Below are 118,085 nucleotides of genomic sequence, written 5' to 3' on the forward strand. Positions count from 1 at the left end.
TTTCATATATGACCTTTATTATGCTGAGGCAAATTCCTTCTATACCTAATTTGTTGAGAGATTTTTATCATGAAGTATACTTAATTTTTGACTGTTGAATGTTTTTTTTCTGCATCTATGGAAATCATCACGTGATTGTTATCCTTCATTCTATTAACGTGGTGAATTTATTACATTTATTGATTTGCATATGTTGAACTATCCTTGTATTCCAGGAATAAATCCCACTTGGTTGTGGTGTTTGTTTTATCTATCTATCTATCTATCTATCTATCTATTTATTTAGAGAGAGGAGGGAGGGGAAGAGAGCTAAGGAGAGAAGGAGAATCCCAAGCATTAGCCCAACATGAGTCTCGAACCAACAAACCAGGAGATCATGACCTAAGTCAAAATCAAGAGTCAGGCACCCCAATGTATAATCCTTTTAACACGCTATTGAATTTGGTTTACTAGTATTTTGTGGAGGATTCTTTGCACCTATCTTCATCAAGGATACTAGTCCGTAATTTTCCTTCTTGTGGGTCTTCCTCTGGCTTTGATATCAAGGTAATGCTGGCCTCATTTGGAAGTGCTTCCTCTTCTTCAATTATTTGGCATTCATTCTTTACATGTTTGGTAGAATTCAATAAAACTATCTGGCCCTGGGATTTTTGTCTGTTGGGAAGTTTCTGATTACTGATTTAATCTCCTCACTAGTTAGATCTAATCAGTCTTTATTTCCTCATGATTCATTCTTGATTAGTTGTATGTTTCTAGTAATTTACTCATTTCTTATGAGTTATCAAGTTTGGTGGTATATTATTGTTCATAGAAGTCTCATGATCCTTTTTATTTCTGTGACATCAATTGCAATGTCTTCTCTTTCATTAATTTGATTTTGTCTTTTTTTTTTTTTTGACTAGCTAAGAGCCTGCCAATTTTTATCTTTTTTAAAAACCAACTCTTAGTTTCACTGTTTTTCTACTATTTCTTTTCTTTTTTTTTTTTTTTTTTGGAGAGAGAGAGAGAGAGAGAGAGAGAAAGAAAGAAAGAACACATGCATACATAAGGGAAGGGCAGAGAGGAGAGAGAATCCCAAGCAAGCCCCACACTCAGCATGGAGCCCAACACAGGGTTTGATCTCACAACCCTGAGATCATGACCTGAGCCAAAATCAAGAGTTAGACACTCAACCGACTAAGCCACCCAGGCACCCCTATTTCACTCAATTTCAAAGTCATTTTTGTACATGATGAAAAGTAGGAGTCAGGTTTTTTTCTTCCCCCATGTGAATATTCAATTGCTCCAGCACTATTTATTAAAAAGATCTTCCTTTTCCATACTGAATTTCATTTACACCTTTATCAAAAACCATGTGATCAATTGTCTGAGTCTATTTTTAGATTCTCTTCTGTTCCTTTGGTCTACTTTTTTACCCTTATTATTTTAATGATGTTATTATAATAGCTTTATAGAAAATCTAGTAGTGTAATTCCTTTGTTCTTCAAGATCATCTTAGCTATTTTAAGTCCTTTGCATGTCTTTGTAAATTTTAAAATATGCTTGCCAATTTCTATAAAAAGTTTGCTGGTGTTTTTTAAATTAAGATTCTATTGAATCTATAGATCAATTGGGGAAAAATTTACACCTTTTCAATACTGAATCTTCAAATCCATAAACATCATTTGCCTTTCCACTTATTCATGTCATCTTTATCTCAGGGTTGTTTTAAAATTCTTTTACATTTAAAAAAAATCATTCATAGGTATTTGTTGTGGTTTATGCTATTATAAACAGTATTTATTTTTAAACTCTATTTTCCAAATTTCTAGAATTACCACAAAGAAATAAAACTATAGATTGATCTTGTATCCTATAATCTTGCTAAATTCACTTATTAGTACAAATAGCTCATTTTTAGATACTTTTTTTATACCTTTGCATTTCCTACATTAAAAAATCATTCCATTTGTTGGGGCGCCTGGGTGGCGCAGTCGGTTAAGCGTCCGACTTCAGCCAGGTCACAATCTCACGGTCCGTGAGTTCGAGCCCCGCGTCGGGCTCTGGGCTGATGGCTCAGAGCCTGGAGCCTGTTTCCGATCTTGTCTCCCTCTCTCTCTGCCCCTCCCCTGTTCATGCTCTGTCTCTCTCTGTCCCAAAAATAAATAAACGTTGAAAAAAAAATTAAAAAAAAAAATCATTCCATTTGCAAATAAAGACACTTTTGAATTCTTTGTTTTTGTTTTCTTGTGTTAATTCATTGCCTAGGACCGTCATTATAATGTTGAATAAAAGTGATGAATATGGGGGTGCCTGGGTGGCTCAGTTGGTTAAACATTCAACTTCGGCTCAGGTCATGATTTCATGGTTCATGGGTTCAAGCCCTGCGACAGACTCTGTGCTAACAGCCTGGAGCCTGGAGCCTGCTTCGGATTCTGTGTCTCCCTCTCTCTGCCCCTCCCCAGCTCACCTGCTCTCTCTCAAAAATAAACATTAAAAAAATTTTTTTAAGTGATGAATATAAATATCCTTATCTTCTTCCAGATTTTAGGGGCAAAGATTTCAAAATTTATTGTTATTATGTTAGCTGAAGATTTTTTTTTTATTTAAAAAAAAATTTTTTTTTAATGTTTAATTATTTTTGAGACAGAGAGAGACAGAGCATGGACGGGGGGAGGGGCAGAGAGAGAGGGAGACACAGAATCGGAAGCAGGCTCCAGGCTCTGAGCCATCAGCCCAGAGCCCGACGCGGGGCTCGAACTCACGGACCGCGAGATCGTGACCTGAGCTGAAGTCAGACGCTTAACCGACTGAGCCACCCAGGCGCCCCTAGCTGAAGATTTTTTAAGATACTTTTTACCAGATTGAAAAAGTCCTTTTTATTCCAAGTTTCTTGATCTTTTTAAAAATTATGAATGGGTGCTGAGTTTTATCACTTTTCCTGTATCCATTGAGATGCTTATATTTTTCTCCTTTATTCTGATAACATGGTGAATAACATATTAAACCAAACTTCTATTCCTGAGATAAACCTTACTTGGTCATGATCTACTAACTTTTTAATATATGGCTGGATCTAAGTTTTTTCTTTTGGTACTTTTATACCTAAGTTCATAGGGACATTAGTCTGTAATTTTATTTTCTTATAATGTACTTTTAAGATTGTGAAATCAGAATTATGCGAGGCTCTTAAAACAAGTTGGTAAATGTCCACTCATGGCTTATTCTCAGAAAAACCTTATGTAAAATTACTATTACTTCTATAATAGAATTTACCAGTGGAGCTATCTAGACTTGGAGTTTGCTCTCTGGAAAGGTTTTCATTACACATCCAATTTCTTTAACAGAAATAGCACTTTTCATATGTCCGATTTCTTCTTTGTCAGTTTTGGCAAATTGTGTTTCACAAAAAGTCTCCAAAATTAAAAAAAAAATTTTTTTAAGTTGTCAGATTTATTGCCTTAAAAATTTTAAATACTGTCCTATTATATTTTTAGTGCCTGTAGGATCTGTAATGATGTTCTCTTTCTCATTTCTCATAATGACAATCTGAGTTTTCTTCTCATTCTTGATTATCTTGTTAGAGGTAAACCAATTTCACTTCTCTCTTCATAGAACCAGCTTTGGTTTTCTTCATTTGCCTACTGTTCGTTTTCTATTTTGTTGCCTTTATATTCATTATTTACTTTTCTACTTTCTTAGGGTTTAATTTGCCCTTCTTTTGCTCACTTCTTGAGATGAAAATTTATATCATTGATTTTTAACTCTTTCTTTTTTCTAATGATTACAAGTTATATAAAATATATAACACAACATATTCAAGCTATAGATTTTCCTCCAAGTATTACTCTAGCTATATTCATAAATATCAGTAAATTGTATTTTTGTTATTATTGGTACACAATACCAAAATATACCATAATTGGTACACGATTCAGAATTTTGTTTCTTAATTTCCAAATATTTAGTGATTTTGCTAGATACTCTTTTGTTATTGATTTTTAAATTCCATTATTGTCAGAGAACACATTCTATTTTAACCCTTTAAAAGTTTTCGCCCTTGCTTTATGGCTAAGCATATGGTCCATTTTGGTAATGACTCAGGTGCACTTGAAGAGAAAATTCATTCTGCATTTCTTGGACGTAGCATTTTACAAGTATCAATTATGTCAAGTTGGAAAGCAGTGTTATTCAAATATTCTTTGCTTTACTCATTTTTTTTCCTGCTTATTCTATCAATTACTGAGATAGATAGTATTAAGATCTCCAACTATGATGATGTATTTTTCTATTTATTCTTTTAGCTCTGCCAATTTCTGCTTCGTGTATTATGAGGTTTTGTTTTGAGATGCACACACATTAAAGATTATGATTTTCCAGGGGCACCTGGGTGGCTCAGATAGTTGAGCCTCCGACTTAGGTTCAGGTCATGATCTCCCATTAGTGAGTTTGAGCCCCATATCGTGCTCTGTGCTGATAGCTCAGAGCTTAGAGCCTGCTTCAGATTCTGTGTTTCCCTCTCTCTCTGCTCCTCCCCTGCTCATGCTCTGTCTCTGTCTCTCAAAAAATAAAAAAATAATAAAATAAAATTTTAAAAAGATTATTATTTTCATAATGAAAGTATTATTTAATTATGAAAGAAACTTCTTTATTTCTAGTAATACTTTTTTTCATTTCTCCAATTTTACAAAATTAATATAGTAAGGCTATATTTTTCATCATTAGTGATTGTACAAGTATTTTTCCATCCTTTTACTTTAAATCTATCTGATCTTATTTTTAAAGTGTATTCTTACCATCAGCATATAGTTGAGTCTTGCTTTTTTTGATCCAGAATGACATGATCTTTATTTGATAGTCTATTAACATTTTTTAATAAAAATTCTATTTTGGAATAACTTTAGATTTATAGAAAAGTTGCAAAAATACTATAGACAGCTCCTGAATACCTCTCACCAAGTTTCCACTAATTTTCCTACCTTACATAAACTTTTTTTTCTTTTTTTTCTTACATAAACTATTACATAGACTTAATACCAAGAGAAATTAAAGAACTGAAGTTCTTAGAGCAATAAACATCACCTGCGCAAGAAATCGCAGAGGAAATCACAGATGTGGTATACCCAATAAGGGGTTGTGTGGCTGAAAAATCTCTAAACTACCAATATTAACAAATATCCACTATGCTAAGTAAAAGGCTGAGTTAGCTTTCTATTCTTTTTAATAAAAACATTATATAAATACTGTATTATGACAAGGTAATCAGAGAATATGCAGTCAAAAATGTAGGAGAAAGCATTATGGAGGGATATCAGAGAGTTAACATTGAATTTCACGATGCTTGTGACATTTGTAATGGCTTGCCTTTCTTTTCTCATTCCAAATATTCACTTCATATCTTATTTTGTATTTACAATTTTGTTATTCTTCTTAAAGACAACCCCTCCCAAATTGTATAAACTTCAGGCTAGACCCATCCCTCCTATGATGTGTGTCTGCTTTTGTTTCTACAATCATAATCTTTAATTTACTAGATATACATATGCCCTCTTTCTCCATCTAAACACACACACACACACACACGCACACACACGAGAGAGAGAGAGAGAGAGAGAGAGAGAGAGAAGAGATTTTGCAGTTTTCCTGTCTTCTAACTCTTGTTATATGAACTTATTTTTTTCTTATTATCTACAGTGATCTTGGGGGTATACATATTATTTTAGATTCTATTTTTGTTTATCACTTATGTTTTTAAAATCTATAGGCTTTAATCTATACTTTTTGTGCTTACCTAAGACGCCACTAAAGAGTTTATTTTGGTTCCCCTTATGTATGATTAAGAATTCAGCACATTTCCTCCCCTTATATTAGACATCCCTTGGCCTTGCCTCACATCCCTTGGACCCACTTTTTATTCTAGCCACTGTTGACAGCCAGCTCCACACAGCCAGATTCACCTCAGTTGCATCATACACCTGGTTTTTTTTGTCCCAAGGCTTCTCTAATATTGTGCTATTGCAAAATCCCATGGGAACTCTCTATGTGCTTCTGCATGTACAACAATGATCTCCCATAAGTCAGCTTTTGATGAATAGGGATTCAAAGTCAATGCATAAATGCTTTCCTCCCCTTTCTTTGGGCAGGCGCTTTTGAGGCACATTATATACAGCTTCTCAAAATATTCCAGTGCCATTGAGCTCCATTCACTCATAGCAGTGACCAGTACTATAAGGTACCTTTGTAAAGGCTTTTCCTCCTGTTTCATTCCACTGCTTCCTTGGATCACTTTTCAAATAAATTAAGTCTTTAATTTACTGGGGGGGAGGGGGGAGGGTGGTAATCCAAACTAAAACACTCTTCTTCCATTTTGCTCCAAAACTTCCCAAGCTTTGTTGACATAAATTGAGGTCTTAATGTCACTATTACCATAGAAAAGGAATCCTATTTATCAGATCATTTACTGGTCATGTAATGATAGGCTCATATTCATGTCTACAGTCATTCAAGTCATGCCTTACCCAAGAGGAGGCATTCCTGCTACTTTCCTGTGCATTGAGAAAAAGATCTATCACTGCTCAGAAGCAAAATCCAATTAGACTTCACCTGGCTCACAGGAGGTAATACAGGTAGACACCTGCTAGACCATAATCTCCAGTGCACTGGATCATTTACAAGTCAATCTACCCCATTCAGAACATCACAATGGGGTAGCCCCATCTCCACTTTGTGGGATTCAGAAATGAAAAGGAAATTAAACCTACCTCAGCTCCTGCATTAATTGGGACTCTTTGATGCCAAACAAAAGAAATCCAACTCCAAAGAGCATTAAGTTATTATAAAAGGGAATGGTTTGTTTTAGAAGATGCCCTGAAGTAGTCACCTCACATGAAAAAGCCTAGTGCTCCAACTTCTCTGCAGTTAACTCTTCCCAACACTCTCCCATTGCTCTCTCCCCCTGCATCTCTCCTCCCCACCTAATTAATATATTTCTCCTCCTCTTTTCATTGTCTATAGCCCATCTTTCAACACTGTTTCTGTGTGTTGGGCTCATTTTCTCTTTCTGTAGATGGGCTTAATCCAAGTGATGGGGAAGATGGCAACGTTAGGTCAAAATTAATCACAGCCCCTGAGACAACAGAGAATTGTACTGGGCAGCCAGTTTGGCCAATGGATATTTTCTTACTGACTGCTCGGCATCCAAAGACCCTTTCCAACTGAAGGAAAATCCCAAACGGGGCTCATTACAGAAGCTGAAAGCAAGAAGGGATGGTTATCACTTTTCCTGTACTCTGGAAGCTACAGCATGAACACAAGTCCTAAGGATAGCCAATCAGATACTCCCAGCCATGATCTCATACCTAGAGGAAGAGGTGCAAAATTTTAGGGCTGGAGATGATGCAAGGATAGCTGCAGCAGCATGGTGTGGTGATGAGTGTTCAGTGATGTGATGACAAATGTCCACAGAGATCAGAAACCAGGAGCAGAGACAAGCCATTGGAGATGATGTTATCAGGGGCACCTTAAGACTGATGCTATGTCTTGCTTCCCATGAAGCCTGCCCAAGCTTTATCTCTAGCCTTTGTTGTATAAGCTTCCGAATACCCTCCAAATAGCTTGCTTTACAAAACACTAACCAGAGAAGATTTCTATTGTTTATAAAAAAAGAACTCTAGGGGCGCCTGGGTGGCGCAGTCGGTTAAGCGTCCGACTTCAGCCAGGTCACGATCTCACGGTCCGTGAGTTCGAGCCCCGCGTCAGGCTCTGGGCTGATGGCTCAGAGCCTGAAGCCTGTTTCGGATTCTGTGTCTCCCTCTCTCTCTGCCCCTCCCCCGTTCATGCTCTGTCTCTCTCTGTCCCAAAAAATAAATAAACGTTGAAAAAAAAATTTTTTTAAAAAGAACTCTAATAGCAGTCATATTTTCCAGACACAGAAGCAAAATCTCAAAAACTTACTGATAGCTAGGCCCAGTCATATGCCCACCACTGTTTTGTCTGTTACAAGAATGGGATGAAGTGGGGTGGGAATGCCAAGTGAGGAGTGGGAAATGTGCCGAATAACCCCTGCAATAGCTCTTAGGACTGAGCAATCTTGACCTCCATTTATAAACATGAATACATAATGAAAAATCTCCAGTAACATGGAGAGCAGAAGCTCTCCAGAGTGGAAGCAAGGTGGCCAATAAAAGCAAATGACTCTCCTCAGAAACAGTTTATGCAAAAAATAGAGAACGTTTAAAACAAACTTTTGTGTGTTCAGTGAGATTCCAGAGAGCTATAGCATACCACAGAGGAGAATGAAACCCCAATGAAGGACAAGGTCCTGAACAATCTGGCTCTGTCCATTTGTCCAACCTCATTGTCTGCTGCTTTCTATCTTGCTCACGAAGCCTTCTTTCAGTTCTCAAATATGCTGATGTCCTTCCTAACACAAGCCATTGTACATGCTATTCCTTCTACCTGGGATGTTCTTTATTACCTTCCCCTGCCAAATCCCACCCTCACAAATACACAACGAATCCCTTTCCATCCTGTAAGTTTTAGCTTAAATATCACTCCCTCAGAGAAGTCTTTCCTTGACAACTCTATTTACATACTGCCCTAGCAGTCTCCCTGAGTCTCTCACTCTGATTTCAAGTGACCTTAGGGCTAGGTTACTTCAGCACTGTTCAAGTTCTACACCTGCAAACTGGGAATAATAAAGAGTAAACTTTTTTTATTTTTTTTAATGTTTATTTATTTTTGAGAGAGAAAGACAGACAGAGCATGAACAGGGTAGGAGCAGAGAGACAGGGAGACAGAATCAGAAGCAGACTTCAGTCTCCAAGCTGCCAGCAAAGAGCCTGACACATGGCTCGAACTCACAAGCTGCGAGATCATGACCTGAGCCGAAGTAGGATGCTTTACCAACTGAGCCACCCAGGCACCCCAAGAGTCAATTTTATAAGTTTGCTGGGATGATTAAGGAGCTCATACATGTAAAGCACTTAGAATTCAAGAACACAACAGCACTCAATAGATGTTATTATTTCCTGCACGGCATTTATCACACAATGAAATTCTGTTATATAAAAACTCCATGAGGGCAAGAACTCGTCTGCTCACAGTGCCAGGTTCATATATATTTGTTGAGAATAAACAAATGAAAATATTTTCCAAAAGTGAATGAATAAAATGTTATTATATGAATACCCTAGGATACTGTAGCAGCCCTGAAAATGCTCCACCCAGATATTTTTGCTTGTAGGGAGCAAAAATGACTGACAGCCCTAGCTGTTAACCTCTGGCTCCACTACATTGGCACGGAGGCCAGGCTTTCCGAGGGCTATTTCTAGTCAATGACTGAGCATGGCAGAGGTCCTAGTTCAGGCTCATTCTGGCAAACTGCAAGAGTCTTCTGACAAGAAGTTTCACCTGAGGACTCCTCATTGGCAGAGTCATACCTTTCCTGGAGCTGTGTTTCACTCAGAAACTTCCTACCTAGCCCTCCTTCCTTTCTCCTCTCCTCCCACAGCTATCAGTCCTGTGTTGTGGTCCATCAGCTTTCTGCCTGCTCCTGCTCCCTCCATAACAAATTCTTGTTGGTGTCTGCTTATTGGTAGACCCGAACTAACACAATCAGAACCTTCAGAAACAAACCCTGAGGTGAGAATTTGTGAGCAAATGATTTAGGTGCTGTCAGGAGAAGCCAGTAAGGGAGAGGGAGAATCAGGATAGAGAACAGGAATAAACCAAGCAATGGTACAGTTTCAGGTAAAAATCTCTGCTTAACCCTGGAGGGAAGTTAGGCTTACTAGGGCAAGAAGTCATCCATTTCTGTGACTTCTATTCTCACCTTGAATTACACTCAATCTGTGTGGTTCAACCAAGCTCATGATTTTACAATGTACATTAGACAATGACATTTACAGTACTTAAAATGTAATAAAACATAATACTGCATACATAAGCCAATAATATTGTATTTGTGCCTGGTAGATAGTAGGCACTCAGTAAATATGTACTGAAAGAACATTACAATAATAACAATATAAAATGCTTGAAAATTGCCACCACCCTATAAAAAATATAGTACCCACAGTTTTCATATAATTCCTCTTTTTCCACAAAAATTAAGTCCCAAAATATACACAAAGTGCCATCTCTCTTCCATTCTTATTCTTTGCAGTTCCACTTCTCTCCAAATGTAGGAGTCTCATTCTTTTTTCTCAGCTTTGCTTCTCAAACATCAACTCCCTATCAATATAATGATTTCAATCCACTCAAGTGACAGAGAGAAAGGGAAAGATGGCTAAGGGCCCAGAACCTGAACCAGCAAAAGCTGCAATCCAACATCCTAACGTAGCTGGTGATCACAGAACAAAAAGTTTCCTTTGGCCTGGACCAGAGGACAAACACCAGAACAAAAGCAGACTAAGCTTCCTCCTTGGTCCTTTTCTGTTATTACTCCAATGGTAACTTGAATCCAAGTGAGAGTACTCCAAAGAAAAAGAATAATGCTGTGAATGCTTAGAACTGATCTAAACCACTCAGCCTAGAATTCCCCATGGAGGGTATTTCCTAAGAGAGGCAGTCCCTGGTCCACCTTACCTTGCTAGGAAAAACAGGTGCTCAGTAACTGTAAGTGAAGATGTTATGTGCATTGGATGCCTGCCCTTTGAGTGTTATTACCTACTTTTGAAAATTCATATGTTATTGATGACAGTGGGATCCTCACCCATATCTAACTGTAAGGAAATAATTATGGGATATTAATTAGGCCTATAGCTTGGTAATGATTCAAGAGTTAAGACTTTAGAAAAATACAGGCTTTGGGATTAAAGGTAGGCTCAATTCCCAAACTAGCTTTCTCTAGCCATGTGAGCTAGGACAGCTGAAACTTTTCCTCACTGTTATAGAACTATGCACAATGTTGTTGTAAGGTATAGAAATACTACAAGAAAGTGTCATAAGGTGGTGGTCATTAAAACTTGACCATTACCCATGACAATATAACATACTATCATGACAGTAATGAGCACAAAGTTTGGAATCAAAACTCCTGGGTTGTCTTATTTTGCTGATTCCCGATATCAAGAACCCTATTTATTTGAGTTTGCTTCCTCATGGATGAAATAATTGTAAGATAATTGTATTACCCACCTCGAAATATCACATAGAGGATCAAATGAGGTACTACCTGTCAAGTGCACTCAGAATTATAAAACATTTATTAACATGCTTAAATATTTAAATGCTTAAATATTTTACTGTAGTGATTTTTGATGGACACCTTTTAAAAACGCATTCTCTACTTCTTGGCCTTATTGAATGAATATAATCTTACCTTGAGTTCTCAAGATCATACCAATGTCTTTGATGTTTGTCTTTAAGGTATCTAGCATCAGATTGCTGCCTTTTTAAAAATAGGTTTTCTTTTTAAATTTTTATTGTGGTAAAACATACATAAAACTTAGTATTTTAATCATTTTAAGTGTACAATTCAGTGACATAAGTACATTCATATTATTGCACAATCATTACGACTATCCATTTCAGAAATTTGTCATCTTCCCAAGCTAAAATCTGTGCTCATTAAACAATAACTCCCCATTGTCACCTGATTACGTTTTTTCCTACACTTTCATCTGGTGTTGCCTCACTCATTAGCAGCAAAATGGCTCATTTCTCTCCTTCACTCCAAAATAAACTGCCAGTAATAACCTGCTGTAAAAGCCATTTTTAAACCCATAACATTCTTTGGCCGCAAACATCAATACAATCTGGTTCCAGCTGGACGCTTCAGCCCTATTTCTGTGCAGAAGCCAATGTTAAAGTAAAAATAAACAGCTATCTTTCACTGTGCCTTCTCCCTTCCACACTTCTGCTCATACCATTCTATTTGGAAGATCTCTCCTATTCAGTGTGTACTGAAAGAGAAAGATCGAAGAGGAATGCATGAAGGTTCCTTGACCACATGTGGTATTGATTCTCTTTTCATCACTTATAGCAACTATTACCTAAATTACTGATAGAAATTGTATAGTTTTCCTTTATGTCAAATAGAGTTCCTCAAAATAGAATTAAGCTATATTATTTTGTTCAATCATTTGTTCAAACAGTTATTATTTATTCAACAGATACTGTCCACTGTATACAAGTGCCTAACAGATGTTTGTCAAATAAACAAATAGAATACTAAGTCATGGGGCTTTGGTGAACAATACACTCTAGTTCTTATGTTTGAATTCTTGTAAAAAAAAATTTTTTTTTAATTTACCTCTCATGTCTTAGTTGTACTCCAGATAGTTAATAATGATCTGTAATATAATAATAATCCTATTACATCAGCTAATACCAGTTTATTTAGTCAACTTGTAAATTTAAGTCATACACTCAAACATGAGTAATTCTGTTGATTCTAAGTTTTCTTTAACGCCTATTTATTACTGAGAGACAGAGACAGAGCATGAGTGAGGGAGGGGCAGAGTGGGGGAGAATCCGAATCCGAATCAGCCTCCAGGCTCTGAGCTGTCAGCATAGAGCCGGATGCCGAGACCGGGAGATCATGACCTGAGCCCAAGTCAGACGCTTAACCGACTGAGCCACCCAGGCGCCTGGATTCTGTTGATGCTAAAAAAAGACTGCAATGCTCCAGGTAGCCACCATTGTTCACAATTCCCACTTAGGGGCAAGATTATGCAAAATTATCCTTTGGTTAGCTTCCTGTATTCTTGTTAGAAGCCAAAGAAGGAAACAAGGTACACATGGAACGGCCTAAGATCGTTAGGGAAGTTCCTCCCGTTTGGGTCAGTGCTGCTTTCCCCACAGCATTTAAGTCCAACAGAGAAAGTGCCCCTTGGCCTTTCATTGGCCACGCCTCCCCTGTGAGGACTAAGGGTTTTGCAACTGGGGTCTCTACCCTGGATGCAGTGCCATCCATTTTCCAACGAGCCTCGAGTCTTGCATTCCTCTTCGGTCTCTTTCAGTAGACACCTCTATGTGCAGCAAAGTTAACTGATACCAAGGTATTGATAATGATGCTCATATTCCCATTACAAGCCACATTTGCTTTGTTTCATTTGAGCTTTTCGACAGACTTGTGATACAGGCTTTTTTTTTTTTTAACATTTTATTTATTTTTGAGAGAGACAGAGTGCGAGCGGGGAGGGGTAGAGAGAGAGGGAGACACAGAATCCGAAGCAGGCTCCAGGTTCCAAGCTGTCAGCACAGAGCCCGACGCGGGGCTCGAACCCACGTACCGTGAGATCATGACCTGAGCCGAAGTCGGACGCTTAACTGACAGAGCCACCCGGGCACCGCCCTCCCCCCCCCCCTTTTTTTTCTATTTCACATAAAAGGGAACTGCTCCTAAGCTACAGAGCCCATGAACTATAAAGGCCCACGAACTACTCAGCAAGGCCGTAGCTGAGACCACTCCCTCCGGAGAACGACTGCGGTCCGGAGATCACAGGCACTGCCAACAACTTCCCCAGCCTGGGGCACTCCCAGATAACCCACCTGCTCTGGATTCCCGGGCAGCGGTTACCTTCCAGCGCGACCCAGTGAGCCTTACTACCCGCCATTCACCGGGTTTCCCCAAAGCAGGAAAACCACCACAATTGCGCGGGTCCCGGCCTATTCCCCGACCAGCAGCGCCGAGCTTACAGGGCGAGGCCCCTCATATACCGTCACCCCAACAGTTCCCTACGAAACCGGACTAGACATGGTGTGGCTGACTCAGCCTTCCAACGCCCCGCTGAATTCAAGTCACCGCGGAAGCGGCCAGCAGCCAGCCGACCCACCCCTAGGCTCACAGGCCGCTCTAGCCGAACACGGAGGCAGCAATCTCGTTACTCCCGCTTGACGTCATCCGCTAGCGCCGCAGCGCGGTGGCGGGCACGCGCAGCCGAGAAGATGTCTCCGACGCCGCCACTCTTCAGTTTGCCCGAAGCGCGGACGCGGTTTACGGTGAGCGGACCGTGGGAGAATGTGGCCCTAACCCGGCTCTATCTTTTTCCTCCTCTTCCTGAAAACACTCGAATTTTGCTCTGGGGTAAAGCGGGGACGGAGGTGTGTAAGGCGCGGTGTCGGCTCCCGGCCCCGTCGGGGGTTGGGAGGTGGGAAAGACGCATTACTTGCCTCTTCCGTGCGTCCTGAGCTGTCCGCCTCCGTCCTTCTGCAGGCAGGTCTCTGAACTCCGCGTTCTGGGCGCCTTTGTGCCCTGCGTGGAGGGTTTATCCGCAGACTCCCTCCAGTGCGGTCGAGCTCCCGTGCAGTGCTCGCTTAGCTGGGCAGGTGTCTCCAAAATTGCTTAAGGGTGAAGGCGGGAGTGGTTTTAGCCCAGAGAACGGGCTCCCGCCCCGCCCCCTAAGCTGCGGGTGGTGGTGGTTCTGGCCGCTTTTTCACCACCCTTTAACCTACCATATCTCTCTCCTAAGAGATTAACGAGGAGATCCAAAGCAGGAAAACAGAGATCAGCTTGGGAATTGTTGCCAGATGTCTTTTTATTCTTACAAAATGAGGAGGAGTACTTTGAGCGTTTGGGGAGCGCCTTACAGAGCGTTTTTGTTAGCTTATTTAACTCTTAGCACTGTGAAGTAGGCAAAGTTCTGTTAAGCCTGGTAGATTGGAGACCACCCCCCTGCTAGAGTTAGGTGATGTACTTCCCTGGTGTTTCTGACTTCAGACCCAGGATTCTTTTTATGTTGCCCATCACAGCATGAAGAACCCTGTCCTAAGTTGTTTGCCTATATTTGTCTTTAGCATTTGAGCCAGTATTTCAAATCATGATTCAACTACTGACATATTTAACTGTGCTTACCTAGTTATAGTGACGGCAGAATAAAAATTCTGTGAAAGAAAATTGATTCTTTGTAGTCAGTTTTCTTGTGTGCAGGTTATTTTTTTCCCATACAATGAGGGTTTATTTGTTAATCAGGTTATATCTTAGTTATGTCTTCAGAATCGTTTTCTTTCTGTGTATTTTGCTGTAATCCCAGGTGCTCTGAAATTCTGCTAAGAGTAACTGTTAGCAGTATCCAATATCGTATTAGTCGCAGAGGGGACCATTTAATTGGAGATCATCTGGTCCACTACTTCTAAAGGTTCAGTGTGCAGTGGGATCACTTGGAGATCTTGTTAAATGTAGACTGGTTCAGTAGGTCTGGAATGGAGCCTGAAAGTGTGCGTTTCTAACAAGTTCCCACGTGGTGCCTCTGCTGCTATTAGTAATAAGCATCTACAACAACCCCCTTATTTAACTGGTGAAGAAATTGAAGCACAAAGAAACAAGGAGATATGTCCAAGATAACACAGTCTCCTTTTGGCAGAGTCAGGAATGGACATTTCCAGTGTAAATCTAACTCCTGGGGGTAAAGAGATGACTTTCCAAGTGTATGTGGATTTTCACAGAGTGAATGACTTTGCAGTATTTTTGTCTTTGATACTTCTTTTTTGTTTTTTAAGTTTTATTTTTAAGTAATCTCTACACCCAGTGCAGGGGTTAAACTTACAACTTGAGACTTACAGTTGCATGCTCTACCAACTGAGCCAAATCCCACCCCCTGCTTTTTTGTCTTTCAAATTATGGCTAGTTTAAGACAAATAGCAGGTATTCAGTGTTGACTATGTGTCAGGGACTGTGCTGAGCAAACTAGAGAAGGTAGGACTTGAGATGGGTCTTGAAGAATGGATAGAATTTGCATGAGCTGGTGGGAAGAACAACATAAATGAAAACACTAGAATGAGCTTGACAGAAAATAATGAAAAAATGGCTAGACCTTAGTGGAGAGTATATGTTAAGTTGCAGTGGGAAATAAGGTTGGATGGGTTGAGGGAGATAATATCAAGGACTTGAGAGGGGGCTGTGAAATTTTAAAATGAAAGCCTATAAATAAGGAGGCATTTGGAGATTAAAAAAAAAAACAAAACAGTATACTCTCATGTATGTGATATTTTAAGAAATGGTAGGTGGGAACACGTAGAATGAGAAAGTCTACTTGGGAAGCTCTTGTTAAGTTCACAGTGATTAGAGTGTGTATCATTGGCACCTGGGTGGCTCAGCCACTCGGGCATCCAACTCTTGAGTTCGGCTCAGATCATGATCTCATGTACACTGACAGTATGCAGCCTGCTTGGGAGTTTCTCTCTCCCTCTCTCTCTGCCCCTCCTCTGCTTGGGCTCGCACTTGCTCGCTTGCTCTCGCTCTCTCTCTCTCTCAAAAAAAATAAATAAATAAACTTAAAAAAATAAATAATTACTGATGGAATGACTGATAGGTAATTTTTCCCACGCATAAGCATTTCCAGCTAGACAGACCACTGATGAGTAATGTTTTTCAGTAAATAATAAGCAAAAATATTTCCACTTACATCTATTTTTACTTTTCTAGAAGTCTACTAGAGAGGCCCTGAACAACAAAAATATAAAGCCGTTGTTGAATACCTTCAGCCAATTACCTGGCAGGTAAGGCATTGATATCCATGAAATATCACTTGCCAAGATCGCTATACTTACCTTGAGCTGTTTAAAAAAATTCAGGTGTCTTTTGTTTTTAATAGTGAAAATGAAAAAAAATGTACCCTTGACCAAGCTTTCAGAGGTGTTCTAGAAGAAGAAATTGTAAGTATGTTTTTCTTTATTGTTAAAATTTTGCTGATAAATTAATAAATGTTATTTTTGAAATTGCTTTTATCTCAATAGATATTTACGATTATTTTTTTCTGTAGTGAACTTGCTACTTTGTGAAAGCTGACTTGATCACAATATAGGGATTATGTAATTGTGCAGGATTTTGACAGCACAAGTGAAATTTAAGGATTTGGTTTAACAAATGAGCTCTCCAAGTGAATAGAAGAAAAGTTGATATGAGGTGTTCCTGAGCAAGAACTAGAATTTTAGATCGGCCCTTTCACTTTGCTCTAGAAACAGTGACATCCTTCAGTAACATGAAAGGTCTAGTCCAAGGATGTTCAGCATGAGTACTGGGATTCCATGACCTCATTTTCCTATGATGACTTCATCAGTAAGCATACAAAAATAACTAGAGCCTATCCAACTTCAGTAGAGAAATTTAACCTAAACATGAAAATTGAATTTATTTACCATTAGTGGGGCACCCAAAGGAAAGGAAAACTTTCAGTAGTTTATTCTTGGTTAAGTAAAGGTTGTGTCTCAAGAAGCTGGATCCTTTTCTAATGACCATAATACAGTGTCCCTTTCTTTTGAACAATTCTATATCAAAACTCATTTTTTTTTTCTCTTCTTCAGACCTAGTCACATACGCCTTGTGAGGCATTGGACAAGTTACTTTGCTTTACTGAGGCTCAATTTCATTTGTAAGAGGGGAAATAATATTCTTTCAAGGCTGCTGTATAAAACACTTAACGAGCACTCAAAAAATGCTAGTTTCTATGATGTTATTGAACCTGAGCATTACCTCCCTTCTATTAAAACCCTCAGGCATATTGATACACCAGTACAACTAATTACCCTGGCCCTGTCTTTGCCCTGTGCCATTGATTGAGTTATGGCCTCTGCTTCTGTACTTGATTAGCTTGTTGCCATAGTCATGGTAATATAACCATTTTCCTGAGACCATTGTATTTTAAGTGAATCACCTTGATTGTTATTTACTTGATCTACTTTGACAATTAATGATTCTATTACTATTTTTCATTTTTTGTATTTTTATGTTAGTAATTTTATTATATGTAAGAAATGTGTTTATCTTGTATTTCTGATAATTTGATGTCAGAAAATATGTTTTTATTCTTATCAAACTAGCCTGGACTCTGGCCCCTAAATTAAATTGTTTTCTCCTCTGTTGGTAGATAAATCACTCATCATGTGAAAACGTTTTAGCTATTATTTCTCTTGCTATTGGGGGAGTAACTGAAGGTAAGTACGGTTTTGTTTTTTTTAAGTAATCATGGACGTGACATGCTTTATTTAAAACTTATTCTCCTCATACCTCTCATCTATTTGATTTTGTTCGTTTTTCAAATTCTCCCTACTACCTTTGCCAAGATGTTATCCCAATGAAATTAGCTGACACTTCTCGTCTCTAGTATGCAGCACACATTTTGGCACTTTCTTTGTTCTCCAGTTGTTTCGTTCATTCAGTAAATATTTATTGAGCATCTACTATGTGCCTGGTACTGAGCCAGGACTAGAAGATTCAATGGTACAGAAAACCTATCCCTGCCCATAAGGAGCCTTGTGGCTAATGGGGGAAACAAATGTGTAAACTTCTTACTATGGTCTAATTACTGTGAAGTAGGAATGAAGTGTGGTTGGAGTGATTCTCTAAACTCTAAGGGAATAAGGAAGGTCTTAGAAGGGGAGCTGTAACAGGAGCTGGGATGTGAGGGATGATGGATTTGTCAGGCTGAAAGGGAAAGGAATACACAGCTACGTAAAGGCCAAGTTCAGCCTGGCTAAAGAATTGTGTTGAGCAGAGGGGTGAGAGGATGATGACAATGGTGAGGAAAGAAGCAGCAGAGGTAGCTTAGGGTTCTTTGTTAAGGGTTTTGTATACTAAGCTAACAAGGAGCTATGGTGGAAGAGTTGGATTGGGAGAGACTGTTGGCAGGAAAAGTAGGGGACTGTTAAAATGGGGCAGTGATGTTGGGGAATGGTTTCAAGACTAAAAAAGGCATTTAGGAAGTACACAATGTCGAGGTGCCTGCGTGGCTCAGTCAGTTAAGCATCCGCCTCTTGGTTTCGGATCAGGTCATGATCTCACATTTCATGAGTTCGAGCCCCACATCAGGCCGGGTACTGACAGTGCAGAGCCTACTTGGGATACTCTGTCTCCCTCTCTCTCTCTGCCCCTCCCTGACTTTCTCTCTCTGTCTCTCTCAAAATGAATAAACTTAAAAAAAAATTTTTTAATTAGAAAAAGGAAGTACACAGTGTCTAACACATAAGTGGGAGCTCATTAAATGTTTGCAGAAAGAAGCAGTGAAAAACTAGTTCATCAGTAGTCTTTTAACAAATTTAATTGAAATACTCATTAATTCAGATAATTTATGTGAAAAGTGCCTTTTAATCTGTAAAGCATTATTCACATTATTTTGATACCTATTCGTACAAAAACTAGACTATTCAAGGTAAAAGTGATCTTCTAGTGCAGCAGCAAGCTATTCTGTGAACTTAAGCATAGTTCATAAATTCTGACTTCACACATTAAACTTTTATTTATATTTCTTTAATTATTTTGAGAGAGAGAGAAAATCCCAAGCAGAAAATCCCCATGCTGTCAGCCCAGAGCCTAAAGTGGGACTCAATCCCACGAACTGTGGGTTCATGACTTGAGCCGAAATTAAGACTCGGTCACTTAACAGACTGAGCCACCCAGGCACCTTGACACACATTAAACTTTTATACAGGATATTCATTCATTCATTCATTCATTCATTCAGCATGCCTAAATGAGTTCTGCAGTGGAGTGTTCCTTCCCCAGTTTCTGTCAAACAGCTGTGTCTCCTTAATTCATTGATTACCTTGATGTGTTAACTCTGGTAGACTAGTAATATGTTTAACAGTTGAAGTTATACAAAGTCTATATTTAGAACTTTATTTGAGAAAGATAAGAACTTATGAACTTAGTTACACCGAAAATAAAGTCTTAGATGCTTTTTTAATTTAATTGGATGGGGAAAAGTCCTTCTTGACAGAGATTATTATTCTTTACGTGGCGTGTTTTCAAATTGTCCATAAATATGTTTTGTTACATTCAACTCAGCAGATACTTTTGAGCTTCTCTTTATCATCAGACACTTTACTGATTAAAATGTACAAAAATGCCTACCCTTAAAAAGCTCATAGTCTGCTTAAAAATAATGTATGGTAAATACTATAATTTATCTATACTGTGCTTTAGAAGTATAGATGAGGTGGCCTGTTCAAAGGTATCAGGAGTTTTTTAGGTTCATGGATATTTGTCATGTGCTTTGAAAGATGGAGCAGAAATTTGCCACATGAGAAAGGAGGAAAACTAGGCAGAGAAAAGCATTGAAAACAAAACCATGGAAGTATCAATATAGCAAAGTGTCTGGGAATTGAGAAGAGGGAATCTGTGGCCAAGGTTAAGGTGAAGCAAAGAATGCGGTGTAGAAAGGCTAAGACACAGGTTGTGAAAGTTCTGGGGGATCATGCTATAGTCCAGTTCGTCAGAATCACCACTGAATCTCTGTTTTTAAATGAGATTGCAAGGCCTCACTTAGTTTTACTGAATCAGAACCTTCAGGAGTGGAATTAGGTAATTTTCTTAAGTTCTGTAATTAAACGTGAGTTAACTCATGTCAAACTACACTGCAACTGTGGGCAGGGAATATGCCTCTCAGATCTCTTGGGTGTACAGAGCATATTGTTTCTCAGGATCTAAAGTGGTAAGGTACTGTGGCAGTTTTCTAGTTATCTAGTCCATCTCTGGCCTCTCCGCCCCCACCCCCCCCACCCCCCATAACATCCCTGGCAGGTGGTCATCCAGCCTATACGCCCATTGATAGAGCTTACTAATTTGATTTCTCTTAGTTTTGTCAGGTTTCCCTTGTATTGAGTTGAAATCTGCTGCCTTATGCCACCCACTGGTTCTTGGCCAGTATCCCTCACATCACATTGCAGATGGCATCATACCAGTGCAGAGTAGAGCTGGAAATAATACTTTCTTTTGAATTGAACATACTGTATCAGTTGCAGCGTTTTGGGCTTACAGTGCTCCCTAGATATGTTGTTTGCATACTGTGCTTAAATGGCTACTTTTTTAAAACACTTAACAAGTGCTAGTAAGTGTTTCCTTAAGAGAGAAGGAAGAATGAGCAGCAAGATTAAAGTATTTTTAGCTAGTGCAAGTGACCTTTTCTTTAAAAAGTTTTTAAATTTATTGCTGTAGTTAAATAACATTGAATTTTGAAATAAACAGCTTTTTACTATACCATCTTTTCCCTTCAAACAATGCTTTTATTTTAAATGTTTAATAATAGTTGACATCAGTATCAAACTTTTTTTTATTATCTTTTTTGAAGGTAATCTTTTCAAATCAGAATGATATTTAACAACACTATGGAACATTTGGAAATGAGGAAATGGGAAAATACTATTCATAATTCCTCTACTTTAAAAAACTACCATTCATTTTGGTATATGTTTTTAGTTTCTCTAGTCTTTTTTAAAACTTTTATTATTGTAACCATATAATACGTACAGTTTTGAATCCTGCCTTTTTCACTTAACATTATAAGCATTTTCCAAGTTATAGTCGTCATAACCATCGTTTTTAATTGGCTGCATTATATTCTTTTGAATAGCTTAGTGGTGAAGAAAACAGACTGTGGAGCCAGACTGCCTGGGTTCGTATCCCAGCTCTACCACTTACTGGCTCTATGGCCTTGGGCAAGTTATTTAACTTCTCTGTGTCTCAGTTTTCCCATTCTGGAGGTAATATTATCTACCTCATAGGGTTATAAGGATTAAATGTGTTAGTATACATAAAGTATTTACTTAGCGTGCCTGACATATAGTAAATGCTCTAGAAGTATTATCAAGAATTATTATCATCATCATTATTGAGTGCACATACCAAAAATTACTTAAGTATGTCCCATATTGGGGACTTTTAGGTTGCTTCCATTTCTTGTCTTAAAAAATTTGTTAGGGGTGAGAGAGTATACTGTTAAGATATTCTTCAGAATTATTTTGCATGGGCTATTTTACTGTACAGTTTTTTAAATTTTTAAATTGGCTTGTGCTCCACTTGAAGGTATTTGTACCGCATCTACACCTTTTGTATTATTGGGAGATGTTTTGGATTGTCTTCCTTTGGATCAGTGTGACACGATATTCACTTTTGTGGAAAAAAATGTTGCTACTTGGAAATCAGTAAGTGCCTTAGTTTCTTTTTATGCTTACATTATGTTTCTACAGATTCAGAGTTCAGAGGATAGTTTTTTTTGTTTTGGGGGTTTTGTTTTGTTGGGTTTTTTTTTTGCTTATTTTTAATATTGGTGACTGCTGAAAAGTTTGTCCTTATGAGGGAATTACACTGTCTTACTTGGGGAGCCAAGTTAAGAGGCAAGTGGGAAGAAAAAGTTTAACAAAATTTGACTGAGTAGTAACAATTAACTGGAAAATGCACACTTTTCATATTTAAAACAGTTACTCAGTAACATGTTTTGTTATATATGTGAAAATATCTATTTCGCTTAAAATGTTTGAGGGGGAAAAAGTAAAAGTGGCATTGTAAACTCAGTGCATGTTAGTGTTCTTTTTTTTTTAATTTTGTTTTTTAAATTTACATACAGATGAATTAGCATATAGTGCAACAATGATTTCAGGAGTAGATTCCTGAGTGCTCCTTACCCATTTAGCCCATCCCCACTCCCACAACCCCTCCAGTAACCCTCTGTTTGTTCTCCATATTTATGAGTCTCTTATGTTTTGTCCCCCTCCCTGTTTTTGTATTATTTTTGCTTCCCTTCCCTATGTTCATCTGTTTTGTCTCTTAAGGTCCTCATATGAGTGAAGTCATATGATATTTGTCTTTCTCTGACTAATTTCACTTAGCATAATACCTTCCAGTTCCATCCACGTAGTTGCAAATGGCAAGATTTCATTCTTTTTGATTGCCGAGTAATATTCCATTGTTTATATATACCACTTCTTTATCCATTTATCCATCGATGGACATTTGGGCTCTTTCCATACTTTGGCTATTGTCGATAATGCTGCTATAAACATAGGGGTGCATGTGTCCCTTCGAAACAGCACACCTGTATCCCTTGGATAAATACCTAGTAGTGCAATTGCTGAGTCGTAGGGTAGTTCTATTTTTAGTTTTTTTGAGGAACCTCCATACTGTTTTCCAGAGTGGCTGCACCAGCTTACATTCCCATGTTAGTATTCTTTAATACCTTCTTTCCTGTAACTTATCATCAAAGAGTGTGCAACAACTTCTGAACAGTAGTAATAATTTCTGTCTTAATTTCAGAATACATTCTATTCTGCTGGGAAAAATTATCTACTACGTATGTGCAATGGTAAGTAATTAATTAGTAAATGATCGTGTTAAAACATAAATGTGGTTAGAGAAACAGGTGGTTGAATTAAACGCAAGTGATAAAATTTTTTAAAATAGATTAGTACCATCATTTTTATAACAGACTGATTTGTTAAAACTGATCATTCACTTTAAATTAAACTGTTCTTGTTTGGGGTATAAACTTAAAACCAAAAAAAAAAAAAAATTAGTAAAATTTATCTTGTCCATGCTAAACTCATTTCATTCCTAATTTTTTAGTGCTTTTTTTATGACAATAGTTTGTACCCCAGTTTTTTTTTTTTTTTTTTTTTTTCAACGTTTATTTATTTTTTGGGACAGAGAGAGACAGAGCATGAACGGGGAGGGGCAGAGAGAGAGGGAGACACAGAATCGGAAACAAGCTCCAGGCTCTGAGCCATCAGCCCAGGGCCTGATGTGGGGCTCGAACTCAAGGACCGCGAGATCGTGACCTGGCTGAAGTCGGACACTTAACCGACTGCGCCACCCAGGCGCCCCATGTACCCCAGTTTTGAGAACTATTGCTTTAGGGAAATGCTCTTGACAGGCTGGTTAACAAATTTGGGTATAGTTGTAATAAACATAGAATGATCTCCTATAACCTTCATTTCCATATATTGTTAGATCTCCTAAGAAGATTATCAAAATCCCAGAATACAGTCTTCTGTGGACGAATTCAACTCTTTTTGGCCAGGCTTTTCCCTTTATCTGAGAAATCAGGTAAGCTTTTATGCATTAAATAAATGTTTTGAAGGGGAATCTTTCTCAGTTTTTAATTCAGAAGCTGTTGTGATGATAATAAGAAAAATAGTTCTCACAAGTTTAATAGGAAATTGTCACTTTATTTTCTTTTACTGGTAATTATACTGTTCCTAATGCATCATATAGGTAATGCTTGAAGTCACTGATTTTTTTTTGTATAGTTGACATAGTATCATATTAGTTTCAGATGTACAACATGGTAATTTGTAATTACTATGATGATCAAGAATTACATAGTAATTCTTTTTAAGTTCCAAGCTTATTAACCATAAAAATGTGCAGTTGAATCACATGTATGTAGATATGAATTACCATGTCTGTATTTCATTTATAATGCATGCTGATTTTTCCACTTCCATTTTCTCCCTCAGTCATTACCATTTAGACACAATTATGTCCTCTCATTTCTTTTACCATTTTTCATTGTGAAATACAGCACTCATATAGAAAAGTGCATAAAATAAATGTATACTATAATTATTCTGAATCAATTACTTGTGTAACTACTGGCAGAATCCAGAAATGAAATATAACCAGTTCTCGAGAGCCTTTCACAATCTGTTCAAATATGCCAGATTTTAATACCTCTTTCCCTCAGTCTTCCTTTCCTTAATATCAGGCTATTATACCACCTACTTCATATGTTGTTGTGAGGATTAAATGAATTAAAATATGTGAAGCACTTACAACAGTGCCTGCACATAAAGAGACCCATAGTATATGTTGGCAATGGTTTCAGTGTGTTTTCTTTCTTGTCATGCTAGATCTGTGTTGTTTTTTCTTTCCTACTTAATGTGATCAAGATTAATTTAGATTACCATTGTATTTACTGCTTGTATTTCTGTCCTTCTATCTGTGGAAAATTTCCCTGTTAAACTTTTCTTTAGTGAAGGTCTGTATTTTGTCTGAAAATCATTATTCTTGAAGAATGATTTCAGTAGGTAAAAGATTCTAAGTTGGCACTAGACACAGGATTTTATCTTGTGGGAGATAATCATTACTTTGTCTTCTATCTTCCATGTTCTCTAGACAACACAAATGTCAGTCTAACTTCTTTGAAGATAATCTAAATGTTTTTCTGTTTTTGCTCTTAAGATTTTTTATCTTTGTTTTCAGGCTTTTTCGGTTTTACTGTCATGTGTCTTATTGTGGATTTCTTTTTATTTATCATGCTTGGGATTCTGTAGAAATCTTAAATCTGTGGATTAATGTCTTTTGTCCAGTTTGTAAAAATTTCAGCCATTATCTCATCAAATATTGTGTATGTCTCTTTCTTTTCTTTCTGAACTCCAGGGAACATTGTTATACCTTGTCACTATATCCTCTGTCTCTTATTCTTTCTATATTTTTATCTACTTGTCTTTTTGTATCACATTCTGAATAATTTCTTCAGAATGGTTTTCTGGTTCACTATTTCTTTCTTCAGCTATGAAAGATCAGCTCCTAAATTAATTTTTAATTTGTTATTGTTTTCATTCTATTGTATTTTATTTTTCATTTGTTGAAGGTCTTTTTTAAGACTGCTATATCACTTTCTAGTCTCTTATTCCCTGCTCATAGTTTCAAACTTTTTCTTTAGTTTTTTAACCAGGATAAGCATTTCTATTTTATAGTCTGTGATCATTCTAGTATCTGAAGTCTTTGTGGGTTTGTTTCTACTGTTTCTCAGGATTTCTTATCTGTGTATCTGGTTAGTATTGGGTATTATATTTGAGAAAATATTGAGGGATTTTGAGGCCTAGGATAGATAGTTTTCTCCAGATAGAGTTTTCATTGCTTTTGCCAGGAGCCTTTAGAAGGAAGCTATCACCAGTCCAGGGTTACCTTAATCCAGCCCGCTTTAAGGCCTATAATTCCTTAGATCATTGAGAAGACTTGGTGCTGGGCTGTAGTTTGGTTTATTTTAACCTGAGGGTATAGTGCCACAGGTTTCCAGCCTTGAAGATAGTTGGGTGGGCCCATCATTTTTGGGCCCTGATTTACTTTTAACATTCTAGCTTTGGGAAGCTATGAAAAGAGTAGCTCAATTTTACAACTGATTGTCTTGTTTGGCAAATGTCCTCAAGACAAAAGTGGCTTTAAATATTGATGATGCATTGCTTACCTTACTTTTCTTCTGGATGTTTGCCACATATCCCTTACTTTCTTATCAGCTCTTTACTGGTTTTAAGAGAACCATTTTTGTACTTCATTATCTGGAACACTGCTGTGAACATGGTTTATGCTCTGTAAATTTTTATGGAATTAATTGACCTGTTACTGGAAACTCACCTTTTCTATTACTTTTTTAATAGCTTTTTTATTTTATTTAATAGCTTTCAACATGTGAATTCACTTATACAATTCACCATTTAAAGTATACAATTCACTGGGGTTTTTTTAAGCATATTTACAAGGTTGTGCAACCATCACTGCAGTCTAATTTTTGAGTATTTTTTCTACCCTGTACCCAGTAACTTGCACCCCTGCCTCACTCATCATCATTCTTACCCTCTCTTCCAAGCCCTAAACAACCAATAATCTCCTTGTTCTCTGTACATTTTCCTATTCTGGACATTAAAAAAATAGAATAATGAAATATGTGGTCTTTTATTGATGAGCTTTTTTTAACTTAGCTTACATAACATTTTCAAGATTTATATATTTTATAGCATGTATCAGTATTTCATTTTTTTATAGCCAAATAATATTATCAGTATAGATATACCACATTTTGTTTACCCATTCGTCAGTTGATGAACATTTGGGTTGTTTCTGCTTTTTGTTTATTATGAGCAGTGCTGCTATGAACTTTTGTTTACAAGTTTTTGCTTGGGTGTATATTTTCACTTCTCTTTGGCATATACCTAGAATGGAATTACTAAGTCATATGGTAATTAAATTTAAATTCTTGAGGAGGGGTGCCTGGGTGGCTCAGTTGGTTGAGTATCCAACCCTTGATTTCGGCTCAGGTCATGATCCTAGAATCATGGGATTGAGCCCCACATTGGGCTCCGTGCTGAGCTCCCCTCTCTCCCTCCCTCCCCCCTGTCCTCCTGCCCCTCTCCCTCATTCATGTACTCTCTGTCTCTCTCAAATAATCAGTGCTTAAAAAAAAAAAAAAATTCTTGAACTACCAAACTCTTTTGTGAAAAAGCTGCACCATTTTACAGTCCTGTCATCCATGCACATGGATTCCAATTTCTCTACATCCTGGCTAGTACTTACTAATTCTGCCTTTTTTTTAATAGTCACCTGAGTAGGTATACAGTGGTATTTCATTGTGGTTTTGATTGGTATTTTCCTAATGACTAGATATGTTAAACATCTTTTCTTTTTTTTTTTTTAACGTTTATTTATTTTTGAGACAGGGAGAGACAGAGCATGAACGGGGGAGGGTCAGAGAGAGGGAGACACAGAATCTGAAACAGACTCTAGGCTGTGAGCTGTCAGCTCAGAGCCCGACGCGGGGCTCAAACTCACGGACCACGAAATCATGACCTGAGCCGAAGTCGGCCGCTTAACCGACTGAGCCACCCAGGCACCGCACATCTTTTCATTTGCTTAGTGGTCATTTGTACGTCTTCCTTAAAGAAATGGCTATTTATTTTATTTGCCCAATTTTTGAGTTGTCTTTTTATTAAGTAGTTATATGAGTTCTCATTATATTCTATATGCTAGACTCTTATCAGATATGTAATTTGCAAATGTTTTCTTCCATTCTGCAGATTTCCTTTTACTTTCTTGATAGTATTGTTTATAACACAAAAGTTTTATATTTTGGTGAAATTTGATATAGCAATTTTTTCCTTTGTTGCTTGTGCTCTTGATGTCATATGTAAGAAATCATCGTCTAATCCCAGGTTACAAAGATTTATTCTTGTGTTCTCTTATAAGAGATTTAGCTCTGTGGTCCATTTTGAGTTAATTTTTGTATATCGTATGAGGTGGGAGTTCAGTTTCATTTTTGTGTATATTAATAACCAGTTGTCCCAGCACCATTTATTGAAAAAACTATTCTTTGCCCATTGAATTGGCATTTTGCCTTCTTTCTGCCTTCAAAACACCAGGGTCAGTTGAACCTTGGGGCCTTGGCACTGTCTTCCCTCTATGACCCTCCTGTTCATTATTGTCACACTACCGACTTTAGCTGTTAGTCTCAATTTTACTTCCTCAGGGAGCCTCTCTTTCAGCATCTATTCTAAACCTGCCAGCACAGTCCCTCATTATCACCACCTAATTTCAAATCTCTTCTTAGTATTTAGCACTATCTGTCATTTTCAGTGTGTTTGTTGTTTACTTCTGTGTTCTCTGTGCCTAGAACGGTGCCAGACACCTAGTTGCCATTTAAATCTGTGATAAATGAAGTCTCTTTTTTGTGAAATGAATTATGCCCCTTCATAAGAACTAATTTGTAGTTTCTTTGCTGGAAGTTATAGAAGACATAAGAACAAGGTTTCAATTCTCAGCCATAATTTTGTCCTTCTTGGTTATTTCCAGCCTCCACTCTCATCAGTTTTTTTTACATTATATAATTCAAATTTAGTTGTAATAGGGCCTCCTCTTAAAATATAGCTGGATTTTGAATGTTATTTTTTTAGAGATAATGTGAATTTAGTTCAGGAAGGAGAGTGGCCTGTAAATTTCCTTCCCTATAATGATATTAGATTTTCGTACCAGATTCATAAAATGAATTGTCAATTTTCCTGTTTTTCTTCTTTTCGGGAAAAGTTGGAGTAATTTTGTATTCTTTCTTTCTTGAATGTTTGGTAAGCTTTACAAAGGAAGCAGTTAGCAACAATAGAATTTTGTGGGAATGTTTTAAACTGGATTTATGTAATGGATTTGGGACTATTCAGACTTTTCATTTTTTTCTTGAGACAGTTTTGGTAACTTCCTTTTTCCTGGGAATTTGTGAGTATTATCTAAAATTTCAAATGTATTGGAGCACCTGGGCGACTCATACGATTGAGCATCCAACTGTTGATTTCAGCTCAGGTCATGATCCCAGGATTGTGGGATCAAGCCCCACATCAGGTTCCGTGCTCGGTGTGGAACCTGCTTAAGATTTTCTCCCCCTGTCTCCCCTACTCTTCTCCACTCTTCCCCACTCTTCTCTGCCCCTCTCTCCCATTGTCTCTCTAAAATAAAATTTTAAAAATAATTAAAATTTCAAATGCATTTATAAGATGCTATTTGTTGCATTTCTTTTTTTCTATTTTTTCTTTTTTATAGTTGAAGTATAATTAACATACAGTGTTATGTTTGTTTCAAGTGTACAACATAATGATTCAGTGATTCTGTATGTTTCTCAGTGCTCATCAAGATAAGCATACGTGCTTTTTTGTATTAATTTTTTAAAATGTTTATTTATTTTGAGAGAGAGAGGGCATGCTAGTGGGAGAGACAGAGGGAGAGAGAATCCCAAGCAGGCTCACAAACGTGTGATCATGACCTGTGCCAATGTCAGGAGACGCTTGACTGACTAAGCCACCCAGGCGCCCCAAGATAAGTGTACTCTTAATCCCCTTTATTTGTAGATCTCATCATATTTTAAAGAACATTTTAGACCTCTCTTCCAGTGTACAGCATTACTAAATTAACAAGACATAGAAAAACCATTCTTTTCTTTCCCTTATTGACTGGTTGAAAGACTAATAATATATTGCTAATATATAGCTTTAAACATTATGCATCTTTTAATAAGTAATGTTTTTAAATTTAATTTTTAAATTATAAAAATAACTTTTTTCAGAAAATTTGAAAAATGAAGGAAAAAGCTGTGTATAATTAATCTTACCACTAACATAAGGGAGGTTGGCATTTGGGGATATTTTCTCATAGTATCTATGTTAAACATTTGTAGATGCTTGACATTCACTGGAGTATATCCCAAGACCTTCAAAAAGCCAGTTTAACATGTAGTTTAGCATGTAGTGAAGTCTGACTGAAATTATTGATTTAATGAGAATTATGGCATGTACTATATTAAATAATAAATAGAGAATAGACAAATGTATTTTAAGTAGTCAGTGCTAAATGGGCAACCAGATTCATTCACTAGCTTAATGACTTGATCTAGCATAGTTTTTTCCACTTTCACTTTTGTACTGAAATAACTTTAGACGTAAAGAAGAGTTGCGAAGAAAATATAGAGAGTACCTGAATTAACAAACTTCACCTAATGTTAGCCTCTTACATGATCACAATATAGTTGCCAAAACTAAAAAATCAACATTGGTACAGCATTATTAACTATGCTAAGACTTTTTGGATTTTACCAATTTTATCACTATTTTTCTTTTTTCTGTCCAGGGATCCAACCCAGCATCCCATGTTCCATTTAGTTGCTATGTTGCTTTACTCTCCCCAGTCAGTGACAGTTCTTATTTCTTTGCTTATTTTTTTCATGACTTTGATACTTTTGAAGAGTACTGATCAGGTATTTTGCAGAATGTCCTTCAATTTAACTTTGTCTGATTTTTTTTCGTAATAAGATTGAGGATACGGATTTAGGGGAAGACCACAGAGGTGATGTGGCCTTCTCACTGCATCATTTCAACATGATGTTGATATATACTATTACTGGTGGTGGTATCCCTTGGTCATCATATTTTTTTGTTGCTAAGTTACTGTCTTTGCCTTTGTAGTTAATATTTGAAGGGAAATACTTTGAGGCTGTGCACATACTCTTTTTCTCCTTAGATCTTTACCCACTAATTTTAGTTTTCATCAGTGAATTTGCATACAGCAATGATTTTTAGGTTGTCCTGTTGTTGGTTTTCTATTTCTTTTATTCCTTCTACATCTATTACTTGGGATTCTTCCATGCAGAAGAGTTGTCTGCTCTCCCTTATTTACTTATTAATTCAGTCATCTGTTTCAGTGTGAATTTGTGGATATTTTATTGTCTGGGTTATAATCCCATAGTGTAATTAATTTCTTAGATTGTTCTGGTTTTGCCCATTGGAGGAAGCTCTTTCATGTTTTTCTGGTATGAGAAAATAGAGCTCATCTGTGTTTTCCCTACCCCAACCCTAGAATCACCCACTTCTCCAAAGAGCCTGATTCCTTTTATTTAAGAATGGTATTTAGAAGCCAAGATCTGGGCCCTAGATATCTAAGAGTATCACTGCTCTGGGTTCACTTGGTGGACAGACCTAGGAAAGATCTATATGCACACATACCTATATTAATATGTGTCTATGTATGTATTTTTAAATGACCAACAACAAAAACCATGAGATCATACTGATACTTCTGAGTTCAATCCAGTACCAATATTCCTTCTTATTTATAAGTTCTTTCTTTGACAGTGAGAAACCTGGCTCTCATTAACTGCAGCGTATTTATTATATATGTTGTTATACATGCTCACTTTTTGTTTAATACAATTTTTATTTGTGCTTTAGCAAAACTATAAATTACTGCATATTGCACTCTGTAAAATTGCTCTAGATTTTTCAGTAATAACAGGGACAACTGTATTTGTTATATATGTAGAATTCTGGATACTCTAAAGGCACCTTAAAGAAATGAATTTTAGAAAGGATTTGAAAACCAGGTGTGGGTCTGACTTGATCTTTTGTTTAATTATGGATTTATCATTTTCTTTGTTTTGGTTATGTGACAACAAAGTTATATTCTTAAACACATTTAGGTGTTTGGTGGATTTGCTTTGAAAATCTTTTTTTTTTTTTTTCTTTTTAATAGGTCTTAACTTGCAGAGTCAATTTAATCTGGAAAATGTCACTGTTTTCAATACCAATGAGCAGGAAAGCACCCTGGGTCAGAAGGTGAGGCTGATACAAAATTTAACAAACATAAGTTTGTTACTAAGATAAATCCTGTGACTGGATCTTCTAAGTCACCAAAAATTTTAAAACCTTTATTTCTAATTTATAGACATAATGTATGTTCTATGCAAAAAATGCAAATCAGATAGAAATATTTAACATAGAAAGTATGGCTACCCCATAATCCAAGGCCCAAAGATAACCACTCTTAGCATTCTCTGTCTGTCCTTACAGGACTTATTGTGTGTGTAGTTTTATTCCAAAAATGAGATCATATAACACATATTGTTCTGCAATCCATTTTCTTCTTTGGACAGTATAAAATGGATGCATTTCTGCATCAGTACATTTGGATCTGTGTCTTTTTAATGGTTCATGATGAGTCTTTCAAGTGGATATATATTACAATGCTGTCAGTAGGCATTTAGATAATTTCTAACGGTGGATAATTGTTAACAGCATTACAGTGAATAGTATTGTGTATATCATTGCTAAATTATCCAGGTGTCTCTTTAGGGATAAATTCCAATAAGTGAAATTGCTGTGTCAGAATATATGCATATATCACATTTTGATAGCTGCACTCAATTACTTCTCAGAAAGGTTATACCCAAATTTATACTGTCACCATTGATACATAGAGAATGTGTACCCACAGCCACACACCACCCCTGGGAATTAATCAATTTTTAAAAAACTTTGCTTAATTGATAATATACTTAAAAAGTAAATCTTCTTTGTTTTAACTTACATTGCTTGGTCATTAATGAAGTTGAGGGATTTGCTGTATGTTTATTGGAATTTATTTTTCTTCCATGACAATTAGAAGCAGTGAGGAAAAGAATTACCTATTCTTGCCATTTGCCCATTTTACTGTTGAAATGTCTTTTTCTTACTGCTGTGTAGTTCTACTCAGACAGAATATTACTAATTCATTGCCTATCATTTTGTTGATTTTTTTTTTCCTGTTTATTGTTTTTCTTATAACTTTACTTACGGTGCCTTTGCTGTGTAGAACTTTTAATTTTTGGTTTTTTTTACATTTTATTTATTTTTGATAGAGACAGACAGAGGACAAGTGGGGGAGGGGCAGAGAGAGAAGGAGACACAGAATCCAAAGCAGGCTCCAGGCTCCGAGCGGTCAGCACAGAGCCTGATGCGGGACTCGAACTCACAAACCGCAAGATCATGACCTGAGCTGAAGTCGGATGCTTAACCGACTGAGCCACCCAGGCACCCCTGTGTAGAACTTTTAAATCTGGATATAATATTAATGTTTTTGGTCTTTTTGTTTTATTGTTTCTGGCCTTGTGTCAATGCTAAAGGCTTCTACTCTGCAGATTATAGAAGTCCCTTTGTTTTCTTTGATGCTTTTATGATTTAATTTTTCTTGTAAATCTTTAATCCAGCATGAATGTTGGAGTATGGAATAAACTGAGTTATAATTTTATTTTTTCCAAGTATAATTAGAACCATTTGTTAAATAATCCATCATTTGCCCACTGATTTTTTAAAGGACATCAGGTATAATCAACTTTATTTTTAAAGGTTTTGTTTTTTTTAGCTTTTTTTTTTTTAATGTTTATTTTTGAGAGAGAGAGATAGAGTGTGAGTGGAGTAGGGGCAGAGAGAGGGGGAAGGAGAGAATTTCAAGCAGCCTCCACGCTGTCAATGCAGCCCAATGTGGGGCTCAAGCTCACGAACCATGAGATCATGACCTGACCTGAAACCAAGAGTCAGCTGCTTAATCGACTGAGCCACCCAGGCACCCCTTTTAAGATTATTTATGATATATCCAGAAGATAGTCCAGATTTCTGGCAAATTTCTGTACATTCAGCACCGATTCTTAATTTAGGAACAAGTTATAAATCTTTAAAAAATATCAATTAGATATAACTAACATCTTACTGTAAATTAGACTACCTTATATAATTTGTTAAATGTAATTATTATCAATTTGGAAGTGATGTTGACTTAAGATTTTTTAAAATCTTGTCTCTCGCCTTCATATATCTTTCAGTACTTCTTGAACTATTCTCTGTAAACTTGTTATTTTGAATTTCTCAATATAGAGCTAGGCACTCAGCATACCCTAAAGTATTCCCCAATAATAAGAGTTCTCTGTGCAGTTGGGGGAGGATTTATTTGGTCAAACTAAAGCTGGGGACAAAAACACAGTTGTTTACTATGATTCTTAGAGTCCTTAATATACTAATGGTCTTCTCAGTTCTCTAAAAGGTCATTGTATATATTTCTAAAATTTATTTAGCCGTAGGCCCTTTCTTTGCAAAGAGAATCTAGAAACCATGTGTGGAAAAATACTGTCTTAAAACTTTACTGTATCTTCATAGCTATCTTATATCATTGTCATACTGCTTCTGAGTTCTCAGATCCCTGTCACATAGAATTCCTGTTGCCTTAAAGATTAACTGTAGGTCTAGGCAGAAGTGCAGCTAAACTTCTAACAGTGTTTGTCTAGCAGTGTATGAATGATGTTATTCTAGTATTTGCATTCTGCCTGACAACTGCTTCATGACAGGCTATGCATGTTTTTAAATTTAGCATACTGAGGATAGAGAAGAAGGAATGGATGTAGAAGAAGGTGAAATGGGAGATGATGAAGCTCCAACAACTTGGTGAGTTTTTGAAGTTCAAGTTTCTTGATCTACAAAGCTAACACCTTAATGACTAAGTAAGTCAAGTTACATTGTCTTTAGAATGTAGTAATGCCACCTACCTGCTCATTGAGAGTATTATAGGAGATGCTGCTTGGATATGGTCTATTAAGATACACAGTAGTTATCCTATTGTCACCATACTCATTGATGTTATGTATAGTGATATATGGAAAGTGCTTAGAACAGTGTTTATTCAGTAGCTACCATCAAGATGTAGACAAGGAAGGAAATCCTGCTTATAGATTTATTTGTAATTTTTATGTATATTAAAGTTACAAATTTTAAATCACTAATAGGCTCTTTTAGTTGGTTTCTGAATTGCATGTGGACAGTTCATTATTTACATGGCCTACTTTATGCATATGCCTAAAATTTGGAAAGCCAACAATGGGCAACTTAGGCACTCCTCTCTTTTTCCTTCCATTTAACTTTGTGGACCTGTGGATAGGGCCTATGGATAATGGGCTGACTTTTTGATGAAGTAGGAGAAATAAGAAGCCTTCCCTTCTTCTCCCCTTCCTGCTCCATCTCTTGTTTCTTATCTCATATGCTAACTCTTTACTTTCTTTCCAAATTATTTCTTCCTAATGATGGTTAGAAGCAATGAAGAAGAGAAAAGGGAGGTGGGAAGGAAAACTTTCACATCCAGGTATCTGCAGTGACAAAAGATATCATTAATTGCAATTAAATTTCCAAAAGGTCAGGAAGAGTTTCCAGTATCCACACAGGGAGACATATTCCTGGCATCCCAGATTTCAGATTCAAACATGTATCTCCAAAGAAGCATTGAAAGTAGTGTGGCTCCAGGCTTAATTCCCATCCTAGTCATAGAACCTTAAGCAAGTTACTTAACTTCCCTGCAACTCAGTTTCAGTATCTTTAAAATGTAGTAATGCCACCTACCTGCTCACTGAGAGTATTAAAGAAGATGCTGCTTGGACATGTTCTATTAAGATACACAGTGGCTATCCTTGTTGTCATACTTGCTGATGTTATCTATAGTGATATATGGAAAACTTAGAACAGTGTTTATTCAGTATTTATTATTAGCTATAGTTGTGTTTTGGGGGTTTTTTTAGACATCTATTTGTTCGTGGACATTATGGATAGTATACTTTTGGGGTCTTGCCTGAACATCGAATTTAAAAGGCCAAGGTAGTAGTCTCCAACATAATAGGAGCCTGAAATGTAAAAAGAGCCCCCAAAGACAAACTGTCCAGTGTAGTTTTGTCTAGTTAAATTCAGCCTGTATAGACAAGTCATCCCCTTTGGTTATGTTGAAGTAGCCACAGGTACAAGGATTCAATACTCCGCTGACTCTCAGTCTGTCACAATCATACTCTTCTAACCCTTTTTCTTTTTTATTGAAATGTAGTTGACATGCATTATTACATTAGTTTCAGGTGGATACATAGTGATTCAACATTTATATACATTATGAAGTGATCACCAGTATAAATCTAACTATCCTCTGTCAACCATACAAAGTTGTTACAATATTGTTGACTGTATTCCCTGTGCCATACTTTATATCCCAGTGACTTACTTATTTTAAAACTGCAAGTTTATACCTTTTAATCCCCTTCACTATTTTTTGAATGGAGGAAGAGATCGTTTGGGGAATTACTTTGTGACCGACTGTATCACCAGATTGTCTTAGGCACTGCAATTTACAAAGAACACATTACCCATATATCTACAATATGAAGTCCATTTCAGATTTGGCTAAATACACCAATAAAGAATTTTGTATTAAAAAAATATAAGTGTAACATTCTATAAAATCATCAGCTCAACATTTAAAAAATATGTCAAGTGGGGCGCCTGGGTGGCGCAGTCGGTTAAGCGTCTGACTTCAGCCAGGTCACGATCTCGCGGTCCGTGAGTTCGAGCCCCGCGTCGGGCTCTGGGCTGATGGCTCGGAGCCTGGAGCCTGTTTCCGATTCTGTGTCTCCCTCTCTCTCTGCCCCTCCCCCGTTCATGCTCTGTCTCTCTCTGTCCCAAAAATAAATAAACGTTGAAAAAAAAAAATTAAAAAAAAAAAATATGTCAAGTTACAAAACATCTTGGTTAAAATAGTTACAGAACATTCTATTTTAGATAGTAACTCTCACCTCTAATTTGTTATGGTTTGCATACATAATAAGTAGTTACATTTGCTTTGTTTGGATATAGAATCCAAAAGTATCTGTGGAATGGTGAAGTTAGAAGGCAAATTGCAGTGGGTCAAAACATGAAAGGAAGGTAAGGAAATGGCGACATTGAGTGTAGACCACTCTTTCTATGTTTAGCCCTGAAGGAAAAGAGAGGGACAGCATGGAATGCAACTTTGAGAGGAGAGGAATTTTTTTACTTTTAGTGCCTCAACTGTAAAAATGTTTTAGTAGTCATATATTAATACTACTTTAAAATTTCTTCTATGAGGCACCTCAGTAAATACCAGGCCAACTAAAAATAAAAGATCAGAAGCTTTTACAGGTAGGAGATGATAATTAGCAACTTGGAATAAGATTGTTGTTGCTATCAAGCATTAATTAAGAGGTGAGGTTTCTGGCAACTGAAACAATAAAGGAACATACGATGGTTACATAATTCTCATTCTCTGATTAAATGTAGTCTCCCATTTCTTTTTTTTTTTTTTTTAATTTAATTTTTTAAATTTACATCCAAGTTAGTTAGCCTACAGTGCAACAATGATTTCAGGAGTAGATTCCTTAATGCTCCTTACCCATTTAACCCACTCCCCTCCCACAAACCCTCTAGTAATCCTCTGTTCTCCATATTTAAGAGTCTTTTATGTTTTGTCCCCCTCCCTGTTTTTATATTATTTTTGCTTCCGTTCCCTTGTGTTAATCTGTTCTGTGTCTTAAAGTCCTCATATGAGTGAAATCATATGCTATTTATCTTTCTCTGACTAATTTCGCTTAGCATAGTACCCTCTAGTTCCATCCACGTAGTTGCAGATGGCAAGATTTCATTCTTTTTGATTGCTGGGTAATACTCCACACACACACCACCTCTTCTTTATCCATTCATCCATCAAGGGACATTTGGGCTCTTTCCATACTTTGGCTATTATTGATAGTGCTGCTATAAACATGGGGGTGCATGTGTCCCTTCAAAACAGCATACCTGTATCTCTTGGATAAATACCTAGTAGTGCAATTGTTGGGTCGTAGGGTAGTTCTATTTTTAATTTGTTGAGGAACTCCCATACTGTTTTCCAGAGTGGCTGCACCAGTTTGCGTTCCCACCAGCAGTGCAAAAGAGATCCTCTTTCTCCACAGCCTCACCAACATCTGTTGTTGCCTGAGTTGTTAATGTTAGCCATTCTGACAGGTCTCTGGTATCTCATTGTGGTTTTGATTTGTATTTCCCTGATGATGAGTGATGGTGAGCCTTTTTTTCATGTCTTGGTTGGCCATCTGGATGTCTTCTTTGGAGAAGTGTCTATTCACGTCTTTTGCCCATTTCTTCACTGGATTGTTTTTTTTTGAGGGAGGGGGGTGTTGAGTTTGATAAGTTCTTTATAGATTTTGGATACTAACCCTTTATCTGATATGTTGTTTGCAAATATCTTCTCCCATTCTGTCAGTTGCCTTTTAAATTTTTTTTTAACGTTTATTTATTTTTGAGAGAGACAGACAGAGTGTGAGCTGGGAAAGAAGCAGAGAGAGGGAGACACAGAATCCAAAGCAGGCTCCAGGCTCTGAGCTGCCAGCACAGAGCCTGACATGGGGCTCGAACCCACAAGCCACGAGATGATGACCTGAGTCGATGTCAGACGCTTAACTGACTGAGCCACCCAGGCGCGCCACCCCCCCCATCCGCCCTGTCAGTTGCCTTTTAGTTTTGCTAATTCTTAACTTCACTGTGCAGAAGCTTTTTATTTTGATGAGGTCCCAATAGTTCATTTTTCCTTTTGTTTCCCTTGCCTCTGGAGACATGTTGAGTAAGAAGTTGCTGTGGCCAAGATCAGAGAGGTTTTTGCCTGCTTTCTCCTCGAGGATTTTGATGGCTTCCTGTCTTACATTTAGGTCTTTCACCCATCTTGAGTTTATTTTTGTGTATGGTATAAGAAAGTGGTCCAGGTTCATTTTTCTGCATGTTGCTGTCCAGTTTTCCCAACACCACTTGCTGAAAACACTGTATTCCACTGAATATTCTTTCTTGCTTTGTCAAAGATTAGTTAGCCATACGTTTGTGGGTCCATTTCTGGGTTCTGTATTCCGTGTCATTGATCTGAGTGTCTGTTCTCATGCCATTACCATACTGTCTTGATGATAACAGCTTTGAAGTCTGGCGTTGCCTCCTGCTTTGGTTTCCTTTTTCAAGATTGCTTTGGCTATTTGGGGTATTTTCTGGTTCCATACAAATTTTAGGATTGTTTGTTCTAGCTCTGTGCTAGTGTTATTTTGATAGGGATTGCATTGAATATGTAGATTGCTTTGGGTAGTATTGACATTTTAACCATATTTGTTCTTCCTATCCAGGAGCATGGGATATTTTTCCATTTGTGTGTGTGTGTGTGTCTTCTTCAGTTTCTTTTATAAACTTTCTATAGTTTTCAGTGTACAGATTTTTAACCTCTTCGGTTAGATTTATTCCTAGGTATTTTATGGTTTTTGGTGTAATTGTAAATGGGATCAATTCCTTGATTTCTCTTTCTGTTGCTTCATTGTTGGTATATAGAAATGCAACTGATTTCTGTGCATTGATTTTATATCCTGCAACTTTGCTGAATTCATGAATCAGTTCTAGCAGTGTTTTGGTGGAATCTTTTGGGTTTTCCATGTAGAGTATCATGTCATCTGCGAAGAGTGAAAGTTTGACCTCCTCCTGGCCAATTTGGATGTCTTTTATTTCTTTGTCTTGTCTGATTGCTGAGGCTAAGACTTCCTAGTACTATGTTGAATAATAGTGGTGAGAGTGGACATCCCTGTCTTGTTCCTGACCTTAAGGGGAAAGCTCTGTTTTTCCCCATTGAAGATGATATTAGCGTTGGGTCTTTCGTGTATGGCTTTTATGATCTCGAGGTATGATCCTTCTATCCCTACTTTCTTGAGAGCTTTTTATCAAGAAAGGATACTGCATTTTGTCAAATGCTTTCTCTGCATCTGTTGAGAGGATCATATGGTTCTTGTCCTTTCTTTTATTGACATGATGGATCACATTGATTGTTTTGCAGATATTGAACCAGCCCTGCATCCCAGGTATAAATCCCACGTGGTCGTGGTGAATAATTTTTTTAATGTATTGTTGTTGGATCCAGTTGGCTAATATCTTGTTGAGGATTTTTGCATCTGTGTTCATCAGGGAAATTGGTCTATAGTTCTCCTTTTTAGTGGGGTCTTTGTCTGGTTTCAGAGTCAAGGCAATGCTGGCTTCACAGAAAGAGTTTGGAATTTTTCCTTCCATTTCTATTTTTGGAACAGCTTCAAGAGAATAGGTGTTAACTCTTCCTTAAATGTTTGGTAGAATTCTCCTGGAAAGCCATCTGGACCTGGACTCTTGTTTTTTGGGGGAGATTTTTGATTACTAATTCGGTTTCTTTACTGGTTATGGGTCTGTTCAAATTTTCTGTTTCTTCCTGTTTCAGTTTTTGTAGATATGTTTTTAGGAATTTGTCCATATCTTCCAGATTACCCATTTTATTAGTGTATAATTGCTCATAATATTCCTCTTATTGTTTTTATTTCTGCTGTGTTGGTTGTGATCTCTGCTCTTTCATTCTTGATTTTATTTATTTGGGTCCTTTCCTTTTATTTTTGATCAGACTGGCTAGTGGTTTATCAATTTTGTTAATTCTTTCAAAGAATCAGCTTCTGGTTTCATTGATCTGTTTTACTGTTTTTTTGGTTTTGATAGCATTAATTTCTGCTCTAATCTTTATTATTTTCTGTCTTCTGCTGTTTTGGGTTTTATTTGCTCTTCTTTTTCAAGCTCTTTAAGGTGTAAGGTTAGGTTGTGTATCTGGTAGTCTCCCATTTCTTAAGGGCAAACTTTCCTTGTACTGCATTTCAAGAGGCATTTATTATATTCTTATATGTGGTAACTGAGTAACATTGTGTGTGTGTGCATATAACTATATATAAAACTATATAAAATCTTCAAAAGCCATTTTGTTTCAAAAAACTTATTTATTAAGTGTATGGAACTACACAAATACTGGTTATAGTATTATTTGAGGAATATAAATAATTTATTTTATACATGGCTTTTCTTTTTTCCAATTGCACATTTTGGAAAATGTTCCTTTTGTGGCCTTTTTTTTTTTTTTTAACTTGTTATGTAGAAAACCCAGACTTACAATCTTGTAAATCAATGAAATTGCTTCAGTTATAGAAAACAGTTGATGTCAGTTGATGTTCAGATCATTGTTTTCCTGTTTTCAAAGTTACTAGGAAAGAATGTAGAAAGAGTAAAAGTTAACATGCCCGTTAGATTCTTTTGAACACTGCCAGTTCTTGATAAAACTTTTGGCAGGAGCTGGCTATTGGTCAATTAAAAGTTGCCAGTATTCTTCATTATTGATTTGAAGCAAGGTCCACATATTTCAAATACTAGTAGTCGTTCTACCAAGTTAGCATTCTTTTATCAAAATTAGCTAGCTTGCTAAATTATTAACCTTTATACATAATTCAAAGCCGTTGTAATCTGGGTAAGCATAATTCAAGCATAATTTCAGCCTCTTTTGTAAAATGAAATGCATGCACTCTGTGACTGCTGTTTCCTTGCAGACCAAGGACTTTTTTCAATTATTTCCAAGTTCACACCTTTGTTCCATACAGTTAGAGTTGTCAGAAGTGTGACTATAAGATAAGTAATCTGTTACTGTATGTGGTTGTTTTAATTGATGTGCCAATTGATTATAAATTTAATGAAATTCTTTAGACAAGTATTTTATGATACTGACTTGTAGTTTGTAATCTTAATCATATGAATTAAAGTACTATGGTAGAATCTTCATCAAATGTGCTTCCCCATGTTTTGCTAAAATACTTTTCCCTTTGTCATTCTTAGAAAACTAATGCCTTTTCAGACATTTCTGCAGAAAACTGATTTTTACACTAGCAAATTATTTTTTACTTTTCTACTCTATCCTTGTATAAAAAGGAAGTAAGACACTTTTCAGTCTTTTAAATATTACCCTACCGCTCCCAAAAAACTTCTTAAAGTACATAATGAAAATTATACTCATTTTATTTTACTATAATCCTTTAAAATGCTTTATAATATTGTCCCTGTCACTCCCTTGTCATCAAAAAAGTAATTTTTAATATATCCATGTCAAAAATGAAGAGTGGAAGATTAACGTTCTATTGCCCAGAATAGAGAATGCAAGACTCTTAAGATCATAAGACTTTGTGGATCACTAAGCCCCCCTTCCTGTTCTGCACATAAAATTACAATCTTCCTTGGAATATTTGTATGGCCATGAAGCTTAGAGAAAATACTAACTATAATCCATAGGTTCAATTTATTAAGGTTTATTTAGAAAGAATGGAGTAAGGTAGTACACACAAAATTAATTTTACAGAGGTGAGGTTGAAAATTTGTGTGGATATTTGAGGATATGAAATAGTTCATACCTCAAGCATTTTTTTTACATTATATAATGGCTATTTTGAATGATATAGAGGATTTTGTTAAAACAAAAATCTCTTAGATAAAAAAGTCTGAAATGTTTAACCTTTTTTTTTTTCAATTTTTTAATGTTTATTTATTTTTGAGAGAGAGAGAGCATCAGCAGGGGAGGAACAGAGAGAGAGGGAGACACAGAATCTGAAACAGGTTCCAGGCTCTGAGCTGTCAGCACAGAGCCTGACGCAGGGCTCGAACTCACAGTGAGATTGTGACCTGAGCCAAAGCTGGACGCTCAACCGACTGAGCTACCCAGGCACCCCTGAAATGTTTAACTTCTAAAATTAAAACATAGTTTAATTTTTGTAAATTTAAAAATTAATAGAATGTGTATTGACACTGCAGATTTGTAACAAATTACAGGTTGAATTAGTAATGCCATAATAAAAACACTAAAGAAAATGCCTACTTTTGTAATACTAAGTTGATATGTACTTGTCTGATGCCATGTCTTTTAGCATAGATTCAAAGTGACATTAGTTTAAACAACACGGAAGTTGGTTTCTTTCTTATGTAAAAGTCTGGAGACAGGCAGTTCAGAGCTGGTAGAATATCATTTCTCAGGAAGATTGTCTAGGGACCTATGTTCCTCCTAACTTCTTATCCCACCATATCTTGGTGTTTCCTTTTTTTCCCTATAGTCCATGTGGCTCATCATCATATCTGCATTATGGCCAGCAGAAAGAGAAATAGGAAAATGGTAAAACATGGCCCCAAAATTGCACATATGACTTCTCCCAAATAGCCAGAAATTAACCACATGGCCACACATAGCTGCAAGAGAGGTTAGGAAACATAGTCTTTAATTCTGAATAATCATGTATTGGGCCAAAATTCAGGCATTCTGCTACTGTAAAGTGGATCTGTTAGAGTCTATGAATCCCCTGAAATTGTTTATAAAAGTTTAAGTATGAACGTGCACTTTTCTGGGTAAAGGGGCTTAGCTGTCATCAGCTTCTTAAAGGGATTTATGACCTAAGAAAAGTTAGGAGCACTTAGATATTTCTAAAAAAATTTAAATGATTTATTTAATATAACATTTATTTTATTAGCTCCATTCCAATTGATTACAACCTGTATCGAAAATTCTGGTCACTTCAAGATTACTTCAGGAACCCTGTGCAATGCTATGAGAAGATTTCATGGAAAACTTTTCTTAAGGTAAGTTGCCAGTTACATACTACCCAAAAGTCAATGTTTTACAGCTATGGCAGAGGCAAAACTTGACTCTTGTCCAGCATACTTTTTATTGTATAATTTTACCTCTTAGGTTTTTATGCCTATTTTACAATATAATGCAGAAGCTAAATTGTAAATTAGTATTTAAACTGCCAATTTTGTGGAGTTGTTTATAAATGAGTTAGGAATTTCAAAGTTAGCAATTACAGCCTTGGGGTTTGATTTTTTTTTTACATAGTATTATCAACACAAATTGATGAATATTTGCCAAATATGTTGTCTTTACTTTGCACAAAATTATTTCAAGTATCCTGTTAGAACAAGGGTTGCAAACTATGGCCATGGGCCAGATCCAGTCTTTTCTTTGTTTTCGTAGTTATATTGGTACACAGCCACACTCATTCATTTATGTATTACTTATAGGTGTTTGTGTGCCGTAATGGCAGACTTGAGTAGTGTGACTGAGACCACATGAGCCACATAGCCTGTGAAAATTAATAAAAGGAAACCTCATTTAGAATGGAAGAATCAGGAAACCAACAGGGGGAACTCTTACACTCAGCACTAGTTGTTAATTTCAGACCCAGCTGGAAGAGATAGACCTTTTCAGTCTATACTATTTTACTGTCCCAGCAGCATGAAGATTTCTTCCTCTCCCAGCAACAGCCCAGCCAGTGAGAGATAGCGACAGTTTAGCCAATGAGAAACCACTATACTTTGAACTCCCAGTTTATTCCAGTGGACTTTTAGTTTATAACAGCCCCTCAGAACTCCTCCTTTATTCTGTAAAAGAGCATTCTTCTACTTTGTTCTCCCAAAATTTGTGTCTGGCTTTGTGGGTAGTTTGCTAGTCCCAGATTGCAATTCTCAGCTATTCCCAAATAAACCCTTTTTCTTTTTTTTTTTTTTTTTTTTTTTGCTGGTAAAATAACTGGCAGTTTTATTTTTAAGGTAAACAAGGTTAGGGGTGCCTTGCCGGTTGAGTAGAGCATGCAACTCTTGACCTCATGGGTTTAAGTTCCAGTCCCACTTTGAGTGTAAAGACTACTTAAAAATAAAATCTTAACAAAAAAAAATTTTTTTTTAAGTTGGAGCACCTGGGTGACTCATTCTGTGAAGCATCAGATTCTTGATTTAGATTCAGATCATGATGTCACGGTTCATAAGTTAAAGCCCTGTGTCAGTCACTGCACTGGCAGCACAGAGCCTGCTTGGGATTCTCTCTCCACCTCTCTCTCTCTGCCCCTCCCCTGCTCCCACAGGTGCTCTCTCTCTCTCTCTCTCCCTCTCAAAATAAACTTAAAAAAAATTTTTTTTTAAAGGTTTACAAACTATCAGAAAAAAACAGCTAGCCTTTGTTTTATAAGAATTCTCTGGGGGCGCCTGGGTGGCTCAGTCAGTTGAGCGGCCGACTTCGGCTCAGGTCATGATCTCACAGTCCGTGAGTTCGAGCCCCACATCGGGCTCTGTGCTGACAGCTCAGAGCCTGGAGCCTGCTTCAGATTCTGTGTCTCCCTCTCTCTCTGACCCTCCATCGTTCATGCCCTGTCTCTCTCTGTCTCAAAAATAAATAAACATTAAAAAAAATAAATAAAAAAAAAAAAAGAATTCTCTATATTTCTTTTTGTTGGCTACTTAAAGATCAGTTGTCCTTTTCAGTTGTAGTCAAAATCCAAGGTGAATGCGTAGCTCTTAAAAGTGGCATGGTGTGTGTTCAGATTAAGTGGTGAGTGAGAAATCATCTGGAATTGTTACTAGATAGGATTCAACATCATTGTCTTATTTGGTCACAGCATTTTAGCACAAGAAATGCTTGAATGTTTTCCACAGCTGGTTAAACAGCTAATTTCAATGGTAAATTTCTGTATAATCTCAAAGCATTACTTTCTCTATTTGCCCCTTACACAAACTATATAAGAAATGATATTTCTTCAGGAGTAGAGGGTTTATCCCAACTTTTACAATACCATGAAATCTCATAACAAGTAGTTTTACTCCCATTTTCCCGTCATGGTTTTTCTTGTTTAATATGCTTTACAATATGCATTCATGGTTAACTGTGAGTAAATTCTAGGTGTTTTGATATAGAAAAGCACTTAAAAAATTATTGGGCCACAATGTCAAATAAAACTAATTGGTATTTTTACTTTGCAGTATTCTGAAGAAGTTCTAGCTGTTTTTAAGAGTTATAAATTAGATGATACTCAGGCCTCCAGGAAAAAGATGGAAGAATTAAAAGCAGGAGGAGAACATGTGTATTTTGCAAAATTTTTAACAAGTGAAAAGGTACAAATTTTTCTTTTTCACTAAGCATAATAAGTACTCGTCTTTTTTTCTATTTAGCTGATCTTGTTTTTTAAGTTTAATAGAAATGTTTCTTTATTTTTGGTTAAAGCTGGTAAGTATTAGTTTGAGAATCTTGTGTCTTCCTTCCACAAGTAAGACTAATTTGATTTCAGAAGTGAAAGAAGTTCTGCATTTTCTGTTTTGTAGGCTTATTTTGCAGTTTAATTACTTTCAAGTGCATATATTTTGAACCTCAAGTTAGGATTTAATTTGCATTATTGAAGATAATATTTTGTAATTAGTTTGTCCCTTAGGTACAAATAAGGTGTTTAAACATTCTCTGTAATCTTATTTGTACAGCTTAATAAGTAAATTTTATTCAAATGCAGTGCTAAGGGGGGTATAGCTCAGGGGTAGAGCATTTGACTACAAATACAGTGATAATTGTATTAGGAGTTTTGCTACAAGGAGTTTGGCTACAAGTGGTAGACACCAGATATGTTTCATGTGGGACCAGGGGCCAGAGCCAGATTCACTGCTTGAAGCCAGGGACTGAGGTTGAAATTTACCTTCTTTTAAAAAGAAGCTAAGACAAAATATTAATAGTATTCTGCCAAGGGCAGTGGATTCATAGGAGACTCTGGGTCTAGGGATAACAAAGACACAGATTTGTGTCAAGCTTTATGTCTGCTAGCTTTGTGACTAAATATGTGATATCTTCAATATACTAATAAAATAATTGCTCCAAGAATTCATCTTAAGACTTTTTCCAGACTTGGCTCCAGGGACCCTCATGGAATCAAATGGAAAACTCCTAGACAAGAAAGGATGTACAGAGAAAGAAGGGAAAGTAAACAAACATTCCAAAACAAAAGCTTCTCATGCAAATCTCTGATAAATTACAATTAAATTACAATATGATTCACAAAATTTATAAAGAAATTCAATACTAGGAAATACCACCAACCAAATCAACTGTTGGGATACACGTGTATTTATTCCAGATACACAGCCTGATCGTGACTTTAAAAATACATGTTTTGGGGGTGCCTGGGTGGCGCAGTCGGTAAAGCGTCCGACTTCAGCCAGGTCACGATCTCGCAGTCCGTGAGTTCGAGCCCCGCGTCAGGCTCTGGGCTGATGGCTCGGAGCCTGGAGCCTGTTTTCGATTCTGTGTCTCCCTCTCTCTCTGCCCCTCCCCCGTTCATGCTCTGTCTCTCTCTGTCCCAAAAATAAATTAAAAACGTTGAAAAAAAAAAAATACATGTTTTGGATAATCAAAGAGATAATTGATTATATAGCATCCATTGAGACTAAATAAAAAATTGTGAAACTGAAACAGGCAGAAATGAAACAGAAAGGTTCAATATGACAACTAAGTGAGAGACTTAGAAATGAAAAATGGGATCATCAAAACCAAAGCAGAACACACAGAATTAAACTATAGATTGAACATAGATGAAAAGAGAACTAATGAATGTTAGGTATGTTAAGTTTACCCGGAAGACACAGAGACAGGTTTTTTTAGCTTGTTAATGTGAAAGAGCAGTTGAGAGCAATGTGTGGTTGACTGAGAAATTTCAGCAACTATTAAAGAACAAAATAGAGGGAAAAGTATATTGAAAAGAATTAAAGGTAATACCAAGTTCGAAGATTAAATGTGTGCTACAAATAATACTTCAGTACATCATGCTATAACTGCAGAGACAAAGAGACAACCTTAAAAGCCACTAAAGGGGGGGGAAAAAAAAGACAAATATACTAGAAAGGAACAGCTGTTTGTTAGCCAATTTCTAACAGTTAACAGATACCAGAAGATAGTGGTGAAATGCTATAGTTCTAAAGAAGAAAACCTATCAATCTAGAATTTTATATCCAGCTAAATGCACTCAAGACTATGGACAAAATAGACATTCTCATTGAAAGACCAGGAAAACATACTTCTCTAAGACCTTCATTTTGAAAAACTTCTAAAGGGTATTCTCTAGGAAGAAGGAAAAGTTGATATTAAAGTTCTTCTGAAAAACCAAGAGTACTAAGAAAAATTGGAAGAAATTGGAAACAATTGCCCTATCAGATATTAAGACCTGTAATGCTCTAGTAATTGAAACAGTAAAGCAATTATTAGTACAGGTATAAAGAAGGAAAAAAAAAACTAGAAAAATAGAAAGCACAAACTGAAGTTTGAGATACAAAAGTTACATTACAGATTAGTGAGGAAAAGATGGATTATTCCTTTTTTTAATGTTTATTTTTTTTTTTGAGAGAGAGAGGGCTGGGGGGAGGGACAGAGAGGGAGACAGAATCCCAAGCAGGCTCCATGCTGCTAGCACAGAGCCCCACATGGAGCTCGAACTCACAAACTGTGAGATCATGGCCTGACCTGAAACCAAGAATTGGATGCTTAACCAACTGAGCCACCCAGGCACCCCAAGATGGATTATTCTTAATAAATGTTGCTTGGACAGCTCACTCATATGGAAAAAAATACAATTCAATTCATACCTTATTACATGCACAAAGCTGAATTCCAGCTTAATTAAAAGTCTAAAGGAGAGGGGCACCTGGGTGACTCAGTTAAGCGTCCAACTTCGGCTCAGGTCATGATCTCACGATTCGTGAGTTCAGGCTCCATGTCAGACTCTGTCAGACAGTTCAGAGCCCGGAGCCTGCTTCAGATTCTGTGTCTTCCTCTCTTTGCCACTCCCCCACCCCTCCCCTCCCTCTCTCTCTTCCTCCCTCCCTCTCTCTCTCTCTCAAAAATAAACATTAAAAAAATTCTTAAGTCTAAATGAGAAAAGCAGAACTGAAACATTTAAATATATATATAAAATGTGTACATTCAGAGCAGGGAAAGATTTCTCAAGTCACAGCACCAGTCATGAGGGAAAATACCAATATAGTTAATATGAAAACATAAAAGTTTGAATAGTAAAAGATACCATAGAGGGGCGCCTGGGTGGCTCAGTCGGTTGAGTGTCCGACTTCAGCTCAGTTCATGATCTCGCGGTCTGTGAGTTCGAGCCTTGCGTTGGGCTCTGTGCTGATGGCTCAGAGCCTGGGGCCTGCTTCGGATTCTGTGTCTCCCTTTCTCTCTGCCCCTCCCCTGTTCATGCTCTTTCTCTCTCTGTCAAAAATAAATAAACATTAAAAAATTTTTTTAAAAAGATACCATAGAAAAAACCATACCAAAGTGAAAAAACAGCCACAAACTGGAAGATACTCATCACCTGTATAACTGAAGAAGATTAACATTCTGAACATTCTGTCAATAAAAAGACAAGCCAGTGGAAAACTGGAAAGGTGGTATGTGCAGGTAGATTGCACATACAGAAACCTAAATCACTGATAAGCTTATAAAAAAAATGCTAACCATCTCTAATAGCCAAAGGAATTAAAATGATGAGGCAGTCGTTTCACACCAAATTGACAAAAGCAGAAAAGCCTAACAACAAATGGTATTTGCAAAGGTGTGGGAAAGGACGCTTTCATACACGCTGGTTGAAGTATAAATTGATTCAACCACTTTGCAGAGCAATTTTATAACTAGCAAAATTAAAACTTCTGTTCCTAGATGTGGCCCCTAGACAATCACACACATGCACAAGGAAATAATTAAGAAGACTCATTGTTTGTAAATTATGTGTTTGTAGGTGGAAGTTTGGAAACAATCTAAATGTTCATAAGCAGGAGGCTGGTAAATTACGGTAAATTTATGCAGTAGAGTTCCACAAAGCACTGAAAGTGGGTTAACTGGAGCAGAGATTGGCAAATCTAGCTTGCCACCTGTTTTTATAAATCAGTTTTATTGCCTCACACCCATGCTATAACATCCACCTGTTGTCTATGGCTGATTTGTACTGCCACAGCAGAAAGTCGTAGTTGTGATGAAGACTGTATCATCCACAAAGCCTAAAATAATTTACTAATTGGCCCTTAACTGAAATTTGCCAACCCCCGAATTATGTTACATGTATTAAGTTGTATAAATTTCAGTTATAATGTCTTGTGAAAATAGTTTATTGCAGAATAATATGTATAGAATTTGAAAACATGCAAAATACCTCAATATGTTATTTATAGATGACTACTTATGTAGCAATAATGTGAAATCTGCATTAGAATCATAAACACCAAATACATGGTAGTGCTTACAATAGAAGAGGAAGGGAGAGGGGAGCAGAAGAGGGAGGTTACAGAGGAGGGCTTAACAGTTTCGATAATATCTATTTCTTTAACAAATGTGGAACAGGTAAAAATGTTAGGATTTGACATGTCACTGGATAGAGAGACATGAATGTTATATTACTTAACTGTACCTTTTTGACATTTAAAATTTTTCATAATTTAAAAATTAGATAATTTGATATCAGCTAATGTGTTAATGATGACAAATTAAGATTTTAATGAGAATGCTCTTAATTTTTTTTCTAGCACAGATTTTTAAAGTACTTTGTATAAATGATAGAAATGGGATATTTCATACTTCAGTTTAATTTTACCAGGAATATTATTTACATGTACAGTTTATTGACAGAAAGGCACATAAAGATAAATAAGAATAGCATGATCCTTTTTAGGTTTAGAATAATAATCAGGAAGGCTGAAAGGCCTGAGCTGAGATGTGCAGTAAAAGCTAAGGTTGATAAAAAGACCCTTTGTTCAAGAAACAAAACAAAGAAATATTTGACCCATTGCATGATGTAAATGGTGTAATTTTCTAAATAACCAAAGAAAAGTAGAACTAGAAAATATACATTAAGGAAGAAATAATGCACTTGAGCGTGTCAGTTTTAGTCTCAGTTCTGTCACTAGCTGTGTGATCTTTCAGAGCTTATAGTTTCCATAAGCATAGTGTGAAGCAGTTAGCTTGACTGATCATACTGGTCCCTTCCCACTTCCGATTCAATGTCTTGTTGACTCCTGTTTTCAGTCCACTATTTCCATCAAAAACTATATTCTAGCATAAAAAATAAATGTGGGAGGGGTGCCTGGATGGCTTAGTAGGTTAAGTGTCCGACTTCGGTTCAGGTCATGACCTCACAGTTTCGTGAATTCAAGCCCTGTGTCAGGCTCTGTGCTGACAGCTCAGAGCCTGGAGCCTGCTTCACATTCTTGTCTCCCTCTCTGTCTCTGCCCCTCCCCTGCTCACGCTGTCTTTGTCTCTCTCTAAATTAAATTAAAATAAAATAAAATAAAATAAAATAAAATAAAATAAAATAAAATAAAATAAAATAAAATAAAATAAATAAAAAATAAAATTTAAAAAAGAAACGTGGGAGACCAAAAGCCCAAGATAGATGAAGAGTTTGTACACAACGCTAGCCATTTCAGTTCATCTCTCCAAGCCAGCAGGCTTGTTTGTATTCCCGACTGGCTGAACTACTTAAGGTCTTCAAACAGATGAGTCTTTTACTGGACTTAGAGTCTTGGTACCTCCTGTTTTCTTTCTTGTCACATACTCTCCAACTCAAGATTTGCTCCTATAGTTTATAGTTGTGCTTTTTCCAGGCAGTCTTCCTCAAGTTGCTTAGGCAAATAGTTGGAGGGTGGAACCTCTCACTGGAGAAAAGCGGGTTTCATGGGCAAAATAAGTGTGTTTTACTTTGGACATGAAATCTGATCAAGTGTCAGTTGAACATTCAAGTAGATATGTAGTAGCTTTGTAAGTATACAGATTTGGAGTTTAGCAACAGGGTCTAGGATGAGAGTATAGATTTGGTATATGGTATAGTTACCAGCTGTATGTAGTAATTAAAGGAAAATACAGACTAGAGAGAGAAGAAAACATTATGCAGCATCATGCAGAACCCTGAAGAAAATCAACATTTAAGGGGCGGGGAAGTCCGGGAGAGGAAGAAGCTTGAAGAGTAGCCAGTGAAATTGGAGAAAAACTAGAGAAGTGTGACCTTGTGGAAGCCAGGCATATCAAGTAGGATGAGGACTCTGAAAAAAATGTTCATTGTGGGTGGGTGGGGGGACACAGTTCATTGGATTTAACAACAAGTAAGTCATTGGTGATCTTGGCAAAAACAGTAAATTGGTAAACAGAAAGCCACAGATAGTGCAGGTTGAGGGGTGAATTGGAAACAGTTCTTTCAAGAAGTTTGGCTGTTAGGGAATATGAGGGGAGGCTGAGGATCTCTTTGAGAGAAGTTACTTAATGCTAATAGAAAGGAGCTTGGAAAGAAGAAAGGGTTGAAGAAAGGGGGGTTAACTGATGGGACTCAGTTAACTTAGGGAGATTGGAACTTCCAAATGGAAGGATTACCTTCAGCAATGAAGATGTTGAGACAGAAGAAAAAAGGTGAAAACAAGGATGTGGGTGAAGCTTCCAATTTATTGAAATATTTTCATTGAAGGTGGAGGTAGTTGATGTACTGAGAGTGGAAGGGTAGTTAAGTAATGCTTGTAATATGTTGAAAGGGTTTGCAGTAATTGCTGTGGAGAAGAGGAAAGAATTACAGCCTTGGAGAATAAAGAAAGATCACTGATTAGAGACCAGAATTTTAAGTTAGAGGCAGTAGCATAGGGGGATACCATCTGCAGAGCTATGTGGTTTGTATTTTCTTTCAAGTAGCTCCATCTGCAACCTCCATGGGAAGCCTTCGTGTTGATAGAGGGAAGGTGAGTAACTTGGTTCGATCTGGTGTTGCTGTTTTGCCCAGTAGATGTGACAGAAGTATGGCACAAAGGTGTTGAGGAAGTTGGCAAGAAAATGGTTGAAGAGAGAAACCAGAAAGTCAGGACCAGGACTCAGCCAGCTATAGCCGCAGGCTAAATCTGACCCACTGCTTGTTTTATTTTGTATTTTAATATGTTTACATAAGTACCTACATAATATAATATTCCTCTTGGCTCACATAGCCTAAAATATTTACCATCTAAAGAAGGTTTGCTGACCCCTTATCTTAATCAAAATAGGATTACTATAAAAACGGAATGGGACTAACAGGCAGAAAATAGATGATTCAAAGGACTTAAGGTCTCAGTCAGGTCCTGGGACAACTGAGTGAGAGACTGGAAGAATCAGAGGCTATGGTGAGAGGATTGTGAATTGAGGGTTTCAGAGCTGGGGTAGCTGTGAGTAATAACCGGCTCCAGCTTTTGTCCATAGCAGTGGGGCCACAGCAGAGCTATGCCTGTCCGTGGAGCTGAGGTCAAGGAACTTGAGAGCCTGGGTAGGGATGGTGAGGTCATCTAGGAGAGGAAAGGAAGTCAAGAGACTGTGCCATTCAATTTGGGTTGAGATATTTAATATGATAAATAATAGAATAAAAGGTTCAATACCTAAAGGTGAGGATTGGAAGGCCAGTCATGTTTAGAAAGGAGGAAGTGGCTAGTGAATGTTAGGTAAATGGAAGCATAGCCAAAGGAACCTGGGACCTTCAACTGGATTCCATTTCTCGGGCTTTCAGGTGTCTTCTTGGTTGGTTATCCATTTAAAATAAGGCAGCTCCCAGGGCGCCTGGGGGACTCAGTCCGTTCAGTGTCTGACTTCAGCTCAGGTCATGATCTCACGGTTCATGGGTTTGAGCCCCGCATCAGGCTCTGGGCTGACAGCTAGGAGTCTGGAGCCTGCTTCGGATTCTGTGTCTCTCTCTCTCTGCCCCTCCCCAGCTTGTGTTCTCTCTCAAAAATAAATAAACAGGGGCGCCTGGGTGGCGCAGTCGGTTAAGCGTCCGACTTCAGCCAGGTCACGATCTCACGGTCCGTGAGTTCGAGCCCCGCGTCAGGCTCTGGGCTGATGGCTCAGAGCCTGGAGCCTGTTTCCGATTCTGTGTCTCCCTCTCTCTCTGCCCCTCCCCCGTTCATGCTCTGTCTCTCTCTGTCCCAAAAATAAATAAACGTTGAAAAAAAAATTTTTTTTTAATAAAATAAACATTTAAAAAAATTTTTAATAATAAATTAATTAATGTAATTAAATAAGGCAGCTCCCCATTGTTGCTTTAGCTCTAGAAGGCTGAAGCAGCACAAGTTTGTGGATACAGGTTTCCATATTCCTTGGATATGAGGGTGATCTGGCTGCAACATCTGTCACCCCATTGATTGCCAGGATTGATTCGGCTGATGTAGCTGGCGAGGTGGGTGTCCCCTTCCTCTCTCACCGCTCCATGTGTGTCCCTCCCGAAGCTGTGTGCTCAGTCGAAGAGGACGGCCTTACCCAATAGAGGAGGACCGTTCTTCGGTCAAGGGTATACAAGTAGCTGCACTTCTCTGCTAGAATCTCCAAACAAGCTCTCAGCATTCCTTCAATACTCTAGGGACATAATCAGAATGACTGCCTTCATCATTGGAGGTCATTCTTATAGACCACCCTCAGGACAGGGTTATTGAAGAACATCCTTGTGAGTGACCTTCATGTCCTTTCTAATGCAGATTGTGTGATAATACAAGTATGATACAGTTTTCTCTAAAATATAATAGTCCACTTAATTCCCAGATGATTCTTCACTCTTACTTCCTTATTACTGAGCACCGGCTCTGTCATAGGCATTTTGTAGGGCTACAGAAATGAGCACCATCCCTTGTTATTATCTGCATATGGATCACTCTTTAGCCATTATTTCTTTATATGTGAGAAAGTGGTAGTCTTATTTTTACCTTTTTATATTTCTGGTTTGCTGTATCTTGACTTCAGAACCACAGATGTAACAGTGCTATCTACCGAAATAAATCTCTCATGGCATAAAATAGTTTAAAAATCTGAAGCCTTTGCTTCTCTGTCCTAGGGCTTGTGCAGTAATGTCTCATATTCAGTGAGCCCTCAGTAAATATTTTTTTAATTAAAATCTTTCATTTCTGTAGTAGAATAACCTGTACCTTTAGGCAAAACTTGAATTTAATGTGTTTTGTGTTGTGTGTTTTGTTTTTCAACTAGTTGATGGATTTACAACTGAGTGACAGTAACTTTCGCCGACACATCCTGTTGCAATACCTCATTTTATTCCAGTATCTCAAGGGGCAAGTCAAATTCAAAAGGTAAGTTAATGTGAATAGTAAATGATTTCCAAATAGTCCTTTCTAAAAGAGGACTCACTGATGTATTTTTCCTATGTGTCAGACTCATTTAATTTATAAGGGTTACATCCCTGAAACCTTCCTTTTGCGGCAACACTAGATAATCAGACGCTTTTGTTAGAGATACAAGATGTTAGGATATTTGTTTTAGAGAAAGGTATTGACTGGATCTACTATCAGTGTAAGTCTCTCCTGATGAGTGCCAGGGCTTCCTAGGGGTCCCCCAGTTGTGTGGGTGCAGGTCTCTCTGTTCCAGACATCCACTGTTCCCCTTTCACCTCACTCAGACCTTCTCCAAGCCTGATTTGCAGAGTAAATCCATAATACTTCTCTCACAAGATGTGGAGCTGTCTTAAGCCTTTAGAACTCAAAAGAATAAAGTAAATCTTTGAAGCACAGAGGAGTTCCAGTTTCTTTGGAGTTTCAGAAAACCTGATCAGTTCCTCTACTTCCTGAGTACCTCCACCTGCAGCACAGACCACTTCCTCTTGTCCTATCCATAACTCAAGTAGAGTTCATCATTACTCAATGGCACTTCTAAGCTGCAAAGCAGTGTTGTATTTATTAGTTGTGTGAAGACTGTGTCTTCACTACCTGCTGGCTTTGAATCCCGCTTTCATCAATCACTATGTGCAGTTCAGCCCTTTCAGGCTTTTGATTTTAATATAACAAATAGCAAGTACTCAAAAATGTTATTTTTTTTATCCTGCTATTGTTGAGTTTTAATATAGTTTGGTGGAAAGATCAAGGACTTTGGAGCCAGACCTAGGTTTGAATTCAAGCTTTGTTGTCTTGGGCAAATCACTGAGCCTTTATGGCCTCTGTTGAATACACACACATCCTCATTCTAGAATTAAATGAATAATGTGTGTAAAGTGCTCAGATCCTGGCACAGTAGTCTTACCACTATTTACTGGCTGGCAGTAAAGCACCTACTGCATAGTGAGAGCCTAATTAATGGCACCCATTAACACTTTGGGTCTGCCTTCACCCTTCTCTAGGGGTGGATTTTTTTTTTATTCATTGTGTTTTGATTGCCTTTTAAAGAAATGTAGCATGCTTTATCTGGATGTGCACCATGTAGAAGAATATGTTAATATTGTCTCAGAGGTTTTCATTCCACATTAAATTTATTTTAGGAAACCTTCATTGCTCTGTTCATAGTTAATCAGATTGAGTGTTCTCCTTTATACACCTTCATGTCTTCAATTCTGATCATCTTAAGTGAAGTGCAAGAATTTTCTCTTATAATCCTATTCATATCTTGGTAACTTCTGACACTGTTTACAGTTTGGTTAACTTATCTGTTATAGGCCTTGGGTTTTTACAAGATAGTATATAAGCCTTAAAATTGAATACACATTGCTGTAACTTAAGTGTGCTTTTATTGCTTTGTTTCCTAGTTCAAACTATGTTTTAACTGATGAGCAATCACTGTGGATTGAAGATACTACAAAATCAGTTTATCAAGTAAGTTCAACATGCAACAAACCCATGATTGAACAAAATGGAAATTTAGAATTTTCTTTGTTTCAGCCCCAAATAGGAAAATAAGGATAAAGTTAAGCTCAGGTACAAGATCACAAACACTTCTTGGTTCCCTGCCTACAAACCACACCTATGATGCAGAAAGTTGTTGAAAGCTTAGTATATTCTTTCTAATCACAGCTACTATCTGAAAACCCCCCCGATGGAGAAAGATTTTCAAAGATGGTAGAGGTATGTGTTTTATATTTACATAGTCTTCGTAGCACCAAATAGAATTTCAAAGGTCTTCATTATATAAATATAATTTCTTTGTTTTTCCCAGCATATATTAAACACTGAAGAAAACTGGAACTCGTGGAAAAATGAAGGCTGCCCAAGTTTTGTGAAAGAAAGGTAAATATATATGCATCTCAAGCAATATGAGAAAGGTATTTCAAAATATCATTTGACATTATTTCACATTATGGATATATGTATATGTGTATTACATATTAAAAAGTGTAAGTAGAACTGTATAAGAATACAACCATTTTGGGGCATCTGAGTAGTTCAGTCACTTAAGGGTCCGACTTTGGTTCAGGTCATAATCTCACGGCTCATGAATTTGGGCCCCACATCAGGCTCTGTGCTAACAGCTCAGACCCTGGAGCCTGCTTTGGATTCTGTGTCTCCCTCTCGCTCTTTCCCTCCCCTGCTCATGGTCTGTCTCTCTCTCTCTCTCTCTCTCTCTCTCTCTCTCTCTCAAATACATATTTATTGAAATAAATAAATGAATTTACAAGAATATAATCATTTTGATTTATTTCTTTTTTTTTTTTTTTTAATTTTTTTTTTTTCAACGTTTATTTATTTTTGGGACAGAGAGAGACAGAGCATGAACGGGGGAGGGGCAGAGAGAGAGGGAGACACAGAATCGGAAACAGGCTGCAGGCTCTGAGCCATCAGCCCAGAGCCCGATGCGGGGCTCGAACTCACGGACCGCGAGATCGTGACCTGGCTGAAGTCGGACGCTTAACCGACTGCGCCACCCAGGCGCCCCAATTTATTTCTTTTTTTAATTTATTTTTATTTTGAGGGAGAGAGAGCGTGAGCAGGCAGGGGAGGGGCAGGGAGGGAGAGAGAGAATCCCAGCTGTGTCAGCACAGAGCTCAACATGAACCCAGAAACCATGAGATCATGACCCGAGCTGAAATCTAGAGTCAGATGCTTAACCAACTGAGCCTTGCAGTTACCCCTGATTTACTTCTAGTTGAATTTTTCACCTTAGATTTCTTGTCATTAAGTTCCCAGAACAAATTATTATTATTTTTAAAATGCTATATATATCCACTCCTTGCAATTTGTTCCCTGGTGTGGGATTTTTGTCTTCTAATGATTGTTTTATAATAATATGAAGCTTTGATGTTTTTATGGGAAGAAAACAAGAACTGAATTTTCTTTTACATTAAACACTTTTATGTGTGCTATCCATTTGTAAGTCCAGTGTGTTTTGTTCACCACAGAACATCAGACACCAAGCCAACAAGAGTAGCTCGCAAGAGAACGGCACCAGAGGACTTCCTAGGGAAAGGACCCAACAAAAAGATTCTAATGGGAAAGTAGGTTAACCTTAATACCATCTCCTATGTGGGATGGTATGTTTTTTTTATATTTTGAAGATGTTACTGTAAGCACTCTCCAGTTTTTGTGTTTTTCAAGTTTTTTGTGTTTGGTGCATACATAGATGACTAAAGCAGACCACACACTGTCCATCTCGATGGCCCATTACATGGACTCATGCAGATAGATAAGCTTCCATTTTGTTTCTTGCTCCCAAAATCCATGGCTCTAGGCTATGCCATTTTTTTCCATGTCATAGACAATACAGTCGCTGTTAGAATGATCCAGCTCATTTCCAGCTGCTGTAAGGTACCACAATCCTTCAGTTTCTGTTACTTTCCAGTTAATTATTCATTGCTTTATACTCTACTTGAATATTTTTAGAAAAAACAAACGATTGTAATCATTAAATATATGCTTATATAGAAAATTTGCTAAATAGCAAAATTTAACGAAGAAATTAAAACTCATTCTGTCACCACCTAAAAATTCACTGTTTAAGTTTTTTTTACAATTTTAAGGCATATGAGGATGATGTCCATAAAAAAATGTATTTATGTGTCTGTTTTGTAGTGAGGAGTTAACAAGGCTTTGGAATCTCTGTCCTGATAACATGGAAGCTTGCAAATCAGAGACAAGGCAAGTTTAAAATGTTTCACATGAAGTATTGCTTTTCTCACATGTCAAGTGAATGAAATGAATTTATTGTGTTGACTTTGGCACAGCAGAGTATGGTTTCCCATCATGAAACACCTAGAAGCACTGGCAGAATAATTTTAGAAATCACAAGGCAATACAAATGCATAAAAGAAGAGGGAACTGAAAACTGAAGTATGAGCTAATATGGTTACTTCTAGCTGAGAAATTTGCAAATGATTTCCACTTTGGGGAGCCAGGGAACTTGGGTTATAAGAGCTACAGAACGACAGAAGGTAAGGCCTTAGGCCGGCACACATTTGCAACTGAGTTTCCCTTGAATAAATTTCAGGCCTTTGAAGCACTGCACTGAACATAAAAGAACAGATTAAGGAAGAAGGATTTGCTCACTGGCACAGGAACAAGCTTGTCCATTTCTACCTGGGGTGTGGGTGAAAAGGAAAAAGTACTCCCCGAGAAATTATAACAAGTCTACTGTCATGCAGTCCTACAATTTAAATTTATCCTACCTGCAGTTCAAAGGAACCCCCAAGTTAAGGGTGAATTAAAATGTCTCAGTCTGATGATAAAAATCTTTCTGGAGGTTACACCTTCAACCTAAGCCATACAAGGATCCTCCAGATAAAGTCTGATAAGATAACCATCCACACTTAAAACATTCGAGAAAACAACCTACCATGAGAAAGAATCAGCAGATAGAACAACAGAACTTAGACAACCACTTCAGGTAATAAAACCATCAGGTAAATACAGCTTAAAATAAGTATATTTAAGATAGCTAAAGACATAAAAGAAGGAATTAATTTTAAAAAGGAACATGACACTCTGAAAAAGGACCAAGCAAATTTGAAAAAACAAATAATCTAGCAATAGACACAGGTGGAAATAAGAATTAATGATTAAGAAATCACCCAGAACAGTAAAAGGGATCAAGAGTTAGAAAATACGAAAGAATAAAAATCAACCACAGAATGAGGAAATAGAGAATGAGAAAGAGACCATAATCAAGATAATGACTGAGGATTTTTCAGAACTGAGAATAGGCATAAATTCTTAGGTTCAAGTACAAGTCTTAAGTAGGATAAACAAAATAAATCCATATTTCTACATATTGTTGTAAAATCACCCAAGAGAAAAACCAGACTACCTGCAAAAAAAACAAAATTAGACTGACAGCTGACTTTAAGAACAAAACAAACCAGAATGAGTGTTAAGAGAAGGTATCAACCCAGAATTCTGTAACAAGTTACAGTAGATCAATCAGGAAGGAGTGATTGAGAAGTAAAGTTACTTTCAGATTAAAACAATATATTATCAACAGTCCTTACTAAAAAAGCTGTCAAGGAAATGGAACCCAGAAACACTGAGTAAATTACAAGAAGGATTGCTATTCAAAGACATTGGTAAACATGAATAAATCTCATCAAGAATTCACTGTATAAAACAGTAGTAATTACTATTTGGGGATTATTTTAAAAAGTAGAACTAACATTTGATAAAAGTAACAGGGAGTGATCAGAAGAATTAAAGAATGTTACAGATGAAGGTAGAGATAGTAACTAGACTTCCAGTAAAACACGCTTGTTAAGTATGTAAAACAAATAGAATGTGTAACTTTGAAATGACGATACAAGGAAATATAGAAGATTCAAGCAATCAAATAAAAATAGGCAAGGAGGAAAAGCCACATAAGAAACACGTAATGGAAAGCATAAAATTATACAGTTAAAAGAAATTCACATATAACAATAAATGGAAATGGACTTCCTAGTTCAAAGATATTAGTCAGTATATATTTTTTATTATTTTGAGAGAGAGAGAAACAGCAAGTTGGGGGGGGGGGGGGCGGTTGGTAGGGCAGAGAAAGAGGGAGAGAGAGAATCCCAAGCAGGTGGAGCCAGAACTGCGAGATCATGACCTAAGCCAAAGTTAGATGCTTAACCAAAAGAGCCATCCAGGCACCCCTAGAAGTTAGTATTCTATTTTAAAAGTCCATCTATATGTTGTTTATAAGAAACACCTTAAACATAAGGATATGGAAGGGTTGAAACTAAAAAAATATATGTATGATGTATGACAAATGACAATTAGTTATATGGATATCAGATAGAGTTTTAAAGGCAGAAAGCATTATTAAAAATAACGACAATCACTGCATAAAGGTAAAAAATGCATCAGAAATACATAGATCTTCTAAACCTTGTTTCTAAAGAAATAAGTCTAAATAAGGATTAACCAGCTCACAACCTTGACACTTCATTTTGACACTTCTACAAAATGTTTTACTAGAATTTTGATAGTAAATACTTTCAGTATTTAATAAGAAGGGTAAGAAAAACTTTGGATTTAACAAGACAGCAAGCTTAGTCTTACAGAAAACACAAATGCATTTAAATTATATGTGAGTAACAAAATGTATTTTAAAAGCTTTCACATACTTTTTAATAACTCCAGAATCAAAGAAGAAATCATAACGTAAATTAGAAAACACAGAATTAAATGGTAAAAAGTATTATAGATTTAAACTTTGGAGAAATAGAAAATAGAAATTTACGACCTTAAATGTTTATAGTTTTTTAAAAATCTGAAATTTAACTCAGTTAACTGAAAATTAAGAATCCAGCAATGGGGGTGCCTGGGTGGCTCAGTCAGTTAAGTGTCCGACTTTGGCTCAGGTCATGATCTCAATTTGCTCTGTCTCTGTCTCAGAAATAAACAAACATTAAAAAAAAAAATTTTTTTTTAAGATGTGTTCTAATCAGACCCTTGAATCTTATTTGCTTGACTATCAAAATCTTACTTCTAAAAACAAATTCAGTGGGGCACCTGGGTGGCTCATTCAGTTGAGCATCTGATTTCGGCTCAAGTCATGATCTCACAAGTTTGTGAGTTCAAGACCCACATTGGGCTCTGTGCTGACACCTCAGAGCCTGGAGCCTGCTTCAGGTTCTGTGTGTGTGTGTCTCTCTCTCTCTCAAAAATAAACATTAGAACAAAATTTTTAAATCAAAAAAACAAATTCAAGAAAGATGCCATTAAAAACCAACCATGCTATCATGGTTACTATCTAAAATAAGCTCAAAGTTAAACTCTTCAAATTTTAGTATGGTATGGTTATTAGTGTGGTTTTTATTAATTCTGGTTTAAGGAAAAAACATCCTTGGATATGGACATTTGGATGTGAAATTTTCCTCCTTGCTGGGGAAATTCAAATGTTATTAAACCCCAGGCTCCCCCTGTGACTAGTAACATTACAGTGTAGAGTCCAGTGACTGTGTTAGATGGAATACAGTATATGGTAACATTGCAATACCACACTGCCCCTCTTTATTATCCTCTTTGAGAAGTTTAGTTTTGAGTCATTTACCTTTTTTTTAAGTTTATCTTGAGAGTGTACACATGTGCATGAGCAGGGGAGGAGCAGAGAGAATCGCAAGCAGGCTCTGTGCTCACAGAGCTCATTCCCATGAACTGCGGGGCTCATTCCCATGAACTGCGAGATCACGACTTGAGCTGAACCCGAGAGGCAGACACTTAAACGACCGAGCCACTCAGGTGCCCAGAGTCCTTCACCTCCTTAAAAATATGAGTTCCTGGGGTACCTATGTGGCCCAGTTGGTTAAGTGTCCAACTTCGGCTCAGGTCACGATCTCACGGTTTGTGTGTTTGCACCCAGCGTTGGGCTCTGTGCTGACAGCTCGGAGCCTGAGCCTGCTTCAGGTTCCATGTCTCCCTCTCTCCCTACCCCTCCCTCTCTCATGCTCTCTCTCCTTCAAAAATAAATATTAAAAAAAAAATTTTTTTAATCTGAGTTCCTAAGTAATATAACTAACACAAGTGTGGGTAATATGAGAATCTTTCATTGCCATCATTTTATGATTATTTATTATTAAGAACACACATGATCCTCACTAGGTATTTTTATAACACCTAGGGAATACATGCCAACTTTGGAGGAATTCTTTGAAGAAGCCATTGAACAGGCAGACCCTGAAAACATGGTTGAAAATGAATACAAGTAAGTAATGTTCCTCATGAGCTAACATTCCACAGTATTTTTTTAGGAATTGTAAGTACACCAGAACACTAATTAAGAGACATGGCTGTTAGGGCAGTACTTTTCCTCATAGGGGAGTTTACGTGCCAAGTTCACATTAGCACACGTCCTGATTTCAATGACCATGCCCACTAACAAGCAAGACACAGAATCATACCTGTTTCAGAAAATAAGCACAATCCCTTTGGACCCCCCCACCTCCCTTCAACCATCCTCTTTTCTTTGTTCCCCTTCAAATCAGAGTCTCCCAAAAGGCATAGATAACCGTTGCTTCATTTCCTCACCTCCCATTCCCTTGTCAGCTCACTGCTGCTGGGCTGTCTCCCTGTCCCTCCACTGAAATCACTCGTCGAGGTCACGGTGTCTTGTTTTGACCTCCCAGCAGCATTCACCACTGGTCTCTCCCTCCCTAGATAGTGTGTTCTTCTCTGGACATCCAGCAAACTCCACTCCTGCCTGTTTTCCTTCCTGCCTCGCTGCATCTCACCTGGCTCCCCATCCTCTACCTAACTCAACAAATTTTGGAGTAACTTCAGGACTCAGTCATGGCTCCATCATGTAAATCTAGGCAATACCACACAGCACTGTGGTTTTAAATCGGCACTTTGGTGTCATGATTTAAGGGCAAGGACCCTCGTGTCAGACTGTCTGCGTTCCAATCCCAAGACAGTGTCTCCTACTGGCTAGGCTGCTACAGCTACTATAGCACCCCTCTGCCTGTGTCCTCATTGTTAAATAGTAATAATACCCACTCTACAGGGTTATTCTGACGATTAAATAAAATGGTTCACTTTGAACCACACAGGTCATGTATTTAGCACACAGTAAAGAGTGCTGTGGCTGACGTGACCTTGTGACTAGTTAACGAGTTAGTTACTGTAATCTCTTAACTAGTGATGCTCCGGTCAGTTCTCCAGAAGAATTGTGATCTTTAAACTCCTGCTTAAAATTTTCCCATGACTGCATATTAAAATTAGGATGAAATCCAAATTCCTTACCTGGATCTAAAAGACTTCAGTCTGACTCCTCCCCCTCCAGCCACATCTCCTCCTCCTCCTCATTTTCTCTCTGTTCTAACCATACCAACTAGGGTTCGGTTCTTCACCTCAAAGGTTTTTCTATCCCAGGGCCTTTGCACTTGCTATTATGTTTGCTTGAAACTTCTCCCCCAGGTATTCCCATGGCTTGTGGTCTTATTTCATATCTCTTCTCAGATTACTGCCTCAGGGCAGTTTTCCCTGGCCCATCACCCCCCCCCATCAGAAATTCTCACTTTTCTTGGTTTTCTCATCCTTACCACTGTCTGAGCTTCCTACACCTTGTGTTTATCAATAATAATGATGCATTCACATTTACTGTGTGTCAGGTACTCCCTAGGCACTTAACATATATACCTCTAAAGTAGAAACTGCTCTTCTCTCCGTTTTACAGTTAAAGAAAGTGAGGCGAAGCGTGTATTGAATACATTGAATAATGTATTGAAGTTCTTATCTAGTAAATGACAGAGCCAGGAAAATCACTCTGGCCTCAGGGCCCTGCCGTTAACTGCAGCACTAGTGTCTTGAGGGCTCCGTGACCCTGAGTGCCGAGTTCAAGTATTTGTTGAATGAATGAATGTGATAGTTCTCCAAGAACCTTAAGAACCTGAATGGTATGTATGGATTTCTGGAGAATAAAGTTTGTATTTATGACTGGCAGGATTTTGAAAATGTGTAAAAGATTCAAATTTTTTAAATGGGAATGTGTCCGAGAAGTAGACTGGTTCCCTGTTCAGGCAGAGCCCTGTAGCATGGCATTAACTTAGCAAGACCATGGTATCGGAGTAGCTTTGCAAGTACCAGCACACGTTAAAAGTAGAGGCTCATTTGTAAGAGAGGACTAAAGAAATCAGCTTGCTACTCTTAAGAACTTGGGGGGGAACTGCCAAATGACTTGCAAAAACTCACAACCAGAATACATTTGTGTTCTAGATTCTTCTGCAGCTTGGCTATTTCTGGAACATTATCTTTAGAATTTGAGGTTTCCATTTCTCACCTTACTGTGTACCACCCACTGCTGTGCTTCGTAACAGTTCATGGATTCTCTTCTTGCATCATTGCTTATTGTGTTGGCTGTTCAAGGTTTCCCTTTTAGTTTTGGAGCCATTTTTCTTCACTGGGTTTGGTATTAAGCAAACTAAAACTCAGATGTTATATAAATGGAAAATAACATTGGATTAAGTTTATGTGGTCAAAACTCAGCCGTTGAATTTATAAAATATTCTGAAATTCACACCTGTAGGTGGCATTGACAGTATGGACATCAATTTACTGAACATAGTAAACCTTATTGTGAATTTTTTTTCCTAAATATATAGATGATTACTGTCCGGCACATAGAACATCTAGTTATTACTATACAAATTGACTTAATCTTAAGTAAAATGTGTATAAACTTTTCAAATGTGTTTGCTGCATATGAACCTGTCTCATCGGATTCTGCTGGTTTCTAGTATTATAAGTGAACTGCATACTGAGAAGGTCCTTAGGAATAAGATCAAAATGAAAAGAATGGTGCCTTCAGCTATTTAGAGTATAGAATTTCACATGGTAAGTTATATTAGAAGGCATATAGAAATAAAAAAACATAAATTATAAGATGGACATCTCTTTTCATAGGGCTGTGAACAATTCAAATTATGGTTGGAGAGCCCTGAGACTACTAGCACGGAGAAGCCCTCACTTCTTCCAGCCAACCAACCAGCAGTTTAAAAGTTTGCCAGAATATCTTGAAAACATGGTAATAAAGCTAGCAAAGGAATTACCAGTAAGTAATACAGATGAATTTTTTCATATTCTTTAGGTGATGTTATCTAAAATGATTATCACGATTTGAGCAAAGAAGCTGAATATACAGCTTATCATGTGGAAAAAAATAATGATCTACAAACCCCCATTTTTAGAATAAGGAAAAATATGAGTATATATTTATAGGAAGAACATAAATTGATAAAGTATCCTAAATTACATGCTGTATAAAAAATGTATTAAAGTCCACAATACTTTGGTTAAACTATCATTCCACCTGTAAACTCAGACATGAAATTTTTCCTGTTTGCCAATGCACTTTTATCAAACAGGATCTGAGGGTAGCAGTAGGCATCTTGGCCTATCTTTCTACTCTGTTCTCTTTTCTAATACAAGTTTCTCGTATTACTACAACTCAAAAATTTTTAAGAACACGGTTGCTCCCCTGGTTTTCCCCAGCCCACTGTTACTGTACTAAGATATTTGCAAATCATTATACTTTTTATTGGCTTCCTTCTTCCCAGGTTGGGGGCAGGGGGAGTCTTTCTCATTCTCAGATCTTACCGTCCACTCCAAGTTAACACCATCCCATTTGTGATCCTCACCTGCCATTCCCATTTAATATGCTCAAGGATAAAGTTCTGGGTCCTCTATTTGGAAACTCAACCATTCCTGTCTAACCTGAAAGTATCCCCAGGTATTTTACAAGTCAGTATTCTTTGAAACATTCTTCTTCCTCATTTTAGCCTCCTTCTGAAGAAATAAAAACAGGTGAGGATGAAGATGAGGAAGATAATGATGCTTTACTGAAGGAAAATGAAAGTAAGAATTGAATTTTCTTGGCTATTTTACAAAATTGGAAAAGATTGGGGTTCTTTGTTGAGAGGTACGTTATTTGATCTACTTCTCAACTTCTACCACTTATCTCAGCTGTTTCTTATAGTGAGGAATTTTAAACATTGTTTGACAACTTGTAATTCAAATATTACATTTTATGCAATAAAAATGTGGAAGTGACGGGAAGGAAGGTACTTACATTTGAAGGCGACCCATACTTGTTAATTTTGACAGGGATTGGGGTGGTTAGAAGGGAGCACCTGGTTTCAGGGGAGGCCTTCATAATGACACTAGAGGCAACAGCTTTAGCTTTAAAAGAAGTATTGAGGGGCGCCTGGGTGGCTCAGTGGCTTCAGCATCTGACTCTTGAATTAGGCTCAGGTCATGACCCTAGGGTCATGCGATCGAGCCCTGTGTCAGGCTCCACGTTGAGCATGGAGCCTGCTTGAGATGCTCTCTGCCCCTCTCCCCTGCTTGTGCTTTTTCTGTCCTTCACGCTCTAAAATTTAAAAAAATAAAAGAAATACTGATTTCCTAGTGATCATGACTGTAAGAACAATATTCAACCCACAGAAAATATAGAAAGGAATTGTTTTACTTTTAAAGCTTATGAAAGGTGATTAATATTTCAGTGGCCCCGTAACTTCCCAGTTCTGTTGTACTTTGAATTGTACATGTCCTCATACTTTGTACATAATTTACATTTTGTGTGTTTTCAAGGCCCTGATGTCCGGCGAGACAAACCTGTGACAGGGGAACAAATAGAAGTATTTGCCAACAAGCTGGGCGAACAATGGAAGATCCTGGCTCCCTACTTGGAAATGAAAGACTCGGAAATTAGACAGATTGAGTGTGACAGCGAAGATATGAAGATGAGAGCTAAGCAGCTACTAGTCGCCTGGCAAGATCAAGAGGGAGTACATGCAACGCCTGAGAATCTGATGAATGCACTGAACAAGTCTGGATTAAGTGACCTTGCAGAAAGTCTAACTAATGACAATGAGACAAATAGTTAGCTTCTTTTTCCTTCATTTTTTTTTTTTTATTAAAACTGTGATAAGATTTTGTTACCAAGCAGCATTTGATAAGAGGTCCAATGGTTTTGGTAAACAATAAACATTTTTATAACAGTTGTTGTACAGTTGGCTGGTGCTCCAAAAACAAAAGAACACATTGGCTCTTGATGACTGACCTCAGGGTTTCAGAAGGGAGTAGGATGGGAAATGGCCAAAATAAAGTGACCTCAAGGTCAAGTATCTTTGTTAAATATTTATAATGAAGTCAGTAAGCAATATTTAGGGAGCATGGTGTTTCCTAAGATATATGCCAGATTAGATTCCTGCATGCCATTAGTAGTTACAAAATTTAATGTGCTGTTCTGAAAATCCCAGAATGACTTTGTGAAACCATATGACTGCTCTATTCTCATTCATTTGTGCTTTAAAGCAGAGGATCAGCAAACAGTGGTCCATTTTCCATCTGTTTTTACAAGTAAAATTTCATCAGCACAGATGCCGATTCCTTTAAGTATGACCTATGGCTCCTTTCATGCTACAACACAGTTAAGTAGCCACAACAAAGATTATGGCCTGCAAAACCTAAAATAATTTACCATCCACCCTACGCATTACAGAAAATGTTTACCTTATTTCTTTTAAAGTTGGAGGTTGGCAGTCTAAAACCTAGTCTTTTTAGCTTTACAAAAATTATTTAACCTCTTTAAGTACTTAAAATAGAGATTTATACTTCAGGGACTATTGTGAAGTTTGAGATGTATTATGTGAATGCAATCTATAAACAGCAAAGCACTATGTAGTAATGGCTGGAGTTACTACTATCTATTAGTTACTAGCAACCAGAAAGATAGTTACTACCATCTATTTCCCACGTAAGTATTAGGTCATCACTGTTCATTTGTTTTGAATCCTGAAAGGCTACTAAGTGCTTATTACACCATAAATGTTCTTGCTTGGGCTTAACGTCCCTAGCTAGTCCCGACAGTGCTACAGCACAGCTGTACTATCAAAAGGGCCTCAGTGCTCATGGCACAGCATACAAGGCACACTCAAGAATCAAGACATTTTCTGGTCTACTCTCCCTTCTCAAAAACCTTATATGCAAGGCTGAACTCTAAAATAGCCTTATTTAAAACACTGATATAAGTCCCAATTTCTTATACTTAAAAAAATCTTTGGAATAATGCTTATTTGGATCAAGTAAGATGAAATCAATTTTATAACAATTAAGGAATTACAATTTTAAAATTCTAACTCCATACAAGACCTACTTTGTTCTAAACCTACCTCACCTGATCCAGTAGCTACAGCATCCTGCAAATCAGAAATGTGAATTCTAATTGCTAAATTTATGTCCTCAAAATGGTTCAGACCAAGACAGAATAAAAACTGCAGTCACAAGCCTCATGGCAATATCTAGGAATCCTTACCATTCTTATGGTATATGGTCTCCTCCTCCCCATTCTAGTCTGTACCCTCTTCCAAGGCAAAGGGAATAAGGACTGCCAATAATTACCATTTAGCTGAAGAAGCTATTTACAAGTAAGTTTCCCTGAAACGCTTATTTTATCCCGTCTCTGATTTTATCATATTGTTCAAAGTTTAGAGGAAAACGGCCATTATTCTCTAGGAAACTAGTAGTTATCGGTGCTGTGCTCTGCAGAGCATTAAAACAGCCTAAAATCAGGCATTTCATGATAATCCCCCAAACTTCATTTTACATACCTAACTCAAAACCAGAGACTAATTAGCTAATTTTCTATCTTTGTCTAGCAATCAATCAAGGCTCTTAAAGATGAGGAACTAATTAGAATGTGTTAAAACGTAAGAAACCTACCATACTGAAACACCACATATTCTTGGTATTTTTACCATCACTTTAAGTCACTATTAAATTCTGAGATAGACATGGAGATTTTGGGAACAGATGAAAGTAAAAACAATTGAGCCAAGGAAAAGAGCAATAAACGTCATTGCAGTCAGCATCCAAAGAACTCCATTACTTTTACAACTTTATATTTCTTTTAAACAATATGTGAGGAGACAAAAAAAAGATAACATTTTTTAAATGGATGCTTAACAGCAGAATAAGACTAACCATCTGCAGAAACTGTATAGATTTACATATTACCTAAACTCAACCCAAGCTCCAACACTCAGTAGACAAAAGACTTGAGGTCAGAAGCTGTTAGTCCCTCCTTTTTTTTTTTTTTTATTAAATATCCTCATTTTCTAAAAATAAGCAACCAGAGCTTGTCAACTTTTTTTTTAAAGGTTGATGACTACAAAACCATTGCAAAGTTAAATATACAAACCATAGTACAGAGAGACACAGTAATAAATGTATAATCAAATGTACTATTACTGATCACAATTTATTTTAAAGTCATGAAAAGCCAGCAACAGTCAGGCTGGACAAATACTTGATTGTACCCATGTTTCCATGGGATGTGGGCAGCAGCACTGAGTAACACAATGAGAAAAACACTTACTTCCTTTCTACCTTCCTGGTAAAATTTTTGTTAGATAAGGCAAAGGATGGGCAGCTATGAATCACCGGTGGTTTGAACCATGCAAGAACAACAACAAAGAGTAATAGGTGTGCAATAAACATCTGATTGCTGAATCCTGGGCTGAAAAAGGGAGAAAAAACTTATCACAGAAGGTAATGGTTGAAAGGCATTTTCAGATGAGAATTTTTAAAAATTAATGCAAGAAATAAGCTTTTAAAAAATATCTTCCTGCAACCTTTATACAGGGGAGCACAGTCCAAAGGCAATTTTCTTTATTCTGTAATTTTTTTTAGGTTGATCCACAGAGTGGTCTGCTTCCACCCTCTTTTGTTCCACACGAGGGGATACACATAAAACCACCTAAATAGCTTCTGCTAAAGCTCTGGATTATAGAAATGATCAACAAATAACATTTATTTCACACCTAAACATAAATAGCTAAAATTACTGTTCACTTTCCTCTTCCATTATTTCAACTCTGCGAGGCCCATACAGTAATACATATGCTATATGCCAGTCTCCACCACCAGAAAGCCGCAAGATATCCTCTGGTGTCACGATGCTGACCTTATCATCATCAAACTTAATCCACTCATCTGAAGAACAAGAGAAGAAAATGAAATTAATATCCTAGAGGATTTTCTCAGTTTCATTTCAAAAAAAAGTACGGAGTAATTTTAGGCTAAGTAGTATTCTATCTATCATACTAACAGTTTTCCAAGTGTAGTCCAGGGACTACTCTGGTTCATTTTCAGCGATACCATAAAAGTCACAATTATTGTCGTAACACTATTAAAGCATTAGTTGCTGTTTTGCCCTCATTCTCTCAAGTGTGCTTTGGAATTTTCCAGAAGTCACAGAAGATGTGTGATAAAGCAACAGACAAAATGCAGAAACAGTTAAGAGGATCCAGCTGTCTCCTATCAAGCCAGACAAAACAGACCTACAAAATCAAATCAGTACTATTTCTCTTGCTATTTTTTGTTTTGGAAAATAGTTATTTTTAGGTTATTTGTGTGATGTTTTTTTATTTTATTACTGTCAGTTTTCACTGAATTAATTTCTCAGTAAATATTAGGAGAATCCTTAAAAGCAAAAGCTCTTTGTGGACCTCAAAAATTAAGAATGTAAAAGGGTTCTAAAACCAAAAAGTTTAAAAACCACTGGGTTACAAAATTTGTACTAAATAAACTGTTAACATAATTAACAACTGGGAAAACAAAAAAACAACAACAATCCTTACCTTGTTTCCTTTTTACCCATGATACATAATGGCCTGAAGAGCTAGACCTTCCCTGATGTGTTAACACTGCTTGCAAATCATAGTATCCACAATTATTGGAGCCAATATCTAAAAAAACGTAAATCCAACATTAGACAATGAATAGGTGCTTTCTCAAGCTAGGTAAGCAAGCAAGAAGTCTGATGGTTAGTCTAGAGAAGTACTACTCTATTATTAGAATTCAGTAAGACACTACTGTTCAAAATTAAGGATTTATGAAAGATATTTTATGAAGTATGGTAGTATTCACAGAACTAATGCCAAAAGACTGATTTTTACTGTGTCTAAGGCACATTATATTTTAAGAAATCTGACTTTTTTTAAAGCATGCTATCTGAAAAAATTCCTAAGTGCCAATACAATAATTTTACCTTCAACACACACACACACACACACACACACACAACACAGTAGTAACTCAACTGAAGTTATTTTTTCCACTTACCATCAGCAAAAGAAAAAGGTTCATATTTAACTTCTTTCTGGGGACTACTCTTTTTGTCACTCTGAGGAGAAAAAAATTTAACTTTAAATCATGATATTGGAAATAAAATTTATATTCTCCAATAAGTATTCATTTCCACAAATATTTACTGACTACAATACAAAACAAAGACAAAATGTAGTCTACCTTACAATTTACTAAAACGATATAACTATAGTTAACAAAACTGTAAACCCAAAGAATCTACACTCCAGCAATACAATCTTGTATGTATAGTAACAGACCCTCTGACCAACTATAAGCCACTAAACCTAGAGCACAGCAGTGAATAGAGCAGTACAGATAAACTGTTCTAGAACACAGAAGGAAAACCCAAGTCTATATTTTAATCAAAATACTATCAAACCACATAGGATAAGAAAAAAAAAAACGGTTATATCAATAAAACCGGAAAGTCAAATTGCTGCAACATTAAAGCTACTAAGACATGATCACCTGCTCAAATGAACTGAATCTTAGTTTAAATGAACTAAGCTCTTTAATTCAGCAAATATTTACCTAATATCAAAACACAGGATTTACTACTTTAGACAAAGGTTTGTAGTGGGAACTCTCCCTGCCTCAGCCCATTTCAGTGTGTAATACAAAAATTAAATTTATCTAGGCATATGGACACACATTTCTTGAGAACTGTAATGCTAATGAACACAATGCAAGCAGTTTAAAGATAGGTGGAACAACAAGAAGTCAAAGGATCCTACAACAAAAAAGTGGCAATTAGGTCAACCATTCCTTTTAATGGAATTAAAATTTAATATTGAGAGTAACCATAGGAAAAGCTACAGAAAGAAAATCATTTTTTAAGTTATAGCTAAATTAGAAATCTATCATATGTTCAAGTAACCACAAGGCAATAAAGGGAAATGGAAAACAGAACAAAGAGAAAGCAAAATATAACAGATTTAAGAAATCAATAATTATATTAAATGTAAATGGTCTAGAGGCGGCTAGGTGGCTCAGTCGGTTAAGCGTCAGACTTTGGCTCAGGTCATGAACTCACAGTTAGTGAGTTCGAGTCCTGCATTAGGCTCTGCATGACAACAGAGCCTGCTCAGATCCTCTGTCTCCCTCTCTCTCTCTGCCCCTCCCCTGTGCTTGTGCTCTCTCTCAAAAATAAACTTTAAAAAAATGTTTTAATGTAAATGGTCTAAATATACCAATAAGAAGAGATTAACAGAGTGTCTTAAAAAAACATGACCCAACTAACTCTATGGTGTCTACAAGAAACTCCTCAAATATAACTATATAGGCAAATTTAAAGTAAAAGAAAAGATATCATGAACACATTAACAAAAACAAAGCAACGGTGGCAATAGTACTGTCAGATAAAGTAGACTTCAGAGCAAAGAAAATTACCAGGGGCAGAAAGTGACAGTGCATAATATAAAGGGGTCACTCCACCAAGAATACTTAGCAATCCTAAAGGTGCAGGCACCAAATAACAGAGCTACAAAACCTGCACATCAAAAGCTGACAGAACTGAATGGAGAAACACATAAAACCACAATTTTAGCTTCCTCACTCTCAACAATTGATAGAGCAACATCACCATCAACCAACTGAATCTAATGAACATCCAAAGAACACATTCCATTCAACAACAACAGAATGCAAATTGTTTTTCAGGTACCCATGGAATATATATCATAGCTAAAGGGAGGGAGAAAATTTTGGAAGCCATGTATCTGACAAACAATTCATATCTATAATATAAAGAACTCCCAGAGCGTCTGGGTGGTTCAGTCAGCTAAGCGTCTGACTCTTGATTTTGTCTCAGGTCATGATCTCATGGTTCATGAGATCGAGCCCCAAATCAGGCTCTGGACTGACAGTGCAGAGCCTGCTTGGGATTCTCACTCCCCCCTCTCTCCGTCTGCCTCTCCTCTGCTTGTGCTCCCTCTCTCAAAATAAATAAGTAAACATTAAAAACCATATATACAGGGCACCTGGGTGGCTGAGTTGAGCATCTGACTTCAGTTCAGGTCATGATCTTGTGATTTCTGAGCCCTGCGTTGGGCTCTGTGCTGACAGCTCGAGCCTGGAGCCTGCTTTGGATTTTGTGTCCCACTCTCTCTGCCCCTCCCCCACTTACTGTCTCTCCCTCTCTCAAAAATAAATGTTAAAAAAAATTTTTTTTATACACACACACACACACACACACACACACCACACCTACACATAAAGAACTCTCAAAATTCAAGAGTAAAAAATAGCACAATTAGAAAATGAGAAGACATGAAAAGACATTTCACCAAAGAGGAAATACAGATAGCAAATAAATACATGAAGACACAGTCAATATCAGCCCTTAGGAAAATGCAAATTAAAAGCCACAATGAGATATTGCTGCAAACCTATACAAATGACTAAAATGAAGAATAGTGACACCACCAAATTCTGGCCAAGACTGAAGAAAGTGGATCAGTCATATGCTATTGATAGGCATCTAAAATGGTACAGCCTCTAGGGAAAACATTTGAGTTTCTTAAAAAACGAAATGTACAACTACCATGCAATCCAGCAACTGTGCTCCTGGGTAATTATTCCTAGAGAAATGAAAATTTATCTTCACACTGAAACTGGTAGAGGAATGCTTATGGTAGCTTTATTCACAATAAACAACCCAGCTATCAATAGTTAAACTGTGGTATACGCATACCATGGAATACTCTTCAGCAACTCTACAAAATGACCTGGACTAATTTCCAAAGAATTATGCTGAGAAAAGACAATCTCAAAGGTTACATACTACATGATTCCATTTATATAATGATCTTGAAATGACAAAATTACAGGAACGGAGAAAAGTCAACAGTTGCCAGGAATTGAGGAGGTAGAGGCCAAGGGAAAGTGGGTTTGGCCACAAGGGGGCAAGTATGCAGAAACTTTGGTTGATGAAAATGTACTGCATCTAGACTGTATTAATGTCAATTTCCAGGTTATGATACTGTATTATCGTTTTGAAAGATGTTACCACAGGGGAAACTTGGTAAAAGGTATTTGAATCTCTTCGTATTAGTTCTTTTTAACTGCATGTGATTCTACAATTATCTCAAAATAAAGCTTAATGTTTAAAAATAAAAGCATTTAATACACATACAGTAGTAATTTGTAGAAGAATTTAATTTTAAACTTGATATACAATATCACACTAGAAATCTCTCGTTACCAGGAAAGATGTTTTTCGTAATGAAAAAAAAAAAAAAAAAGAATCCAACACACAGTTCAGCTGTACCTTATCTGAACCTAAAATAATACAACTTATTAAATACAAAGTCTAAGATTGTGATTTTAGCAGTTAAAGGCAGGCACACCAGCAGCACCTAAAAGATACAACTTAGTTGTCACAGTAGGCATAAATGAGCCAATACTCTACAACATGAATTCCATCTTAAAATAGAGATAATTCCATGACTTACAAGGAAAACAATAAAATACACTAAAAACACTAGGCAAGATTTTATGTAAAGTACTTTGAGGTGATAAAAGAACTTTAAGCTTAAGCTACATAGTACAGGGAAAAAATATTAGGGCTTATTCTACCATAAAGGGCCCATACACCATAACTAGAGTTCTTTTTCTTACACTAAAATATACCCAAAACTTTTGTGAATAGAGAAAACAGAGGTTCATCCATTTCTACTAAGAGATTAACGGTAACAAAGTAATTGTTGAACAAAGATTAAAATATCAAAATGAGAAAATCAGCAGTGAGAACCTACTGTCTTTGGCTGCTGATTCACTTTTTTATCTTCTAGATCCTTGAATTTTGATCGAAAAGAGACCATTTTCTCCTGAAGTTCTGGTGTACATAGTTCGTACACGTCCAACATAAGAGGAAATTTAACATCCTATATACAAACCAAGAAAAAAAATGTGTAAACACTTATAAAGGTAGTTATTAAAAATATCTATAACACTTTTATAGTAGTACTTTCATAATCAAAAGAAGTTGAAAATAAAATTTATAAAAATCACTTGCAAACCTATGCAGCTGAAAACATCACAGTGCTTATTTTCAATCTGGTCCTAATTTTCCTTTTTAAATAGGCTCCATGCCTAACTTGGGGCTTGAATGCAGGATGCTAAAATCAAGAGTCACATGCTCTACCAACTAAGCCAGCCAGGCACCTGGGTCCTAACTTTTTAAGGTAAAAAAAAAAAAAATTAACCACAGAGGAGTTACCAAAATTTACATGACAAAAGAAGCATTTCAAAAACATTAGATCAGGGGCACCTGGACGGCTCAGTCAGTTAAGCGTCCAACTTCAGCTCAGGTTATAATCTCACGATTTGTGGATTTGAGCCCTACATCGGGTTCTACGCTCTCAGCTCAGAGCCTGGAGCCCGCTTTGATTGTGTTTCTCCCTCTCTCTCTCTCTGCCCCTCCCCTGCTTGTGCGTGCTCTTGCTCTCTCAAAATAAACTTTCAAAAAAAAAAAAAAAATTAGATCAGTTGCTGTGAAAATAATTGACACTTATAATGGACAATGGAAATCAATTTACAAATGGGGTCACTTAATGACTCTTTGTAACTTGAAATATTCCTTTACACAGAAATAAGTGGTACAGTTTAATAACTAAATATTAATACATATTTATAGTTAACACTAGTAAATACTTCCAACTACATTTGACCCTATCATGTAACACTAAGTATATCTAAAATTGTATTAAGAATTTCAGCTGTCTCCCAAGGATCAAGGACTGTGGATATGTAGCAGAGCTATAGTTCCATAAAACAGTTCTTAAGGCTGGCTCTCACTGAAGAGATTTTAATTACTGCACCAGAGAGTGTAGTGTGTTATAATACTGCTGGGTCAGTATCTATGGAGTTGAGGATCTGCTCTAGAGCAGTGTTTCTGGGAGAGTGAAGGGCAACCATCAGAATTAACTGGGAATCTTTCAAAAAATTGTAAGACCTCAGGGCCTACTTCAATCAAATGCTGTGGGTGCTGGTGGTAAAAATCAGGCATGTGTATGACTGATTTAAAAGAAAAAGGATAGGGGCACCTGGGTGGCGCAGTCGGTTAAGCGTCCGACTTCAGCCAGGTCACGATCTCGCGGTCCGTGAGTTCGAGCCCCGCATCGGGCTCTGGACTGATGGCTCAGAGCCTGGAGCCTGTTTCCGATTCTGTGTCTCCCTCTCTCTGCCCCTCCCCCGTTCATGCTCTGTCTCTCTCTGTCCCAAAAATAAATAAACGTTGAAAAAAAAAATTAAAAGAAAAAGGATAGGGGCGCTTGGGTGGCTCAGTCGGCTGAGTGTCCAACTTCGGCTCAGGTCATGATCTCGAGGTTCACGGGTTCAAGCCCCGTGTCGGGCTCTGTGCTGACAACTCAGCCTGGAGCCTGCTTCAATTCTGTGTCTCCCTCTCTTTCTGCCCCTCCCACACTCACGCTCTGTCTGTCTCTCTCTCCCTCAAAAATATAAATAAACACACAAAAAAAATTTCTTTAAGAAAAAGGACAATAGATAATTCCAATACACAGTCTTGGTTAATTAAGAACCACTTATCTAATGTTAATAACTTCCCTTACAGTATTCTGAAGTTTATCCCTAAAGGAATAAAGAAACCTTTAAGTCAGGGATTTCTATCAAAAAATTACAATATTTTATTATACTGAAGCTCATTACTAACCTTAAGAACTTTAGCATTCACAGATTCCTTCTCTTTATAAAAAAATCGAACCATCTGAATAGTCAAGTAAGCAGGTAGTCGGCTGATCTTAGACTGAGGAGAAAAAATAAAGAAATCCTATCACATGCAAATAACACACAAGTTTTTAATTCCTTGGTTTGGTACAAAGACTGGGTAACAATTAATTGGAAACCTTTCATCAAAATGGATTCAATTTCAAAAGGAATGCACAACTTACAGATTTGATGTATAAAGCATTTCTTTGCAATGTCGGAGACTGTTTGGTGATTTCTTCCTGAAGTCGCTATAAAAAAAAAAAAAAAAAAAAAAAAGGAACATAACAGAAGACCAAACATTTTTAGTTTTAAAATTTTTTTTCTGCCATATAGAATCACACTTTTTTTTTTAAATAAGTTCTATGCCCAAAGTGGGAATTGAACTCGTGACCTTGGGGATCCAGAATCACATGCCAGGGGTGACTGGGTGGTTCAGTCGGTTAAGCGTAAGACTTCGGCTCAGGTCATGATCTCACAGTTTGTGAGTTCAAGCCCCACGTCGGGCTCTGTGCTGATAGCTCAGGGCCTGGAGGCTGCTTCAGATTCTGTGTCTCCCTCTCTCTCTGCCCCTCCCCTGCTCACACTCTGTCTCTGTCTCTCAATAATAAACAAACATTAAAAAAAATTTTTTTTTTAATTTTTTTTTTAAACATTTATTTTTCTTTTATTTTTGAGACAGAGAGAGACAGAGCATGAACGGGAGAGTGCCAAAGAGAGAGGGAGACACAGAATCCAAAGCAGGCTCCAGGCTCTGAGCTGTCAGGACAGAGCCCAAAGCGGGGCTAGAACTCACAGAGCGGGAGATCATGACCTGAGCCGAAGTCAGACGCCCAACCGACTGAGCCACCCAGGTGCCCCTAAAAAAAAAAAAAAAAAAAAAAAAAAAAAAAAAAAAAGAATCACATGCCAGCCAGGCACCCCTGAAATCTACTTTTAATTCTGTTAGACAACATATGAACATGGATTTATACCACCGAAAAATTATCTAAATGAAAGCAATGTACAAAGGCCTTTAGATTTGGTTCAGTTCTGAAAAGGCATCAAATAATTTATACTAGTGTGAACTCCTCAGAATGTAAATAACGTTTGAAGTTTTTAAATTGTGACCCAAATGTTGCTCATATTCTGAGTTTACACTGTATTTTATATAATATAAAAAAGCCTTTTATGGCTTCTGTCTACATACAATCAGAATACTCCTATTAAAGGACAATTAAGAAAATGTAGAGAATCCTTGTTCTTTATGCTTTATGTATAAAAACCTTCCAGAACCAATTACTATTAAATATGAGAAAAGTCATCACAGAGAAAACCTGTTAATCTAACATATGTGGAAAGCCACTTTACATATCTTAACTATCATACCTGCTTTTCCATTTCTTACAGCCTATGTGATGCTCAGCAAGGCAGCTACCCCTCTGCACATCATATGGAAATGATAACAACAACCACATATATATCATAGTGCTGTTAGAATTACATGAGTCAGAAGGTGTAGAAAACATGCACAACCATTTGGCATATATTCTATGTTCAATAAACATTAGTTACTATTATTGTTCAGATCAAAAAAACACTAATGTGCTCTGCTTCATAAGAACATTTAATATACAAGACATTTAAGTTAAAACAATTTACTGTTAATGTTTACTATAAAATTACTTATGTAAAATATTTTCTTAATTTTTAAACATTACTAATCATATTACAAAAGGAATCACCATGTAGCTTTTTAACACTTAAGTTTGTTCATCAGCAAAAATGGTAAAGAAATATGGAGCCAAATTACTCTGGAATAATCAGAACAAACGATAATAAAGCATCTAAAAAACAGGCAACATGGGGCGCCTGAGTGGCTCAGTTGGTTAAGCGTCTGACTCTTAATTTCAGCTCAGATCATGATCTCATGGTTCGTGGGTTTGAGCCCTATGTCAGGCTCTGTGCTGGTAGTGCGAAGCCTGCTTGGAATTCTGTCTCCCTCTCTCTGCCTCTCTCTCTCAATAAATAAATACACATTTTTTAGAAATTATTATAAAAATGGGCAAGACAATACAGTATCTGAAAAATACAGGCTTTTCAAGAAAGCATATCTGGCATGATGTTATTCATCAGGTAAGCTATATGAATTATCAATCCACTATCATCTAGAAGAGCCAAGCACATTTAGCTTTTCCAGAATTTTATAAAATTATGAAGAAAATATCATCCTGGAGAGTTCCTGCCAAAACATTCCATTCCCTTCTACACTCTCCAATTACATTTATACTGCATTTGATGCCTTGAAACTTGCACATCATGATTTATTATAGGACTCTTAGGAGTTAGCTATTATTTGTAAGCTTTTAAAATAAACTTCTCTTAAAAGCCATTAGGCCTCATTACAACTCCCCTTCAGTATCACAGAGCAGAGAATATTAGTATTTGCCTCTTATGTCCACATTTACCAACCCCTTCCCTAGCCAATCTTATCCCAAACTATAGATGGGAACTCCCTGATGACAAATGATCTTGTTTATCAATGCAATCCCTGCCTCAATTCATTGCCTATCTTCAAGACATGTACATACTTCCCAAACCAAATCAAAGCACTAAATTAGCAAGCAAAACTGTTAAATTTTATCAATCTTCTCATTAAAGCATACATTCTATAATATGGAAATGGTGAAAGAGTACTAACTGGATAATGACAGTATCAAGTTCTAGACCCGGTTCTGCCACAAACCAATTAAGTCACTTACATTCTGGGGCCTCAACTGTAATACTGGTGCAGTGGCAGAGGACCCACATGGCCTGATTTGAACAGTAAAATCCCAGTTTATACTCATCATTACTAATACACCCTCATCATAATACCCTCAGAGGCCTCCTACAAGCCTCTGGTCACAACATTTTTGTCAACCTATCACGCACATAATACACAACCTTGTGGTTATGTGTGTTTCCATTAAATGATATGTTGACACATTATCGTCTTCACAGCCAACTACACTCTAATTCATCCCTAAACAATGCTTATCTAACAAACATTATTTTCTCCTTAAGACTTATCTAACAAACATTCACACACAGTCTTCTTGGCCTCAGAACACTAGACAGCACTTCAGCACTTTGGCTCAAGGCCACTCTAAACAGCACATCACCAACAAAAAGCGCAAAATGAAAAAAAAAAAAAATTGTGGTACTAAAATTACTGCAAAAGGACACTTGCTTATTTCATGAGTTGAAACTAGAAGACAGAGCATCACCTTTTTGGACCTCAGGTGAGACTGTGTCCATTAACTCAAAATTTTTGCCACTATGGAACATGTCTACAAATGACTATGAAAGCACCACAAGTATTGATATTAGAGGTATAAATAAATTTTAGTTAAGTAGGTGTATCTGCAAATAGAGAATCCATTTACAATTAAGATCAACTGTAACTGAACTTACCAATTTAAGTCCTGTAAAAAGATACTTGACTTCTTGATTGATAAAACAGCTAAGCTGAAGCTGATTTTCCTTCCCTTTAGTGACTTCTTCTTCTTCAGATTCTGTACATTTCATGCTTGAGAAATAAGATAAGGAATATACCAACAGGCATTCACTTTGTTACATAATCCTGAATATAATAAATTATCCTAATGCTATTAAAATTAATAGCATCACTATTTGCAAATGACAAATCCAATAAAGGGTTAGTATCCAAAACATATGAAGAACTTATACAACACCAAAAAATAATAATTCAATTAAAAATGGGCAGAAGACATAGACATTTCTCCAAAGCAGATATACAGACAGCCAACACATGAAAAGATGTTCAGCATCACTAATCATCAGGAGAATGCAAATCAAACCCACAATATCACCTCACATCTGTCAGAATGGCTAAAATGACAAGTGCTGGCAAGAATGTGAAGAAAAAGGAACTCTCATGAACTGCTGGTGGAAATGCAAACAGGTGCAGCCACTGTGGAACACAGTACAGAACAACCATATGATCCAGGAATTCCACTACTAGGTATTTATCCACAGAATATGGAAACGCTAATTTGAAAAGACATATAGGCACCCCCATGTTTATTGCATTATTTACAATAGCCAAATTATGGAAACAGCCCAAGTGTCCGTTGATGGATGAATGGATAAAGATGTGTTATATATACACAATGGAATATTATTATTCAGCCACAAAAAAAAAAAGACTGATATCTTGCAATCCGCAACAACATGAATGGAGCTAGAGGGTAGTACGTTAAGTGAAATAAGTCAGTCAGAAAAAGACACATACTGTATGATTTCACTCGTGGAATTTAAGAAACAAAATCAAATGAACAAAGAGACTAAACCAAGAAACAGACTCTTCTTAGCTATAGAGAACAAACTGATGGTTACTAGAGGGGAGGTGGGTGAAACAGGAAAATGAGCACTGAGTAATGTGTAGAACTGCTAAATCACTTTATTATACACTTAAAACTAATATAACATTGTATGTTATAACTATACTGGAATTTAAAAAAAAAATAGCATCATACACTGGTATTTAAAACATTTTGGTTTCCAAGTAGATTCATTTCAACATACTTAAAAGTGCTCCATTCACTTACCAACAATATGAGTAATGAGTGTATAAAAGGATAAACTCTCAACAAATATACATTGGTACTCATAGTATTGAATGGTTTTAACACTAAGGTACATAAACAGAAATCATTAAGTTTCTACCCATGACCTAGAAAATAGGCCTTCCCTAAATTCATGAATTCATGTTTTATTGGCTCAATCTCATGTATACAATTTGGCTGATACACTGTTTCATACAATTAAAAAATTCATTCCCTATGAAGTAAAAAAAAAAAAAAAAAAATTCTCTATGAAGTGAATTAATGAGGTTGACTCCGCTAAAGATATACTTAGGAAAAAATAATGAATATCCTTATTAAAGTATATACTTACCTAAACATTAGGATTACTCTAATGGGGATATTTTTCCAAATTCCTAAGTTTCACCATATTTTTCAGGCATAAAGCCTCTGAAGAATTTTTCTTCATACCCCACCCACCACTCCAATCAGTCAACAATGCTACTGATACCCATCTACTTCTAGTAAGTTATAAGTACAGCCTCTACAAATCTTGGCTCATAAGGATACGTAGTTTCAAACTCAACTCCAAAGAACTGATCAATTAAGCTTTTCTTTTTAGAAGGTGTCACTGCTGATGCAGATGAAGAATCTGTCTGCAAAAATTAAAACAAAAATTCCATTTACTTTATATAGATACTAGTGTGTATTTCTTCCCACATAACCCAATTTAGTAAATACATATTTAAGCTTTTTAAAATGTAAGCCCCTTCTGTAAAATCCTTCAAAAACATCACCAAAAAACTACAGATGCTCAATAATATCTTCTATGTTTAATAAATAATACACTGAATTCAAGTGTCAAATGCAAGCTTTCAAATTCCAACTACAGACTAAGCATGTTAAAGTATTCAAGTACATGTGTATCTATTAAGATGAATTTATTTCAAGCCTTTGGGATTGGTGAGTAGGGGGAAATCAAGGTATAACGGAAGTCTATAAGCACAAACAGATTTCAGTCACCTCTTTAACAGAATCATCTTCTATAGCTTCCAATTTCTGTTGCAATACTCGCATCATTTGTATCCAACATTCATTAGCATCCTGTAATTTAAAAATGACACAGTAAATAATCCTGGCTGTGACAGTGTTTTACCTATAAGAGTCTTCCAAAAGAAGTACTGTTTCCTTAGGGAAGGGGAATAAAGCTATTTTTTTTATTTAAAAACATTAAGTCAAATGAGATATTATATGATCTTCAAAGCAAAGAACTCCAGAACAGTCATTCATTCAAGAGAGGTTCACTGATCTCTTCCTTATGCTAAACACTGTTTTAGACACTAAGAATAAACACAGCCATGACCAAAACAGAAGAAGTTCTCTTTAGGTGAATTTATGTTATATTTTATTTATATCCCCCTTGAGAAGTTATGAAGAAGAAAAAAAAATATGTGAGCAGAAAGTGATGAGGTGAAAGGAAGTGTGCTATTTCAATAGGATAGTCAAGAAAGCTTCTCTGATGCCTTGACATTTGAGCCGGAAGACCCAAACGATATGAGGAAGCAAGCCATGCACTTATCTGTAAGCTAAAGAAAGAAGAGCAAAGACCCTGCAGAAAGAGGGTATGTGGAGGGTTTAAAAAAATAGCAAGGAAGCCAGTGAGTGTACAGGAGAGCCAAAGTAAGCAAGGGTGAGAGTGGTACATGATGAGCTCAGGGAGGTAGCCAGGAATAAGATTATTCAGGACTGGGATAGAAAATCACTAAGAGGCAATCAACAAGGGACCAAGGATTATTCCTTAGTAACAGTTTAAGGACTCTAAAAGGTTGTGTGGAGAAACCCGCAAAAAGACGGACAAAAGCAGAAGTGAGATGATCAATTACCAGACCACTCCAGGCAAAAGATAATGATAGTATGAACCACAGAGGACTGATAACTGGAGTGTATTTGGAAATGCAAATACATATGGTAAGTGTATAACACCTAAGTTTTACATTTACACAATGAAAACCCCAGAACCTTGCCCTGTTTACCTGTTGAAGATACTGTCCTTGTTCACCCTTCTCCGCAAACTGTGGGAAAGCCATGTGTAAAAACTGCAGTAGGATAATAGGTGGAATACTAGAAGACGTTTTATCCATGGAATCAAACAAATCTCTAAGGGCTTAAAAAGCAAAGCAAACACTGCTTTAGTAAAACAGTGACACATTTAATACATGTTACTATAAATTAATTCTAGATTAATACAAACACAAAACTGCTGAGTACTTTTAAGTATATCTACTCTTTTTGTAGTTTTCAGATTCCCAATAAGAAAAAGATTTGTTTTTAAATCTTAAAGAATTGACCCGAAGACTTTATAATGCACTAACTATAAACAACTTCTGAGCCCTGCCCCTCTGTCTCTCTCTCCTTGCCAGCCTTTGTCTTCCAAAACAAAGCACGGTATATTCATTCAACACAGAGAACACATAACCTTTGTCTAGGGATCAAACAGGCTGATGTTACTGTTTTGGTACTATGCCACTATCAGGCCACCACTCCCAACCGACCTCCCCTTAAGCCCGTACTTAGTTCCGAACTACTCAACTCCTAAATATTAAATAAAATATGTTTAACATACATCCTAACTCTACTGAATAGTTAAGAACCAAAACTAATTTGCCTTCTTCAAAATCTTCCCTCTGCTATCCTCTTTCACTTTCATAAAATCTCATGGTCATGGCAGACTGAGCCCTGCTCTGGGAGTTCAGAATACTCCTGCTCTGCCGACTCCCTGGCTATCATACCTTGCCCTTCTTACTTCATGTACAGCAAAATGCTAGTCTAGCCTATCTTGACTCGTTTCGTTAACTAACATGTGAAATGTTATCTACCATTAGTATATACAAACCGAAGCCCAGAAAATACTAAGCACAAAGCCAGTGTGCAATAAAATGTTCCCAAATAAAACAACGTGGTGTTTAAAAATGTTTTTCCAAGAGATAGCAAAAATTAATTACTACCAAGCTAATGATTTTCAAAAGAAAAAATCTAAATTATAGCACACTTTAATAAAGTACACATTACTCAAAATAAACAATGGTTTAAGATTTAATATATACCATAAACAGAGCATCTCAAAGTATTTCACTAGTTTGAAAGAAAAAGATCAAAAATGCACTATACATTAAAAGAGACTAGTAAAACATGAAAATTGAATACAATGTATGATCCCAAACTGGCTCCCAAAGCAAAGAACTTTATAATGGCAATACTGGATCAACTGCCGAAATTTAAGTAATCTGTATTTTAGAGTACTTCATCCATGTTAAACCCCTAGATTTTGAAAAATGGTAATTGTCTTGTGATTATGAATGTCCTTATTCTTGGGAAATACATACTGAAGTATTCAGGAATAAACTGTGATGTCCATACCTTACTCTTGAAGGTTCAAAAAAAAAAAAAAAAAAACACACACAACAACAACAAAAAAACATGGTTACAGAGAATGATGAGCCAGGTATCAAAAGTTAGTAATTGGTGAATTCTTATAACTGTTCTGTAAATTTAAATTTAGCACAAAACAGGGGTGCCTGGGTGGCTCAGTCAGTTAAGCACCTGACTCTTGGTTTCAGCTCAGGTCATGATCTCACATTTCATGGGTTCGAGCCCCATATCGGGCTCTGTGCTGACAGTGAGGAGCCTGCTTGGGCTTCTCACTCCCTCCTCTCTCTCTGGCCCTCCCCCGCTCACACACTCTCTTTCTCAAAATAAATAAATAAACATTTAAAAAAATTAGCACAGGGGCACCTGGTGGCTCAGGTGGTTAAGCACCTGATATTGGCTCAGGTCATGATCTCGTGGCTCTGAGTCTGAGCCCTGTGTCAGGCTCTGCGCTAACATGTTATAGCCTGGAGCCTGCTTCAGAATCTTTGTCTCCCTCTCTCTCTGCCCCTCCCCTGCACACACTCGGTCTCTTTTAAAAATAAACATTTAAAAAAATTAGCACAAAATAAAATTTAAAAATGAAAAACAGTATCTTTCATCTCCTCAATACTACAAGCCTCTTAGAGGATACTGGAGAAGTTGCTGAAATTCCAAGTTACTCTTAGATACAAAAGCAAACAAGTAAACTAGATATAAATGATCATATTTTTCTCATTAAAAACTTCCAATAAATCAGGAAAAAAATGGTCAAAAGGAAAAACCTCTAACTACAAATGACACAAAGAAACATACTGTTTTTATAGTATTACAAATTAACAGCTGACCACAATGAGATACCACTTCACACCCCTAGGCTAGCTATAATCAAAAACAGACAATACCAAGTATTATCAACAATACAGAGAAATGGGAACCCTTATTCATGCTGGGAGAAATATAAAATGATGCAGCTGCTTTGGAAAACAGTCTGGCATTCCTCAAAAAGTTAAAGTATAGTTACCATACGACCCAGCAATTCCACTCACAGATCTATACCCAAGAGAAATAAAAACATGTCCACAGAAATCCTTGAACAAGTTTTTAGCAATACTTACAATAGCAATACTACAATAGTCAAAAGTGGAAACCACCCAAATGTCTATCATTGATAAAAGGACAAAGGAAATACAATATATGCCTACAACAGCATCTTTTTCAGCAATAAGGAATCAAGCACTCATACATACTACAACCTGGATGAACCTTGAAAATAGTGAAAGAAGCCACTCTAAAAAGACCACATATTGTAAATTCCATTTTTGTCAAAAGTCCAGATGATAGGCAAATTTATGGAGACTGACAGTAGGTGAGTGGCTGTACAGGGCTGGGGGTGGAGACCAGAAAACAGGGTGACTGCGAAAGGTTACAGAGTTTCTTTTTCAAAGCGATGAAATGTTCTAAAATGGACCTGTGGTGATGGCTGCACAACCCTGAGTATACTAAAAGACAACGAATTGTGCACTTTAAGTGCATAAATTGTATGGAATGGGAATTGTATCTAGTTAAAGCTGTTACAAACAAAAAGGCACAGCCGTAAGAATACCTTATCAATCTAACCCAATGACTTAAGAAAGTATTCACTTGTAAAACTGTCATGGTCTCATGTAATGAAGAAATGTTATTCCCATGCTTTAAGAATTTGTTTCTCCTCATATTTCATATACCATTTCCTTACACTAACACTAGACTCTCTTGTAATGACTGCATCAACTATAATAAAACCTACCTCTTGCTATCCTCAGAGATAGGTCTTACTAATAGAACCTAAAGCCAAAATTAAATTTAATCCAAAAAACCGAAAGACTCTTAGTGAGAAAAGATAGACATCAAAGGTTTATAATTTGGATAATAAAATAAAATGTAAGTATAAGTACTCCGATTTTAATGAGACAAGGTTTTACAAAACAATTTTTTAAATTGAAAGCTACTAAACAAACTGAGTGAAAAATAACTTATTGAATACTACACTGCCCTCTCAAAAAAGGAGTTTTAAGATACTGACCTGCAGTAATGTACTGTGCTGAAGCCATTTCCCCTGAAGCTCTCAAGGCACCTGCATACCTAGGAACATTAGGCAGAATTAAATAGGATTCCATTCATTCTGAAACTCAAATGAGAAGAAACTAGTTAAAAGAGCTTATGACACCTTCAACTGCAAGTTTATCAGAGTTGTTCCCACCTTTATATTTCCTCCTCTTTTGGTCTTGTTACATTAACAATTATATGTACAAAAAGGAACACTAAGAAAAAAGGGAATTTAGGGGTGCCTGGGTGGCTCAGTCAGTTGAGCCTCTGACTCTTGGTTTTGGCTCAGGTCATGATCTCACGGTTCATGATATCGAGCCCTCCACCAGGCTCTGCGCTGACAGCATAGAGCCTGCTTGGGATTCTCTCTCTCCCCCCTCCCTGCCCCTCCCCTATGCACTGCTCCCAAAATAAACATTTCAAAAAGGGAAAAAAAGGGGTGCCCGTGTGGCTCATTGAGTTAAGCATCTGACTTCAGCTCCAGTCATGCTCTCATAGTTTGTGGGTTCAAGACCCACGTCAGGCTCTGTGGTGACCTCTCAGAGCCTGGAGCCTGCTTCAGATTCTGTCTCCTTTCTCTGCCCCTCCCCTCAGCTCATGCTCTTATCTCTCTCTCAAAAATAAAAAAAAATTAAAAAAATAAAAAAAACCTTTTTTTAATGTTTGTTTTAAAGAAAAAAAGAATTAGATGAATGAAGACTACTTTTAAGTTCTTTCTCTTAACACTTTATTTATTTTTTTATTTATTTTAATGTTTATTTCTGAGACAGAGAGAGACAAAGCATGAGCAGGGGAGGGGCAGACAGAGAGGGAGACCCAGAATCCAAAGCAGGCTCCAGGTTCTCAGCTGCCAGCACAGAGCCCAATGCGGGGTTTGAACTCACAAACCATGAGATCATGAACTGAGCAGAAGTCCAATGCTTAACCAACGGAGCCACCCAGGCGCCCCTCCCTGCCAACAATTACTTTAAAAAAAAACATTTCCCGGGGCACCTAGTGGCTCAGTCCGTTAAGCAACCAACTCTTAGTTTTGGCTCAGCTCATGATCTCACATTTTGTGAGTTTTGAGCCCCACGTTGAGCTCAACGTTGACAGTGCAGAGCCTGCTTGGAATTCTCTCCTCTATCTCAAAATAAATAAACTTAAAAAATTTAAAAAAAAAAACATTTCCTGAAAACACTGCAAAACAAAAAAGTACACGTGTAATATCCATTACAAAGAAAATAAAACACAATTTCAGAAATAACAAAGAAAAAAAAGCATTACATCAAAAACATTAAATCAAAGTCAGTATACCTACATTCAGCATTAACTTTCTATGTAACAATAAATAAGTCCCTTTAATTTTCAAGTCTGCTTACGTATAAAATGAGGTGTTTCTATTAAATAATTTCTAAATTCACTTTCAATTTATAATTCTCAGTTAATTTATAACAGCACAAAGGACTGGCCATTCAAAGGAAATAAACTAGTATTTATTCATACATCTTATGACACAGAATCAGAAATGATCATTCATATATCAAACACCGAGGGGCAAGAGAATGACTGCCTATTCACTATGATTAAAACTATGTTCATGTACCACACACCCACCGAAGGGACTAAAATGAAAAAGAATGATATCAACCAAGATTGGCAAGAATGTAGAGCCATAAGAACTATCAATACCATCAGTAACATGGATGAATTTCAAAAACTATGCTAACTAAACTAAGCCAAACCAAAAATACATTCTGTACATTTAAGTTCCTGAATGCACAAAACTAATATGAGATCAGTAGCTGCTTGCAGAGTTGGGTAGTGGGTGGGAATGAGGACTAGGAAAAGGTAGAAATATAAAAACTTCCTGGGATGAGGGAAATGTTCTTAATTTGTAAAATGGGTTACAGATATTTGCATTTATCAAAACTGATCACACCAAACACAAGATATTTACTCAATGTAAATTACATTTCTATTTAAAAATAAAAAAAAAAACTTTGGGGCACCTGGGTCTCTCATTCAGTTGACCCATCTGACTTGATTTTGGCTGATCCCAGGGTTATGGGATCGAGTCCTGTGTCAGGCTCCATGCTGAACATGGAGACTGATTAAGATTTTCCCTTTCTTTCTTTCTTTTTCTTTCTTTCTCTCTCTATCTCCACCCCCTCTGCCCCCTCCCATGCTCGTGTGCGTACTTTCTCTAAAATAAAAAAATAAAGTAAAAAAATTTCTGTGCTTATGTAAACGATCAAAGAGGTCACAGAAAATGTCAAATTATATCCAACTGAAAAGTTGTTAATTTAGATATTTTGGAAATTGCTATGACTCAAGTTTTTAAGTTTTTCAGTACACAATTCATAACAATGTCTAAATTATATGTATTCGTTTTAAAAAGTGAAAATCATAATAGCTTCCCTCTTAGTTTGTAACTTCTTAAAAGGCACTTCTGAAGTTAAAATAATGTACTAATAAAGCAAGTGTATCCCAAAACATCAGTCAAGTTTATAACAACATGTTGTTAGTGAATTTTACTTCTAGTTACAGGACAACATTGCTAACTATCCCTAGATTCATGGCAAAGGCTATACTAATGAATTATCTTTTAAGTCACTAAGAATAGGAAAAGCATAATTTAATACTATCTCCCCACACAAACCTCTCATTATACCAAAAAATAAAAATAAAAAAAATTTTTTTGATGTTTATTTATTTTTGAGAGAGAGACAAAGCATGAGCATGACCAGAGGAGGGACAGAGAGAGGGAGACACAAAATCTGAGGCAGGCTCCAGCCTCTGAGCTGTCAGCACAGAGCCCGATGTGGGGCTAGAACTCATGAACCATGAGATCATGACCTAAGCTGAAGTCAGACACTTAAAGGACTGAGCCACCCAGGTGCCCCTACCAAGAAAACGTTTAATTCCTAATTAAGGTAAAACTATCCAATAAGCCAAATAACATTAACAGTTGAACTTTACAAAGAAAAACTGTTAGAAAATAAAAGGAAAAACTGACAAGAGTACAGACAGATGTAACAGAAAACACTAAGAGGTTTTACAGAAGATAAAAAATAAAAGAGTACTTTTTCTAAGAAAGTCTTTACCAAGTCAATAAATTAAAAAAAAACAACAAATGAGGGGTGCCTGGGTGGCTCAGCCAGTTAAGTGTCCGACTTTGGCTCAGGTCATGATCTCGCGGTTTGTGGGTTCCAGCCCTGCCTCAGGCTCTGTGCTGACAGTTTAGAGCCTGAAGCCTGCTTCAGATTCTGTGTCTCCCTCTCTCTCTGCCCCTCCCCTGCTCACGCTCTGTCTTTCTCTGTCTTTCAATAATAAATAAACGTTAAAAAAAATTAAAAAAAACACTACATGATATAGAAAATCCAAATGTAATTAGTAAGCTTTAGTCTATTATACTTTATACTTTATCACCTACAAAAAAAAAAAAAAGGACGTTTTGACTTTTCTATCATCTGTGATATACAAGAATCAATCATACATCAGCTAACCCCAAACATTCATCAACAGAAAAATAGATATTGTGTAGTAGATCCATACAGTGGCATAGTACACAGCATGAACATCATAAACTACAACTACACACACAAGGTTAAGCCAAAACTAATGAGCCAGACCCAAATGAACACAATCCATGTTTCTGCTTATAAAGAGTTCCAAATAGGCAAAGTTAATCCATGAGGTTAGAAGTCACATTATCATTAACTATTCTGAACACAAAGTAGAGGCAGCCATCAGGAAGGGAGAGTCACGAGGGAATATTTAGAGGCTGATGGGATTCTGTTTGTCTGTGTTGGTTACACAGATGTGTTCATGGAGATAATTCATTCATATACTTTTCTGTATGTTAAAATTTAATAGTTATAAATGAATTCAGAGTCAAAAGGAAGATTTTATAGTTTTTTCAAAAACATGTGAACAGCCTCATCTAATGGAGAACAGCAACCAAAACTCAGAACTAAATACAAATACCATACTGTCATTACTACACAAGAATAAATGATCTAAGCGTACAACTTAAGAAATCAGAAAATAAAACAAGCCAAAGGAAAATAGAAATAAGTTAATACAAAGAAAAGTAGGATGAATCAATCAAAAAAAGTGACTGAATAAATCTAACAGCTGATTCTTTGAAAAATAAAATCTACAAACCTCTAGCAAGATAATCAAGGGGAAAAATACATAACAAATAAAAATGAAAATGAGGGGAAATACAGGTCCAAAAATAGATAATTCTTATGCTAAAATATCTGAAAGACATAAGGACAAATTCATAGGAAAACATAAATTACCAAAACTTACCCAAAAGACACAGAAAATGTACATTTAAAATGCCCCCCCCCCCAAAAAAAAAGGTTTGGTCCAGCCAATTTTATAGTTAAGTTCTATTAAGAATAGATCATTCCTGGGGCCCCTGGGTGGCTCAGTCCGTTGAGCATCCGACTTCGGCTCAGGTTATGATCTCATGATTCAGGAGTTCGAGCCCCACGTTGGGCTCTGTGCTGACGGCTCGGGACCTGGAGCCTGCTTCAGATTCTCTGTCTCCCTCTCTCTCTGCTCCTCCCCTGCTCACACTCTGTCTCTTTCTCAAAAATAAAGATTTCAAAAATTTAAAAAAAAGAATAGACCATTCCTATACAACTTTGAAAATGTAAGTAAAATATAAGTAAAATAACAACCTAGTAACTGCTAATGAAAAAAAAACTATGTGGTACTTACCAAGACATGTCTTGCCAATCTCCAGTAAGATAAAAATATGGCCATGAGATACAGTCTTTTGTAAGTAACTCATAGAATTTAAGGGTAATTTTTTATATTATACTTTTCACTTTAAGTTCTAAATTTAGAATTCCTACTTATCATGAGGTTCCACTAATGAGCAGCATCAAGCAAACTAGGTTCTACCTGTAGCTCTGGTTCTTGGCCCTCATTGCCTCTTCAACTAACCCAGTCTATTTCCCTTCTAGCCTTTAGCAATATATACTTCTCACTCCCCAGAATCTGCCAAATAAAAATTCTTAAGAATTTAAGGATGAGCTTCAGACTGCCAGTTTTAAAACACCTCCCATGGAAGTTTCTCTCTCTTCTTTCATTCCTATTTTATCACTGAGTGCCATTTTTCAAAAGACATACAACCCCATCCATGTCCTCTTGTAGTAAGTTAGTTAAGTACAAAGGCTTCTGACCTGTAAAAACTTAGTATTCAATAAGTATTTCATCTGGTCAAGAAAACTGAAATCAACAGAATGAAATCTCCCCTGCTTATATAAAACTCAGAGAAATAACCCCAAAACATGAAGGACTTCTCCTTGGAATAGAGCCTGGAAGATATCCGAGATGAACAAAATACAAAGAAGTCTTGGAAGTAAGACAAGTCTGCTCCCAGTAGCCAGTTTTTAGGGCAGAGAGCTGCCCAATAAGCTGCTCATTCAGCTCATTTGCAAATGAAACATAAGCAAGAGAACATGGGTGCATAAGATAACTACACAATCTCAACACAAACGAGAGATCAATCCTTACATCTAAGGAAAACAGAGTTTAAATTAAAAAGGTCCAAACAAGGCGGGGAAAAAGACCTTGAAATAAGAATACTTCAGAGCCTCGAAGAAAGAAAAGCAGAATTCGTATCCAAAATTAAGAACATGAGATTAAAGAAAAGAAAGTTGTGATAAGCAACTGTGAAACAAAGCTAATGCATAAATCAGTGAAATGTAAAATAGAACTGAGGCACTCTCCCAGAAGACAGCACATAAAATAAAAAATCAGAAGTGCAGACAAAAAAAGAGACATGAAAAACAGATCCAGAAACTATTATTCTGAATATAAGGGAAGCCAGATAAAACAAAGGAGAAACTATCTGAAGAAATAACAGCCAAGAATGTCCAAAGTTTAGGACAAGAGTCCTTACACTAAAAGTGCTCACTCAGCACTAAATAAGGTAAATAAAACCAACACCTACCCAATTAGAAAACTCTGAAAAACAAAAAGAAAAAGAAAACCTTAAAAATTATTAACAGAAAAGAATAAGAAATGAGACTGATATTAGATCTCTCATATCTGTGGGCACACAAAAATAGTGGAAAAGTAACTACAAACCTCTGGGGAAAAAGCACTCTGACTTTAACATTTCCCATCAAAGCAGTTCTGAAACAGTACCAAACATGGCAGCCTTTCTCAATCAAGACTCTAAGTGCCTGGAAGATAGGTACTATGTCTTGTTCACTAATGACTACACCAGCTATAAGCTAGACAACTTCATAAATACCTGACAAGTATTCACTTCAGAGAAATTTAGAAAACCTTCTGTTACTCTCAGGTTTCTGTATAATCCTCTCTCCTCTCTATTGCCCAGTTCTATCAAAGCATTTCACAAGCCACTAAGGAAAAAAGAAGAAGAAGAAGAAGAAAAAAAAAAAAATCAACATTCATAAAGCTGGCTAAGAATTCAAATTGCAATTTAGAATTCTATCCTACATTAACAAGCGGCAATGTATATACCAAGACAGTTGTAATAAATTTAGTGAGAATTAAGTGACATTTTTTAAGTTATACATTTATATTCACTGAGGAGAAAGGATCTTCATTTACAGACTATTTCACAGGCTGTCAAAACACAGGTAACTGTTTACTCTTTTTTCTTTTGTACAGTGGTATAAAAATTATTCACCAGCATAAGGACAAATCAATACAAATAAAGGTATTTATTTCTAGACTAGAACTGAGAGTTCTGAAATAAATCTTATTACATACATCATGGTCAACTGATTTTCAATAAAGGTGCTAGGGCAATTCATCAAGGAAAGAGTCTTCAGCAAATGGAACTCAAAAAAACAGGATATCCATTTGCACAAGAATGAGATATCAACTTCCCACCATACGTAAAAATTTACTAAAAATAGATTAGAGACCTAAATTTAAGAGTTAAAATTATGAAGCTCTTAAAATATAGGATTAAATATTTGTGACCTAGGATGAGGCAACTGTTTCATATGTAAGATACACACACACACACACACACACACACACACAAAATTAAACTACATCAAAATTAAAACCTCTTGTGTTACAAAACAGTAACATCAAGAAAGTGAAGACAACTCACAAAATGAAAGAAAATATCTGCAAATTATCTGAAAAAGGACTTACATCCAGAACATGTAACTTAAACACTTGTAACTGAACAATCAAAAGACAAACCATTTAAAACACAGGCAAAGGGGGCACCTGGGTTGAGTGTCCAACTCAGCTCAGGTCATGATCTCGCTATTTGTGAGCCTCATGTGGGGCTCACTGCTGTCAGCACAGAGCCAGCTTCAGATCTTCTGTCTTCCTCTCTCTCTGCCCCTCCCCTACCCACACGCACACATGCACTCTCGCTCTCTCTCAAAAATAAACATTTAAAAAAAAGATTAAAGTTAAAAAAAATAAAACACAGGCAAAGAATTTGAACAGACATTTCTCCAAAGAAGATATACAAGCCAATAAATACATGAAAAGATGATCATCACTAGTCATTAGGTAATTACAAACAACAACTACAATGAGATACCATTTTACATTTAGGATGACTATAATCAAAGACATTGGAATAAAAAGACTGGCATGGAGGTGGAGAAATTGGAACTCTCTTACATTGCTGGTCAGAAGAGAAAATGGTGCCAAGCAGTTTGGCAGTTCCACAAAACGCTGTTTAACAAAGAGTTACTACATGACCAAGTAATCCACTCATAATCAAAAGAAATGAAAACTGGTCTGCACAACAATTTCTCCCTGAATGTTCATGGTAGGTAACATTATTATAACAGCCTCAAAATGGAAACTAATCAAATGTTTATCAACAGATGAACAGATTAACATAATATGGTATGTCCATAGAGCTGAATATTCAGCCATAAAAAGGAATGAAGTAGTGACATATACTACAACATGAATAAACCCAGAAAATATATTATGCTAAGTAAAAGAAACCAGTCACAAAAAATTACTTACTGTATGATTCCATTTATATCAAATGTCCAGAATAGGCAAATGGATAATACAGAAAGTAGATAAATGGTTGCCTAGAGCTGGAGGTGGGAAAGGTAAAAGGAGTGACTGCTCAGGAATAGGTTTCTTTCAGGAAGGAAGAAAATAATCTAAAATTAGACTGTGATAATGGCTGTACAATCTTGTGAATATAATAAAGACCATTTAATCAAATACTTTAAACAGATGAATTGTACAATAAATAAGCATCTCAAATAAAGCTGCTAAAAAAACTATACACACAATGATACACTAAACACTACTCACCCAAATGTGAACCTCCCTTACCTACCAACAGGATTACAGCATTTCTCTTCTGTCTTACCTTTTAAGGGCATCTTTGAGTTCAGGCACGGAACGAATACACTGAACTGTGGCATTCATGTAACAAGTGTTACCAAGGTTTGTCAATCCACATGGCAATTCCATCTGATAAAGAAAAGGATTAATTCATTTTTATAAAATGACATAGCATGTATAAAATCCCTAAAATTTACACTTTGAAGTACAATTTACCAACTCATACCAATTTATATTCCACCTTCACCCGGAAGTAACAATGTCTTATATCCCACAATAGAAATGTGTACTTGCAACATGCTGACTAATAAATATTGTGTTTTTAACTCCCTTCTTGAAAATAATAAGAGAACAATCCTATCCGTCTTGCCCACCTTTGCAGGCTTATCATTAGAATGGGGTAACAAAGTACACATAGAAACACTTCAAAAAAAGAAAAAAATAACACTATAAAAATGCTCAATGATAAAAAAATAACATTTGACAAATTTGTGTTAACCAGTTTTTTTAAAACAATATTGCAATTTAGGATACACTGTATGTATTTTCAACAAGGAAAATTCTAAGAATTTAAACAATCCAGCATTTAAACTACTTATCGTCTTTAAGCCTGTTTTCCCATAAAATAATAGCAGTTAGCATAACACTTATTAAAGATACTATTGACTTTGCATTGAATTATCCAATTATACAAGGACTCCTCAAGCCAGTTTCAAAAATAAAACCTTTTACTACTAAAAACATACATCTTAATATTAACAATTAAATCTTTAAAACATTTAGATGCTACTTTCTGAAAGGCATCCTAGTAACTGTAGCCATCAAATATATAAAACGTGGTATGTCTTACCGCAGATGCTAACTGTTCTTCAGTCATGTCTTCTACAAAGACAGTCTTAGCTGAGGGCTCCTCAGGAAGAGCATCTGCTGACCCCATCATTAGTAGAGTCATTCCCTATTTTTAAAACAAAAAAATTTAATTTCATAAAGATGCTCAAATGATGTGTATATCCAATAAAAGAAAACAGGTACAAAAAAAAAAAAACCCACATACTGCATGCTTGTATTTGCCAGAAAAGGTAAATCTACAGAGACACCAAGTAGACTAGTGGTTGCTAGGGCTAAAAGGTAGAAAGAGGGAGTGACTTTTAACACACAACCATTTTTTCCAAGGGTGATGGAATGTTCTAAAATTAGACTGTAGTGAAAGTTATACAACTCTCATCAATATACTAAAAATTACTGAGTTATTAAAAAAAAAAAAAATTCTGAGCTGGCTGCTTCAGACCAGAGGTCACCTGCTTATCTGCAAAGGGGAGTGAAGAAACCAGAATGGTGGAACATCTGTATCTTAATTGTGGTGGTGGTTACAGGGCTCTATAAAATTAACCAAATTCAAACTGTACACTAAAATTTTACAGGTGAATTTTAATCCATATCAATCAATTATGCCTCAATGAAGCTAGGGGAAAAATAAACACTGTCATAAAGACAGGTGAGAATGGGGGCACCTGGGTGGCTCAGTTGGTTAAACGCCCAACTTCGGCTCAGGTCATGATCTCACTGTCCATAAGTTCAAACCCTGTATTCAGCTCTGTGCTGAAAGCTCAGAGCCTGGAGCCTGCTTCAGAGGCTGTGTCTCCCTCTCTCTCTGGCCCTCCCCCACTCACAATGTCTCTCTCTCTCTCTCTCTCTCAAAAATAAACATTAAGACAGGTGAGAATGTTTACAATACTGGAGTGGAGGGAATTCTTGAAATGCTCATTTAGTGGAATCATTTCTCCCCATAAACTAAGCACAGTTAAGATTCTTTCTGTAAATGTCTATTTCTAACTGTAACAATTATTTACATTTGAATAGAATTATTTTGAGAGCATCAAACCCTCCATTATTAAAAATCATCAAACACATAAGTTAGTTCAAAATATCCAATTTTATAATTCTACATTGTCAGCCTAAGGGAACATTTATATTCAATAATATGTAACATTCCATACAATAAGAACAATATCCCCTCAAATCTCGTAATCCTGAAATGTGAACAATGTCTTACTACAGAAGACATGAGTGCATAAGAAGAGTAGGGAGATTTTAAGGAAAAAAAAAAAAAAAAAAGGAAGGCACCTGAGTGGCTCAGTCGGTTGGGCATCCGACTTCAGCTCAGGTCATGATCTCACGGTTTGTGAGTTCAAGCCCCGCGTTGGGCTCTGTGCTGACAGCTCAGAGTTTGGAGCCTCCTTCAGATTCTGTGTCTCCTTCTCTCTCTGCCCCTCCCCAACTTGTGCTGTCTCTCTAGGTCTCTCAAAAAATAAATAAATGTAAAAAAAAAAAATTAAAAAAAAAAAAAAGCCAGAAGTAGAAGTTAGAAAAAAAGAAGATGAATATTTCTACATGAGGATTAAAATTAGAAAATTAATAAGGCTGGGGCACCTAGCTGGCTCAGTCAGTGGAGCATGCAACTCTTGATCTCGGGACTGTGAGTTTGAGCCCCATGTTGGGTATACAAGTTAAAAATAAAGCCTTTAAGAAAATTAATAAAGTTGGGAATGCAAGCTTGTGCAGCCACTCTGGAAAACAGTATGGAGGTTCCTCAAAAAACTAAAAACAGAACTACCCTAAGACCCAGCAATTGCATTACTAGGCATTTATCCAAGGGATACAGGTGTGCTGTATCGAAGGGACACATGCACCCCCATGTTTATAGAAGCACTATCAACAATAGCCAAAGTATGGAAAGAGCCCAAATGTCCATCAATGGATGAATGGATAAAGAAGATGTGGTGTGTGTGTGTGTATGTGTATGTATGTACACACACACACACACACACACACACACACACACACACACACACACAAAATGGAGTATTACTCAGCAATCAGAAAGAATGAAATCTTGCCATTTGCAACTACGTGGATGGAACTAGAGGGTATTATGCTAAGTGCAATTAGTCAGAGAAAGACAAAAATCATATGACTTCACTCAGATGAGGACCTTAAGAGACAAAACAGGTGAACATAAGAGAAGGGAAACAAAAATAATATAAAAACAGGGAGGGGAACAAAACATAAGAGACTCATAAATATGGAGAACAAACAGGGTTACTGAAGGGATTTGGGGAGGGGGGATGGGCTAAGTGGGGAATGGACACTAAGGAATCTACTCCTGAAATCATTGTTGCACTATATGCTAACTAATTTGGATGTAAGTTTAAAAAAATAAAAAATAAACTTAAATAAATACAAAGAAAGAAAATTAATAAAGTTAACAAACTCAGTCTTCATAGTACCTATGTTGAACTCCAATAACCTTCACTCCATCACCTGTTATTTTTAACTTAAGCTTTCTGTAAGATAATGGCCAAGCAATACTAAACCATCACTAAAGAATCTTTTTCCGGGGCGCCTGGGTGGCGCAGTCGGTTAAGCGTCCGACTTCAGCTCAGGTCACGATCTCATGGTCCGTGAGTTCGAGCCCCGCGTCGGGCTCTGGGCTGATGGCTCAGAGCCTGGAGCCTGTTTCCGATTCTGTGTCTCCCTCTCTCTCTGCCCCTCCCCCGTTCATGCTCTGTCTCTCTCTGTCCCAAAAATAAATAAACGTTGAAAAAAAAGAATCTTTTTCCAAAGACAACTATCCTAAGAAAACCAAATACTTAAAGAATATACTTGCAATAATTTTAGAAATATAATAGAAAAGAAAAAAATATTTAAAAAAGTAAACCTAACAAGATATATGTATTACTTTTAATTTAAAAAAAAAAAACCTATAAAGCTTTAGAGATACAAAAAACAAACAAAAACAAAAACAAAAACCATACCTAAATAATAAACTGAAGGTAATGATTGATGTAGAGAACAAAGTTAAAAAGAAATATAGAAAAAAATGAAAATTCCTTACAATTTATAGCCCACTGACAAGTACCCGAGACAGTAAGAGGAACCTTCCTCAAGGAGCTTATTAGCTGCCTCAGTGTTTATACATTGCTATAGGCAAAAGGCAACCTTAGCTTGACATTAGCCTGACCTCCAGGATCCTATAAAGAAATTCCTTTGAAATCTTCCTTTCTCTCTACCCCCCTCCCAAGCTATATGTTAGCAATCATCTTCCAAGCGTGTAGCCCACTGATATACATCTAAAGAGTCTCATGACCAAGTTTTACTAGACAGTAGTGAAAAACCTTATCCTAACAGCCCCTTAAGGTCCTAGAAGCCTTGCTTCCAAATTCCTTAGAGACTTATACTATCCCTAAACCCCTCGCAACTTGAAAGTATATATCTGTCACTCCTCACCATCTCAGTGCAGCTCTGCCCACAGATCCTGCCCTGTGCTTTAATAAAACCACCCCTTCCCGGGGCGCCTGGGTGGCGCAGTCGGTTAAGCGTCCGACTTCAGCCAGGTCACGATCTCGCGGTCCGTGAGTTCGAGCCCCGCGTCAGGCTCTGGCCTGATGGCTCAGAGCCTGGAGCCTGTTTCCAATTCTGTGTCTCCCTCTCTCTCTGCCCCTCCCCCGTTCATGCTCTGTCTCTCTCTGTCCCAAAAGTAAATAAACGTTGGAAAAAAAAAAAAAAAAAACCCACCCCTTCTGTATCAAAGGCATGTAAAGAATTCATTCATGACCTATCACTCCTGAACCCCAACATTTTCACAGCACTATCCAATTTCTAAACTGGAAACAGTACTGTAAAGATGTGATTCCACATTATTTCTTTCTGAAACTTTACAAAAGGATTCATTCATGTAGCAAGTTAATACACATAATAATAGCTAATAAATTTCTAAAGAATAAAGACTAAAGAAAATAGATTATGCAATGAAGAATGTTGAGGAAAACTAAACAATAATTTAGAAAAAAAATAATCAGTTCTCACCTCATGGTATGCCATACCCGAAATGAATTACAAATTAAAGATGTAAAAAATGAAATAATTACACAAACATGTAAGTGAATCCAAAATATATCTTGCTTTCCTGGAAGATTTTCTAAAATTGACATAAAAGATGAAAGAACTAATGTCACTGACTGCAAAAATCTTGAAAACTTCCAAGTTTAAATTACCAGTCAAAATTTAAAAGGAAAAACTAGAAAAAAAATTTCACTATAAAAAAGCACCTTGGGGCGCCTGGGTGGCGCAGTCGGTTAAGCGTCCGACTTCAGCCAGGTCACGATCTCGCGGTCCGTGAGTTCGAGCCCCGCGTCAGGCTCTGGGCTGATGGCTCAGAGCCTGGAGCCTGTTTCCGATTCTGTGTCTCCCTCTCTCTCTGCCCCTCCCCATTCATGCTCTGTCTCTCTCTGTCCCAAAAATAAATAAATGTTGAAAAAAAAAAAAAAAAAAGCACCTAAAAAAAAAAATCAGTAAGGCAAACACACAATAAAAAAATTGGGCAAAAGAGGTAAATGTTAAACAAGCAAAAGGCTTAAAATAAATTAATAATAAATTAAGCTAGAAAAAGCATACATTAAAACCAAAGTAGGGGCCCCTGGGTGGTTCAGTCAGTTAAGCGTCCAACTCTTGATTTTGTCTCAGATCATGATCTCACAGTTTGTGAGACGGAGCCCCACTTTGGGCTCTGTGCTGACAGCACGGAGTCAACTTGGGGTTTTCTCTCTCTCTCTCTTTCCCTCCCTCCCTCTATCCCTCCCCTGCGCATGCTGTCTCTTTCTCAAAACAAATAAATTTTTTAAAAAAGTAAAAGAAGGAAATGAAGCAAAGAAGTGAAAACATTAAAATAATAAGTGAACAAGCAAATTTGATTCTTCTGTGGGGGCGGGGGTATCAATGAAATTGACACAAACCTCTGGGTAGATAATGAAAAAAGTGAGAGAAACCATAATTTGCCAATACAAGAGAAAAAAAAGAGAGAGAGAGAGAGAGAAAATAGCACTACAAACCCTAGAATTAAAGGATATTAAGAGTATATTATGCCAATCAAGTCAACAATTTAAACTGTAAATTAAATGGACCAATTCCGTGAAAATTACTAATTGCCAAAAGTCATGTAAAAGAATTTACCATCTGAACAGTCCCATATTTATTAAATACACTAAATCTTAACTAAAAGTCTTCCCACAAAGAAAGCTCCAAGCTTCACTGGAGAATTCTATGAAACGTGTAAAAAATCTTTCAGAAAAGAACTTCTTCAAACTAATGGTGAACATCTGTAAAACAACTCCAGCCAAGACTGGAGATTTTTCTCCTAAGATTCAGGGAAAAAGCAATGATGTCTACTATCAACCACTTCTACTCAACACTGCTGAAAATCCTAACCAGTGAAATAAAGCAAAGAAAAAAAGAGAAATAAAAGGGGAAATTGAAAAGGAAAAAATAATACCATTCTTATTTGCAACATGACTGTATACCAACCTACATTATCCTAAACCCCAATATGTAAAAATCAGCAAAAATCACAGGACACAAGATCCATATACAATAATTAATTCTACCTCTATATATTAGCAATAAGCCGAAAGATGACATTTGAAAAACACCTTTATGATAGCATCAAACCATGAAATACTTACTGACATTTAACAAAACATGTATAAGACCCTATATTGAAAATATAAAACACTGTTTTGAGAAATTTTAAGATCTAAATAATGGAGAGGTATATACCTTGCTTGTAAACTAGAAGACTCAATATTAAGATGTCCCAATTTGAGGGGTGCCTGGGTAGCTCAGTCAGTGAAGCATCTGACTCTTGATTTTGGCTCAGGCCATGGTCCCACTGTTAATGGGAATTCTCTCTCACCCTCTCTCTCACCCCTCCCCACTCTCTCTCTCAAAATAATAAGCTTAAAAAAAAAAGTCCCAATTTGATATATAGTATCAATGTAATTCCAATCAAACTCCCAGCAGACTCTTAGAAAATAAGCTGAATCTAAAAAGTGCAAAGGACATGCAAAGATCTTAGAATAGCCAATAGTTTTGAAAAAGAAGAACAATATTACTGGATTTCACGTCTTGAATAATCAAGACTGTGGGAAGTGAATATTGGTATAAAGGTACATATACACACACCAACAGAATAGAATCCAGAAACAGACTTACATGTGCTCTCACCAGTGAACACTCATATGGGAAAAAAAAAAACCGCCAACCATTAGTTAACAACAAACACAAGAGTCTGCTCAAAACAGACTATATACCTAAATATAAAAGCTAAAACTTGTAAAAGTTTTAGAATACAGAAGTCTCTTGTGACCTTGACACATGCAAAGACTTCTTAGATGGGACACAAATAGTCAAAACCATAAAAGAAACTGATAAATTATACTTCAACAAAATTTAAAACTACTCAACAAAACACGTTAAGATAAAAGACTAAAAAACACAAACTAGGAGAAAATATCACAGCATATGTATCTCACAAAAGACTTGATTCCAATATACATAAAGAATATACAAAATGCAAAGAGATTTAAAAGGGGGGGGTGCCTGAGTGGCTCAGTCGATTGGACATCTGACTTTGGCTCAGGTCATGATGCCACATCATGAGTTCAAGCCTCCCATCAGGCTCTGTGCTGACAGCTCAGAGCCTGAAGCCTGCTTCAGATTCTGTGTCTCCCTCTCTCTCCGCCGCTCACCCACTCAAGCTCTGTCACTGTCTCTCAAAAATGAATAAACATTAAAAAAAATTTTTTTAAAGAATATACAAAATGCAATTAAGAAAATAATCCAATTAAAAATAGGTCAAGATTTGAACAGATGTTTCACAAACAGAAGATAAACAAGTGGCCCATAAGCTCATGAAATCTGTTCAATATCATTAGTCATCACATAAATGTAAACTAAAACCACAAGAAAGCATCACTATACACCCACCACAAAGGTGAAAAGAAAAATGACTGACAACAATCAAATGCTGTCATGATGCAGAACAACTGGATCCATCATACATTGTTCACAGGAATGTACAATGGTACAACCACCACTATGGAAAGTATTTGGCAGTTTCTTACAAAGTTAAATATATAGCTTAACCACATGATCCAGCAATTTCACTCTTAGGTATTTACTCAAGGAAAATGAAAATATGCATCACTCATAGGTATTTACTCAAGGAAAATGAAGGTTCACAGCAGTTTTGTTCATAATAGTCAAAAAGTATAAACACAAATATCCATCAAGAAAGGAAAAGATACAGGGCACCTGGGTGGCTAAGTCGGTTAGGGGTCCAACTCTTGGTTTCAGCTCAAGTCATGATCTCACAGTTCCTGAGATAGAGCCCCGCATTAGGCTCTGTGCTGAGTGTGGAACCTGCCTGGGATCCTCTCTCTCCCTCTCTGCCCTCCCTCATACACATGCACCCTCTCTCTCTCAAAATAAATGAACATTTAAAAAAAAGAGAGAAAGATGGATACACACACACACACACACACACACACACACACACACAAATTCAAGGAACCAAGACTGTATAATGGACAAAGCTACCCAATATATGTTTAACTGTAGTCTCAAAAAAGGAGAGGGGCACCTGGGTGGCTCAGTTGGTTGAGGGTCTCTTATTTCAGCTGGGGTCATGATCTCAGTTTGTGGGTTCGAGCCCTACATGGGGCTCCTCCATGGTGACAGTGGGAAACCTGCTTGAGATTCTGTCTCTCTCACTCTCTCTCTCAAAATAAATAAACATTAAAAAAGAAAAAGAGAGTGAAGGAAGGGCACACAGAAAACATACTTAAAGAAACAGCTGAAACTTTTCCAAATATAATAAAAACTAAAAACCCACAAATTCAATAAGCTCAAACAGAACATAAAGAAAACCTCTCCAAAACACGTAATTGCTGAAAAGCAACAATGAGAAAAATCTCAAAAGCATCAGGAAAACTAGAACCATTACATGCAAAGGAACAAAAGAATGACAGCAACTATGCAAATCAGAAAAGTTTTCACGTACTGAGAAAGTGTTAATCTAGAATTCTATACCTATCAAAAATGTCTTTCAAAATGAAGGTGACATAAAGAAAGAGCTCTTCAGAAAAACAAAATGAGCTATGAGAAAAATTCATAGATATGCTCTGCAAGAAATGTAGAGGTTCTTCAGGCAGGAGAAAATGGTATCTGCTGGAAATTTATATTTGGATCCAAGGGGAAGAATGACAAAAATGGTAAATATGACTTTTATACATTTTTAACCTCTTTAAATGTAACTATTTAAAGCAAAAATAGGAATCAAGTATAAGATTTCTAACATGTAGAAATAAATTGTATGACAATAGCAGCAAAGACCAGAAAAATGGAAGTATACTATCAGAAAAATCTTACATTATACTTGAAGTCATTTGTTATTTAAGGCAGATAAGTTAAAGATAAGTAATATAAACCCTAGAGCAGCAGTTCAAAAACATCATCTTAGGACTCTTTATACTAAGAGGCAGCAAACTTTTCCTATTAAGGGCTATACAATAAATATTGTAGGCTTTCTGGGCCATACACAGCCCATACAACAAGGGTCAATGAATTTCAGAGGACCGAAATAATATTGGTATGTTATGGGACTATAACAGAATCAAATTAGAAATGAATAACACAAATATACTAGAAAAAGGCCCAAATAACTGGAGATGAAACAACATAGTTCTAAACAATCAGTCAAAAAAAACAGAAATAAGAAAATATTTAACTGCATAATAAAAACATAGTATACCAAAAGTTGTGGATACAAACACAAGTAATTAAAGATAAATAATTTTAAGTGTCTACATGAACAAAGAAGATATAAAAAAAGTCCATGATTTAAGCACACACCTTAAAAAGCAATAAAATGAAGCAATGTAAATCCAAGGTAGGAAAAATGGAAATAATTTAAAAAGTAGGTATCAATAAAATAGAAAATAGGTAATATATCAACAAAGTCAAAAATTGAAAAGATTAACTGATAAATCCTTAGCAACACTAACCACCCTCCCCCCCCAAAAAGCAAAGACACATTAGTATCAGGAATGAAGAGGGGGAATATCAACAAATAAAGATAAATACAAAAGAATAATTAATGATTATTCTGGCAATGACTATTATGCCAATAAATTCCATATATTTAAACAAATTTTCTCAAAGAGAAAAATCACCAAAATGGACATAAAAAAGAGAAAATCTAAATACCCTGTATCTATTAAAGAAACTGAGTATTAATCAAATTCCAACATAGAAAATCCAGGTCCAGATAATTTATCCATGAATTCTCTCAATTACTTACAGAAATAATACTAATCTTACACAAACTCATTTAGAAAAGAAAGGGGAGGGAATACATCCCCAAATAAAAATACTAATATTCCTCATGAACATATATATGAATATCCTTTTTAAAAAAATGAAGGACGCCTGGATGGCTCTGTTGGTTGAGCATCCAACATCAGCTCAGGTCATGATCTCATGGTCTGTGAGTTTGAGGCCTGAGTCAGGCTTTGTGCTAACAGCTCAGAGCTGGAGCTGCTTCAGGTTCTGTATCTCCCTCTCTCTCCGCTCCTCTCCCACTTGCGCTCTCTCTCAAAAATAAACATTAAAAAAATAGCAATAATTTAAAAATGAGAAAATAAAATCCAGCAATATATAAATGAGATAAATACATGATTTAATGGGTTTGTCCCGTTCTCCAAGTGTTTGTCAACCCCTCTAAAATTCTTTCACAGAGTCAACACAATCAAAGCTGTTTGCATAATACCAAGGAAGTTACAGTCCCTTGTTCATTGTGCAGAACTTGCACTAATAGTGGAAAAAATTTTAACAGTTTAACACATATCAAAGTAATGACATCAAATGAACTGGTAAAAATGATTATTAAATCTCAACCTTTGAGTACATTCCTTTTTCATATTCTGTGCTATGGAATGGAAAGCATCCAATAAAAAATATTAAAAAAAAAAACTTAACTTCTGGCAACCAAGATCTCCTTCAGGAGGTGAATAAACTGTGGTGTATCCAGAAAATGGACTATTATTCATCGCTAAAAAGAACTGAACTATCAAAGCCATGAAAAGACATGAAGGAAACTTAAATGTAGATTACTAAGTGAAAGAAGTCAATCTGAAAAGTCCACATACTGTAGGATTCCAATATGGGACATTCTGGAAAAAGGCCAAACCATGAGACAATGAAAATATCAATAGTTATCAGAGGGTTGAAGGGAAGAAGGGATCAGGCACACCATACAGAATTTGGGAGGGGGGGGGGGGAACAGTAAAACTATTCTGTAATGATACCATATTAGGGAATATATGCCATTATACATTTGTCCAAACTCACAGGATGTGCAACACCAAGAGTGAAACCTAATGTAAACCATGGATTTGGGTACCAATGATGTGTCAATGCATGCTGATCAACTGCAACAAATGTGCCAAATTATGTGTAGGGGATGTTGGTAATGGAGAAGGTTCTGCATGTGTAGGGAGGAGGATATGTGGGAAAGCTCTGTATCTTCCACTTAGTTTTTGCTATGAACCTAAAACTGTTCTAAAAAACAAAATCTATTTAAAAAATAAAATCAATGAAAACAACACATCTGCATACCAAAGTATGATTATTTTTTTCAGGATAAGCTTTCATAAACGTCTGAGTTGCAAACTAGTTCTAGCAACTAGTTCGTTGCTTTCTTTTTAATTTTTTTTAATGTTTATTTTTGAGAGAGAGAGAGAGAGAGAGAGAGACAGAGAGACAGAGAGGAGGGGGGAGGGGCAGAGAGGGAGGGAGACACAGATTACAAAGCAGACTCTAGCCTCTGAGCTGTCAGCACATAGCCCAATGCAGGGCTGGAACTCATGAACCGTGAGATCATAACCTGAGCCAAAGTTGGATGGTTAACCGACTGAGCCACCCAGGCACCCCTGGAGTAGTTGCTTTTGTAATGAAATACCATTTTTACTCACAACAACTACAAATTATGGGTTTTTATACTTGACTATTTAGCCAATATTTTCTCAAAAATAAATGAAGTGAGCTTGATGCCTTAGGAAAAACTGACTATAGTTGATGACAAAATTAGAGCTTCTGAGTGAAAATTAGAATGTTACATCTGTCACTAGGTACTTGGCAGCTCTATGTACTGTTGAGGTTGGTGGTGATATTAATGAATGCCATTTTTTGGTATTGTATATTAAAATACATTAACATATGTAAGATCTAAAAAACTTAGGAAACGAGTATTTTCCAAATGACCAATACATGATGTTACAAAATCATGCACAAGAATTAAGATCCATTTTAAGTGCAAAACAGACAAATAGATGTTTATGTTGGAAAGGTCACTGATGTGGTTTCTACCACAAACTAACCAATTATAAACTATCACAAGTTCTGGTGTACTAGGAAAGAAGAATGTTCACGATTTTATCTTAAAAGACCACTCCCTTTTCCCACTATTTGACTATGTGAGGCCAGATTTCTTATAAATACTTCAACCAAAACAACATATCACAACATACTGAATGCAGAAACAAATATGAGAGTTCAATTATCTTCTAATTAAGCTAGCTTTTAAAGAGATTTGCAAAAACACAGAACACTGCCAGTCATTTCATGTATTTTTTGGAAAACATTAAAAAAAAATTAACATGTAATGCGTCTGTTATTGTTATTTCTAAATAGTTTAATTTCAGTTTTAATTTCTAATATATCAATAGATATAACTCACATATATAAAACTCTTTGGGGCTTAGAAATAATAATAGAGTATAAATGGGGTCACAAACACCAAAAAGTATGAAAGCCACACATCCCAGGAATGCCAGGTTTAACAATTAAAAATCAAGAAGACTAACCAGATTATCAGAATAAAGTAGGAAAATCATATGACCTTTTTAATAACCACAAAAAGCACTTAACAAAATTCAACAGCCATTCATAACTTAAAAGGTCTTCATGAAATGAGTGAGCTAGGATAAAACAAAGATGCCCATTTTCATCACTTTCTATTCAACAATGTGTTAGAAGTCCTAGCCCAGGGAAGTACGGCAATAAAAAGAAACAAATCTTAAAGACTGGAAAGGAAGAAGTAAAAATAACTCTATTTTCAGAAAACATGCGTATGTACATAAAAAGCCCCAAGGGGATCTAGAAAGTAACTACTCAAAGTATTAAGTGAATTTAGTAAGGTCAGGATAAAAATAAACCGATCTACCCATGAACTAGAAAACAAAATTTTTTTAAAATATCATTTTCAACAGCCAAGAAACACTACATTCCAAGAATCTAACAAAAACCATGAAGATCTCTATCTACACAGAGAAGCTACACAATTGTAAGAGAATATAAAGGCCTAAATAGAGTACATCATAGTTAAGCATTTTAATACTCAATAGGAAGATGCCCATTCTCCCCAAAATGAACTACAGAACCAATACAATCTCAAAATTCCAGGAGTCCGTTTGTAAAAATTAACAGACTTATTCTAAAATTATAAGAAAATGCAAAGAAGCTAAAATATTCTGGCAGAGGTTGGAGAACTTAATCTCATTTCAAGACTTACAAATTTTAGTAACTAAGCTGTAATCAAATGTATCAATGACACAGGAGTCCAAAAATAAAACTCCAAGTGATTTTCAAGAAAGACTCCAAGATGAGTCAACGGGAAAAGGAAAGTATTTTCAACAGATAGTGCTGGAACATATATACACATATATATGGAAAAAGGCATTTAGAATGTATTTTGGTATAATAATTAAGAAATTGCATTATAATAAGTGTTATGATAATACTTACATTTTTTATTTTGATGTTTCCCCAATCATCATCCTGTTTTAAAGACAAATAAAAAACATTTAACCACGGCTGTATAAATTGAACATATTCTAATAATCAACTAACTTTAAAGGTATCCAGGGGCACCTGGGTGGCTCAGTCAGTTAAGTGTCTGACTCTTGACTTCAGCTCACGTCATGATCTCACAGTTGATGGATTCAAGCCCCATGTTGGGCTCTGCACTGACAGTGTGGAACCTACTTGGGATTCTCTCTCTTCTCTTTCTGCCCCTCCCCCGCTCTCTCTCAAAAGAAATATACTTTAAAAAACAAAGAAAGCTACTCCAAAACAGTTTTTTCTTTATGTACATTTTACTTAAAATTACTATAATCAAAAATACTTGGGGGGGGGGGTGGCACCTGGCTGGCTTAGTGGGTTGAGCATCCCAACTCTTGATTTCAGTTCAAGTCATGATCTCACAGTTCCTGGGATGGGGGCCCCACTTCAGGCTCTGCACTGACAGTGGGAGCCTGCTTGGGATTCTCAGTCTCCCTCTCTCTCTGCCCCTCCTCCACTCTCACACACAAGGGCACACATGCACAGTCTTAAAGCCAGTAAGTCTAACAATTGCTTAAACTACAAAAGCCACAATCTAAAAGACCATAAACCTAACAGTTCCAAAAAGACTAAAAAAACATTTAACTGATGACAGATACTAATTTTTTTTGCATGTTTGTTGCATGTATGCAACTAGCAAAGCTAATAACTAGCTTACAGGACAGGAATGAAGAGTAATTTATAAAATAAGATCTACATAATTAGAACAATTATATAATTTATTACCAAAAGTAGGAGATTCTTAGGAATCAAAGTGCTATTAGAAATTATACCAGGGGGGTGCCTGGGTAGCTCAGTTGGTTAAGTGTCTAACTTCCAACTTTGGCTCAAGTCATGAGTTTGAGCCCCACATCAGGCTCTCTGTTGTCAGTGCAGAGCCCACTTCAGATCCTCTGTCCCTCTCCCTCTCAGCACCTCCCCCACTCACACTCTCTCCCCCCAAAATAAGTAAACATTAAGAAAAAATTATATCAGGATTACCAAAGGCAAACTAACCCTTAATAATATCTGCTGTGTCTACAAATGTTTTTCAAATCCTAAATTTCACATCTATGAAGCAATTAAATACTTTCACCTCAATATATTCAATTAAAACCAGGTATTTTTTTTCATGCCATGATTGGCCCACAGGTATTTTGCCTAACCTCAGTACTTTTCCTTTTTTTTTTTTTCTTCCAAGACTTATTTAAACTCAAGTTAGTTAACATAAAGTGTAGTATTGGTTTCAGGAGTACATTTAGTGATTCATTCATCATTTATATACAACACCCAGTGCTCACCACAAGCACCTCCTTAATGCCCATTACCCATTTAGCCCAACCCTCCCACGAACCTCCCCTCCTACAACCCTCAGTTTGTTCTCTAAAGTGAAGAATCTCTTATGGTTTGCCTCCCTCTGTTTTTATTATTTTTTCTTCCCTTTACCTATGTTCATCTATTTTGTTTCTTAAACTCCACATATGTTACTCCTTCCCTTTTACTGAAGATGCCAGGCACTCAATATGCTTCCCTTTGATGGTGCCACTAATTAGCTCTCTGGACACCCTGCTTCAAAGCACAACAGTAACTTCCTAAATGCCCTTCTCAGTTTAAGGGTTATTACTACAAATCATAAGGAATGGTAACTATATATGCTCCCTCAGATCACTTAGTTATCTGAGCTCACACAAAGTTGGAAAATGAACCCAGATCTGCCTGACTTGTAAATCTTCTGGTGCGTTACTATATATTACTTAAATCTCTCCGACACTGGGGCGCCTGGGAGGCTCAGCTTGTTAAAGATGGACATGAGCTCAGGTCATGATCTCACAGTTCGAGTTCGAGTCCCGCATCAGGCTCTCTACTATGAGTGCAGAGCCCACTTCTGAATCCTCTGTCTCCCTCTCTTTCTGCTCTTTCCTCCTTCCCTCTCAAAAATAAACACTTAAAATAATAATAATCTCTCTGATGCTAAGTTTTCTCATTTATGAAATTATAAAACACATTTATTCTCATTTTTAAAATACATATAGGTGAGAATTAAAGAAAATAAAAGCCTGGAACAGAGTAAGTATTCAGTAAGTGATAACTATTAGTAGTCAGTTTCATTTAATTACCATTTTTCTGTAATTCTCCACAGTACACCACCAGTATACAGCTCATCACAAATTAGGTTACCAACCTCCCTAATGACCAAAAGCTCATACTGTAACTTGGAGGGAAAACAATGTTTTCTTCACCAACATCTCTTACTGCCCAGCTTACAGGGGCAACCAAGCCCTATCTCTATAGTTACCTACAGCTCTTCAGTATTTCATACCTAACTCTTGAGGATAGTACCTTTTTAAAACTATACTTACATAGTATTACAAACAATAATACTTGCATCTTTTTGTGGCCCATCACCAATGATACCAGTAAGCTTAAACTCGTAATTGTAGTCAATGTGATCATTCCAAGGGAAAATTATGTTCCCTGCTCTTTTTAAGCAAAATTTTTTGTCACCAAGTAGGTGTTAGATAGTAATCACTCTTAAGTGATAGGAGCTCCTTTTTAATGAGTAGAATGCAAAACAGGCCAAAAGAAAATTAACAGTTTTCCAGTATTCCAGACTGGGGCTTTGGTAAAGATGCTGAAATACTTTGATTTACAACATTTGAATGTATGTACAAAAATACCTTGTGGTCTTTTCCTTTTAAGCAACTTCCATATTTGTAACAGAGATAAAATTTTCTCCACTCCTATAACAGAAAATTACTAAGGATATATACACAGATTTTTGTATTTGTCTAAACAAAATACTTTTAACACACCCTCACAGGAAAAAAATCCAAACAGAGGTACATGGAAAGTTCCACACTCCTCTGACCCCCCAGGAGTATTCTGATACAATGCATTTTAAAATAAAAATTTTGATGATACTTTAATGTACTTTCCTACACTAACATGAATAAAACCACTTTAATCTCATAGACTATATACTCTCACCAAATAAAATACCTCAACTGCTGCATTTTCTGGTCTTTCCAGTCATTATATAATATCATATAATGAAAATTTGGACTTTACCTTCAACGTTCCTCCTTTCACCATAACTTTCTGTCTGGCCGGCTGGACTCCAGTCAGTGCAAAAAGCTGAGCCTTGAACACCATTGGAGGTTCATCAGTGTTCAATTCTACACCTTCAAACTTCTCCTTTCCCCATTTCACAGTAACTGGAAATAAAACCATAATTTACTTTTTTAATTTATAAAATAACAGGACTTTAGATTTAGAAGATCCCCAGGGAACCTATTAGTTTGGCTTTCAAGAACTAGCCTGTCATTCCTCTTAATATGCTCACGATGCCTACCTTATCAGGAATGATGTGAATGCAGTAGGTCCTGAATAAAATTTAAATGAATCTAACCCAACTTCCTACTTGACACAGAAATGGGGTCTTAACATGACTGATTCACTAACATCACAAAATAGTAAATATTCAAGTCTTCTGAATCCTACCCTAATAATCTCAGCAAAATATGATGACACTGAAACACTTCCCAGAATGAGGTTCAAGGACTTCAAAGTATGTTTAACTAAGCAACTATTAAAATTAGTACATACAACTGGAATAGAAAAAGAAAGTTTAGAAAGATAATTTGAGAGAAGAAAAAAATGCTTGTAAAAATAAAGCATATTTAAAACAGGTCAAGGAATACAGATTCTGGATTATAAGAAAAGCTCCATGGGAGAATTGAAAGGTGTGGTTCCTAAGCCAGAAGTGGTGAAATATTAAGAAAAATCCAAAGATACAATTAAATTATTAAAAAATCCTACTTTAATCATTTGGATGGCTATTAAAAAAGAAGAAGAGAAAGAAAATACCAAGTGCTGCTGAGGATGTAAATAAACTAGAACCCTTTATATTCCTGATGGGAATATAAAATACAGTACAGCCACTGTGGAAAAGGTATGGAGGGTCTTCAAAAAATTAAACTTACCATGTGATCCAGCAATTCCATTTCTAAATATATACCCAAAAGTGTAAAGCAAGGACTCAAATGAATATTTGTACACCCAGTGTTTACAGCGCATTATTCTGAATAACCTAAAAGATGTGAGCAATCCAAGTGTCCATCAACAGATGAACAAAATACGGTACAGACATACAATGGACAGTATTCAGCTTTAAAAAGTAATGAAATTCAGGGGTGCCTAGGTGACTCAGTCAGTTGAGCATGTGACCCTTGATTTAGGCTCAAGTCATATCCCAGGGTCATAGGACTGAGCCCCAGATCAGGCTCCCTGCTGAGCGTGGAGCCTACCTATGATTCTTTCTCTGTCCCTCTACCCCTCTCCCCACCTTGTTCATGCGCGTACTCTAAGATAAAAAAAATTAAAAGTAATGAAATTCTTACACCTGCTATACAACATGGATGATACACTAAGCAAAATAAGCCAGATACAAAAGGACAAATACTATGATTTCCCTTATGTAAGGTACCTACAGTAGTCAAATTCATAGAGACAGAAAGTAGAATGGAGGCTGCCAGGAGTTGTGGGTGAGGGGAAATGCAGAGTTATTTTTAAAAGGTACAGAGTTTCAGTCTAGGAACATGAAAAAGTTCTGAAGGTAGACAGTGATGATGGTCACACAACAATGTGAATGTACTTAATGCCAAAAAAAAAAGGTACACTTAAAAATGGTTAAAATAGGGGCACCTGGGTGGCTCAGTCGCTTAAGTGTCCGACTTGGGCTCAGGTCAAGATCTCATGGTTTGTGAGTTCAAGCCCTGCATCAGGCTCTATACTGTCAGTGCAGAGCCTGCTGCTTTGGATCCTCTGTCCCCAACTCTCCCCGCAATGTTGTGCATGTGCACATACTCTTCTCTCCCAAAAATAAATATTTTTTAGGGGTGCCTGGGTGGCTCAGTCAGTAGGGCGTTTGACTTCAGCTCAGGTCATGATCTCATGGTTTGTGGGTTCTGGCGCCACATCGGGCTCTGTGCTCACAACTCAGAGCCTGAAGCCTGCTTCGGATTCTGTGGTCTCCCTCTCTCTCTACCCCTACCCCACTCACATTCTGTCTCTAGCTCTCAAAAATAAATTAAAATGGTAAAAAAAAAAATGTTTAATAAACATTTTTTAAAATAGTATTTTATGTTACATATATTTATCATATGATAAAAAAATTTCAATCTGCCTCAAAAAAGAGCTAACTTTTAAAATACATAAAAAGAGGGGGGCCTGGGTGGCTCAGTCGGTTAGGCGTCTGACTTTGGCTTGGGTCATGATCTCACAGTGCTGGAGTTTGAGCCCCACATCAGGCTCTGTGCTGGCAGCTCAGAGCCTGGAGCCTGCTTCAGATTCTGTCTCTCCCTCTCTTTCTCTCTACCCCTCCCCCACTCACGCTCTGTCTCTGTCAAAAATTAATAAACATTAAAAAAAATTAAAATACATAAGAAGTAACAGTTGGTTTCCACTGAAAACTTCACACCTATTCAAATGAAAATCTCACAATAGTTGTCTGTTTTCCTATAAGACCAAAATATGAACAACTAATCCTTACTATAAATCCCAATTCTTTCACCAATTCAATTAATGTGTTTAGCATTCATTCAATAAGCCCAGTAACAAGTATTTGGGAGACTCTATGAACCTTGAATCTAGTAAGAAGAGAGACTGGAGGAGAAAAAGTTAAAATAATTAACAATACCATATAAATATTACAAATGCTCCAAGATCACAAAGGAAAGCTTCATGAGTGAAGAACAATTTCCTGGAAAAAGTGATAACTTTTAGTTACAACTATCAACTTTTTTTAATTTTTTTTTTTTAATGTTTATTTTTGAGACAGGGAGAGACAGAGCATGAGCAGGGGAGGGGCAGAGAGAGAGAGAGAGGGAAACACAGACTCCAAAGCAGGCTCCAGGCTCTGAGCGGTCAGCACAGAGCCCTACGCGGGACTCAAACTCACAGAGTGCGAGATCATGACCTGAGCTGAAGTCGGATGCTCAACCGACTGAGCCAGCCAGGTGCCCACAACTTTATTTTTTTTTAACATGTTTATTTATTTATTTTTGAGAGACAGCACACACGCAAGCCGGGGAGGGGCAGACAGAGAGGGCGAGAATCCCAAGCAGCCTCCACGCCAGCTGCACAGAGCCCAATGAGGGACTTGATCTCATAAGCCATGAGATCATGACCTGAGCTGAAATCAAGAGTCAGATGCTTAACTAATAGTTATAGGGGTGCCTTTGGCTATCAACTTTGAGTCTCAAAGAAAAAATTAAATGTTATCCAGACACTTTGGATATATAAGCATTCCTGGAAAAGATAAGAAAAACATCAAAAGCATAAAACTGCATTATGTGTTCTGAGATTTAAGTAATTCCCAGAGGGGTAAGAAGCTGGAACTGGAAACTGGCCAAGGATCAAGTCAAGAAAGATAAATAAGTCATACTAAAACATACAGGCGTTGGGCTTTATGTTATAGAAATGTAAAATTCCTGAAAGGTTTTTTTAAAGGCCACTTCAGTCTATTTTGAACATTGTTATCACTCTAGCAGCAGGTGGGGAAATGGGTTTGAAGAGGGCACAACTGTAATCTTGAAATAAGCAAGGAACATAGAACAATAGCACAAGAAAAAAACAGGACAAAACCAAAACAGCATTAGAAATAATGAAGAAGAGGGGCACCTGGGTGGCTCAGTTGGTTGAGCGTGCGACTTGGCTCAGGTCATGATCTCACGGTTTGTGAGCTCAAGCCCCATGTCTGGCTCTGTGCTGACAGCTCAGAGCCTGCAGCCTTCTTCAGATTCTGTGTCTCCCTCACTCTCTGCCCCTCCCCTGCTCATGCCTTGTCTCTCTCTCTCAAAAATAATTTTTAAAAAAAATTTAAGAAATAATGAAGAACCCACCTGAAATTGACTTAGCTGTGTCACCATGAACAAGTTACTTTAATTTTTTGCTCACCCATCAAAGAGAATCCTACCAGTATCACAGGATTATGTTGAAGATTGAAACAAAGCAACGTTATAAAAACACTAGCTTTGTGCCAGGTATACATATTAATTTTTATGGCACTTATCCTTACCCATATACAAATCTGGATATTTAATTTTTTACTAAAACTTATGAAATGGTACTTAAAACGTTCTCATTTTAATATAGAGGTTTTTGCAGAACCTGATATACAGAATCTCAAAATGGAGAAGTCAAAGGAAGAAACCTTGGAAATCTACCCCAGTTCTCTCATTTTGGAAATAAGGAAAAGATATGATTAAATATTTAAGATAGAACTTAATGTTTAAGATAGAAAGTTTGGTGAATATTAAGTATTTTTGAGGGGAACAGAGAGATGTTGGTAGTGTGTTTACATATTAGCATACACTGGTATTTATTGCCATTACTTAATTGATAACCCCTCAGTTCTACATTGCATAAATAGAATATTTCAAGTACCATTCTACTGTTAATCATGGCTTTAGAAAGACATAGAGCAATCATTAAAGCATTCAAGATTCTAGAACATCAAGAATCAACCTCGAGATTAAACATTATTCCTTTGTTTCATACCATTCTTTGAAAATGCTGAATCTTCAATAAAGGAATCATGATAAAGTCAGGAATGGCCAATGAATCACACATCCATAGCTAACCGAAGCCACTACATACATTTCAGGTGCCATTTTGAATAAGACTAAGAAACAGCAAGGGCCATTAACTAAGTGAAAATGTGATCCCTGGCCAATACCTTGGAGCAAAATAAAATAAAACAAAAACTGTCAAACGCCATTTAAAAGGAAATGACGCCTGTGGATATCTGTATTCATCTAAGTCTCAACGCTAACGCTATGCTTCAGACACAGAAGCCCAATGTAACGTCTGATGAAATGAAAGCAAAGCAAAAAGTTCGCAGTATGCCTCAGGATAAAACTGAAATTGGTATAAAAAAGGTGCCTGAGCCAAAGGCTGCAAAGGGTAAGCTATGGGAAGCTACTGACAGAAACCCCAAGCACGATGAAAGCTAACCTTCCATCTCCGGTCCTTCCATCCCGCCCTTACCCCTCCCTTCCACAGCTACCACTAATGAGCCCAAGAAAAGCCCCGCTACACCTCTAGCCTGCTCCCGGGTGCCTCAGGACACACCCTCACCTCTCCCGGTTCACTAGGACAGCGACAGAAACTATTCTGCAGAGTCACCACTCCAAGTGACTGACTTGCGCTCCCCATCTCCACTCCCCCACCCACCCAGGGCCAGGAGGGGCAGCAGTCCCTCAAGCTGCAGAGCTCAGAAATAGCAGGCAGAGAGAAAGGGGCCAGGGTCATCGCCACGCCGCAGTCACCCCGACGCACGCCTTCCCGATCCCCTCCCCCGTCCCGTGCTCAGCCGGGTGCCCGGCCTGAAGGCCAGGCCTACTCAGAGGCCTAGCACAGAACGGAACCGCAGGGCGAGCAGAGAGCTCACCTGAATAAAGCGGCATGGCGGCACAAAGGGCGGCGGCGGCGGCGCAGGAAGGCTGGGCCTGGCAAAGGCGTCGAAGGGAATGGGACGCGATGAAGCTGTGGCGGCGGCCAAGGCGGAGGCGCGGTAGTGGCGGCAGCACGGGTGCGACGAGAGTCTCATTCAAACCGGCCACTGACGATGACGCAGCAACACGCAGTTTACCCGCCCACGGAGCCACAGTGCAACTGCAGGAGAAGACCCAGCGCAGAGCCGGCGAGGCGGGGCCTACTGGATGGAAAGCCAGGAGAGGCGGGGGCGGGCAAACCCGAGCCTGTGGCCCCTGCACCAGTACAGGTGCACGCCTGCGCAATGCACGCCGCTGCCCAGCGCCCACCTCAAAGTGGGCCTGGCCTCGCCCTGCCTGGTCCCCACCGGAGTGCAAAGTTGGTTTTCTGGCGGCTGTCTTTTTTAAAAAGTCTTTCTCCCTTTTTTTGAAAGAGTGGTTCGGCTCGAGACGGGCATTTTTTTTTCTTGTTAATATAGGCGGGAGAAGAGCTGAGAGAGGCCTCGCTCCGCCCCTCACCTGAGTCTGTATGCTTATTAATAAAAATATCCAACTCTCCCTCTCTGGATTTTGTGACAAATGCGTGTCAAAAAGCTTTGCATACTGCGGAGATAGGTCAGCCTTGGTTGTAACGTATTAC

The 118,085-nt window shown here is 36.9% G+C and overlaps 2 protein-coding genes across 2 annotated transcripts; one reads left to right on the top strand and one right to left on the bottom strand.

Annotated features, from left to right (window-relative positions):
• Positions 1-13,817: 13,817 nt before the first annotated feature.
• THOC1 (THO complex 1) lies at positions 13,818-66,917 on the top strand. The gene is made up of 21 exons (XM_043558425.1): positions 13,818-13,926; positions 16,349-16,422; positions 16,518-16,578; positions 17,790-17,856; positions 21,722-21,840; positions 22,949-22,997; positions 23,642-23,737; positions 31,472-31,554; positions 34,118-34,191; positions 42,930-43,038; positions 45,211-45,342; positions 54,224-54,324; positions 55,767-55,833; positions 56,032-56,082; positions 56,174-56,244; positions 57,354-57,449; positions 58,024-58,089; positions 62,042-62,125; positions 64,822-64,969; positions 65,697-65,772; positions 66,508-66,917. The coding sequence occupies exons 1-21, from the start codon at positions 13,873-13,875 to the stop codon at positions 66,801-66,803; spliced, it is 1,974 nt and encodes a 657-aa protein (XP_043414360.1). The 5' UTR covers positions 13,818-13,872; the 3' UTR covers positions 66,804-66,917.
• A 2,242-nt stretch (positions 66,918-69,159) lies between these two features.
• USP14 (ubiquitin specific peptidase 14) lies at positions 69,160-117,751 on the bottom strand. The gene is made up of 16 exons (XM_043558426.1): positions 117,403-117,751; positions 112,020-112,165; positions 108,876-108,908; positions 96,028-96,132; positions 95,203-95,306; positions 86,833-86,891; positions 83,396-83,526; positions 82,386-82,466; positions 81,933-82,018; positions 80,230-80,344; positions 76,980-77,045; positions 76,742-76,834; positions 74,826-74,954; positions 71,044-71,104; positions 70,560-70,667; positions 69,160-69,912 (listed from the first exon to the last, which is right to left on the bottom strand). The coding sequence occupies exons 1-16, from the start codon at positions 117,416-117,418 to the stop codon at positions 69,761-69,763; spliced, it is 1,485 nt and encodes a 494-aa protein (XP_043414361.1). The 5' UTR covers positions 117,419-117,751; the 3' UTR covers positions 69,160-69,760.
• Positions 117,752-118,085: the final 334 nt, after the last annotated feature.

Source organism: Prionailurus bengalensis, chromosome D3 (assembly GCF_016509475.1).
Source record: "Prionailurus bengalensis isolate Pbe53 chromosome D3, Fcat_Pben_1.1_paternal_pri, whole genome shotgun sequence".
In the NCBI taxonomy this organism is placed as follows: Eukaryota; Metazoa; Chordata; class Mammalia; order Carnivora; family Felidae; genus Prionailurus; species Prionailurus bengalensis.

What these genes read in the sequence shown, in the direction of transcription:
- THOC1 (XM_043558425.1), top strand. Translation starts at nt 13,873, where the DNA reads ATGTCTCCGACGCCGCCACTCTTCAGTTTGCCCGAAGCGCGGACGCGG. An exon ending in AAGCGCGGACGCGGTTTACG is followed by an intron (nt 13,927 to 16,348) that starts GTGAGCGGACCG and finishes TTACTTTTCTAG; the next exon opens with AAGTCTACTAGAGAGGCCCT. An exon ending in AAAAAGATTCTAATGGGAAA is followed by an intron (nt 57,450 to 58,023) that starts GTAGGTTAACCT and finishes TCTGTTTTGTAG; the next exon opens with TGAGGAGTTAACAAGGCTTT.
- USP14 (XM_043558426.1), bottom strand. An exon ending in GAAACATCAAAATAAAAAAT is followed by an intron (nt 96,133 to 108,875) that starts GTAAGTATTATC and finishes TTTTAAAAATAG; the next exon opens with GGAATGACTCTACTAATGAT. An exon ending in AAGAACAGTTAGCATCTGCG is followed by an intron (nt 95,307 to 96,027) that starts GTAAGACATACC and finishes TTTCTTTATCAG; the next exon opens with ATGGAATTGCCATGTGGATT.